Source organism: Alosa pseudoharengus, unplaced genomic scaffold (assembly GCF_046254945.1).
Source record: "Alosa pseudoharengus isolate Yale_2024_CS ecotype anadromous, Long Island Sound unplaced genomic scaffold, YU_APseudo_1.1 YU_APseudo_1.1_scf_13, whole genome shotgun sequence".
Lineage (NCBI taxonomy): Eukaryota > Metazoa > Chordata > Actinopteri > Clupeiformes > Clupeidae > Alosa > Alosa pseudoharengus.
This window is the reverse complement of record NW_027468598.1, coordinates 24,685,187-24,810,298: the sequence shown is the minus strand read 5'-3', so window position 1 is coordinate 24,810,298 and position 125,112 is coordinate 24,685,187. Positions and strand designations below refer to the sequence as shown.

General features: G+C 43.5%; 3 protein-coding genes across 13 annotated transcripts in view; all 3 read right to left on the bottom strand.

Moving 5' to 3' along the window:
* Positions 1-21,694: 21,694 nt before the first annotated feature.
* limk1a (LIM domain kinase 1a) lies at positions 21,695-67,475 on the bottom strand. Of its 5 annotated transcripts, XM_076282619.1 has the most exons (16): positions 67,357-67,475; positions 63,987-64,086; positions 46,193-46,331; positions 35,534-35,643; positions 34,589-34,786; positions 34,217-34,322; positions 33,423-33,610; positions 33,024-33,210; positions 32,128-32,214; positions 31,089-31,220; positions 30,479-30,538; positions 29,817-29,882; positions 27,624-27,792; positions 26,932-26,987; positions 26,396-26,553; positions 21,695-26,011 (listed from the first exon to the last, which is right to left on the bottom strand). In XM_076282619.1, exons 1-16 carry the CDS (start codon positions 67,412-67,414, stop codon positions 25,786-25,788), a joined length of 2,040 nt encoding a protein of 679 aa, XP_076138734.1. In that variant the 5' UTR covers positions 67,415-67,475; the 3' UTR covers positions 21,695-25,785. The 5 variants fall into 5 exon arrangements, with proteins under 5 accessions (XP_076138734.1, XP_076138738.1, XP_076138735.1 ...); XM_076282623.1 differs by lacking the exons at positions 63,987-64,086; positions 67,357-67,475 and adding an exon at positions 55,575-55,753; XM_076282620.1 differs by lacking the exons at positions 63,987-64,086; positions 67,357-67,475 and adding an exon at positions 54,950-55,405.
* Positions 67,476-81,564: 14,089 nt separating this feature from the next.
* elna (elastin a) lies at positions 81,565-101,024 on the bottom strand. 5 transcript variants are annotated; one of them, XM_076282617.1, is made up of 42 exons: positions 100,678-101,024; positions 100,257-100,343; positions 99,603-99,644; positions 99,012-99,038; positions 97,970-98,023; positions 97,755-97,823; positions 97,358-97,405; positions 97,162-97,215; positions 95,916-95,945; positions 95,756-95,830; positions 94,206-94,238; positions 94,045-94,101; positions 93,814-93,900; positions 92,482-92,703; positions 92,285-92,317; positions 92,015-92,143; positions 91,230-91,304; positions 91,034-91,066; positions 90,846-90,929; positions 90,730-90,762; positions 90,510-90,596; positions 90,288-90,320; positions 90,071-90,196; positions 89,476-89,526; positions 89,002-89,091; positions 88,599-88,631; positions 87,382-87,435; positions 86,696-86,737; positions 86,552-86,590; positions 86,037-86,108; positions 85,831-85,860; positions 85,569-85,652; positions 85,137-85,169; positions 84,950-84,994; positions 84,541-84,570; positions 84,065-84,178; positions 83,697-83,738; positions 82,632-82,673; positions 82,133-82,159; positions 82,024-82,050; positions 81,905-81,919; positions 81,565-81,810 (listed from the first exon to the last, which is right to left on the bottom strand). In XM_076282617.1, the coding sequence occupies exons 1-42, from the start codon at positions 100,802-100,804 to the stop codon at positions 81,776-81,778; spliced, it is 2,550 nt and encodes an 849-aa protein (XP_076138732.1). In that variant the 5' UTR covers positions 100,805-101,024; the 3' UTR covers positions 81,565-81,775. The 5 variants fall into 5 exon arrangements, with proteins under 5 accessions (XP_076138732.1, XP_076138729.1, XP_076138733.1 ...); XM_076282614.1 differs by having other exon boundaries at positions 81,565-81,919; XM_076282618.1 differs by lacking the exon at positions 82,632-82,673.
* A 9,940-nt stretch (positions 101,025-110,964) lies between these two features.
* LOC143121202 (uncharacterized) overlaps positions 110,965-125,112 on the bottom strand; it is a 19,481-nt gene continuing 5,333 nt past the window's right edge. Inside the window, exons 2-23 of one of the 3 annotated variants that reach the window (XM_076281590.1) lie at positions 119,944-120,006; positions 119,028-119,057; positions 117,250-117,318; positions 116,436-116,492; positions 116,198-116,224; positions 115,897-115,962; positions 115,655-115,681; positions 115,353-115,418; positions 115,045-115,071; positions 114,746-114,811; positions 114,518-114,544; positions 114,225-114,290; positions 113,985-114,011; positions 113,690-113,731; positions 113,406-113,441; positions 113,174-113,194; positions 112,948-113,022; positions 112,779-112,805; positions 112,510-112,569; positions 111,484-111,504; positions 111,235-111,309; positions 110,965-111,093 (exon numbers count right to left, since the gene is read on the bottom strand). In XM_076281590.1, the coding sequence (XP_076137705.1) occupies positions 110,987-111,093; positions 111,235-111,309; positions 111,484-111,504; positions 112,510-112,569; positions 112,779-112,805; positions 112,948-113,022; positions 113,174-113,194; positions 113,406-113,441; positions 113,690-113,731; positions 113,985-114,011; positions 114,225-114,290; positions 114,518-114,544; positions 114,746-114,811; positions 115,045-115,071; positions 115,353-115,418; positions 115,655-115,681; positions 115,897-115,962; positions 116,198-116,224; positions 116,436-116,492; positions 117,250-117,318; positions 119,028-119,057; positions 119,944-120,006 (1,082 nt within the window). In that variant the 3' untranslated portion in view covers positions 110,965-110,986. The remainder of the gene's footprint in view (positions 111,094-111,234; positions 111,310-111,483; positions 111,505-112,509; positions 112,570-112,778; positions 112,806-112,947; positions 113,023-113,173; positions 113,195-113,405; positions 113,442-113,689; positions 113,732-113,984; positions 114,012-114,224; positions 114,291-114,517; positions 114,545-114,745; positions 114,812-115,044; positions 115,072-115,352; positions 115,419-115,654; positions 115,682-115,896; positions 115,963-116,197; positions 116,225-116,435; positions 116,493-117,249; positions 117,319-119,027; positions 119,058-119,943; positions 120,007-125,112) is intronic. The other 2 variants (XM_076281591.1, XM_076281592.1) reach the window with 2 other exon arrangements.

Genomic DNA, 125,112 nt, shown 5'->3' with positions numbered 1-125,112 from the left:
TGTTTAGATACATTCACTCGGGCATAATGGCATTTATTCAGCCAGAAAATGCCTTAATCATGCATACGGGAGCTCTCCTCTTGGACAGGACAGCTCGTCCATTGACCAAAGCCCAAGGTTAATAACGCTGAGCAGTGGTGCAGTAGCCAGAGACTGCAGCCTGCTCTCTAGTCTTGAAACGTCCACTAAGTGCTTCGTGTTGTCTTAAGTCAGGATCTTGTTTTGATGGTATAATCAATTTTGAATGCAAGGGTCTGAGAAAGGGAAGGAAGGAGAGGAGAGAGAGAGAGAGAGAGACTCTGTACTTGAACTTGGCTCCAGTCCACAAACAAGATTGTTCAGCATAGCTTGATGTGCAATGTGCAGGATAATCTAGGCATTGTGTCGATGTTTGGATATATCTAGTATGTGTCCAAATTCATTACCCAGGAGCTCACGCAACTAGTTGCCCCAAGGTTAATGATGCACAGAAGCTCGAGACCCAACCATTCACTCCAGTTTAATGAATAAACAGTGACCACAAGCCTTTCACCATTATGTGCAAATCTATTGTCTTGAGACTTGGGTTGGAGGGCGGAAAAATGCATCGGATGCTTTCATCCTCAACTCAAGAACTCAATCAACAGTATTTGAAAACCACTTCATATAATGTTCCTGATAAAGACATAAATGAACGCATACCTGATTAAAATGCTTAGATGTAGATATATCTGGACACACGCGTGACAAACACTTATTTCACGTATTTCAGCCATCCAGTCGGATCAGCAGTGCGACTTCTCACACATTCATAATTCATGTGGTGCATAGCCCATGCTCTGTGGTAATGAGAGTGGAGAAATGGCACGCAGAGGAAATGCAAACCTGCCAGCGTGACATCTGACCTTCCACGAAAGCCCACATGCCAAATGGTATTTCCACCCAGCTGACACATGACCTACCGCATACTTCACAATGAAAGATCTAAACAGAACCTGGTGTAATTTTTACTTTTATGGTTCAGTCTCGTGCTTCATATTTTATTCACTTAAATAGCACAAGCATCTTTTTTAGGTATTTGCATGTTAAAGATTGCAACTTAAAAAGAATCCACAAAAACAGCCGTGGCCTACTGGTTAGCTCTTCAGACTTGCCTGTTCGGTTGCCGATTCGAACCCCGACCAGTAGGCACGGCTGAAGTGTCCTTGAGCAAGGCACCTAACTCCTCACTGCTCCCCGAGCGCCGCTGTTGTTGCAGGCAGCTCACTGCGCCGGGATTAGAGTGTGCTTCACCTCACTGTGTGTTCACTGTGTGCTGAGTATGTTTGGGATAAATACAGAGACCAAATTTCCCTCACGGGATCAAAAGAGTATACTATACTTATAAAAACAACATGGAAAAACAAGGTAGCAAATACTTAACTATAACCAGTGTATGTTTCCTGAATTTACTGATCCAAGCTAATTATTTGATAAAACACACACCAATATAACATGCAGATGAGATATGGAACACCTAAACTTACTATTCAACAGTGTACACAGAGTACCAAGACCAAAATATGCTCTGATAAGTCTTTTCTATTGGATGCATTCCTAATACTAGGCAGAAAAACAGGCCAAGTTAGAGAGTCTAATTGGTGAAGCCAATGTTGATTTGCATGAAATCTCCTGCCAAGGAGAAATAGTTTCTGGTATGTTTAGTATAAACCAAGGTGTAAGGACAGACAACAGCACAGAAGTCTAATGAAACAAAAGATAACGCAATTGCCATAAATTGCCATCAAAGATTGTGTACAAAAATAGAATGTCTTGTGGCAGAGGGGATGACTATGTGGATCTCTGAATCTGGCCATCAAACAATCCCACCTTGATGGAGACAGAGAGCAGTGAGCTTCTGCCTGCCACACAATGTTGGCTGTCATGGTAACCTCTCATTGGTGGCTTAATTGAGTGGAGAGGATCTTGAACAAACCCTCAGTCAGAAGTGGGTCAGGGGGGAGTTTTTCACTGGGTCAGAACTAGACATGGCCTCTAATTAGGGAACTTCATGAACAAAACGCAGAGAATCCTATGGTTTTCTCTAGATTATACTTCTGCACTGGGGGTAGGGCACTCTTGAGACATCAGATGTGGAATTGAAGATGACATGGGTCATGGCTTCAGTAAGTATGCAACATTGTCCTTAGTATAATCATTTAGTTTGATATAGAATAAATGCATGTCCTTTGTCTATTGTAGTTTGAGAAACTGAACCCTTCTCCCAGGGGGATATTCTAAACAGCCTTTCTTCAGTATTTGTCCCTTTGAGTACAGCCAAGCATTAGCCCACAAGTGAAAACAAAAACAAACTCTGGGCTCAGCTGCAAACAAATTAGAAATATCTTATCAATCGTGGCCCATAAGCTACGCCTCACGGGGAGAAAACCAACTTCACACAGTCTCCATGAGCCTGCTACCACTTAATTTCAAGAGGAACTTTTTACTTTGCCCGAGCTGGCAGATCAAGTGGCTTTTTCCTTGAAGAACAATGGCGGATGCCTGTGTTTTGAGAGTATGCCCTTCCGAGACTGTGTGCAACTGTCAGAACAGATCAGGCACCAGGGCTACATGGGCCTCCAGGCTCGGCCGTGACAGTAGTATTAGCATTAGCGTTAGCGTGGAGAGAGCGCAGAAACCCTGCCACTCCCCACTCCAGCAGTGAGAGTGCAGAGCACACAGGAGACAAGGCAAAGACAAGGCAGGCAGGAGACACCGGGAAAAAAAAGCTCAAAATCAGGACAGAGACTAAGACACAAAACTTTACAGCACTGCTGCCGTCCACGGTCACATGTGGCATGACTCACGTTGTAAGCTGCTGTGACATGACCTTATGATGTGCGGCTTAGATAGCCGGGAGGAAAAATGACGGGGCATTATATCATTATTCTGCTTCAAAGAGTACAGACAGACACGATGACTGATAGACCCTTTCACAGCCACAGAGGTGAACCACACAGAAACAAACAATGCATAATTTAGCTCAGTTAATGCCAAAATGGAGGATTGAGAACATTGTGAAATGTTTGTTGATTATAATCAACTTGACAATAGACCCCACACTAGCACTCTGATTTCTGAAAACCCAGACAAAATTTGAAATACAGAAAGCTCATGTATTAGTGTTTGGGGATCAGGCAGTGTACTGTATATGCATTTCAAACTTTGGCCTTTGTTTTTGTTTTGCTTTTTCTAAAACAGGATAGTTTCCATATGAATCCTTCCACTAACTCTCTCCCTCTCTGCCTTCAGCCAGTTGCTATAGTACAATATGACCTGAAGTGTCAGCAAGGAAATAATGGACTGTTATTCTAACTAATGGCCACCTTACAGCAAACAACTTTGACAAGATTTGGGAAAGATTCTTAAAAGATTGTAGTCTTTTAACTAATGCTTTACTCAAGCTTTACTCAAAAGACTCTAATCTTTCAAGAATCTTTCCCAAATCTTGTCAAAGTTGTTTGGTGTAAGGAGGCCATAAGATGATGACAAACTGACCTTTTACTATAATGATAACAGAGTCAAAGCTTACCTTGATACATTGGACCTAATGGCAATAACATTACCAAAAGTGAAAAAAAATATTTGCTAATTCCCTAATATTTGTCCTTGGGCCTGTTCCTGTCTTTGTCTAATTCTGTGACCTCACTCTGAACTTACTCTGAGTTGCTTGTAGCTAAACCGTTTAACTGTTTTTGTACGATAGTTTTACATTTAGTGCATTCATAGCATTGGTATGAAAATGCATAAAGTGTTTTTGCTTATGTGATAAAACGCCAAAGCTATGTTTTCTGTTCTCTTAGTCTAGCGTATCAGTGCTAGAGGGAATCTAAAGAGCTCTAAGCTGCTAAATGAATTCTAATCTATCGCAAAACCATTAAATGTTAAACTCAAATGCTTCAACTGATGCTTCTTCTTTGGGGCTGATCACCCCACCCAGTTCTGGAAGCAGAGCATTTGGGAAAGAACAGCGTTTGCTACTTTCTTTTCATTACATCCACAACCCACACACTTTGAAATGTCCAAGTGATTGACAATGGAATGGGTTCACACACAGCAGTAATCAGCCCCACACTCAAAACAAACTCACTGGCTTATATGAACATCTCAAATGGTCTCAAAATGAGAGGGGCCAAGATGAAAGGAAGAATTACGACAGACCATTATGAGGCACGAGAGGTTATTAAACTGAATTGAATTTCATGCCATGTATTGTTACTGGATGAAGCCCTCTATTAGGACAAAGCATTCATTTGAACGATTCACATTCCGGAAAATGATTATGAACATGCATAAGCAATATTAATATGAATACATGTAATCTATGTATATAAGAAATAATCAGCTACACCATACTCTAGCATTTTGGCTTAACTGTGCAGTCACTGGGAGTATTACAGTCCACACACTTCCTCTCATGTGTCAGATATAAATTCTGCCTCAATGCAACAACTGCATTAAACTGCATGTTTTTCCAACTGCTTTCCTCTGTGTATTCTTACTCTACCCACATAAACAAGGCCAAAAGTATCTGAGTCATCATTATTGGAATCCTTATATATCCTTCAGTGTGATCCAATACGACCCGGAATCCACATCTGCAACTTCCTGAGTGTGAGAAAGTGACTATGGTCAAGATGCTGTCTATTAGTTGTTGGTTCAGAGCAGTCCATCTGCAGTGCACAGTAAAGCACGAGTCCCTCAGAGACCGAGATAAACTCATGGAGACATATTTCAATCAGACTCTTGCACCAGTCCAAGAGTAATTTCTCATGGCAAAATAATGACCATGTGTGTATGTGTGTGTGCTTATAACTATGGGTAAATGTGTATACAACATTAAAACAGTGATGGAATCTGGAAAAAGAGTGGCAGAGAGAAAAAAAGAGACTGAGAGAAAAAAAAGAGAAGAGAGAGAGAGAGAGAGAGAAAGATAGAAGAGAGAGAGAAAAAGAGAAGAGAGAGAGAGAGAGATAAAGATAGAGACAGAGAGAGAGAAAAAGAGAAGAGAGAGAGAGAGAGATAGAGACAGAGAGAGAGAAAAAGAGAAGAGAGACAGACAGAGAGAGAGAAAAAGAGAAGAGAGACAGAGAGAGAGAAAGATAGAGACAGAGAGAGAGAAAAAGAGAAGAGAGAGAGAGAGAGAGATAAAGATAGAGACAGAGAGAGAGAAAAAGAGAAGAGAGAGAGAGAGATAGAGACAGAGAGAGAGAGAAAGAGAAGAGAGAGAGAGAGAGATGGAGGGAGGGGGAAGGAGGGATGTGTGGCAGCTGCCGTTATGGAATGCTGACGGAGCGGCCTACGTTGCCCACAGCTGCTGGAGCGGAGCGGAGCAGCACTCCGGCCTTGAGGGCCGGGGAGGCCCCACACAAGCCCACATGAGTGTGACAGCTAAAATGAGTAGCCTAAAAGCACCATCAAGCTTTAATGGCTCTGCTGACTTTGAGTGAGAGCCAATGGCGGGCGAGTGCATTAAGATCTGAATGCATAGAGAGCCGATTTTTCTCTCCATTATTGGAATGAAATGGGCTTTAACAAGCTGTTTTTGGCTTGCTGGATGAGATTAGGTTGAGTTATAGATCCACATCCATCATTTTCACTTTCAAGTGGCCAGCTTGGGTCAAAACCAATCCTAGCCAGTTTTATTAATATCACTGAGATATTTATTTGGCCATTGTATATGTGCTCTTTTAGTGGAACTGAGTTTCTCATGTATTTCATCATTTCATTAATCTATTTTAAGTTCATGTAAAAATGCATGTTGGCAAAGTAATACAAGCCACCAAATAGGATAAACATAGGCTTTGATAAGAACAATTCTGCAACCCATTATGTGATAATATAATTGCAGTGTTGACAGCATAATGCATCAAGAGTTTAATACTATTTGTCTTTCCAATGAACATGCACTTCAAGACAATTCTACGGCATTACTGTGTTATTGTGATCAGCACATGGCCTGAAAGACTTGAACAGAAAGTATAAGTCAAAATTGGGTGTCTTTAGAACGACATAGCTCATGAACGAACAACTCCCTGCCTGAACTGACACCTAAGTGTCCTGAATCATTCAAGGGGAGAGCTAGCTAGCAATTTATTCCCTGTAGTGAAAATGCACACGAGAACAAGCTTCTGGAGCATACCACTAGAAGATGGCTTGCTGTCTTCACATATCATTTATGAGCCATGGGTTAGGATGTTGTGCATTTCATGCACTAGGCTACCAAGTTCTATTACATATTAGCAAGTCTTGTCACAGGAGAGAGAGAATCAATGTTTGATGAAGTCTAGCTAAATTTAGGTAGACAAAGAAATGTAGTTCTGAACTAATCTTAGAAGTGACAACCCAAAATCAGCCAGGCTTGTAGGTGAATTGATAGAGTCAGATGTAAGTTCATTATTTCATTTCATTTTAAAAACTCAAGCCTCTGGTTAAATGAGTTGTCCCCGTGCTGGAGCTAAATGCACAAAACACACACTGCGGTGAATGTTTGAACTGCTGAACTCGCTTTAATATTGCATTAGGTGCACGTTGGGCAGAGCAGAGATCTAAGGCTGGGAAGTGAAAACACAGAGGCAACAGATCCTTTCTCACTGATAAAGAAAAAGTAAAAGGACCCTGTACACTCATGAAGCATGAAGGCAAACTGGGCATACAACCGATGACTTTTTTTACAGTCAGAAGTACCACAAGCAGGTGATATGTTTCCCTTTGTGAAGCACATTTTTACTGTATAAGTGTAGGCATCACAGGGCTGGATCACATTAGTAGTGCAGTTGGTCACAGACATCTAAATGCACATCTGAGTGAGCACCAAGTAGAATATCCCTGGCTAATTTGTGGGAGAGTACAATTTCATAATGGTCAAAAAGTCTGCTCTGCATGGGTCTATAAATGACTGTATGGAAAACACTGTGACGGTTATTCCCGTTTTATTGGGCTTATGTCTGGGACTGGTATTGGAGGCTGGTCTGTTAGTTTTGGAAGGGGACACTTCCATTCACACTTTATGTCAAATTAATCAAATGAAAACATCTTACCACTGACTGGACAACAATTTTAACAAATTGGACCTTGTTTGAAATAGCCAGTCCGGCTAATAGCCAGCTTTGAAAATCTTCCACCTCATAAAAGAAAAGGGAATAATAATCTTTTTTTCCAAGATGCAGCGGAGGCTATAAGCTCAAAACTTTCCGCTGAAGTATTGTAAAATGTGTGAGCACCAAACACATTAGCCATAGCCACACAATAAAAACCCTGTTTGGTTGTTGCAGAGACAAAACTAAGCAAGATCGCTTAGGGTGAACCCAAATGCACAGGATTTGAAAATAGTAAATAAAAGTTGAAGAATGCATCACATCATAGAAGGATAGTTTTGTTGTGGTGGGGGTGGGGTGGGGTGGGGTGGGTGAGGGGGCTTCTGGCGAGGGGGATGAAAACTCGACATTGACCTCTGTCTGGATTCTCAGGCCATGGCTATTAATAGTCCAGACGAAGGGAGAAGTCTCCCAAGAAGCAGTGGCAGTGGCTCGATCTGGCCAAGCGTTGAGAACAGCAGAGCTGCTAACGTGAAAATCTGCTCCAAATGCACTTTCCCCAATTGCTGGGCAAGCGATACCACAAAACTTTTCAAAAATGCAGATGCAAAACACAGGGCAAATGGATGCAGCCACAGATAAACACGCAAAAACCACACACACACACGCACCCCCCCCCCCCCACACACACACACACACTAAAGCTCGTCATTTGAATTTGAAATTCCTGCACTGAAAATGGAACTTTCACAGTCTAACTAACCATCTTGGTTACTCCCCCCCCGGTCATCTTTAGATTCAGCTGATAACTGTGTCAGGCCAGCGGACTATTCTCCTCCAGCTCCAGAAGGAATTGCGTGGGCACAGCACGAGGACAAAAGAGTGCCTTTCAAAGTCAGGAGAAAGTATATTTACTGTACGCTCACACAAAAAGACCTACAATTCAACTTCAGACCCTGCCAAGTGGTCCAATGGGAACGTCCAAGAGGACCCTGCTCTGAAGCTCACAGACTCGTGGTCAGCCACATCTCCTGTCCACTCCACAACTCGGCTGTGAAACATCAACACAAGTCTACGGCCTGATATGCAAAGATGTTATTGCACCACTGGAACTTCCTGAGCCTCAAAAACACACAAATATATAGTTTTTTTTTTTCTTTTAGTTTTTTTTCCTGCGCTGACCACAGCTATGATGTTGTCAGCTTTTCAGACCCGCAGTGAAGCCCGGCCAAGTGAACATGTGAGGATATCTTTTGTTTTGCAGAGGAATGTGGTTGACACCCATTGTCCTCCCATAGTTATGCAACGCCACTCTCTCTGGCGTGGCTGCACAGACAGACTCTCATGCACAGGCAAAGCAAGACACACTAACAGGCATTCGTTGTGTCACTCCCGTTTTTAATCAGAAATTTGTTGCAAAACTAATAAAAGTGAATTCTACCACAGAGAAGTTGAAGTATTTGTAAACAGTCTGCTGTGGTTGAATAATGTTGCGTCTGATGGAATGTTTTCTTTAGACTCAAGTGCACATTTGTATTACAGTTTCCTAACTGCCAAATGCCCACTGTCATTAATCAGAATACCCAGAAGAGAAGGGCTGAGTGCCTGTAATGTTGTGCTGTTTTGTACACATATCTCCAGTGACTTGACCGTGACCTGTTTCAGTAAGGACAAGGCCAGCATTCACTACAGCACTGCCGAGGCTGAGTGGGGGTTTCAGTTCATAGGCAGTTTGCATAAAGCCTTCAGAGATGAGGGAGGAAGAGAGAGAAAGAGAAAGAGAGAGAGAGAGAGAGAGAGAGAGAGAGAGAGAGAGAGAGAGAGAGAGAGAGAAAGAGAGAGGGAGGGAGGTTTTGGAGTGTAATAAGATGCTTACAACATTCCACTTGCTTCGACCGGTAATCCTATTCAAGGGAAAATAGCAACATGTGTTTATTTCAAAACACACAGGACCCCCTTGCTTCTTTCTGTACACATGTGGTAGAGTTAAGATCAAATTCAACGTCAGTGAAATCTACTTTGAACAGGGAAAATTAATTGAAACAGCACATACTTTAGGTGTTGGAATAGATGCTTTCAACAACAACAACAAAAAATTGGTGTCAGTATATACTATAGCACATGCTGTCTTTCACATTCTCAAGTAAAGACAAGGATGAACTGAGATTTTAAAACAAGAGTGAACATTAGCTAGGATTACTGTATACTTCTATGCCAAGTTAGGAGACTCTTCCAGAAAGAAAAAATTGAAGTAGATTATGAGGAGATGTAATCTCTGATCCTCTTATGAGTGTTTTTTTTGCTAGGCAGAGGGTGTTTCATCTTGTGTCAAAATTCACAGTGGAAATTCACAGATGAACTTATTCCACCTCAGTAGCCCCTGCCCTGCCCTGAGCAGAGAGGCCGTTGACTGGCAGTGCGTCCACCGCAATCTCCCTTGGGGGCATCGCTATCTGCCGTGATGCGCTAATGGACCTACTCAAAAGGCTCATTCTCTCCTCGCGCGCAAGTTCACTCCATCAGACCGATTGGCTTTCCTCACATGAGGGGCCATTGCTTGCTGTCGAAGCACACTGTAAATCAGTTGATCCTACACCTCTAGAGCCTCTCACGGCCCCACTGTAAATAAAAGAAGGGAAGACCAGAAATGGGTGAAGGGGTGGTGGGGCATCCGCTGCCCTCGGGGGAATTAGGCTACTTTGCTCTCCCCGCAAGAGTTTTGGGAGGGGGTGGGTTACAAGTAGGAGAGGATTTGGAGGCTTTTCCTCCTGATTATCATGCGCCGTTGCTTTGCGGAGGCCAATGCTGAGCTATACATTTGCGAGTTTTTTAAACCACTAGAATGTTGCGTGCGGACCCCCTCGAGCAAATCTCACGCAGAGCTGCACAGAGACACGACAGAAAAACCAACGGCATGAATAAATGATCACAAAGTGACACTGGTGTGCCTGCCTACAGCACTCGGCGCTTAAGAAGGAGGAATGAACTTGGTACAGTAAAGTAGATCCAAACGTGTCTACAGATGTTACCATTCCATCATGAAGCTGGGAAGGAAATTGACAGTTTTATTGGACATCATGCAACAACAACTATTAGCCACAACAGCAGAAGAGTTAAAATCCAAACAGCTGCACAACACAGACATGCTCTGCAACAGACTATGTTGCACTGATTAAAGTGATTGCTGTAATGCATCTGGTTGTAATGCATCTTTCATCTGGTCCAAGCTCTGCTTTTACGGGCAGTCACAGAAGTTGACTGTCATCAGAAGCACTCATTAACACGCTGCAGGAGATGATGAGCAGCTTTTTAATAAAGATATCTGTGTACATTTTTGCATGATAGCCAAGCTCAACAAAATGAACTAATCAGACAATGCTCAATGCTGTATGTATAATTTCACTAATGGCCTATTGGTGACTGCATACTAACGTTGATCACTTTGTTATGCCTGCCATGTTATGTCTGCTATCTCTTTGCTTTGTCATTGTTCATTACACTGTATAAAACAACCCATCTGCTATTCTCATGGCCTGCTATGAGGACGCCTACTCATACGAGTTTTCCACGTGGACAACCTTCAAATTGGCTGAGGGATTGTGTTGAAGTCTCTAATTAGAAGAGCCTTGGATGGAATTTGTGCAGTGCGAAAGAACTGACCAGAGACACCCCTGCACAACAGTTTTAAATGACTACATGCCCCTGTGACGCGTAAAACCAGCAGCCCATTTGGGATGGTTTCCTGAACCCAGCGGGTGGGCGGGGAGGCTGGTAAGTGTATGGAATTTAGAGTGATGTATGGTTTTGGCCACGGTTGAATACGCTGTTACCGAATGATGGGCAACCAAAAATGTGACAAGCCGTGTGTGTGTGTGTGTGTGTGTGTGTGTGTGTGTGTGTGCATTGAGTGTAAAGCCCATCACAGGGACGTGGGCACACAGGAAGGGAAAGGGACATGCAACGGTATCCAGGCGGCAGGAGATAGCCTCTCTTTGATCCCACAATGAAACACACATGTTAAAGCCTCTCCTTGACTCAGATTCATACACACACACACACACACACACACACACACACACACACACACACACACACACACACACACACACACACACACACACACACACACACACACACACACACACACACAAATAACCTGGTCTAGTCCCACAAATTAGATTCTGCTGAAAAATAACCACTAAAATCACAAACGATCTACCACAAGGGGTCAAATTATTATCTCTGTAAATAAAATGAGCTTGTGAATGTCTCATTTTACATTAAATTGCAGCACCAGATCGGTTTCCCCTTGATTAGCTTTTCCGGAAGTGAGACTAGATGAAAGAGAGCCTTTGATGTTTCTGAAACAAGCCAAACGCACTGTCTCTGCACATCCAACCATTTCATTAATCTTAATCACCGACATTGTGAAATACAGCCATATACTGTACATATATCAGCTAGTCGGGGTTAATAATACTATGGGATATTCAACATAAACCAAGACAGCAACAGAGCTCTAAACAATTCTAGTTTATATTTATTCTCTTGCCAAATATTTACAGATGACGCCATGCAAGTTGTCTTGCCAAGGTTTTGGATGTCAAAATCAAGCAAGCATAAATCCCTAAATGTATTAAAAGTATGTGCTGAAGTCTTCATTCTGATCTGAGTAGGCAGATGGAGGGAAATACCAGCTGGAGATCAGGGGTGAGTGTGAGTGTAAAAGAGAGAGAGAACCAACAAATCTGTAAGAGTAAGTGTGTGGTAACAATTTGTTAATATGTTAGTTTGTGTATGTGTGTGTGTGTGTGTGTGTGTGTGTGTGTGTGTGTGTGTGTGTGTGTGTTGGAGCAGCCCAGCTCCTTGCTTGTTTTGGCTGCAGCACCCAGGCAGGGATGTCCACGTTAGCCAACGGGACGGGGGGTGGCGGGGTGGAGCAGCGCGTATCCGAGCGTTTTCAAAGGGCAAACTTTCAAAGGCCAGGAAACGCCGAAAACAACATAAATCACACGCTCTGTCTTCCCAGTCGCCCTCACCCCCGCCCGCCTGCTTCGGTATCTCCCCCTCACATCACAGACGGGCCTCCACGGGGGGTCCACACACCTGCCTCTAGCCCGGCTGGACACAAAGTATACGGGACACACGAGCAAGCCTGGGGCACAGTCAGCCACCGCTGCCATTGCAGCCTTCTCGCCTCCTCTGCTTCAAAAGTTGTAGGGGCCTGATCAGATTGAGAGACTCACGCTCTCAGAGAGAGAGAGAGGGAGGGAGAGAGATAGAGAGAGAGAGAGAGAGAGAGAGAGAGAGAGAGAGAGAGAGAGAGAGAGAGAGAAAGTATCTTGTGTGGTTTTTGCGTGCGATAATGTCTTTCGCCTCTCGACGGGACTTCTTTCATTTCTATCACTTGTCTGCATCTCGGTGCCATCTTGCCCCAGCATGTGAGTGCATTCCACACCACAGCCTAGCAGAGTGCGGAGGAGACAAATAACTTGGGTTATGAGCTGCTCTTTAGGAGTGCCACTGTGTCAACAGATCACTCCTCTGCTTTAAATTGGCACTGAATTTCATTCAAATAAGGGCCAATGTCTGCATTTTGTCCCCAGGACCATAATATCCTATCTCGTGAACTCGACAATCGTAAGGGGAACTGACCCTGGTGGGAATGGACGAGCGACGCCACCCGTTTGCGATGACAACGATGGGCCCGCTTGGCATTTCCTCTTCCTCCTCCTCGCTGCTGCTGAGCATCCTGGGCGCATCTGGAACCAGTTTGGGACGCTGTTGCTGCTGCAGCTGCAGCATATTAAACCAGAGAGAGAGAGAAAAAGAGAGAGAGAGAGAGAGAGAAAAAGAGAGAGAGAGAGAGAGAGAGACAGAGACGCTGCTGCTTCTGGACGCACTGTCTGTCACCTCGCCTGGCTCCTGCCGCCACCGGACGTCTCAGCCAAGATGGCCGTCCACGTCTGAACGAGGCAGGGGTGGGGGTGGATGGGTGGAGATCCCTCACAAATCCAGGGGGAGGTGGGGGAATGGGGGGGGGGGTGGTGGTGCGGGGGTGCAGTCACGCCAGGCCAAGGCACACAAGCCTGCACAGCACAAACAGCTTTTGACCAATCAAGCCTCCTCATGAAGAGTCATTCATTATGCAGTCAGACATGCAGGCCAGAATGTGAATGAACTTGTTGAATCAACAAAGCGGAGAAATTGAAGCCCTTTATCAGCGCTGCTCTGGTCGCATCTCTCAACCACTGGAGACAGCAGCGGACGGCTAAAGTGGGACCACAACCTTTTTGTTGAAGCGTGAGTGGACTTTCCAAATAATACAACTGAATGCTTCGGAACACCGCAGGTTAGAGGCCTCAGAGTGAATCCATTTCTGACCTTAGAGACATGCACAGACACACACACACACACACACACACACATACACACACACACACACACACAGACACACGGGCCATTCAGTTTGACAAACAAGATAACATATGCCTTGGGATTATCCTATGCTGAATGGCAGATGACTTAAAAGGCCTGCATGCGAGACAAGGGTGACCAGTCAACACATTTCTGCATTAAGGGATTGGACATGCTAATACCCCTTGACCCTGCTTGACAGTCCAAACAATTACTGGCCGCCCCGTAGACAGGGATGATCCCTGTCTTAGACCTCCACCAGGATTCTGCCTCTTTGGTGTGGAGATCCACACTTAGCAGAAAAGGGTAGTGGTGAAACCACCTGGGCCTTTGAAGTCGATGAGTCTGATGATAACAGGAAAAGATTCTGGAACGTTCTGCTGAGCCCATGACAATCTTCTGTTAAGAGTGTTATGGCTGTTTAACCTGGCCACTCATGCCTTTTAAGGTTCACTCTGAGGATCAGTTTCAAAACTATGCATGCCATTTTGAGGTTGATGAGTATGACGATAAGAGGAAAAGATTCTAGAACCCTCTTTTGAGCGCATGACAATCCTCTGCTAAACATCAGAATGTGTGGCTCTCTATTTTTTGTCCATTCATGCCCTGTATGGTCAGTTCTGAGGACCACAGTGGGGCATGAGAACCAGGCTGGGGAGGTGTGGGGGGGGGGGTATTTATAGTACATGCTTTTCTGACGAAGCACAGACAAGGGCCTCTCCTTCAGGGGGTTCCCAGGCATTTCCGGGTCACCCTCTCACATTGCCTCAGAGGGAGAGGAGGCTTGCGGATGAGGCAGAGGCCGAAGCTGACCGTGGCCCTTGGACGGAGGCGGTCAGTCCAGTTGGACAGAAGCTGCATGTGCATCTGGGCTTGGAGAGAGAGCCTGAGTGCTGTGCTGCAGTCTGTGGGAGAGTCTAATGAATCACAAGAGAACGGGCAGGTCTCCAATGAAAAGGATGCTCACTAGGGGGGGGGGGGGCGGGGGGCCCAGCCAGCCCAACGCTGTGTTGGGATATGTCACATATTTGATAAGAGGCCAGAGATATCACACAGGCAAAGACATTAAACAGAGCCGAGGCATTCAACGAAGCTCATAAATGCTGCTTGACTTGTTGTGCGCTACTCAACATAACAACACAACGTGATGAGAAGCCTTGCCTCTCGTTCACTAATCCTTAAGATGCTTCATCAGTTCTGTTAATCCTTCTTGGTATCTCGAAAGAAAGGCAAGTCACAGCTCAACACAGCAAAACCTCAGATTGTATTCACCACTAAACACAACACTGGATGCAACCCATTACACAAGAGCAGAGCTTCAAGAAACATGCCTTGTCATATGACTGTTTACCAACAGTGTATTTGTAGTGGCTAGACACATACTGTTGCAATATCAGAACAATCAGAACAATTATAAGATCCGAAACTTACCGAATACACTGTAAAATAACATAGAAAAACTGTATTTCTGTTTCTATTTTTCAGAAGTACAACTTTGGGAACTTTCTATTTTGAGAAGTACAACTTTGGGAACACCCAAGGCTACAGAGAAGAACTGTTTCTATATCTCACTAACGCAATTGCTGCTATGCAAATCCCACTGTGGGAATGCCCAGGGGACACTGTCTGAAATGTCAGCGCGAATACAGGTTCATCTAGCGACAGGCTTACAGAATCACATGATGCTGCATAACAGAAATGGAGAAGCCTCTCCTCAGCTACGCTCAATTAAAATGATTTCTCATTCACTGCCAGGGTTTGTGAAAGCTGTGACTATCGTTTTAGACACAGTGACTCCACAAGCAAAGTCCTTGCAAACCTGACGAGATTATCGTTTGAAACATAAAAAATGCTTTAAAGCTAACAGAGCAGCTTCTATAACTCTACCTACTATCAATCTCTCCACAATGACAACACTGATGTGGCAAGAACTATAAACATTGCCATCAAATGGGCGTGTCGGTTTGGATTTGTGACTTGCACTGATATACGAGCATAACAAAGGTTACTGAGATGCCAACCCCGGGGAGCACCTCTTGGGCGTCTCCCACACTGATGCAGGCAAGATGCCTGCTGGAATGCACTGTATGGAGACAGGCAGGGCCCGTAGTTAATGAGAGAAACAGACAACACGTGAGAGGGAGAGAGAGAGATGGAGAGAGGGGGCGAGAGAGAGAGAGAGTGTAAAACGAAAACGCAGCATCCAGCTAATGGTCTAATAAAGTTCAACTTTAGCCGACACCCTCAATCTTCATGGCGCAGGCATCAATTGAAGACGAGATGTAATTGCGGGGTTGACGGAAAAACCGTGGCAGAATGCCTGCCGTGGACTTGGAGGACGCCTGCCTGCTGGACCAAGGGGGAAGCGATCCTGCCGCGGCGGCGATGGGGCATCTGTGGTCAGAGAGATGGTTGCTGCTCCCGGCCAGAGCTGGTCAGCAGTGGCGGCTGGTCGGAGTGACATCATCACCATCTCCGTCAGGGCAGCCGCGTCGTGAAGTAAAAAAAACAAAAAAAAGGAAAAAAAAAAAGAAAAACGGTGTTTGTGTCTGTGTGCTTTTCTCCGCTCGGTGTGGAGAGAAGGAAACCGCAGCCAGTTCTCCCGGCCACACCCCTGAGCTGAGTGCAAACAGACCGGAGGAAGTCCGAGGGAGAGAGCCATCTGTGCTCTGGGAATCAGGGGGCCTCCAGGCCAGTGCTGCCCACAGCCCCTGCATCCACAAGTGTCAAGGGCACGCGTCCCACCCACTAACACGTGTTGACATACTACTTAGGTCTGCTGGCTTTGCAGCTTGGAAAATAATGCATTTTGAGCAATATTACAATAGAAGTCCCACCATCAGGAAAATACATCAGTGAGCACTTACACAAGGAAAAGTTATGAGTGCCTTTTTTTGTGGATTTACTAGTTTGATGAGTGAGGTACAACAAAATGACATAGGAAAAAAACATCAAGTTCTGCTGGTTTACTTGGGCTGATTTGGGGCTGTGGCCAGGAATGCAATGAGAAAGGATTGTTCCTGTCACACCCACAAAGGGCACTGCCATCACCCAACAAATTATTTACTCTTGATTGTTTGGTGACAGGTCTGGGAGTCCAAACACAGCTGGGCATGGTCACGTGACCTACACAGCCACTGAGCTGCCAGTCAGTGGCTTAACACTGAGGTGAGAGTCAGGTTTGTGAGGCAGGATGGGCTACAATTAGAAGAGTTTGGTTCCAAAATGCTATATCTCCATTTTTAAAAATATTAAAAAGTCATGTTATTTAATTGTGTGTTTCAGGTAATATCAATTAAATTGCAGTTGTGTTGTTGAGTAAAGATGAATCAAATAGCAATACCCAATTACAGTTCAACTGAAATTACTTGGAAAACTAAATGTAAAAAAATGATTAATGAAAATTCATTAAAATGGAGGATATAGTGTTTTGGAACCAAAGTCTTCAATAGTCCCTGTCTGTGTATCCTAAATTGGTCACAGACATTGACCAGCTAGCCTGCCTGCATACACAGCACCCCACCTCTTCTCTTTAAGGTTCCCTGGGATGCAACATTGATCAGCTCTAAATGTGCTCCAGAGCTGAGGTGCAATTATAAAGCACAGTATAATTTGATCACAATGGTGACTGTAGCTAAACTGCTGATGTTAACAAGACTGAAAACCACCCATCCTGTTGTCGGCCCTGTTATTGAAGGTTGGGCTTGACAAAGAAGATACACCCAGTAAGAAGCTAAGCAGCATTGTTGAATGGAAATACTTAGTGCATGAATAACCCCAGTGTCAAGTGAGGAAAAGCAGCAATCCACTGTTCTCCTCTTGGCACACAAAGCATAACTCGCACGTCAAATGAAGACCTACCCGAGTAAGAGAGCTGTTTGTGTATGGAACCAGAAAAACTGGGTGTTCGAAAACTGCACCCATAACCAAACCCTAGTTTGACATCCTTAAATAAGAGATGGCGTCTGTCAGAAGTATGTGTTGTGTTTGTGTTTATTCTGGATGGCAGGCGGTCCTCATCTTGTCGTACTCGCCCATGATTCTGAGGTCCCATCAATGCCATAGAAAATGAGAGGACAAAGCAGCGCGTAAAACACATGATGATTGAGAATGATGGCTTACCTCATCGTCTGCTGTAAGTTCAACCAAGGGGGTCCAGGCAGGGTGTGATGGAGATAAAGAGAAAGAAGAAAGAACACATAAGAAGATTATTGGCCGCAGAGATGAATTGCAATCAAAACATACCAAAGAAAAGAATCAACACAAAAAGATGAACTTGCTTTGCCCCTAAAGCTGCAACTGAAATTATATTTGCCTTTTAAAAGGAGAGAGTGCAGTTGAAATCTCTATCAACTCTTCCTTCTCAGCTGCAGCCGCCTGCATATGAGTTCAGGAGTCTATAAAAAGCTCTTGGCACGAAGAGCCGCGACAAGCCGTAATGAGGAAGCGTGACAATGGTGAATACGGGGTTCCGTATGTATACGTGTAAGATGGGGGGGGGGAATGGGGGGAACAGTAGCGTGCAGAGTTATGGATTCCACACAGTTCTGCACCAGGGCTCCGTGCCAGTGATGTAATTCTAAAAATGCAAGTCCCTCTCAGGAAATTGGGCTTGGCTGAAATGCAGAGGTCCACTTTGATCCCCTGTTGAAAACCACAGGGCCCTTTTCTTTTCTTTTCAACAACACACATGGGAGAAAGATTAAGATTTTTCCTCCCTATTACAAACTCACAAAAGACTGTGGTTATAAAAGTTGCTTATAAAAGATAGATGGCATATGCACATCTATGTGCAAGTACATATTCTACACATTTCCATAAGCGCTTGAAAAGTACAGTCCAAATCGTCCATCTGTCTACTGTTGGGAGTGTGCTTGGCCTCTATTGGCCATTCTGCATAGTATTTGCCAATGTCTGTGAAAGCTTGCATCAGTGTCCTTACCATGCCTACATAAAAAACAGACGGTCATCTTCTCTACCATATCTGAGAGGAGGAGGACACATCGTTGTGGGATGCGCTATCCTCAAGTGTCTACAGCGGAATGTCCACTGCAAAACCTCTGCTGACCACAGCAGGCCCTCCACACCAGTCTGACGCTCGCCGCACGGACTAGCTGTTGACTCAGCTGGAGCGCGGGACCAGGGACCCGATCTCCTGCCTTGTTTTCATATTTTGGACCTGATTGATGCTTTTGCTACTTAAAGCCTGGCGCTGGAGCGTTTCCTACGGGGACCCAGGCCTCTGTCATCTACGCTGGTCCCCTTGCGCTGACAAGCTAACTGCATGGCCTCAATTAGAAAGGCCTAGATTCCAAATTAAGTAAACCAAAGAATGAACAAAACAGTCTGAAAATGAGTTATCTGCACAGGGATATAAATGTCCTTTCCTTTACTGCTCTAATTAACAGACTGTAGTAGAGGAATTTCAATCCTCCCTGTGCTGAAATAAATGCCTTACCACATACTAACCAGGGAATACTAACCGCAGATAAAAAAGTAAATGAATTGTGGTGCGCACTGTTCTCATGGAATGGAATACAGTATGGGAATTTTCTAATCAGCATCAGGACTCAGAGCACAGCGCAGTACCCTCAGAGGAGATGCATGGAGAAGAGGAGAGGAGAAGAGTTACAGTGCAGGCCTGGTGGCAGGGCTGTGTGGGAGTCGTGAGTTACTAACTTGAACAATAGTAAGTGACAGTGCTCTCTATAGGTGTATGTGTGTGTGTGTGTGTGTGTGTGTGTGTGTGTGTGTGTGTGTGTGTGTGTGTGTGTGTGTGTGTGTGTGTGTGTGTGGATTATGCAGTCACGGTGAAGGTTGGAGGAATAAACCACTACTGTGACTCCATCTGCTCTTTTTCCATTTTCTCCTCTCTCTCTCTCTCTTTCTCTCTCTCACACACACACACACACACACACACACACACACACACACACACACACACACACACACACACACACACACACACACACACACACACACACACACACACACACACACACACACACACACACACACACACACACACACACACACACACATACCACCCCCACCCCCCCACACACACACACAAACCACACACACACACGTGGAATCAAGCCCAGCTTCTTAGAGTGAGCAAGTCTTAGCCTTAGTCTTACACTTTTTCGCTGTAGGGTGTCCAATAATTAAAGTCGTAACCTTTCGGAGCCGCATTTCATTTCGGGCGAGGTTAAGCCACCTGTCTGACCCCACCCATACCTGCACATCACATCAAGTGATGACATCACAGACACACATCTGGGCCATGCCCTCTCACCCGCTTCCTGTGCTTACTTCTGATTCCACAGCAAATGGCCTTTCCATTGAGATATTTCGGCAGCGGAAGAGGGTAACCACACTAACGAGTCCTGAGTATCTGGGAAGCCTGGATGCCCCCAGTGAGGCTATGGAGAGGGCAGTCTGTGCCAGAGCTGGTGTACAGCCAAACTGCCCCTACAAAAGGCAATCTGATCCAAGACTGGCTGAGTCTTGGAGTGCTTAATGCTTAATGCAGGGCTAAGAATCTCTCCGAGAAGCTGACAGCATCTTGGGTTACACAAACAAAAAAATGTGGCTTTAGACCTCTTGATTGCTAGTCTGTATTTATATGTTTTGAATTTCTTTTAAATGATGAACTGCAAATCATCTATATTGTGCTTTTCAACCACAGTTAGTGAGATAACAGACCCAATGTGAAGAGGACAATAAGTACTGCATCAACACTGGAGAGTGATCATAGACCAAACTCACTAAAGATGCCTACAAGCTACCATAGACGTTATTCCAGAAACACTGGTTTAAAGATTGATGACTGGAAACTGGTGTGTGTGTGTGTGTGTGTGTGTGTTATAAAGATCATAGCACAAGAGGGTTAGAGAGTAAGGCACAGGAGAATATTGACAAAATAAATATATTTAACTGAGTGGGATAAAGTTTAGTAAATGGTAGGCTAATACAAAAACATGTCATCGAGACATGTCAGAGCTTCAAAGTGTTTGCCTAATATATAGTAGTTAAGGGCAAGGCTGCCTCACATTCTTTTGCATCCTCTGGGACTGAACACAGCAGCTAATCCAAGCATCGGTTTCTCAACAAATGTAAAAGCAATACATGTGCTCCAGCCTATATTTAGGCAAGTGTGGTCAGTCGTAGCGTGATTCTTGCATAACTAACCCACCCAGTGCTTTGCATTCAACTGTCTTAGTTGGCTCTCCAGTCAAACGCGTCTTGCTGTATTATCAAGTTAGTATTAACTATTATACTGATCCTACTGTAGTGTGCGCCTGTAGGGTCGCAATAACTGCTGTCCATCCAGGCAAAGATGTAACTTGTATCCAAGTTCAACATACACGGCGTGAATGGAGCGCATAACGCGTAGACGCTCATTCATGTGGCATGACTTGACTTGAGGTGTCAAAAATCTTGCCGAAAGATAACTGACATTTCAAGGACGAACATCACAGAATCAGTCAAGGGAGTTGGATCTCAGTCGAGACTGGCATTCGGTAAAGCAGTCAATTTTGATTGTACCTGAATAAAAACTAAATAGATGGACAGGTCGGTACTCACCGTGATTGAAGAGAGACGATCTAAACCTGCTGTTTGAGTTTTCCATGTCGACGAAATGCAATGAATACTCCCAACAGCGACGACGCAGCTGCCCTGTCCGTCTTCTGTTGCTGGCATAAAAAAAGATCCCGCTAGATTGTAGGGCACTGAAACAGCAGATGGGAGATTATGCGACGATTGCAACGTATGAAATTGACTGCAAACGGCACTCTCTCGACTTCAGGCACTCTCCCAGCAGTAGCCCACCGCTGAATGACTGCATTTAGAGCACCGAGAGCAGTTTAAACCAAGCTCCACTCAGCGCTGCCAGACGCACATGACGTCATGAGGCACGGCCTGCACCACCACCAGAATGAAAACAATTGCACATGGGATGCGCATCAAGGATATACCCGTCACGTGTGAACGATGAAGCAGCAGTTTGACACTGCGTCGCAGTGGTAAGTTTGGGTTATAGCACACCGCATTAAGTCTACTTTTCACATTTTCAGCATCCCATCACTAGTTAAAGAAAGAGAGAGAGAGAGAGAACGAGAGAGAGAGAAATGAAATCATGTTTTTGTTGTTCTGAGGTAAATAAAATAAATTTAAATCTGATGTGAAAATGTGGAATAAGACGCACAAATAGCATGTTTGTTAAGGAACGGCAATTTTATTCCAGCTGCAATGAAATACAGTCGTCTCCTTGGATTTTCAATGTTCACAACCGGAATTAAAGTGCAGATTTTTTCACAGCTTGTGTAAAAAATTAAATTAAAAGAACAAAGAAAATCATAAACCAAAATTACCAAAAAACAGACAATGGAAATATGGAAAATATAAATATAGAGAACAAGTGGGAATCTCATAAAAACCAATCAGCAATCAAATCAAATTCATCAGACTTACACCATTTTTCTTATTTTTCTTACAAAAAATCATTTCAAACACGCTACAAGTCGTTGGCAAGGCTAGCTTAAAACAAAGGCACAGCATTGTTCAGAGGTAAAGATCCTTTGCAAAGAAGTACTGCTGCAACATCCGCACATGCTGAGAATTGGGTTGAGTGTCTGCTGGACTGAGATGACCAGGATTCATGCCCATAGCATCATAGACAGTCCACAACAGACATACGGTAAGGAATGTGATCTTACCTACTGATTATTTTGCAAGTGGAAGTTATCTTATCTGTGAAGACATCACTGGGTAACAGTTGAGGATTGCATGCTTGCTGTGTGTAATGTGTGTGTGTGTGTGTTAAGCTGTGAACCTAACTCGACCCAAGCAGTAACATCGCATTCAGTGAAGCATCACAAGCTCCAATGCCCTGAGCTGGACTTTCAATGGAGAGTACTGGAATGGGGATTGTAAGTGCTCTAACGAAAGTAGCCCAACATCAAGGAATTGGACAGTGGTCATTACAACCAGAACCTCTTACACAAAGGATCTTTCTGTAGACAGCAAGGGAACCACAGTTACCCTCCTCTTTGTAGCAAACTTGGAAGATATGTTTCAAAGGTAATGTGAGTTCAAAGGTAATGTAAAGCTATGCATAGTGCTTCATCATGTTTTTTTGGTCATTCACCTAAAGGATCATTCGTAAAGATAAGTCAGGCTATTGGAATGGTACTGGTCCAGTTTGGAAAATGGATGTCTAATTTGCCAATTCAAGCATGTGCTACAACAAAACCAGTGAAAAGAACTAGAGACACTTTTACTGTATGCCATGTAAATGGAAATATTCCTATATAAAAGAGTAACTTCCAAAACATATGTACAATTATAAACTGTGAAGACATGGAATGGAAAACTAATGAAGATGCACATGCATGTTTCAGCAATACTAGCGGGGATTGAGTCAATACTGCGGTAAGAAATGATTTTAAAAGACACTATTAATAAGTTTGCTACTCAGAGGAAAGGCTCCCAATGAATCCCTTTACATTTCAAAGGCTCCTTCAGTGACTTGCATTCATATAAGAACCAATGCAGTTTCGTTTTTTCTTTAAAGTAAGAGACAAACCTAGCCCTGAGGGCAGCCATATTCTAGCATAGTGCAAATTAAATTACTTAAAAATCTATACAAAAAGATTTCAGTGGTTCTATACAAAAAAAGAGATGCTGTGTTAACCCCCCCCCCCCCTCCTCTCCATGTATTTTCTGTTCCGGTTGCATCAGGCAGCCGGCATCTGCTGTCTGTGCACGCTTTCCTGACAATCCTCCACTGTATTCTCCTCTCTATCACAATATTTGTTCAAAGTTACAAGAATAGCTCTGTTTTTTATCCTCGAAGCAAAACTAAACACCTAGCCAATGCACCATGCAACTCTCATCTCCCAACACAGGAGATGGAGAGGGAGAGAGAGAAAGAGAAAGAGAGAGAAGGAAAGAAAGCTGGGCTTGTCTTCAAACAGAGATTTACAGAGATATTTACAGCCAGCAGGTTTGTGTAAACAGGAAGGGTTCCACAGGTTGGTGAGACATGGCCACACACCAGTGACTATGGCTAAGAGCTAAGGCCAAACCACATGGCTCGAGTCTGGATGGTAAAACATAATGTTGACTCTTGAATACTAATCTTGGTCAAACACCAGTGTGCCGAGGGACTACAGAACTCTTAACAGCACATTAGTGGCCATTGGACGCAAAGAGAGTGGCAAAGTCTCAACGAGTAACAGAGCCATCCATTGAACATATAAGAAACATGAATTGCATTTTTCCTCTGTGAAATTTCTTTCTCTCTTTTTTTGCTGGTTTTCAAACACATAGAGCAGTTGACAGCGATTGCTCGCATTTCCAGGAAGTTAGTTCACAGACACGGTCACAAGAAAAAAAAGTGGATGCTCGCCGGCAGACTGTAAACAACATAACTCGATCTGCTTCTTGGGAAGTAGCAAATGTAACACACATGAGAAGCACAGGTTGGGAAATGGATGGCCCGAGACCTTAAATACACTCTCCAAAACGAGCAAGTCAACCAAGGGCCACACTGTTGTCATGCCAACCTTTTACAGGTGTTTTAGAGGCTGTTCTGTTGAACATCTACTGTTCTCCTATCTATGTCTATAATTTGAACATGTAGCCAATCAAAAAATATGGCAATGCTGCATCAGTATACAAAATATGTCTGTACATATACAATATTTAAAACATTTACAGTAAATACTATCAATAGGTATGTACATTTGATTAGAGTTGGACTACACATGATGAAACTTCAAAGTACTCCAAGTCAATGACAAAAAAAAAAAAAAAATGTACCATAGATGACTGTACCATAATGGCAAAATGATTTCAGTGCTGCACAACTAGTAGAGAAAGATGGAGGAGATGATTCCCAAACTCGGTGCCCTGTTAGGAGTCTTGCCAGCCTCTCAGCGCTGGCTTGGCGCGATAGCGGATGGCCCCATCCGCAGACTTAGCAGGATGCATTGACGTCAGTGGGAAAAACTACGGAAAGACGGTGTGAGGCTGAAATCGCCTGCAAATGTGAAAATCTCATGCTTACAAGTGGGATGCTGGGATTGCTGCTCTTAGCTATGAGTTAGTATGCCCCCCCCCACTCTCTCTCTCTCTGTTGCAGGATCAGATCACAAGGGTTAGTCAACAAACAGGGAGGGGGGGGCACTGACTGGTTATTAACAACCATGCATATCATTCACTTAGATGGTGCTTCTCCTTGTTGTGTTATAGATTGTTTGCTGTCCATTCAAAAAGCAAGCTGTCACTGCAAAATCAAGGATATATTCATCACTGAACACCAGGTAATACTATAGACGTCACTATATACTGTAAGCCAGCATGCTGGTGCAGGACAAGAGATATGGTGGTGAGAGGAGCAACTGTTATGCTGCGTTCAGACTATCAGCACAACACATATTAGTGCTCACATTAGGCTAAGCATGAACTGCCAGTTTTGAGGCTTTTGTTAACAGCAGGCCAGGCTAGGAGGATAGTCAGGGAAATAAAGCAAATGAAAGCTTGCCTTGTGATGACATTTGATATTAAATAGCCTTTCCACAGGGCTTTTACACATTTGGTAAAAGAAAAATCACTCTTCAATATCCAACCCAAACAAACCGGTTAAAAACCAGTTAACGCTAAGGTACAATTGCTATATGAAGACATCACATATAACCCAACACGACACCTGAAGCTGCCCCATTGTCTTGGAGAAGATTGTGTTTTTTTTAACGAGATGAAATTTAAACATCACCTTCGGTTATGAGCAGACAAAGACTTTTTCTCATTGGCTCTTAGCCGTTAGAGTCAACAACAACACACACAATGCGGCGATGGTCGATTCTTCCATGCTGAGACTGTTGACGATGACCGGACATTCAACAGGCTGAAGCGATGAGAGTGACTGGGACCTGTTTCCTGGGGACCCACGTGGTGGCGAAGAGGAGGGAAGGGAGGATGAATGCCTTGCGACTGGAGTGGCGCCCCCAGGTGGCGCCCAGCACACATGGCATGGCTGGATTTCCATCCCTGAGTCCACAGCGGTTGGCATCTGTGCCCACTGCGGAGCTCCCAACCACGGAGAGTTACTCACAGCACACCCCGCAAGGGAGGGGATGTGCGTGTGTGTGTGTGTGTCTGTGTTGTGTGTGTGTGTGTGTGTGTGTGTGTGTTGTACCCACGACACCGCTGCCCAGCGTTGAGGTGGGTAAAAAGTCCCCCTCTGCTCTCTGCCAGCGGTGGCGGAAGCTTCTTTAGCAGATCTGCCACCCTCTCTTCTCCGCTACGCTCCGTTCTGCTCCTCATCCTCTCCTCTTAGTCTCGCCGAGAGCGCGAGCGAGTGAGCCGACTCTGGCTGCTCGGGGTGTGGGCGCAGCCCGTTCTCGGAGGCCGGGTGCTTCTGCCAGAAGTCCCGGCTGAGCTGCTCCAGCTCGGAGACAAGCGGCAGCCGGATGTCCAGGTGCATCTTCAGGTTCTCCAGCCACTCCTCCAGCTTAGTAAACGCCGGCCTGCCAACAGAGGACGACTTCTTTATTAATAAAATCATAACTTTGGAACACATTGTTATGATTATGGTTCACACTAATATTATCATTTAAAATTAAGTTAGTATTAAGCAGTCATATAGCCTAAGCCTACCAAGGCTGCACATAAAAAATAGTAATATTAGTAATAGACTAAATAATTTAAACATAATAACAATAGCAAAACATCATCATAACAATATCCACACACAAACATTGACTCCGTGAGGAGAACAAATTAGTTAGATCTAAGATATCCATACGGAATAAGGAATGCGTTTGACAAGATAGGCTCTGTTTCATTCATTTGTTGACGTACTGTACACCCTATGTACACCCTATCTGAAACTCAGTCCTAAGAGTCCTCACCTTTTCTCTGCGTCCAGGTCACAGCATATAGCAGCGATGGGGAAGAAAGCGGGCGGGCAGTCCGACGGGCAGAAGTGCTCCAGGAAGCCCTTCACGTTCAGCCCGAAGTCCATCGCCCGGGGGAGATAGTCTGGGTCTGCGTTGACTCGCCCGATGATCTGCATTTAGGAGAGAGGAGAAGAGAGAGGGAGTGGTGAGAGCCTGCTTCTGGAGGGCCCGGCACCGGATCCCCCGTCTACAGTACACCCGCAGGAAACCACATACAACCCCGAGCTAATCCTGGACCAGTTTAACCTGGATCCAAGGACACAGCCCTGCTTCCTGCTCCTGTTTGGGCCAAGCATGTCATTTGGAGGCAGTTTACGGTGCTTAACTATCAGGGAGTTCTGGAGACTTCCATAATGGATACCACATTGGTGGTGTCCCCAGTTTGAGACTGATTTCTGTGGATTGTAGGATCCAGCACAAAGGCTATTTTCGTGAGGCTGGCCAAGGCCCTGTGATTATTCCCGCTGATCTGTCCACAAAATACTCACCTCACAAAGCATAATCCCAAAGGAGAAGATGTCGACTTTCTCGTCGTAACTCTTTCCTGTAGGTAACAAGCCAAAGTAAATATAAGGAACTGGTTGAGGGCACAGTACAACCACAGGATAAACAAGTCAGATGGCAGTTGTACAAAAATTCTACATTCCTATATATAGAGGCCACTGGCAAAAACAACATACTGTAAGTCATCGGCCATTCATTGGTGTTTTGTGAATTTATCAATTGTTGACACCTTGTTGCTGCTACAGTGTTTTGAATCTATTATGGTCCATTCAGCCATTGTAGTGTGTCCAATATAATAGAGAAGATATTACTTCATTTTTGTTATGTACCTATTTCGGATGTGTGGTATGACAGCAATTATTTATAGAAGAAAGGGACTAAAGATTTTTACATTACATTACATTACATTTGGCTGACGCATTTTTAGCCAAAGCGACTTACATATGTCAACTATATTACAAGGGATTAAATTGTCCCCGGAGCAACTTGGGGTTAAGTGCCTTGCTCAAGGGCACAACGGTGGAAGCCGGGAATTGAACCGACAACTTTCAGGCTACTGCACGCTAGTCCAGTTCCTTAATCGCTACACTACCACCGCCCCTCACAGACAGATGCCAAACGCAGATGCCAAACGCAGCATGTGATACTGTATTTGATAATTAGTGGGCAGACTCACCATGAATCATCTCTGGTGCCATCCAGTAGGGGTTGCCCACGACCGTGTACCTCTTCCGACGGTCAGGTTTCTTTAGACCCTGCGGGTTCCCCAGAGACAGCTTGTCCTGGTTCTTGTCCTCCACCATGAGCCTGGCAAGCCCGAAGTCTGCCACCACCACACTGTTATTCTGCAAGAGGGGTGGACAAGATCATAAGATAACTCCCACCTTACATTTTCACTTCAGAAAATCACTTGAGTTGTTTTACAGAAATGTCAGAAATACATGTACCGGTAGTCACCGCACCCTGCCAGCACAAAAAAAAGGGCAAGGATGGAGCTATATAAAGGACAAGTAGACTGAATAAATATAGAACAGAAGTTTTTTTGTTTGTTTCAGAAATGTCAGGGGTGGAAAATTTCCAAAAGCTTTTCTTTACTATTGGAGTCATTGAACAACAATATCTGATCCTCACCAACAGTGGCGTAACAAGCCAATGGTGGGCCCAGGTGCGAGAGCGCTAAGCGGGCCCCATACCGATGAACTTAGGCCCAGGATGAGTTAGCTCTGATACATGCAATACACATTAAGGATGACTTCAATTGTTTATGCAAAGAGCCTGAGGCACCGAAGTAGTTTAGTAGTTACAGATTACAATTTCAAATAAAAAACACACGACTACATATCCATTACATGTAAAAACATTAAAAAATAATTTTATTAACAGCCTGCAGGCCAGGATAATCTAATATTACTGCATTAACATCAACTCGCATGGAATTATGGGAACACTCAATGCGCTTCTTCAAACCTCTGCTGAAACTGCAAGCGTAGATTGCTTGCTTATAAACTCGCACTGCGCAGAAACAAAACTTAATGTAGCCTAACTTATTTAACCGTCCAGAAACCAAATAAAATCATTCATATGCATACAACCCCCAATATGCGTGAATTAGGCCATTAGAAGAAGGCCATCGAGCCTTTCGTTGTGCAAAATCGTCAACAGTGTTCCCAATATTTAATGCTCTGGCTCTCGTATTTTCAATGGACAGGATAGCTAACCCACGGAGCCTCTCCTGCCCCATGCTGCTTATTAGGTATAGGTCTTAATAAGTTTGAGTTTGGAAAAAGATCGCTTAGCTGTTAGCCACAGTCACAGGCAATGTCAGAAACAACATGAGTAGGCCTACACACTTCCCCGAATGTGGATGTTACACTGTCATAATCTACCACCAGCATTTTGGCAAGTTGAAAAATAGATGACTTCTGTGAAATCTCTGCTTTAAAGCAAGACCTGAATGAGAGGAGTTGTGTTGGGAATGTCGGTGCAATGTCCCTGCTATAATGGTCTGACAAACGTCTTGCCTTTTCAAGCAGTTCATCATCACCTGCGAGTTGAAGGGTCATAGGACGTAAAGACTCAAACACATGACAAGTTTCCCGCATACTTGCAAATCTTTGGGAGAGCTGACTGATTATGATGTCCAGAGTTGCATTAAATACCTGCACTTTGAAGTATCTCTCTGCATCGGTTAAGCGCTCATCTTCCGATAGATCGTCAAAGTGACGCTTCACTCTCCGTGCTCTAAAATTCTAAACTTCTAAAAAAAAAAAAAAAAAAAAGGAGGCAGGGCGGGGATAGCGACGGGCCCCGGGAGGTCACGGGCCCTGGTGCGACTGCACTTGCTGCACCTACTATAGTTACGCCACTGCTCACCAAATCACTTTCGATCTCTAGTGAAAAACCTTAATCTACAAAGGCTTTCATGCAGAGACTACCAATAAAGCCTGACTTCCAAAACAGAAGTAAGACAAGTCCAGACACAGCACTTCAGTGCAGTGGATGTTTGCCCAGTGTCAATCATAACATCATCCTCAATGTCAAATCCGCAGGCTCAGGATTCCATGGTTTCAAAAGATGCACTCACTGACATACAGAGTTTCTCTCTCTAACCTACTTATTGTAGTGAGACAAAAGATGTGCAGTGTTTTCTCCCGAATGGAATTCTGACAGCCATATCATCTTATGTCTAACTTCTGTCAGCCTCAAACTAAGCTGCGTGTCAACTCAGGAAAAAACAACTTAATCCCCAAAGAAAATACACTGGAACTGCACACACACACACACACACACCCGAGCACGCACACACACGCACACACACACACACACACACACAAACACACACACACAGTGTTTCCTCATGGATACTCACTTCTCGTACAAGGCAGTTGTGAGAATTCAGGTCTCGGTGGATTATGTTCATGGAATGCAGGTAGGTCTGGTGACAGAGAGAAGGAAGACAAACATGGGGGCTTGATAAGAAAAGCGATACATGGGCCTTTGATTGATGCAATACTACAGCTCAGAAATTCTGTTGATCACATTTTCTATTGATCTGAATTTAAATCTGTATTCTAATTCCATGTACTTTAATCTTTAACTCGATGTGGCTGTATCTGCTTTAGGTTAAAAATGTGTTGGTCGACAGTAATCTAGGCTGAGAGATTCTGACATTCTTTATGACAGCAGCAAAATCTTCATCCCAAACACAATCCTTCTGTTGTGTTTGCATAAAATGACCACAGGGTGGCAGACTGTGGTAGTTGTGTTGTGATAGCAGCCATATACACTATCCCTGCTGGTGAAAGGTGATATTGCAATGAAGCATTTGACTACAGTGAGGGTCTGCCATTCAGTGTTATTGGTTGTGACATTTCCATTAAAATGACACCAAGCCAACAAAGGCAGAACTCTTATTTTTCGTGGATTGTAGCTATGTAGCAATTGAAGCCCTATGTGCTATAAGTGCATTTGTGAATTTATGTGTGTAGTCACTTGTGCAGTTATGTGACAGACTATGTTCTCTTCACTCACCATGCCTGAAGCAATGTCCTTTGCAAAACTCACTCGCTGGTTCCATGGAAAGTTGCTATTCTGTAGATGGAAAGAATGTAAATTTAAATCACATTGCTTTCTATTAGCAATAGGTCAGGGGAAAAAACAGGCCAAAACCAGGCATATGGTTGTGTTCAGATGGTCATATTTACAGCGTGACAGACTTGTTTATGTGTTGCAATAAAAGAGCTTGTGTGTGAGGAGGAACTGCTCTGGAGTGTAAATATACCCACAACGCAAGTCACATGAGAGCCCGCGAGACCACACACACACACACACACACACACACACACACACACACACACACACACACACACACGTACACATACACACACACACACACACACACACACACACACACACACACACACACACACACACGTACACACACACACACACACACACACACACACACACACACACACACACACACACACACACACACACACACACGTACACATACACACACACACACACGTACACATACACACATACACGTACACACACGTACACACACACACATACACCTACACACACATGTACACACGGACACACAAACATGCACACACACATGCACACAAACTCTCACCATTTTCTTAATGATTTCCCTCAGGGTTCCTCCTTTGATGTACTCGGCGATGAAGTTGAGCCGTTTGTCTTTATAGAGCACGCCGATGAACTTGAGCACGTTGGGGTGTTCCAGGCAGCGCATCACCTTCACCTGCAGTCACAAAGAATAAGAGCAGAACTTAATTGGCTCCGTCCTATCAGATCTCATCCAAATCAGGGCTGAACGGTGCAGAGGCGTCTGGGGGCAGAGGGATGCGCCAGGGGAGGAATCTCGTGTAATACCTGGGTTAATTAAATACATCAGCCTCTGATCACAGGAACATGATTAGTCCATTACTGGGAGCCACTGCACATTCAAACACGCTTGAGATATGAAGCGCTAGCGATGCTACGACGCTGCTATGAATCAGGCTTGTGCAAAATTCCAGAATTGGATTGAAACTGGCTCTTAAATTCCAATTCAATTCTTGAATTTCACTTGCATTTCAATTGAGGTAGCAAACAGGAAGCAGAATTGCAATTCGAATTGTGCACAACCCTGCTATGAATGACATGTCATACTCATGCATTCTGTCATCCCTAAATGCCTAAGTAATGCGGATGCTGTAGAGCAGTGTTTCTCAAACTTTTTCAGACCAAGGACCACTTAACCAATTAAACAAAAACTCACGGACCACTTAGTTAAAAAAAAAGAGTAGACCTATACTTCAACAGTACACAGTAGGCCTACTGAACCACCTGCTTATTGCCTTTGCACCTTGCTTATTGTGTCAGAGGATTCATATGATTTAAACTGGCATAGCTTACTTTAACTGGATTAACATACAAGTTGGTTCAACATTGCAAACAACTCATCTATATAATATTTTACCACGTCTGTTTGCGGACCACTTAGGATAGCTTGCGGACCACCAGTGGTCCCTGGACCACACATTGAGAACCACTGCTGTGAATGAACTGAGTCTGTCTTTGAACTGGACCTCAACCAGACCTCGCTTCCTGAGTAGACCACTGAGTAGAGGGGGTGAGGTGGACGTGAAGAGTGACCGGCCTCTTACCTCCTTGAGGAAGGTCCTCTGCGTCTCGTCGTCGAAGCGGATCAGCTCCTTCATCACCATCACCTCGCCCGTCTCTCTGTGGGTCACCTGGGGTTCAGGGGGACAGGAAGTGGAGTTATTAGACTGTCCCACGGGGCGGAATGTTTAGGAGTGTTTCTCAGGACGGTCACCTCATTTAACCTTGTGTTTAGTGTCTACGGTGGTTACACCCCATCTGGCTGCCATGTGTGTGTGTGTGTGTGTGTGTGTGGTGATCTCTGATACAACTTTTCAAAGGCTCTCTTTCCACCCCGCCCTCTAAAACTAACCTCATGCTGGGGTGCATTTGGGGGCATGGGTACTCCCTGTGCACAAGCAATTTCCCGAAAAAAAAACAAACAAACAAAAACACTATATACCCTGTATTTACCCACACAGGCGTATGGTCTGTTTCACCCTGAGGGTATTTATCAACATTCATTTCAAGATAAGTGAAAAAAAGGAAACTTAAATAGGAAGAGGCTAAATATTTGTAGGTTGCCAGACCAACATGTTCTATGAAAATAAAAAGCTCTAGTGCTGTCTGGTCCAGATTTTAGGTTGAACTGTTTATTTAAGTAATCACACTGCTGCCATCTACTGGACATGATAAATGTGTGATCACACAACACTATACACACAGAATTCACAGCCAAATTTGTCAATCGTGATGTGCAGTCAGACACGAGTCACAGAAAAAAAAACATGGAATGATTGGTGTTCACTGAATAATAAGTATTGATACAAATAGGTCCATATTAATCAATATACAGATGAAAGTGTGACATGGAAATGGCTACTGATAAAACGAGTCAATACAAATCGATACATTTGATGTTGGGTGATGTGGCAATGTGGACTTTTCTTTAAGCCAATACCTTGATGGCTTGACCGAAGCAGCCCTTCCCCAGGACCTCTCCATGTATGAGGTCAGAGGGGCGGAAGATCCGGTGCGTGTGATTGGACACCACACGCAGGGATTCTGAGCGGTTGATGTCTTTGCGTTGGGACAAGGGTGAAGCGGTGTTGCTGGAGCAGGGTGATTTGTCAATGCTGTAACTGCGCCTGGGGAGGAACAACAACAAGCGTTGTTATGGATACCATATTTCAGTCAATAACAAACGCTCAAAACACACCGAACGAATTACAGCTAGTTCTTCCAGTTTGTTTTTTTACAACTGGTTTTGTCATAATTTAACAACACTCCAATATGAAATTAGCACTGTAGTAAATCGATAGAACACATCTGAAAAGGCATAAATAGCAGTAGCACTTACGTGATCACGCGGGAGCGGAGGTTGTTGATGTCCTGGTTGGGGGGCTGGGTGATTGGGGACACCGGACTGGACACTGGAGACAGGGGGCTCGGCCTGTCCACCTGGTCCTCCGAGCCGCCACGGTCATGGGGGTCGTGCTCAATGGTCAGCTGCAGCAGACGACTTGTCTCCTGGATCAGCAGGTCAATCTGAGAAGAAAGAAAGAAAGAGAGAGAGAAAAACAGAGAAGCAGAGAGAGGAGAGAGAAAAAAGGACGAGACAAAAGGAAAGGAGAGAGGGAGAGTAAGAGTAGGATGGGGAAAAAGAAAGAAAGAAAGAAAGAAAGAAAGAAAGAAAGAAAGAAAGAAAAGGTCAGAGACATGTATTTAAATAAATAGACTAGGCTGGGAGCCAGCTAAATCAATTATTTTGGAATCGTATAAAATGGATAGAGAGCGGCCTGTGCCTGAAGCATGTTTGCATATGAATTTGCTTGTCCATTCCTGGATCAAGTGGACTCGGCAGGAAAAGTAATGAAATAGTTTATGATGAGGGCATTTGTTGTCTCAGCCACAGACTCCCTGAGGCATAGTCTGCATTATTTTGGAGCACAAAATGTGCATGTGTGTGTGTGTGTGTGTGTGTGTGTGTGTGTGTGTGTGTGTGTGTGTGTGTGTGTGTGTTTGTGTGTGTGAGGTGTGAGTGTGTGTGTGTGTGTGTGTGTGTGTGTGTGTGTGTGAAAGAGAAAATATAAATTGAAGGAGGGATAGATCGAATGATATACCAAACAGAAGGAAATATATATATTTTTTTACCTCATCAAAAGGAACATTCCGGATTGGCGTCCCGTTGATCTCAAGGATTCTGTCACCTACATGTATGGAGTTCTTCACATCAGGACTGATGCACTCTGTGTCCACTCTAATAAGAGAAGAATAATCCAGGTAAGCAACACTAAATAATATAAACCGTGTGTAAAGAAATACACAATATAGAGAAAAAAATATATACAATATATAATCTAATTCCATAATTCTGTTGATAATACAATACACTAAAGCATGCATGAAACTGAAAGTCCTTTGAGAATGAGCAGTACACATTTGAGAATGACTAGATTGAAATACACAATCTATTAAATGCCTGTTGAGCAAAGACAGAGCCAGCACTGCCCTGGCCATACTCACTCTGACACCCTCACTGTGGGGTTGTGGTCAGGGCCGAAGCCATTAGGACTGGTGCTCTGGTCAATGGCAACGGAAAAGCCACGCTTGCCATCAGTGGACGCCGGGATGGACACAAGGGTCACTGTGTGGGGGATCTTTGAGCACGGTGAGTCCGGGAGCGTCACCGGGGTGACGATGGTCTGGTAGTAGCAATGGCCACTGGGTAATCGGAAGACAGGAGAGGTCATGTGAGAAGAGAGAGGGAGCCTATAGTACATATGAGTATTAGCTTAAATATGTGTTGACACTACTCTACATTCAGATGACTGCAGCAAAAACAGCTTAATCATGATGGGGATGTCAACATGAGGGCATCTTGGACAGGGAGGGGTGACCTAAGACTATGCTTGACCTGGTGACAAAACATCCCGTTTTGTAACTGGTTCCATTTCTCATCAGTGTGTCAGTGGCTCTACTTCTGTATTCTTTTATGAAGGTTCTGCTGCTATGGCCAGCCTATTCTATGTCAGTGTTTTTTTTCTTGTAACAAGAACACTAACATGTGATGTGTTGGCTTTGTGGTAAAAAGCCCATGGTTTGCTCTTAGCCCCTGAATTGGGGGAAGTTTTTATTTTATTTCTATTTTTCATGACCACACAGGGCTGTGACATGGATGCTACATGCAAAAGGGGAAATGACCTAAGCCTAAGCTGATGGCCATTGTACCGGTATAATGTGTATTCTTTCTGGCCACTGTGTTGTCTGGGGAAGTGCTACTTTCATCATTGATCTACTACACTGTATAGTATAGCATCGTCATGGATCACTTGTCCAATATGGAAGGCTGCATGAGGTCAATTCTGATTTCAAAGTAAAGGATTCAAGTTTATTCAACAAATTTTTTGTTTCAGATATGTTTCTTTGCAAGCTAACTCAATGTTTGGCTCTTTCATCCACACAACTGACCAGTAGAGCTTGGACCTCTCCACGAGGGCATACGTGTCCCCATCTCCAATGAAACTCCGACAGTTCAGGCAGGTGAAACACTCGGGGTGATACTTCTGCTCTCCCGCAACCTGCAAAACACCCAAAGAAAGGCCTGGACTCAGCAAAGACACACATGCAATCACCCCAATGATCTGGTGGCTTCAGTGTTCAATTGAGTGTGTGGGTTAGTGATGTCCTTGTGTTTGTTAAACAGTATGAGACATGGTCACAACTACTGAGCCACTTGTGAAGTTGTGAATGGTGGGAGTTCTTGTGCAATGTGAATAAATGTCATGCTTAAATATGGTGGAGCATTATCACCTGTCAAATATGATTGACCCATATATGACTTATAAGACCCTTCTTATAAGGCCCAAGTGATCTTGATTTTACACACTGCTGACATCATGAACTTTGTTCACATCAAAAAAAGGTAAATGCCGGTTAACAGGTTTCAACATAGCTACCATGGAACTAAAGAAAAACAACAAGATATTTTCGAGTAGAGAACTGTTCCTTTAGGCAGTAATACCACTAGCAGACCAGCTCTCATGAATTTAGACGAAGTCAGGAGAGTTTCTATGGAAACTAAAGGAGAGCTCACAAATATGTGGTCAAGCTGGATCCCGACTTCACAACAGTTAGACTGAGCGGTGCTTTCCAATGTTACGGCTTCACCACAGAACGGACAAAGCTGTATGAAATCAGCTGTGAATCAATATAATTTAAAACGATCTGCACTGACTTTGGTAGATATTTCACAGACCGTAAAACGAAGCATTGGTACCATAGCTGGTACTAGAACTAGTGCTGAATCTGTAAAATGAATGCACACTGTCTTGATTGCTCATCTGTTTGATATACACATGTGCATGAGATAAAACATGACCTAATAAATGGCATGGAAACCCCAGAGAGATTTAGCATGCAGCTGCACCCAAAATAAAGACATGGATGCTTTGAAGTGTTGGCGTGTCTTTCGATAAACATAATTAGCCTGTGGTCCTGCAGGCAGCCGCCTTTCTTGTTGAGCGTGTTGTAGGATAACAGCAGCATCTTAAAAGAATGAAAACTATTTCAACTATGTCTATTTAAGGCCACATTTAACGCCTGGCTCTTTGGCTAACTACCCTCATTTAGGATCAGGGTTAAGAGGAGCATGTGAAAACAGATTATATAACATAACATGTTAAAAGAACTATGTTGAGACAGGAATATAATTTAATATCCAATTCCAATTCCAATTCCAATTCTACTTCTTGTGGGGCGGAGCCAATTCAATTCAAATTCCAATACAGTTCATGAATTGAATGGAGGCCAGTTCTATAATTCTGAATTTTGCATAAGCCTGCTATGAAGATGACACATAGAGAGGGCCTCAAATCAAAATCTAAAACCACACACAAGGGGGCACGCCAGCATGAAGTGCGAAATGACTCTGAAATCTATTCCATGGAAGTACCCTTTCAGCCATCAGAGGAAGCATATGGTGTGTGCGTGTGTGTGTTCGTGTGTGTCCGTGTCTGTGTGTGTGTGGACGTTCTGAGTGGGCATCTGGTGACATTTCAGGTGTGAGGGCTCAGTAGGAGCGTCCTTGGTAGGAAGGAAACAGAGGTGACGCTGTCACACTCCTGCACTCTGGTCGGCCGCCATTTGCTGCCCACCACCACAACCACCACCAACACCAAGCCCCTGGCTGCTCCGACACACTCATCTCTGTATCGCTTCTTCCATTCTCGAGCAAACAACTGCGTCCGAGCAGCATTAGACATACCCCACACCCCGCTCTCACTACCCAACCACCCCCCTCCCCAAAAACCACTTCAGAGAGTGAACAACTGTTTCCACAGGCCCCCGGGGGAAGGGCTTTGAGAGCTCGAAAGGTTTCAGGTGATGAGGAGGGGAGGGTGCAGTAGAGATAACAGCATTCTTGGGCTTCCATCACCGTTACTGATTGATTAAACAACACATTGCTCAGTCAGATTTGGTTATTTCTCACCAAATCCTGTAGAAAGCTGTAGATAACTGACCTCTGTGCTGGCTTATACCATTGGCGTGGAAATTCTCATGGTAAACAACAAAAAATACAAACAGAATACTGATACCTCACAAAGTTACAAATCTACCCTAACACCAGATCCCTGAGTTGCTAAAAATCCCCTGTGGTATAACAATATTAATGGAAATTAAGCCTGCTCAGGAATCTTTGGGTGATAACAGGGAGAGAAGAAGTCCTTTCATTTTCCAAATGAGTAGCTCTGCTGTGGTTTTCACATGCTTGCTGCTCTCTCCCAGCACTCGCACGGGTGAAGTGTTGTGTCTGTTAGTCATCAAGCACAAGGCTGGACCATGAGATCAGGTCTTAAATCAAGAGCATATTGTTCTCTGAGGAACTGGGGGGTTCTCCGAAGAACCGGGGGGTCCCCATGACCTCCATCTGGAGAAAGTGTGTGAAGCCATAACCTTCCCACCCCCCACGGACTCCCATGAGCGTTTTTCACATGTTTACATTGACCTTGCAAAATGAACTCAACTGACTCAAATAACACTTTCAGAGGCATTCCTTTAAATCCCCACAATCACTAGTTGAGGGAATCACTCAACATGAACGGATAGGGACAGTACATCTGCACACAGAACTAGTTTGTGGTTGAAAGGTTATCCAAATTCCATGATGCCACATTTGAATGGTGAAAGTGCCAGAGAGAAGAAAGAAGTGGAATATGTAAATCATGAACAAAGTGGACATCCTTTAGTGCTATTTCCTGGAGCTACTCCTGACGCACAAGATAGATAGATAGATAGATAGATATATACTTTATTATCCCCTTGGGGAAATTTGTCTTGGACTTCTCAGAAGTTCTGACCCAATACAGACACACAGACATAGACATAAAAGGCTAATAACAGACAGTATAATTAAGTAAATAAAGTAATAAAAACAAATAAAAACAGAAACGAGAAACAAGGAATGACTTCCTTTAGTGCTATTTCCTGGAGCTACTCCTGACGCACAAGGAATGACTTTCTCTGCTTCCGTTTGCCTTGTTGCATCTTGTCTACTCTCCTTTTCTGCGTTATGGGAATAGGGAGACTAAACTCATGGCTTTCTAGCACCCAACCTCCCCACACACAGTAGGGAAGATACAATTATGGCTCGTCCCTTCAGACTAACAAAGGACAAACTAATCTTGTCTGCAGTCTGCAAACGACAAGAGCATATTAATCACAGGGAATATCAAAACCAGTTGCAATGCATATGACACGTGCGATTGTAAATTAACCGGATTACTTCTCTCATTAGCTAACTATTGGAGTGGTTTTTCCATATGGTATTGGACTGAGACTAATGCACTCTGGGGCTGTGCCTGGGGTTTTGCTGATATACTGCAATCTCCTGGTGTAATGCGCTCCATGTGTGCAAGGCTCCCCAAGCAGCACGGGTAGCCGCACAACACAGCGCACACGGCCATGACATCACTTCACCCCGTGCTTAAAAAGGGAATGTTGACCTCATTCCCAATCAGACCAGGAGACTTGTGCATGCATTCCAGACAGTTTCTGTGTGTGTTTCTCTGTGTGTGTTTCTCTGTGTGTGTGTGTGTGTGTGTGTGTGTGTGTGTGTGTGTGTGTGTGTGTGTGTGTGTGTGTGTGTGTGTGTGTGTGTGTGTGTGTGTGTGTGTGTGTCTGTGTGTGCGTGAATGTGTGTGTGTGTGTGTGTGTGTGTGTGTGTGTGTGTGGGTGTGTGTGTGTGTGTGTATATGTGTGTGTGTGTGAATGTGTGTGTGTGTGTGTGTGTGTGTGTGAAGTGTGTGTGTGCCTGCAAGTATGTGTGTGTGTGTGTGTGTGTGTGTGTGTTTGAGTGTGAAGTGGTAGATGCAGGGCAAACAGAGAGTTGCAGTTTTGTGCTAACAAGATAAGGAGCCAGCTCACCAATCCATTAAAAGGAGCTCTACTCAGGCTACTAGTCTAAACACGGACAGAAATCTCACCAGAGACTCATTACTAACCCTCTACCTGCACCTTTAGGCTTTCCACTTTAAGTTAAGATCACTTCTAATGAAAAACAAATCCACACTAAACGTAAGGATTAAAACAGATGCCAGTGCTTTAAAAGAATGATGATAGCAAACCGAGCGGGAGCTGAATCTGCAAAAAACATGGAGCCACTGCAAGATGCACTCACACACGCAGGCTATCTGCAGCAGAGTGACTACCAGCAGAGCAAACATGATTAGACATGTGGACCGAGTGAGCTCTGCCAAGGCCCAAAACACTCAAAATAGGGAATGAAAAACAAACGCGGCCACATGAATGCCCAGCTAAATCTTTAGCCACTTAAAGCCTTAAAGCCACCCAAACATACAGATTTAGCATAAGCCTGGTGCCTGCAATCAACTCCTTGATACACAACCTTTCTGATTTGGTGGCCTTAGCCTTATCTCATATCAAAATCTACCTGACAAATAGTAGACTAATGTCTGTGAAAACTATGGCTCATAAGTAGTCTTAAAAGAAATAACACATCTAGAGATCTCCATTGAAAATATAAATGTTTCCAGGTCAACCATTTTTAGCTAACATTTGAATCACATCATATAGTTGTTGCCCTAAAACTGTACAAGGTCGAAACTAGTGTGGCTAGAGCAAAAATGCTCTAAATAGAAATGTAAAAGCCTTTAGCGAGAAACACGACTACTTAAATACAACAGGCATCAGGGCACCTCACAGCACGGAGGATGAAAAAGAGGAAATGCGAGGTGCCATCCATCCACTGTAACAGCCACCCAGCCCCTTGCCGAGCGTCGACAGCCTCCCAGCCCCCCTTACCTTCTTTTCCCTGTTCCACAACCTCAAGCAGCAGGATCCCCAGTAAAACAACTCTCCCACCATGGCACTGGCTAGTGAACCTCCGCGCGACTTGACCATGTGTCTCTTAGTTCATCGCCAAGCGAACGAGTGTCACGGCGATGCTGTCAACAACAAAACAGGAGTCGTCGGCTTGCCGGGAGAAGCGCTGTGCTGCGTATGCTGCCGCTTCCTTGCCTGCCCACGCCCCCGACGCTGAGCTCATCTCTGAAACGGTGTCACTGCGCTCCCCCTCTCTCCACAGCACACACTCCCCTCTCTCTCGCTCCCTCCCTTCCTCCTCCTTTCTCTCGCTCTCTCTCCCTCTCTCTCTGTGTGACCTCATCACTTCCTGCTCAGCCCTCCCTTGTGCCTGTCTGCCTGCAGTCTCTCTCTCTCTCTCTCTCTCTCTCTCTCTCTCTCCCTCTCTCTCTCCCTCTCTTTATCTTCCCCAACCCCCACTCCACTTACTGCAACTAACCCAGACACAGCACACAGACCATCTCCCCCATAATCCCCCTCCCTTCCACTCACACACAGCCCAGTTTTAACTACAGAGTTCTTTAGTAATGGTAATGTTATCATTCAGTGCTATTGACACATACCACCCTCAATGACTGATAGTCTACAGCCTGAAGACAAAAGCATAACAATTCAGAAGAGGGGAAAGGATCAATGTTCCATGAATATTCAACAGTGACTATTGATCCTTACAGATACAGATACCCACAACTTGAATTCCTTTCATTCATACATGTTTTTGTTATCACAAGGATTATGAAGTACATAAATAAAAAAATAAAAAAGCAAATAAATAAAAAAAAAGCATAGTGGTACAAATTAAATCTAAAATGCATGAATCTAAAAATGCATAAATGCAAGTAGTAACCCCGCAGAGCTGCAGCGTTTCCTGTACTGTATGTATTGCGGGAGGCGCACAGTAGCATCCCTTGTGAGAGAGGCTGGGGGATGCTAATCAATAGGTTCCGGCTGGCTGTCCGAGCCCCTCCCTCCGCGACCAGACCACCGGCCAGGCCCAAGCCAGCAGCTGCAAGCAGCCATCTGACTTTGCAGATATTAATAGAGTCAGGCGGGATGTCCGCAACGCAGCCTGCCAGCCTTTTCACAAACAGGGCACGCGCGCACACACACACACTCACACACACACACACACACACACACACACACACTCGGAGAAGCATGGATGGAGAGGGAGAGGGAGGGAGGCTGGCAGAAAAACGGGTCCACTGGTGCGTGGTCAAATAGCCTGGATGTGACGAGACAGCTTTATCATCCGAGGCGACGACTGAGCTGAGTCACTGCCTCACCAGCGAGCGATGTCGACTACCAAAGGCCGACTAGAATACCGCGCTGTGACATGTGTAATTGCTTTGGAGATTAGAGCCAGTTTTATAAAACAGATGCCTCATCTACTTCAAGGCCTCTGACTGGGATGAACATGTCTACTGACTGATGCTAGCCTTATCAGACATTCATGCTGAATTCATCTGTACAACCATGTGACTCACGGAAGTCTGAACCAAACAGTGCATACAATCTGATCATATGGATAGATATGGCTTACACATGGAACGCATGGATCATAGTGGTGAGTCAATTCTGAACATGACTTGAGAATCCCCTCCGGAGTGATCAGTCACACGCCGTTGTGAGGAGTTCAAAACATGTATGGGAGTCAACAATCCAGCTCAAACTAATTTAGACAAAAAAGAGAAGTCCCCGTCTCTACCTCTATCTCAAAGGAGAAGCAAAACAAAATGACAGTTTTAGGTAGTTTCCAAAAAGGAACACACAAGGTTTACGTGAAACGACACCTTGGGGAGTCCAGTCCATTAATCACACTGAGCCAGCTCAATGTTCGCATGTTAATACAGTAGGTAAAGGAAAAGAGCCAATCTATCAGCGATAATATTTATCTGTATTTCTCAAAAAGTGAATAAACCAGTGAAAACCTGCTGAAATTTCACAATAGTACCTTCACCATAGTCATAGTGTAAACATATTTATTCTAAACGTACATTTATTTTCTTTCTAAAGGGAGTCAATTTCCCAGATCAAACAAAGATGACATGAGTGGGTCTACTTCAAGTCATACGTTGTTTACCCACCCAAGTCAAAAACTTTCCAGAGATGTGGGCGACTGGAGGACCAAACATGAGACTCGGTTAGGCAATGCAAAGAGCAATCAGTTACACAGTTGTGACAGGCCAACCCTCAGTCCCAGACATAAACACAAACACTCTGAACGCCTGAAAATTCAACTAAAAACCCCACCTCGATATAACAGTCAGTGGTTGCACCACTGTGGTGCTTTCCCCGTGACCTGACTCATCTTTCTGCTTTCTCCATATCACTGTACTGGTGTCTCCATATCACTGTACTGGATGAATTGGTTTAAAGAAAACCAACCAAAGCCAAACCAATTGAGGTGACCCAAATGAGATCAAGGGGTTTGTTGCTCAAATTTGAACACATGAAAAAAAAACACAGAATAATATGATAACATTACATCATAAACCATTCATTGGGGCCGCATTAGTTCATACTGATCCTGGGACAGAGACCAAAGATGATGAAAGTCAGGCTTACCCCTGTCTTTAGGTCATTTACAGTGACCTCTGCTGACACCTGCATTTAGGTGCAGCACAACCATCAGGAACTGCATCTCATGAAGGCCACTTTTCTTGCATAATAAACCTTCATGAAATATCCTACCACTAAATTGCATAACATCAAGTAAATAAGCCAAACACAACCTCAGCCTCCCAGCCCAACATTCTTTCAAGGTTGCAAAAGCGGTCCCTAAATTTAGCCGCCCGTTTCCCTTGCAAAGATGCCAGCCGAGGCAGCAGAATGGAATTTCACAGCAGCACATATCTTCGCCTGCTGCGTCATCCAGTGGGAGGCTGACCTTCACCTAACGCTGAGGCCTGATAGAGTGCTATTGCTCCAATAATGGGATTGCATGCCCGTCTCCAATTTACTTCACAGTGACTGTCAATCAACCCCTACAGCGTCTGATAAATCTGACCTACTGTAGAGCACAGGATGCTACGGAGACAGGCCCAGCGCTGACATCTTTAATTCACTTAGTCTGAAACAGGGGCGCTTTAATTATTGGGATTGCACTTTGGAGAGGAGACTGTATGGCAGTAATTCACATGGCCAGCTCTCTGAGACATGCTCTCTGACAACGAGCAGACTAGAGTCAGGGGAATGAGAGAGATCTACTTACCACAACAGTAGATGGAAAAGACTGCATACACACACACACACACACACACACACACACACACACACACACACACACACACGCACATGCACAGGCACACACACACACACACACACACACAACACACACACAGACACAGACACACAAACACACACACACAGGCCGTATAGGTACAGTCATGGATTGTTACAGCCTTCTGTGTTAATTGCAAACGTTCCACGTTCACTATATATATGGGAAGGGGCGTTACAGCTCTAGTGTGTTCCAGCCGTCTGTGTGGCCTTTGCCTTGTTTAGGTCCCACCTACTGCTAATTGCTGGAAAGGGAGTTTCTAGTTGGGGTTGATTGGACAGCCCTTAATAGACCCAAGATGGTGTTAGTTCAATGCCTTAGTGCCCACCAGCATCCACAGTTGTGTGAGAGCCGTGGATGGCTGTGTGTAGTGTGTGTGTTTTATGTTGAGTCTTGTCCTGAGCTGTTGTCTTGCTGGGTGATCTGGACCTGCTCATTTTAAAAGTACTACAGTGGTAGTGTGCACCAAGTGCGGCAATTACTCCCAGTGGGGAGAGTGGCTACGATGTAGCAAAATACTGGTCTGGTGTGGCAAGGGTGTGCCAGGTTTGGCAAAACTACTCCCAGTGTTTGCATGCTTATGTGTTTGTATGTTACTATTAATATCACTTAGGCCTAGCCTTCTTCATACTTTAGCTTTGTCCGTTTGAACTTTTATTTTAATTTATCAATAAACCGGTAATCTCAATCATTTATTTCCTTGTTTTATGTTTACTTTTCTCCTTTACTGTAAGTGAACTAGTTACGCAGCCAAATGCCCCTAGACATTTTAACATTCAGACGTAACAGCATTCATAGTTAAATTTGAATTTAATGTCTCTAATTGTTGTCCTGCTGTTCTGTTACGTCTTTAATCTCAAAGTATGCTTGAAGCAGAGCTTGATCCATGTAAAAGCACAGGATGACAAGCTACTTGACTAACGACAAAAAAAAGTCAGGTCAGGGTCTGGCACCGCAAAGTCTAGACAAAACAAAAATACTGTAAAGACGAAGAGGAACCAAACAAAATATACAGAAAATGACCACTGATCTTTTGCAGGTCATTCAAATCAAAATAGAATACCACTTTATGTAAAAAAGAGCTTTAGCATTAGAAAATAAAAGGCTGGAGGTGAAAGTCAATGAAAATATCTTTCATGTTTTGATGGCCCTTCCAGTACATGCTGCACATTCCAACAGGTCATGGGTGTGTCCTTACCAACAACGAGGACTCGCTGCACACTTCGAAAGAATCTCACCTTTATCTGAACCCTGAGTTCTCATCGACCCCTCCCCACAACACCACATTCTCTATTCAGCTCCCGCTGGCATGATTCAAGCAATCTACTACTGATTCACAGCTCCACGACTAGCACAGACAATTAGGCTGTGATGATGAGAGTGAGTGGAGGAGAGTCTTAGTCGTCCCTCCCTCCCAGCGCAGATGTGGAGGAGAGAATAATGATGTGATTCTACTTGCCTATCTAGCCAAGGGCCATTAATAGCCAAGTAATGCAATTCAGTGGCATACACGTTAAGGTGAATTATTTAAGCGTCATTTAACATTCATATTTATGCATTCGGAAAATGGTGAGATTGGGAATGTGAGACAGAGAGTACAACTAAGAATGTTATTAAGACAGATTTGACCCAGCTCCTGTATAGAAACCCAGAGTCCATAAAGTTAATGTACTGTCAAAGTACCGCATGATTCTGCATGAAACTCGGGTTCTTATCAAGGATGCTACGAATGCTTGCCTCCCTGTTCCAGGTTTTTTTTGCTTTTGCAAGCAAACGAGGGCAGCTTTTCAACTCCTTGAGATTTGAATCACCTCCAAGAGCAGTTGGCACAGCTTGCCAAAGCTACCAAATGTCTCCTCACTTTCACTCCCTCCCTTCTTCATTAATGAAGAATTTACTGACGAGCTCCAGTGGCCTCGAGGAAGTCATAAAAACAAGCATCCACAGTAAACGCAAAAAAATAAACAGGGACATTGACGCTGTTGTGTGGTATTACAGCAACTGAAAACTAAGCTAATTATTGAGACACATTCATTGCAATGACATTGGCTACCATGACTATGTACCCAAGCTAAAGCATGTAACATATATATCACTCTCAGTCCCTTTACTTTCCCTTATCAACACAAGCTCTCTCCACTGTTGTTCAATTATACATACTACCTCTTTTATGATCACCAGCCAGATAACAGTGGTGTGCTGTTTAATTCATGGAAGTCCTTTCCACGCATGTGAAAGGCCACCAGTAATTGTATGAATACCACATTGTCAGCCTGTGTAACTGGAGCTGTTGTGTGAAATGGGAGGCTTGTGTCTTGTGAGAGAGAGAGAGAGAGATTGAGACAGAGAAAGAGTGAGAGTGAGAGAGAGAACGAGAGAGAGAGAAAGAGAGAGGAGTGCGGAGTGAGGACAGACATGGAGAGATAGCCAAGGAGACGGTCAGAGAGTCCGGTTTCCGTACTCACCATGATCAGGCCAGTGGTGATGGGCTCCGTGCATCCGTGACACAGCTCGCCGAACTTGGCCCAGTAGTCCTTCTTGCAGAAGAGCCGCCCATCCTTCTCGTAGTACCAATGGGACAGGGAGGTGCTGCACTCACAACACCTGTGTGGGAAAGACAGGTGACAGAAACCGAGGCGGTGATTACGCATGATTAACTACAAGCCCTGGGAAGAATGAGGTCCCACGGAGTGCTATGACTGGCATCTTGACGATGCACACCCGTCAAATCGCTTTAAGGCATTGTTCTCCATAGAGCTTTTAAAGGGCAGAATCAGTTAACATTGACAACAGTGACACACCTCAAATACCTTGCATTTTGCACACCTGGATTTGAAAAGTAAATAAACAGGCTGAAACCAAATCCAGTTGGAGCATGCACCATCACTAAGAGGATACTGTATAATGTAAATAAAACAGTGAAAGTAAGGCAGTGATGTTCCATCTGCTGACTGATGCGGATATAGATCAGCTGACGAAAGAACCGATGGGAATCGAAGGGGAGCATCTATCGTAGATGTGATGAAAGAGTGGAAGCAAGGGGGAGCCAGCCAACCCACTTCCATTAAGGCCTGATGCATGTGCTGTCACAGTATACTGCAAACTGACCCTTAGCAAGGGAAGGAGGCAACCAGGCTCCTCTGTACAACAGACACGCCAGCATTTCCACATACCCTCCCATACTAAACAGTACATGTGATTTACACTAGACTGAAACAATTGCCTCAAGTTCTTCACTTGCAAAGCAACAATTGAAGGAATAATGCTTATGTCAGCAAGATGTTTATGTCAGTGAGGTTGATCGATCCGGTTGACCCTTGAAAGGGAGCTGCTGCTCGCATAACAAAAGGCCCTCTATAGCCTTTACTACCTGATTCTCATAAAATACAAGGCTGGACCCGACTGCTTGGCCTTCCTGTTCCAACACGGCCTGGACAGGTCGATAACATGAGGCCTGAGGGAGACTGGGGCCATCAATCTCCATCTGCTGCCCCCCACTGGGCTCCACAGTGACCAGCTCACTGGGACACGTGTGTGTGTGTGTGTGTGTGTGTGTGTGTGTGTGTGTGTGTGTGTGTGTGTGTGTGTGTGTGTGTGTGTGTGTGTCTGTGTGTGTGTCTGTGTGTGTGTGTGTGTCTGTGTGTGTGTGCGCGCGCGTGTGTGTGTGTGCGTGCGCGTGTCTGTACATGTATGTATGTATATGGGGGGATGCTAAACGGTCATGACAGAATATGCCGCCCTCTGAACCTAGTTTCCCGCAAACGAGAAGACAACCTACGGTCAGAGAGGGCTGAAGCAGTAATCAAGGATCGTTGGTACGGTTCTTCTATAGGGGGACAAAAGGGATAAATCCTTTTTTTGGGGGTGTGTGTGTGGGGAAGACTAGGGCCTACATCATACTCTCTATATTTCTTATACTGCATTCATTAGAGGCATAAGGCTTTAATCTCCTCGCAGGGGTTCAGGGAAAAGAGCTGGTGGGAGCTGGCTGGAGGATGGGGGGAGGGGAGGAGGGTTACGCTTCCATGCGCCATGACAACCTGATTTGCTTCAGGAGGCTAGGAGGAAATGGGCCAAGGGCATCTTAAGGACAAGCTCCACCACATGGTGAGAGCCATTCAAGTTCATCAGAGGCTGCTGCCGTCATCCGCCATCAGCAGAAAAAAAGAAAAGGAAAATAGACTGACACAAGAGATCAAAGCTCAAATTGGAGCATTTCTAGACAGCTGGCAAAGCTCCTCTTTAATTTAATCCTCCTGTAGGAAAATCTCCAAAAATGTTGCAGCCGAGTTTTGACAGAGATTAAACACAAGAGAAAATTGCTTCACGGAAAAATTGATTGACCTCTTTTTGAGTGATCATTTTCAAGCAAAAATATTTTGCTAAGATAATTTAAAGGTATTTAAAAACAAATAATCCACATCATTATCATGCTAACCAAGGACTTAAAGATATAAATGGAAAAACAAACTTGTATCACTTCCTTTTTTCGACCAAAGGGGTCATCCAGCCCAAATGTAATCATTAATGACTCATGGTCTGGAGTGTGGTTGCAAGTATACCGTGTGAGTCGGTATGTGTCTGGACGCTTGTCTAGGCATGTGTAAGCCTAAGTCCAGTACGTGTTTCTGGGGGAAGGTTAGGCAGATTACCGTTTGAAATGAAGAGATTCTGACTGTGCACTGTACTACGGTTGAAGGAGTTAAAAGAGAACTGGACCCAAAATCGATGGAAGAATAAATACTGAAGCAGTCAGTTACACAATAACCATGTAGGTACAGCTGTTTCTTTTTTATAACAATTGGTCATCAACCATACATGTAACATATGCAATGTACCAAATGCTCTCCACTGATACAGGATGTCTGTCTATAATTATTCAAGGGTTATTTTTGTGGTAAAGGTTGTTTAAAAATAACATCCAAACTCTACCACATACAACTGGTAAGCTAAACTCACAGAATGATACAATAACATGTGCGAAGTCTGCAAAACGAACAAAAGCTGAGGTAGTAAAAAAACCCAGCAGTTTGCATACCAACTAACGAATACATTACGGGCTAAGGGCAAATTTGAAATTCTTATTTGATGAGGCCCAATTATAATATTCTCACTCAGGTCTGTCTGGGGCTGACACAGAAATGGCAGAGCTGGCTAAAAAGGGTGAGCTGGGCCTGATGAGATGTGTGATCAGGGAGGGGTCTCTGGGGCTCCACTTTCTGACCAGAGGAGACGGAGGGAGAGGACAGCCGAGAGAGACAGATGCTGTTAATGATTTCCCCAAGCTGTCAATAGGGAGAGAGGGGAAGATAGAGAGATTGAGAGAGAGAGAGAGAGAGCAAAGGAAGGGAGAGAGACGGGTATTCATAGACAGCTAAGGGGGGGGGGGGGTAGAGAGAGAGGGAGAAAGGGATAGAAAGAGATGGAGGGAGAGATTGAAGACATCCCACTATGAGGCATTGTTCTCTCGGGGCCCTGTGGTATGCCGCAGAGGTGAGGAGGGGACCAGAGCTCCCACATCACCTCCTCCCCCTGCCTCAGAGCTCCCACATCACCTCCTCCTCCTGCCTCAGAGCTCCCACATCACCTCCTCCCCCTGCCTCAGAGCTCCCACATCACCTCCTCCCCCTGCCTCAGAGCTCCCACATCACCTCCTCCCCCTGCCTCAGAGCTCCCACATCACCTCCTCCTCCTGCCTCAGGGCTCCCACATCACCTCCTCCCCCTGCCTCAGAGCTCCCACATCACCTCCTCCTCCTGCCTCAGGGCCCCGGCCTGCCTGCCTGCCTGCTCTTCTGGTGCTCCCCACCAGGACATCTCACAGCAGAGGCAAGAGCTGGCCAAGGCCTCCACTTCACTCACTTTCACACCTTACCCAACCTCCTAATTATGTTTACATTCACTCTCTCTCTCTCTCTCTCTCTTAGACACATGGCTTTCCTCTTGTAAAAACACACTTCACACACACACACACACACACACACGCACACACACACTTACCTGAAAAAAAACACACCATCTAAAAACAACAAACTTACACACAAACAAACTTTCTCTTTCTCTTTGACACACACACACACACAAACACACACACACATGCCAACACATACCTTTTCACAGACACTTCCTGACTCGCTGCTCCCCAACTCAAAACCCTGGACAGATTAATGATATTTCCCATCACATGAGTGGAGTGCTTCCTTCCTCTGAGAGAAACTGCCTCAGACAGAGGAGCACGGAGAGAGGCAGAGCCAGTGAGCTAGAGAGGAGGGAAGCGCGTGATAGATAGAGCAGGCGGGCGGGCGAGAGAGTGAGAGAGGGAGGTAGAGAGGGGAGCTGATCGGCTGGATCAGTGGTATGAGATAAGGCAAACACGGCCCACGCGAGAGAGAGAAAGAGGGAGAGTGAGAGAGAGAGAGAGCAAGAGAGCAAGAGAGAGAGAGGGAGAGGGAGAGAGGGAGAGGGAGGGAGGGACAGACAGGGACAAGCTCCAGCGCATTCTTTCTCACTCAGCCACATTCATTGTTCGACGTGTTTTTGTCAGCGCTTGGGCCCCAGCGATGAGTTTATTTTGGGACACGGTGATGATAAAGTCAAAACAGACAGAGAGAGAGAAAGAGAGAGAGAGAGATAGAGGGAGATAGAGAAAGCATGAGAGTGTGAGAGAGAGAGAGAGGGAGAGGGAGAGGAAACTAAGCGCTTTGCAGAAGTTGTTGAGAGGGAAATTCATTCATTTCATGGCTGGCTGAGAGCTCCTCCCTTGATGAGACACACAACGCCTGACGTAGGAGCCAAGGCACACAGGGTGTCTCTTTAAACACCCTCAGACACACACACTACCACAGAAAGTGATTCACTACTCTCTTTCTCTCTCTCACACACACACACACACACCTGTACACACACACACACACACACACACACACAGTCACTGTGATAATGATCTATTGCATGGGGGAGGGGGTATAGGGGAGTACAGGCGGATGTAACCATCTCCTCCACTGAGAGGCACAGCGCACTGGTAAGTGTGTGATAACTGGATGAGGAAAAGCTGATAGTGTTACAAGGGCATCAATCGATGGCATCACATGCAAGGAGACTCCAGAAGAAGCAGAGGAGAAAAAGAGAGGGAGAGAGAGAGGGGAGAGAGAGGGGAGAGAGAGAGATAGAGAGAGAAAGAGAGAGAGATAGAGAGAGAAAGAGAGAGAGACAGAGAGAGCACAGAGGGGAAGCAGGCCACATGCTGGGGGCTTCCTGTGGGCTGGGCAAACACATGGCTCACCAGTTGGCAAGGGACCAAACACCTCTGGACTGCACTGTCGCGGCTCACACTGACGCAGCAGTTAGCACTAGGACCACAGCAGCGTCCCAGAATGATGGGGGTGGGGGGGGGGGGGTGGGCTCAGGGACACATCTGCCAGGGCCATTCCACCTTTAACACAGTCACAAAAATGACTAGCACGACCCAGGGGGACAACAGAGCTCACAGTAATGTGGCTTCTTTATGAGCTGAGGCAGTAACTTTCAATGTGTTCACGTGGGCACAGGATTAGCCACATCAAACACATCAAGTTTACGGCAGTGAAAACAAAAAAGCATTTTTTGTAAATCCACATCAACAACTACCACAGTCCAATTTTTGTACTGAGTCTTTTATACATCTTCTGTATACCTAACAAGAAGGACTCTAATGTGTTTGAAATCTGTAATTGCGCACTCCGATCAAAATAATATGCACACCAAGATGATGAAAAAGGCAAAAGAAAAGACAGAATGCCCTGTCTTATTTCCATTACTCGCTAAAACAACTCTGTCTCCAGTTAACCAGCCGTGACCGCTATGTCAGTGCGCAAGTGAGCTGAATTTCATTTTCGTGTGCAACAGCAGCACTCTTGAACCAGACCTCATTGTTGAAGCCTGGCTACAGCCAAAATGCAATTTTCCTCTAACAAGACTACTGAATTAACAGAGAGGTCGATGTTGTGAGCTCTCCATCGGAAATCTAATTTTACTCCTCATATCAGCTTGCACTCTCAGGCCTGCCGTGGCCTGTGAGGATGAGATACTGAACTGGCTAAAAAATCCGCCTCCGACATGTGATTCTGTGGTAATGCGACTACTTGGTGGTGTGCCTAAAACAGCACTGTGAGAATCAACTACATAACAAAATATGACAGAAAAACAGAGAGGGACATCCCTCAGCAGTGACCTCCCCTCCACACCCCCACCCCCCTTACCCACCCCTGAAGAATTTGCGAGCACCACATTCTCAGAGCGCCATACAAAAACAGACACAAGGATTGTTGGGGGTGCTGGGGGGTTCCCAGCACTGATCTGAGCATGTCCACACAGCGAGCCAGAGGGGGGGGGGTGTAGACAAAAGACCGGCCGAGGCAACCAGAGGCCAAACGGGCTCGCTTGCCAGTTGGGTCCCCCCTCCGATCCCCCCACTTTATAGATAAAGCCCTGGTTTACTGCAAGACTGCCTCTAAGCCACAGAGAGGGGGGGGGGATGTTGAAAAAATACCAGCATGCATTCATCACTTCCACCTCCTCCCCTCCATCTGCGTGGAATAGCAATGAGCGCATGATGTCATCCTCCTGCAGACAGCCATTACTTCATCCCGAGGGCCGAGGCCCCACCCAGATCCTCCCAGGAAATCAGAGCCGTCCAATCAGAGGGCTGCGAGGCTCGACTACTGCAAGCTCAGCACGCCGGTTGCTGCAGTTAACCCCTCGGGTGCCACGTGCACACACAACATACCAGTGCCCCATAACTGTGCGATGTCTGCAATCCCACAACTGGCAGTGACAAAAGCAAGAGCCCGTGCTCTCTTTGAAGGCTTTTTTTTTTCACACTGGCAAAGAATGAGGATGCGATTGTTTGTTGATATTCTCCGAGGAATGCCAGGCGGCATTGAGAGCTTTGTTTTGCTCCCGAGCGTATATCTGTTGTTCCAGAATTAGAATGGGGTGCATCAGGCCACACCAGGTATGGGAAGCCACGGCCCGGGGACTGAATAGCGTGCGTGCTGGCAGGTTCTTTGTGCTCTCTAAGCCCTTCCAGGCTTTCAGTGACTCAATGAACATTCTGTCTGTCTGTGTGTCTGCGGAGCGAAAACGGGAGAAGGGAACACTGGCGTTCTCATCTCATGCGCACAGCGCACCCGAACCAAGTCAGTCAAAGGGCGCGCGGTACCTGCCAACTCGGAATCCGTGCCAACTCTGGCTTTTAACAAAAACACGAAAACAAGTTCTGCTCACGACAGGCTTGGGAGTTAAAGCCCCACACCAACATTTCTGTACAGAATAAAAAAGAGTGAATAGACACATTGTACTGAGACAACAACAAAACACTGTTTTGTGTGGAGACAAAACGGTTATCAGCAGAGTCTAAGTCGGGACTGGGTGTCTTATCAACAGGGTTCCCTTTTCCATAGTGAATGTCGGCATCCTGCTGTAACACAAAGGAAAGTTTCCATAAATGACCCGCGGTCATCTGAACAGACTAACTGCTGGGGACAGAGTAACTAGACAAGGGCAAACTGACCTTTCAGTGCCAGACCCATTCAACCAGAAGGCAGGCTGTTCCAGCGAACACAAGGCTTTATATATTGAAACATGGCTTCTCGAGGAGACATGATGATGAAAGATAATTTTAAGTACTGTGGAACTAGTGATGCAACAGCCATTTAACCGGAAGGATTTCAACAAGCCCTTCTTCATGGGCAGGCACTCAATTCATGAAAACAACAATCACAAGAAAAATTTTCAAACTGAAGCAAAACCTCTGTCTGCCACACCACCTTTGCATTTTTTAACATGTTGTTCTCATTACATTTGTTTGTTTGCAGAGGGCGATGCCAACCGGCTTTGTCACCTTTAATAACCTTCAGGAGCTGGACTACTCTGGCGTCATCTGTTAGGTAGGGGCAGAGCATTCATTCCTTTTTATTTGATCTCTTTTTTTCCCCCTTTCTTCCTGTTGCCCTAGGACAACATCTGCCCAACAAATCCGCACATCCTTCCGCAAACAGGTTTAATTTGCAAATCTGGTGGAGTTGCGTGGGAAATGAGACACAGGACAGAGGACCACGTCATAACACAACACAACACAACACAACACAACACAACGCAACGCAACGCAACGCAACGCAACGCAACACAACACAACACAACACAACACAACACAACACAACACAACACAACACAACACAACACAACACAACACAACACAACACAACACAACACAACACAGCGCAACACAGCACAGCGCAGCACAGAGCGGCGCTGAAGGGAAGACGTTTTATCCTGAGGTGGATGTTTAATATCTTTGCCGATGAGCTCATCTGAGCTCGGTGAGTGCACGCTAACACACACACACTCACTTTAGGAAATCCTGCGTGATGGGTGAGAGGTTTGGGATCAGGGTGGCGTTTCACAGGAAGATACACAACAGCCTCATCAGCACAAGCCATTCTGAGGTTAGGGAAATGAAAAGAGCTCAGAAAGGCTCTAATCCCACTCATGTATGGAGGCTCTTCAAAGTCCCCTTTAACAGGAGCTTCTCTGTAGTGGTGCACGATGTTCAGTACAAGTTACAGCATGTATATGCACAGGAGCATCGCCAGGGATGGTTTTGTTAAAATGTAAACAAAACGTTAAAGCCAGCCAGAAGACAACCGTGAGAGAATATAATCAACTACAGTATGTTTTCTTTTAGCGAGCAAGCTCCTGACCCGCAGTATGACGAAAGAGCCTTGATGGGGAGGAGATGAGAAACAGGTGTGTAGCGCCTGTCTCTGAAGCCAAGACAAATAAACGACAGACATCAAGGTTACTTTTCCATGGTGTCCTTTGTCTTGCAGCTACATGACAGAAGACTTGTCAAGGGCTCAAAAAAAGGAAGTGACATTTTACTGGTCTCACAAAAGCTTATAAATACTATACAGATTCACTACTACACTAACTAAGCAGCCATTTTCTTTTACCCATTATTTTTTACTTATTATTTACTTATTTATTTTATTTATACTTCTAGCTGTAAGTCAAGACTAATACATATTCTGATGAGTCCACTCTCACTAGTAGTTAAATGCCACAAAAGAAGCAAACGAGCAGTTCTAATGTCCTCTTGCCGTGATGTCTATGAACCCATTTAACTCTGCCTCCCCGTTTCCATTCACACCCCTTTCCCCTGAGGAAAGAGCCAGAAAGACTTACTTTGTCCCCCTCAAATGACTGCGGTAGCGCTGATCTCTTCGAGACATCTCTCCATGTAGCGTGGAGCCCTTCTTGTGACATTCAGGAAGCAGGTTCATGTCGAAGTTCCCCAGTCTAGCCCCCACCATAAACCACCAGCGCAGTTAAAAGTAGCCTTACGGTATGTCGCTACCTACTAAATGGATGCTGCTTCTTCTTCTCTTGCTTTCCTTCTCCCTCTCTCTCTCTCTCTCTCTCTCTCTCACACACACACACAGACTCTCGCTGCAGCTGCTAACAATCTTTTTTTCTTCTTTGCTCTACTATTTCCTGTTCTGGGCTAGCTCATGGGCTTCCTTGGGAGCAGCCCTGACCCCTGACACAAGCCCTTTCCCGTCTGTCCCCTGCACCCAGTGGGGGCCCCCTTGCTACAGTGGAAGAGGGTGGCGCTCCTACTTTATCAAAGCTGCACAGCTCATGAGAACACACTTCCTTTTCTACCTTGTCTGATAATGGCACAAACCCACACAAACACACACACAGACACACAAACAAACACATGCGTGCAAACACACATACCACACATAACTAAAAGGCCTTCGGACATGCAGCGACTAGTTTTCCCAGCTTTTGTAGCCCTGCCTACCTTTTCTGCCAGCGTTGCATGTCCATTCCAAAAGAGCGTCGTCGAGGAGAAGTGGAGGGGCCGGGATAAGGCTAAGCTTTCCTCAGCGTCTTCTAAAGCAGGCTATCGGAGCAGGCTTGCCAGCAGAGGCTCCAGCCTGAGTGGAATAGCGGTCTTATTAGTCTGGGAGTGGAATGGAAATGAAATAGCTTGTGTTTGAAAGGAACATTTATGCCAGGCCACTCGGTTCCCCAATCTGGTTTCACATTCTTCAATGGGCTTTTTTTTTTTTTACAGGGTCCGCGTGCTTAGTCGCATGGGTAATGGTACTTGTTAGGTTCATTCACAATTCCTTATTTTGTGACCAGGATCACTCACAAAAAAAAAAAAACCCAACCAGAACATCTTGTTTTGCAGTTGATTGACCCACGGTCACATGCTGGGCTTTTTAATGAGAAACTACACGCTTGATTTCATCTGCTAAAAATGGAAACACATTCACATGTATCCCGCCGCTCTAAAACAAAAAAACAAAAAAAAACATCATGCTTATATTCTCATCAAGCTAGTGGGTTATTGTTGATGGCTAGACGGATGTTAGAGACAACATCATGTGTGAAAGCTGCATGATCCACAATGATGCTGATGAATCTACTGTGGTACTATTGGTTACGTTCAGTTCCTTTTTTCACATCTGCAGTGAGAGGTGCTGACTCACTCTCAGATTAGAGTCTAACTCTGGATGTGCACAGAGCTTTCCGCTTGTAACAGCTCTGCACTAAGGCCTTGTCAAGTCTCCAAGACATTAAACTGCCCACTCAGAAGGATGCTCTCACATGCACAAGCTCGCCGTCCTAGATAGCAAAAAGTGAAGCATCTAGGTTTGGAATTGTTTTGTCAGATGTCTCCAAAAATAGCACTGTTTAATTCAACAGGGAGAAATCGTGGTCGTTAAAGTCGACCGAGGAGCGAGTGCATCTGTTTCACAGAGGCATCGTTTAAACACCAACAAAAGAATTGTCCTCTATGTCCTTGAAAAGCAAAACAGATTTTTCTTCCCTTCAGATTGCCTGTGTGTGTGTGTGTGTTTGTGTGTGTGTGTGTGTGTGTGTGTGTGTGTGTGTGTGTGTGTGTGTGTGTGTGTGTGTGTTGTGCCTGTGCGTGCTTGTGTGCTAGGGTCTAACCTGCAACACTGCTTATGTGCTGACACAACATGGCCTGCTGTCACATTTGGACTCCCCCAGGCCCCAGGGCTCCAGTCCTGGAAACTATGCAGGCAAAGGCACATCATGTCCAACGAACCAAACTAGCCTCGGAGAGGAAGAGCTCTGTTTTTCAAACTAAACTTTTGTGATAAAAATAAGCGGCCATGCATTCACAAACCTCTTACTTCTTCACTCGGGAGTACTTACACAGTGCTGAGGTGCTGAGGTGTTTAGTGTATCAGTGGAATGGTGGAATATTTCTTCCTTGCTCAAGATCCTTCAGTTATGGCAGCAAGGTAGTGCTTATGGGGCTTCAGGCAACAACCTCCTCTTAAATACTTTCTTTTTTAAAAGAATATACTTATCTGTCATTAGTACTCTTCCAAATAAGATGCACACATATGCTGCAATGCAGAAATAAGATCTAACAAAGTTGTATCATAGAAAAATAAAGCCAGTAATCATATCTATTCACAAACATAGTGAAATAAGTATAAACCTAGAACAAGCCCTCTAGCTCTATAAAATTACACAACACTCTGATGACAAGCCAGACTAGGGTATTCACATGTTGTTGTAATATGTTGTCTGTAATTAGATGTCAGTAATTAACTGTGAGTAACAAGTTCTGTAATAACCAAAAACAGATTAGTGGGAATGCTTGACGCTTGCGATTAACTTCTTTTGTTCGGTCACAGAACACATCATGCCGTTATGGTTGTCCTAACTGATGTAATGTTTTTCTTAAAGTGTGAGGTCACCCACAAGAGTTTGGATGTGTTTCTTCTGTGTTGATCTAGCTTTCCTTTCATGTCTCATCTAGCTTTCATTCCGCACTCGTCCTTTCATCAGGAGGAAACAATTCGGCCACGATGCTAGCTACACCCTCACGTGGCGCACTGAGAGTGGAAAAACTGCGCTCAGAGTCAGGGGACTGCTGGAGCTGGACAGGACCCCTCGGTCAGCCAACGCGGCTCCACTTTCCCATGAAGTTAAAGCTCTGCTTGGGTTCCCTGTGGCCCATCGTACGGCTCCTCTCCCAGGGGGACATCTGTTCTGTTAGCCCTTCAAATAAACTGCTCTGTTCCTTTGTATGTACTTTCACAACATGGGCTGAAAATAAAACTGCTCAGACACCCACACACACACATACACACTCACACACACACACACACATACATACATGCATACACACACACACACACATAAACACTCACACACAACATACACACACACACACACATACACACACACACACACATACATGCATACACACACACACACACACACACACACTCACACACACACACACACATACATACATGCATACACACACACACACACACAAACACATACACACTCACACACATACACACACACACACATACACATGCATGGACACAACCACATACACACACACACACCAGACTCACACACACAACCACACACACACACACACACACTATTCCCCTGTTCAAGACGAAATCCCTGCTCTTTCACTTTGGCGTGCAGGCAAATAGCGTTTCAGGATAAGAAACGCTGTCTTAAATCCCTCTATGACAATCCCCCTCAGGAATTTCATAAGGGTTAAAGTTTAACCATTAAACAAACGTGGCATCTGCAATACATCCACGCGGCGTCATTCTGGTTTTAATACCCAAATCATACAGGTCATGCATGTCATGTGTGCACTCTGGTTAAGGAGAAACACACCAAACCCAGAGCTATCCTATGACAGACCCACATGACAGACCCACAACCACAATGTCATCAATGGCAACGGGTAACACTCGTTAGTGGGTCACCTTACACAGGTTACAGCAGCAGTCAGGTGTGTATTACCCTGGGATATGGGCTGAGGGCGACCTAATTTTCTATACCCCCCCCCCCCCCACACACACACACACACACACACACACACACACACACACAAAGCGTGTAAGAGTGACAGATGTGAGAGATTTCCATCTTCGCTCCATCTGCACTCGTCACTGACACGCGATCCACGCCGCGTTCCGCACACTCTCATCCGAGTCCCCCGCACACATGACCCACATGCCCTCGCCAAACTCCACGAGCCGCAGCAGCTAAGCGCGGGCCTGGCCGCTAATGCAGCTTTAAGCTCCGTGCCAATTTCCCATGGCCGGAGAAACCCATTTGCAGATTTAGCAATAAAAATGAAGGCAATCGCAGAAACCAGTGCTGGAGACTGACAATCCCATAAGGGACTGCCAAGAGTGAGACCCGGACTACAGAGAGACCAGACTGCCAAGTCTCTATCATTCTGTGAGAGACTGGTTTGGATGGGAAATGGGGTTATGAAGCATTAAAGTGATATGAGGAGGATCTTGAATACAAACACACAGAAAAATTCTACATTCATCCTACATTAGGATCCAAGGGGATGTTTCGGGAATGATAGAGCGAGGGGAAGCGCAAAGGAAGCGATTACATAAACACGATATTTATAAACACGTGTAAAGGAAGTGGGCGGAAGTTCTAGGGAAAAGAGCATTGCCACCAAGAAGATTCCAACATCACATTCCATTATGGTGTTTATAAACCAGGTGACGAAAAAAAAGAACAGAACAAAAAAAATGCTTGTGTCTAACTAAACTCTGATTGGTGTGTAGTCTTATTCCAGAGGCCTTATTACACTGTATTGTAGTGAAGATAAGGGATTCCTCTAAGAGAATGACAGAACTCCTTAGCTGTTGACCCATTGCCTTATTAGCTATACTATTAGCCATATTTATTATAATATGAACATACAGTAGTACTGTATGCACACACTATAAAAAAGCATGAGGCAAAGGGAAACCTCTCATGTTACTTTATTCAAATTGAACTGAAAGCCACTTAAACTTCCTCATTACCTGAATACCTATACTGTTAGTAAAAATGAACTATAACATGCACACACTATAAATGCTACTTTCTTCAAAATAAAACAGAAAGCCACTAACCTAAATTGCAGAAGATAAACGAAACGGCAGAATTTCTCTGAGAAAGACAGAAACTGAAACAAACAAAAATAAATCTTCCAAGTGATGAAAGCACCCAGAGGCCCAGAGTCATCCCTTTCTTCTGTGACCACTTACGATTTTCTGTAAACACAGCCGGTTCCTGTAAGTGTGTGTGTGTGTGTGTGTGTGTGTGTGTGTGTGGGGGGGTCTCTGAGGACTGTTGTGGGAGGTGACAGGAATCCCAGAGAGAGGTGTTTGGGCAGCAGCCTCCTGTGCGGGAGGTTAATGAACTTTCCTTTCCCCCTCTGTGGCGCCAAGTGACTGACATCACCGCCAGATCTAATTCAATATCAAAACAGCAGAGGGCGAGCGAGCAGGTCAAAGGCAGTGCTCACACACGCTCATAAACGTGCGCAAGACACTCAGCGGGCGAGCGAGCGGGTCAAAGGCAGTGCTCATACACGCTCATAAACGTGCGCAAGTCACTCAGCGGCGGCCTCCTCACGTGTCCACTGGAGAGCCCCTGCACTCCTGACGTCCCTGTGGTGCTGAATTGTCAGATTCATTTTGAGAGGGATTCAGATTCACAAAACAGCTGTCAAAAGACCTCCAAATACATCTGACACAGACTTGTTGAGAGAGAGTTAAATGAGAGATGTGTCAGGATTTAACACCACGGTAGAAAACCAGACTCAGATTGCTCTTTCCAGTAGTGGATTTGTTATCGCAAAATCTGAATTAGGATGTTGTTGCAATCATTGGAGGCAAAAAAAAAAGATTAATCGTACATAGGGCTGCTCAATTAGGGCAAAAATCATAATCTTGACTTGACTTTGGACATTATTGAGATCATGATTGATCAGGAAATTTATTTCCTGAAATTTCAACAAAAAAGTAAAATAGTATTGTTCAGACAACAGTTAGCACTGTAAAGCAAAAGAGTGCACTGGGTTTATCACTCAAGACAAAATGAGGACATCGTTGCAAAACATAATGGAATCAGAACAGAATCATAGCATCTCGATTATGTCGTTTTCACATTCATTGGACATAATAGGCCTACAATTCAAACTTAGAATTCGATTAATTGTACAGCCCTAATTGTACATCCATACTTCGGATTGCTCTGTGCAAACAAGTCAGCCTTTGTCCAGTGCAGTCATTCGTGCCTAATAAGATTCACCCACACACTCCATCTGAGTATAGTCATTTTTCTAATGGCTTCAATAGGATCATGTGTGATGGCCACTAGCAGGGAAGGACAGGGTAGAGGACACAGGGGGATGAAGACATCTCACACACATACACACACACACACACACACACACACCCACACACACACACACACACATACACACACACACACACACATACACACACTCACACACAGACCTCATCAAGTCCTCTGGCACTCTGCAACAGCTCTGGAGAACAACAACGCTATCCTGGGGGCAGAGAGTTCACGGAGCACGAGGCATCAAATCATCCATTCAATTAAAGAAAACCACTATGCAGTGGAAAGAGCCACAAGTCACATAGGGATAAACAAGATGTGGTAACAGACATGTCTCCGACATCAATTACCAGAGTGTACATATGTACGATCGCACAAGGACATCACCATCAGGAAGGACACAGAACTTCACAGACTCTCAAATACAGGGGTTTTCATCTGATTTGGAACCAGGGACCACCATTCTGACTAATTACACAACCCCAGGACCACCCCTGAATAAAAATACTGATTCCCACATTGAAACTACAGTACTGAATCCATGGTCATGGACCACCAGCAATGTCCTCACGGACCACAAGTGGGCCGCGGACCACTGGTTGAAAACCTCTGCTCTAATAGCAAGCAAACCTATAAAGTTATCATCACCATATAAACACAGTGATATTATTTCTTCATACTATTGAGGGTTTGCCATCTTCATGCCATGTCACGTGCAGACGGTAAAGGGTGCTATGCCTATAGACCCTTTCAAGAGAGTTCCATTATCAGCATCATAGTTGGCCCCACAAGGCTTCCGTTTTAACATTCCATATGTTATCTTAATGCAGAGGAAGTAGATTGGGAACCAAATAGAACGTTCAAGCATTGTTTTTGTTTTTATTGTTGAAAGGGTCAATAGAGGTGATGACTGTCTCATCATCATCATCTCTCACACACACAAGACTCTTTCTCTTGAGAACCAGAAGAGACAGGCTCCACAGCATGTGCTGGCCTTTCGCTGTCGGCAACCTGAAACAGCTGACCAAACATGGCCTTAATGGGTTAGTGGGGAGGGACCAATTAAAAGAGTGTTTTATTTCCACAAAGCAGATCGTTACTGCAAATACAGGAAAAGACAAAGGCTGCTCTGTCCCACGCTCTGAGCGGGTGATCTTGCATTTCAGCATCTTACAAACGCTAATACACAAAAGAGACTAAACAGAGTTTTGCCTTCTATACAATAGGTGATTAAAAAGGACAATGTGAGCCTATTGCTAACCCAATGAATTCTCACTTGGAGACTTTTCAAGACAGCATAGGGCCTTACTGAGGTCCTCACTGGAATTGTACCAATTTTAGGAGCCAGGGTTTAAAAAAAACAACATTGGATTTTTACATCAAAATTTCAAAAGGCCATTGCTTGAAAGTGTTCAGAGATAAAGTGAAAATGTGAAAATTATTGAGTATGAGGGTAAATTTAGTAATCTAATTTGCATATTATGACGTCACTGAATGGCAAACACCTCGAATTATGCACATTTCAGTAAATACAGGATGTCGAACATATTTGAGCAGTTTGTCATTTCACCCACATAACAAATGAACAGGGAAACAGTCACATGTAAACCAACAATAGTAAACTATTATTATAACCACAAACCCTATGCTCCTATAACTTGACTCTCGCCAGATGAATTTCGTTCCGCTTAGCTCCGCCTAGCTTCACTCACATCCATCTGGGACCTCTTCCGTTGAGAGTGATTTCTGCACCAGATTTTATGGTAGAGCCAATCAGGACGCAGGGCGGGAGTTTCATAGATGTGACATAGCGTAGAAGTTTTTGATTAGGCCCAGCCTTCTGAAGCAACACTTCAATGGATTGATCCCAGATGGATGAGTGGAGCTAGGTGGAACGAAATTCATCTGGCGAGAGTCAGGTATGCTCCTATACAATAAAGTAGCCTGGTCAAATCAGTTCATATCTTCGGGTGACTTTGTAGGTCTTGAGAGTCCTATTTTTACTACCCCTGCTGTCTGTACCACGTCCATTACGGACACTATCATCACTATTACCACTGGCACCTTCAGCTATGTTGGGCAGAGGGTCGAAATAAGCATGGTATGCTTAGTGGACACTGTCGCAAGGACGCACCTCACAGACGCACCGTGACTATCACTGTCAATAGACGATCGATCATATTCTCCAAAGGGCAGATATTCTCCTTCAGAAATCGAATTCGAGCTTGAATCGAAGCTCAGGATGTCTGCTAACTAATGGTGGAGAGTACAAATGAGATTTGTCAGCGTACATGGATCTATCGTCTGTTTTAATCAGTGACGTTGTTTGTCGCAATTTTGCGACTTTGGCGCTTAGAGGGTTAAGAGCCTAGAGTAGTACCACCAAATCAAAGCAAATACACACAGGCATATCTGCACAGTGCATTTGGAAACAGAACCCAGTGCTGTTAGAATGTGAATCTTGGCCTCTTTAAACTTTCCTGCATGGCTGTGTGGACCTGGGGGGGCATAAAGGGAAACTGTGAGTCAGGAGGGAGTCTAAGTTTCCACATAAATAATGAGCAGTGCCTCCGGGCGATTAACAAACACCACACGGACTCATTAAAAGCTCCAGGGCCTTCACAATGGCCTATCAGACTCTGGCCAACAGACTGTTTATTTATCTATTCTCTCTTACTGATAATAAATGCAAAAGTGGTGCCTTGTGTGGGGGTATGAGGAAGAATTACATGGAAAGTCAACTACATGGCAGCCAAATAAGACTATTAACCTATGCCTATCCAGTGACACTATATTGGATGTGGCCTATTCCGCTATTACAGCAGCTCTGAAATAGCACTTCCTTATTTACTTATGGAAACATAGAAAGACAGTACACACACACACACACACACACAGAAACAGAGAGAAAGAAAGAGAGAGAGAGAGAAAGAGAGAGAGAGAGAGAGAGAGAGAGAGAGAGAGAGAGAGAGAGAGAGAGCGCAAGCCTGTGTGTACCAAGAAATGTAATGAGAAAGCATGAACTCACCTGAAGCAAACGGTGTGCCAGTCGGTGTTGAGGGCCTGGAGGTACTGCTCATCGTAGATGCGCTGGTGGCATCCCGCACACACAGGCAAGCTCCCACCAGCTGCAGCACACCACAAAAAGCACAGACATGAGTCAGGGGGCAGAGACAGCATGGAGTCAAGGTCAGACACAAGCGAAAACCGAGCAGACCACATAACATGCACAGCAACAGCCATGCACTGATGCTTCTTTGGTCCTGACTGACTCACAGGGTCATGAACTTTTGCAGGTTCATAATAACTACCACACACGATTTTCCACGTTTGTGGAAAATAACAAGTCTTGACTGCGCAAGCAAGTCTTGACTGACTGGCAGGCAGCACATGTCAGGAAATTGCCTGCAAATGCAATATAAGTGTAATGAGAGTGACAGACCATTTAACTACAACTACTTACTGTATGTAAGGGTGAGCCATTCTGTAAACTGACCCTGTCCAGGTAGCTTCCGTTCCATTTATCCGGGACTATACAACAGTGTCTCTACTGAAGAGACCCGAACTTTGGCACAGGAGCCTGTGTAATTTGCATTATTTAGTTAGAGCACTGGCTTAACACAGAGAGCTGCTTGATGAAATGTTCACCACCACAACTCAGCCCATGTGATTTGTCTTGTGACTTGCATGAGAGGAATACTGCTGAAAACCATATCCTGTACATATTCCATATTCACCGCGTACAGTCAGTAGAAGCTACAGACCACAAACATGTCCCTAAACTCAGTCTTATGATTTATTAATTTTTTTAATTTCATGAACTGCATGCTAAGTTACAGTTACCTGAGAAGTAAACCTAATGACACTATCAAACTGATATAACACCATCAATTGTTGTCATTCAGTCTGAAAGGAAGAGGCCAGATCTCTTGGCAAGGCCTCCAACATTGATTGGCTCGATAGCGAGTATGTGATAGAGGCATTTGTAATAGCTGCAACTTTTGTTCCCTGCTTTTTAGTTTAAGTATACTGTATAAGTATAAGTATATACTCTTTTGATCCCTTGAGGGAATCAAATCTCTGCATTTATCCCAATCCGTGAATTAGTGAAACACACTCAGTGTGTAAACCAAACATGTTCTTCTTGCAGCCTATCATAACGGACAATTTAAAAATATTTAGTTTCCTCCTCTATCTCAAAAGAGTGATGCTATTTTAAGTGACCAAACACAAATCTAATCTCCTCCATTAATGTAGTTCTACCTACTGTACAGCATGTAATTAAGGCTATAATTGTACACTGACTAATCATCAGATGTCCAAACTCAATATCAAAGCAGAGTATAAAGTTACAAATGTCCTATGGACAGCTTTCATACATTTCATATCCTCAGGCAACTTGTGGGAAAACAACATAAAACCCACAGTCACTGTTAATAGGAATGGTATCATGTTTGCACCAATGAAAATACTCACAATCATTCAAAGCATGCAAAACCCAAAATCTCACATTCTAGATGATGGGAAAAAACACTAATCTCATAATGTAAACAGCCCTAGGCATACAACACTGAGAAAACTCTCCATGTGTCAGATAATTAAGGAAATCCCTGCATATACTCCACCCTTATCTATAACCACAAGGTCATCAGTCTCATTTTAGATTACAGGAAAATGCCTAGAATTAGTGGGATTACTGGAGGACCTCATTTTGCCATTCCGCTCTCATAACCAACTACTGAACAGCACTATTGTGCGACCTGTGAACGGAGAACTGCCACTAGGTAACTCTGGCTTCACTGCTGAAAAATAAAAGGAGCCGATTTTAGCAACCTTATAATACATGTTTATAAAGTCAAAGACAATGATGCACTTCAACTTTAACTTTGCAGAAGTATCATTGTGTGAATTGTGGAGTATGCTAAAAAAGAACAGATTGGCGTGAATATGCCAGCAAACTATTAACCCCAAGAAAGGATGGTGATGGTTACCATCACAGTTTGCATAAGGTTGGCCACAAGGAAATAACCCTGCCAAACTGGTTGAATCAATCATTTCGACAATTTAATCAATTAAGTCAGTTTCAGGTAAAGCCAGAAACCTTCCCCTTAATTCAGAACTGTTTGTGTATCCCCTACAACATGGAGAATGCACTACAACTTTTAGAATAGGCCTACTTGTTTTGTAACCGCTGGGACCAGTAGGCTGACAAGACTCTTGATATGCCAGTGCATGGCTAATGATAGGCTATTTTTTGTGATAGTCTACAGTTTTGTTTACGTTGATGCGCCAGTGCATGGCTAATGATAGGCTATTTTTTGTGATAGTCTACTGTTTTGTTTACCTTGATGCGCTTTATATAATTAGGCCAGTTTCACAATTCAGATGCAAGATCATTGTCCGGGGGAAATCTCATTTCAGCTCATTAGGCTACATTGGATGTGAACGGATGCTTCCTCTCCCTGCTGTCAGCCTAGACAACAAATGCTGCGCTACCCTGACGACCAGGAGTGCAGTGGGCATCTATTCCATCAAACACGGTCATCCACAGAGCATGGTCGGATACTGTACAGCAGTAAGCTAGGCTGACATGAACTCGCACACGCAGTTCATGGTACTTGACAGTGACTGAACGATGCTTCAACCTCACACTGTCACATGCCGCCAAAGGAGGACCGGCCATCATACGGTTTCGCGTCTATTCGTGTTGGCTATCAATAATTAGATAGGCCTAGATTATAATCAATAAGACATATTCCATATTCATGGTTAATCACGTTAAAATTAATTAAAATGAAACAAGCATTCTAGTAGGGCTATGTAAGGCCTTGCGATGTTGGCAAACACTATGACTAACTGTTATAGAATCAGAGATGTAAACAGCCTGCTAAGTGCACGAGAGGCACAGCACAGATGACCGAGTTTTAGAGCTGGTGGGGCTGGAATCTCATTTAGTTCATGTTTACTAACACCGCTGACACCTTACGCTATCCTCAAGATGGCAAACGGAGTTGTGAGTTTAAATAGCCTACAAAATCAAAATCTGGAATTTGGATTGTATGATATAGCCTAGTCTCCAGAAACATCCTACGCATAGAGAAGCAGTAGGATCCCATCCATAGACCACAACTAATATAATGCTGCAAAGCTAAGCTGAATAAAATGCATACCGGACACTTCATATTCTCGCTGCACTGTTCTGCTTCACCTTTTATTTCCCACAAACTGCTTTAAAACAACATCGTGTCGGTCCGAAAACTCGTCAGCATCACTTCGCTGCATGTAAAGAATACGCGGCTACTCAGTTCACCCCCCCAGTAGGCAAGTAGGCTATGGATCTATAGAATCGTCCTTAAGATTGCACTGGACAGTGGACATACTGTATGGTCTTGGCTCACCTTCCTCCTCTCCCATGCGTTCGTCCTTCCAGGTACAACAGAGAAGCATCAACCTCATTCACCCTTCGACCGGGAGCTCTGCAAGAGCTTGCCAAAGAGATACAGAAATCCACCCTCCGTATAGTCTCCGCCACTACTCCGCACCCCTAACCGAGACCTACTCGGCTAACTGTGTGCGGCGCCTACCGGAGGAGGAGGAAGATGGTTTAAATCAAGTAAGGCAGTCAGGTTGGGAAGGATGAGACTGCGGGTTGGCCAACTGAACACAAGCCCTGGAAAGTATTTGCCTGCGCAGCACGCAAGATGCGCAATGCATTCTCATTTCTCAGAGACATGCACGCCACTGCACTGCACAGACGACACAAGATTGTAACCGGCAGATATTGCTAGATGTAACCATTTTCACAGTGTCTGCGGGTTTTGAGTGTAGAGTAATATGAAAGGAAATGACACAGTGACAGTATTTTAATATTTTTTTTATTTAATTGTTTATGAAGCAGTTTAAATGCCGGAATTTCCGGGAACTAGTCAAATGTGCGTCGTGGAAAAAGTGCAATGCCTCCACCACTCCCATTAAATAAAAATGTAAATTCCACGGCACAGTGGGAAGGGGTCGACTGCTAGGGGCTCACAGGCAGTTCAGATAGATACAGCACTGGGCATAAAAACAAATCAAAACTAAAGCTCATTCGTTATTTCAGTTTGGGTCTAACAACAGTCATCCCACCCGCTAATGTGGGAAATTACCTTTGAACGACATGACATGATTAATAAGCGAATCTCAACACAGAAAAGTAAGATACACATAACGTCACATGATCACAATATTTAAGGGGGCAAAACAAACACACAAAATCACACTTAATGAAAAATGTTGTACAGTATAATTCTCCACAGTGACTATATGCATGAACTACTGAAAGCTAAAGTAAAACAAGACCGTTACTGAAATTTGTGTTCTATGTGTCTTTTTGAGTCAAGTTCAACATGGTGCAAAAACAAATGCAATGGTTGCCTAATAACACATTGTTTATACATAAAATATATAAAAACAAAATTATGTTTGAATATTAAATGACTTAAATGAAACATTCTAGGTCGAGCGACATAAGCGTCTTTACCCCCAATATTGGGGAATCACAATTGTTTTGTATTCTTAAAGCCTATTAGTAAATTATTCATACATGGTATACATCCAAGAAGATCGTTGTGTGAACAGGTATTTTGGTTTTTGTGGCACATTGGCATAATCCATACAACAGGAGAGCACCAGTTCCTTGAGAGGGATGATTTGCATGTTGTGTCTAATGCTCAATCATTATTGATATCTATTGAACATAATCAGAGCTGAAAGAGCTCTTCATGCTAACATAAAGTTGACAAGGCAGTGATTCTAATACAAAGAAAAAATGGCCGTGGCTAGAGTTGATGATAAAAAGACTATGACAAGCTAGGTGACTACTTTTATTTGAAAACAACGCTGCCATTCACTATCAACTGTACCAGGGCCAAAATAGCAGCTTGTCACAGATAATATTGAGCCAAGGACAGTTCTAAACAAAGAGCCCATCTACCAGCAGTTTGACAGGCCTCAGACCTCATCACTTTGGCATGTCTGAAATGTGGATTTCACCTTGAGCACAGAGCTTCCATGGATATTAGAATGGTTGTTCTATGCGGTTTCACACAAAGTAGCCTTAACGTTTGTTTGGAAAGCTTTACACACACACACACACACACACACACACACATACTGTAGACACACACACACACACATACTGTAGACCAGGGGTCTCCAACCTTTTTGGGAATGAGGGCTACCTGAAGACCCGAAATCATATGGAGGGCTACTCATTTAAAACAAACATACCCTCACCCCTTTTTTGCGAGGGTAGTCCTCCTAAATAATAGGCCTATGTGATTTTTACTTTTAAATGATCATTATTTGTGCAGGCCTATACGTCTTTATATATTAAGCAACTGTATTTTCAAATTTAATATCAATAACCTATGCAACACTACCAACATTTTTGTTCAGTTTGTTCATTTCAAAGTTTGCATGGGGAATCTAATCTATTTTTTTTTTTTTTTTTTTACAAAAAAACTTTCTTTTTGTGCAATTAATAATTTGGGTTACAATTTGTACCCAATTTATACCAACCCACCATTATGAATTCAGGGGATGTTTAAGTTCTGATTTCAGTGGACAATTCGGTTTTAACATTTCAATAGTAATCGCCCACACCACCCTAACATATGAAAACTCCTTTTAAAGTTATTGCACACCTGAAATGATCCATGATCTGACAAAAAAGGGTAATGCACAGTCCTGCTCAGTCATGCATGCTATAACATTTTTAGCGCTATTATACGGCAGTTGCCTACGGAGGAGAAAAGGCCTGTGAGCTAAAGCAATTGTTTTTCAGTCCTTGAACAATCATGCAAGAACCGTATTTGACGAACATGGAATGGCCACAGAACTTTTGCAAAGATATGCTTTCATTGGCTACACCAGACAAGCAAGTTTTTTCCCCCTTTACTGTCTATGCGTGCGAGCAGCGTGTGCGCTCCGCTTCCGTTGTTGTTTAAAGATTGAATGGGAAACGGATTTGAAGCCAAAGGCTAAATTTTAACGCAGCTACAATTTATAAGGTATCACCAATATCAATTTATTGTTACAGATGTATGGCTACATACATTCTTAAAATGGTTCTGGTCTAGACTTAAATATCTATTGAAAACTTCACAATGGAGCGTGTTTTTAGAGCGTGATCTGCAGGTGACCTGTTGGCTATTTTTTAGAAAGTGCGCTGGGGGCGCCTCATAGCCGTCCCGCGGGCTACCTGGTGCCCGCGGGCACCGTGTTGGAGACCACTGCTGTAGACACACACACACACACACACACACATAGACACACACACACACACACACACACACACACACACACACACACACACACACACACACACACACACATTACATAACCTCTGTGGTATGTCTGGAATTTAGGTCTGAAAATAACAATAAAGCTTTGGGCCAGGTCATAAGATTTGCAAAGGTGCTAGTGAACGCTCAAATACAGAATTCCAAAGTGTCAAAGGTAAAAGCCTTAAAACTGCACTAGTGGAGCAAACATTAAATATCATTAAAAAACAGAAAAAAAAAAAAAAAAAAAACAGTTGCCACAAAGGAAAAAAGGTTGGTGTGGTGCTTGTCAACAACTTGTCAAATGTGCAACATCATGGGTTTGTGGGTATAGAAACATATCTCCTACTGTATGCAACGTTTGTACATTTAACGGGACATTTGTTTTTAGCTTTTCTGCATATCAAATGTACATTCTAGATCATGCAGTAGCACCATTGTTTCTTGAGGTCAGTTCACATCTCAAGAGATCTTTCACTTTCTCCTCCGACCACAGTATTTTCCTTGGCACCCAGCTCCACCTGAAGGCAAAATAAAACTGGTTATTCATTGTGCTTTGTGTGTGTGTGTGTGTGTGTGTGTGTGTATGTGTGTGTGTGTGTGTGTGTGTGCTGTTATTTAGTTGATATTAAGATGTTTTTGAAGTCACACAGTTGATACCAAAATGATGAGACATACCTCTGTAGCCAGCACCATAGAATCCTTGCATTCCATACTTGGCTGCTTTAGCTGTGAAATTGAAAGGGAAATATTGAAATATAGTCATGGCTTGAATGGGGATGTCAGACATACTACAACAGCATGAAGGAGAATGAAGTACAAAAGGTTGTTCTTAATATAACCATGGTTAAACACTGCAAGGTCTGTTAGTGGAAAAGATTTGTTAATTAAATGAAACATATGTTCCTCTTCTTGGTGCTGCTCCAAATTATGTGCCTTCAGCCAAAACCATGAACTCCAAAAGTACACTTCAGAAGTGTCTGTTATGTAATTACATTTCTATTGAATTTAATATTAAGGATGCTATGTCAGTAAATACATTATGTTGGACAGTATTGTTCCAGTAATGTTCCTGTAATGTTATGGATCTGGTAACAGAAGACAAATACCGGTATAGCAATTCCAAGGTAATGCATGTCTGAGTCTGTATGCAAATTGTCTTCAGTATAAAAATATTCTCCTGAATGCAACCTTGTTATGACTATAAATGGTATGGCTTAAAATAATTTGCATTATTTGTAACAACAGAATAAAACAGCACCTTGCTGTGGCGACAGTCCACCATATCCTAAAAAGGAAACATATATTTATATGTCAATGCATATTCTGGGCGAAAGGAAACATAATTTACATTTTAGGAATATTGTGGATCCTATTGTGGATTCATATGAATGACCATGTTGATAAGCAACATATGTTCTCTACAAATATGTTGAGTTTCATAGCTCATTACTTTTAATATTCAATAAAATTCCCACCTGTCAGTCAATGTAAAACACATCACTTGCATTGTCCCTACATTAATTCTCATCAGTAACAACAGAATATAAATCAGTACCTTGCTGTGGCAACTGTCCAGCTCCATATCCTAAAAAAAGAAATGCATATAATCATCATCAATGCATATTCATGGAGAAGAAAACAACACAATGCATTTGCATGGAAACATTGGAACACTGTGCACAATCCATGGATTCTGTTCCCAGGTGAGCATGGATTGATAAACCATGTTGATAAGCAGATTGGTACTGAACACATACTCAGTATCAGTCTAATGAATTCTATACATGTAGCTCACTACTTTTTAATTTCAATAAACTTTTCACCTGTTAGTCAATGTAAAACCCATCACTTGCAATACTTTTGCAGCTCTTTGGGAAGTTAGAGCATATTTGTCCCTGAGCTGAGGCGGACATTGTGCTGGATATTTGCACTGATGTTGGGTAATATGAAAACTAAGCAAGTTTCTATGATGGAATACATATTTTAACATTCAAGCCTCAGACCACAAAATATATGTTTTAGTGTACTGCATTGATGCTCCAGTTATGTTATGAATCTGATATCAGTAGACTAATGGATAACATTTTAAAATAACTCCACACTATGAAGAATTTGTTCAGCATTTGTAAGCTATTAGTTAATGCTTTGTTCATAATTTGTAAAGCATTGTCCCTATATTAATTCTCATCAGTAACAACAGAATAGTTGCAACCCATAAATCAGTACCTTGCTGTGGCAACTGTCCAGCTCCATATCCTAAAAAAAGAAAAACATATGAAACACAATACAATCATCACCAACGGTTATTAATGGAACTTTGTGGATCCTGTTCCCAGATGAGCATGAATGGCCATATTGATAAGCAGATTGGTACTGAACACATAAGTAATAGCCTGATTCATTTTATAGATAGATAGATAGATAGATAGATAGATAGATAGATAGATACTTTATTGATCCCCAAGGGGAAATTCCAAATAGTATACTAGTTCACTACTTTTACATTGTATAGCTCACAATGTTTACGTTTCAATAAACTTTCCACCTGTTAGTCAATGTAAAACACATAATTTGCAAAGCTTTTGCAGTTCTATGGGAAGTTACAGCATATGTGCCCCTGAGTTGAGGAATACATTGTGCTGGATATTTGCTCTGATGTTGGGTAATATGCAAACTAAATTTGCATGATATCTGCAGGCAAGCACACTGACCTTTCACCCCTTTACACACACAACTGAGACACACAGCTGAAGGCTTAGCAAAAGCAGAGTCTAGTTTCCATGAATTCCCTATGTGTGTTAATTTCCTTAGTATCACATGTGAATGATGTGAATATACATAACACATTAAGAATTTGTGGTTTAGATTGTGTAGGAATATCTAGGTATGAAGAAAACCTAGATATGAATTTCAGTATCGGGGAAATACCATACAGTGTCAAAAGAAATGACACTTTTATGTAAGGGATAATGTATTGTCTGCCAGTCAATGTCAGAAAGGCAAACAGGACCCTCACACAAAGTGGTCATTTTGCAGCAGTCATTATAAGAAATTATCGGAACTTTAGGAAGGCCCGTTCATGTTGATGGAACTTTCTGTAACAATCAGAAGAGCCGCATAATAAATACTATATAATATATTTCCACCTAATGGCAAAAGGTGAGGTGCGACTGCGAGTACAGTACTTAATATTCATACATGACTTGGTCATATTAGGGGCATGTATGACATCTTGGTAGTCAGAGCTGTGTCAGGTAGTCAGACATGTGACCACTGGAGAGAGAGAGAGAGAAATAGAGAGATATGGAGTAATAGAATTTCTTATTTACAAATCATTGGCATATACTTATACTTATACTTATACTTTTATAACACCATGTTCAAAAGGGTTAAAATCATAGCACACATTATATTGAAAGATATTATAGATTATGAATCTTGCAGGCCAATATATGTGTGATGTGGTATTGTCAGGTGTTCTGATTGGTAGCCAGTCATGGTTTTTAATGAGTAATTATTAGGCTGGCACAATAATTACCTCTCTCTGAATTTAAACGGATACTACAGGGGACTTCTCAAGAGCCCCAAATAGCTACATTTATTTAATTAAGGATTGATAGAACTGTGCCACTTCTCTCTTTCTCTTTCTCTCTCTCTCTCTCTCTCTCTCTCTCTCTCTCGGGTATACAATAGCTTTCAAACCACTTTACCTGTCTGCCCACAATTTGGATATAGTCCTGTGCCTGCTCCAAAACAAAGGATAGTCACCACAATTCTCTCTCGCTACACACACACACGCACGCACGCACACACACGCATGCACACGCACACACACGCACACACTGCACTAGCATTCTACATGCTAGATTGAATCACCCAGAGACAACATGGCTCCCATAATCACCAGGCATGAACTAATAATGGGAAATGGGTGGACGACATTACACTGACCCAAATACATCAAAACCATTGAGACGAATGTTACGATCTGGGTTTTACCTGGGTAGGCTTGTGGATAGCCTCCATAACCAGGCACCTGTGGTACACCACCTGTGATAAGAGAAACATTGATTAGAAGCTGGCATGACGAATCACGCAGAGCATGGGAAGTGCAATATGAACCAAGTGATCTGCTATGTGTGACTTCCATATGGGCATAAACTCCTACAATCTAGCCCTCATTTGCATCGCTCCAAAGATAATCTGGAGTGACGTGATAAAAAAAAATGTTTTGCACGAGGCACTGACACCAAAGAGTTCTGCCAACAGTGAGATAGAGAGAAAGAGAGAGAGAGAGAGAGAGAGCGGGATTACCGCTGAAAGCATTACATGTCTGTCACCCCGGGAGACGGGAGGGGCCGCCTCGCCGCTGGGTCGCCATGATAACGCAGCTGTCAGTTGGCCGAGAGGAAGGCCGGAAATCCCAAACGGCATTATTAAGGAAGCACCCCACTGAGCACTCTAAACGCCCTGTCTAGATCCTTACGTTTCAGCTCTGTTCTGTCAAGCCACAAGAATAAATGGGCGACAGAAGCGATTCTGGTGAATAAACCAGAAAATTGATGACAGTAGGGCTTGGTGTAGATCATGTAGGCCACATTAGGGGAATGAACACAGGTTACAGGGCAGGATACAGAGTAGGAACTGCTTTACTGCTTATGTTTGAAATTCAAATATGACTCATGAGTCATGACATATCACCTTGTTGTGGATATCTTGCTCCCAAAGAGCCATAGCCTGAATGGGAGTAGAGTACAGCACATGTAAAGTTTAATTAAAGAAGCACTATAGCATTGTGTGGAATAAGCAGTTCACCACTGATAGCCTCTACTGGAATGTAGGCTAATGTTACCTCGCTCACACACGACAAGGCTGCTTTTTTTGCTCTACCCAAAATATGCTGGAAAAATCTCCAAGGCATTGTTCTATCTACAAACGGCTGGCATCCTAAAATCCGTTACCAAAATTGAGCCCCTAACGGCAATCTGTCTCCATGGGGAGCAGCGGTTCAGTTATTTCCTGACTTTTAAGTTTTATCGTCCAGTGATCTAACTGGTGAAGTAATAGCTGCGAGTGGATGCCACCGCCGAACCCGCCATTACTGCCCTGGCACAGCTGGCCCTTATCCCACGACAAATGAGGCTGAACGTTGCCATGTGGGTAGAAATGTTAACCCAGTGTGAGCACAGTAGGGGAGGGGAGGGGGGGAGGGGGATTGACACTGTACCTGGTTTCGGTGGTTTACCAGCGCCCTGGCCAGCACCGAATTGATTCACACCTAAAACATTAAGCAACAACGATGCCGTTAGAGTCATTTGAGCTGGAGTTTTTAGTTTACAGACTGCATACTTGATGGTTATCAGACCAGATCACATGGCTCTGAGAAAATCACGGCCTGTTTAACAGCACATGCTGGAACTTGCTGGAAGCCGTTACAAAAAACATATCAGCCTTATGACATAGTGCTGCCTAGATATCCACAATAACTAGCAGATCCTGTCAACAAGTTTTAGATCTGTTATCATATTCATTCATAATCAGACCAAAAATTAGCATTAAAAACAGCTGATTTCTTATAACTATAGGTTCACATCAGCAGCAGTCTTATAGAATTTATAGCAACAAAACATTACCTAATGTTCCGAATCCACCTCCTGTGCCAGTTCCAAGCGCTAAAAAAACAAACATAACATTACAATACAATCACAATAATTTCCCCATCCATTGTGCATCACAAGTTTCAACTAGATGTACCGCATAGCGGTACAAAATATGACCGCCGCTCAGTCCTGTACATTCTTTCCACGAAAAAAAATCACACTAATCAATTTGTCTCAATCTTTTACTCCATCCCCCACTCTTGAAACTTTTGTGTATGCTTGTTTGGCATGCCTGTGTGTGTGTGTGTGCGGCTGCACAGAAAGTAGCCTACTGGCGCTGAAAAGGTGAATAGATTGTAGAATAGCCAAAGAAGTTGTAGCATTGTTATAAAACCTTTAAAATCTCTAAACAATCACAAGTAGGGCAGTTCATCACAGTTCATCGATTGCAACTGGATTGATGAAAGGTCACTTACACCTGTAGGCTACATTATATTTGGGAAACGCAAAAGGTATCAGCATAATGTTATATTTGTATTTATTTATTTATTTATTTATTTATTTATTAATAAACAAAAACATCTCTGTCAGTTCCATGCCGTTTTCAACAGCTATCAAAAACAAAGGTCATTTTTGAATAGATGGATTTTTTGTGAATGTTTCTTCCTCTGCATAAGAGTTTAGTCATCTTTAGTTCATGTGATACTTTATTGTCAATGCACAAATTAAGTAACAGTAGGCCTAGTCTGAAACGAAATGCTGTTTTACATCTAACCAGTGGTGCAAATAACTGCGTCGCTAGACTGTTCATACACATTTTAACGGGCCAAAGTTGAAGAGCTGTTGTCCGTTGTAGGCTGATTCATGTTCCCTTGCATTGTGTAACTGCGGCCCATGGCTTGTCTGGCTTTCACCAGACCAAGCTCAATCTTTTAAGAAATCCAAAAATAAATAGCGGGCAGATCAGGCTGGGTTCACCCAGCCTAGTCCATAGGCGCCCGATATTGTTTAATTTTCCGATTGAGATATCCACGCTCTGGCTATTCTAAATGCAAAAATGCATCAGGGAGTTATGACAAAACTGTAACTAACAAACTAGATCCTAATAGAAAGCTGTTAGCTTCCCTAAGCTACAGATAGGCTTATAAGGTAGGCCTATTTACAACATAAATTGTCAATAGGCTATGCTGGCGACACAAATAAAATCTCCTTTGGAAACCAATGGCTTACGCCTTACAGTATCAAGCGGACTTAAACTGCCATATCGTGCGAAAAGTTAAAAGTAAAAAGTAATAAAATTCACGCAGCTCCATGAGTCAAGGAAAGCGCGAATGAAGTAGCCACTTCTAAATGGGACCCACTAGTAGTGACTACACAGTAGCTTAAGGTGTGTTGCTAAAGCAGCCATAATGAAATGAAGGTGTCATTGTTTGGATACTTCACACACACGTGCTTTTTAATCTCACAGACTACAACTACCAAGCTGGAATCAAAGCACATCGATTCCCCTCTCACACCCTGCACGCACTTCAAACAAATAAACAGGCGTTTCAGTCTCACGCATGTATAGGCAAAACTGTATCAGACCCGGTGTAACGTTGGTAAATCTTCCATTGCACAGAATGATTTTTGTAGCACGTGCAACAAATGACAGTCGAAAGATACAATTACAGTGCTGCTATCAATTTGCTTGGTATAACCGCATTTATAGTTTTCTACAAATGCAATAAAATTGGCCTCCATCACTCAACCAACGCTAACGGTAACATTATTGTACCTAGGTCCTTATTGATATTATAAGATTAACGTACCTGCAGTAAAAACCAAGCATGTCCGATAAACATTCTCAGATTTATTTCGGCTTCAAGAAGAAATGGGAATTACATTTCATGTGAACATCGTCCTATCCTTATTAGACGTTCTCTGCGGTAAACTACAGTCCTTGTAGGAAGCGTCCATTGTTTTTCCAACCCACTTTTAACTTCCAACAAAATTACGTCTCACTGCAACGATGCGCCATCTAGTGGACAAACGACTACTTATCGCCAATACTGGAAATGCAGCCATGATGATGATGATGAATATTTTTGGCTTTCTTTTAATCCTACTGAATTTGTAATTATGTATCGGCCGTTCTAATACCGATAGTATGTACTTACCTGTGTGTGTGTGGATGTGTATATGTGTGCACCGCCATCTACAGGTCAATGAGTGTACAGTCACTAAATGTACACATAACCTAATTTTTTTAGACCCCCCCATGGATGAAATTCTACGAAACTTGGCATACCCCCAGAGAATGCCAGGTCAATCATACACATAAAATTTGGTGCAGTTCTGAACATCTTAACTGAAGATAGGGGCGATTAAAGCAGAATGATATTGCATTTTCATTTTTTACCGGGGGGGTGCAAATCACAAATGAGTGATTATGGGCCAGGTTGATGTGGGCCCTTGAGACCAACATACCATCAAATATTCTTCATCCTCAGTGCCACGGTTCAGGTAGTTATTTAGGAAAAACTGCTTTTTTTGCGATTCGGGGGGCCCAGCGAGGGGAGGAGTGGCCCCCGGGGACGAAACGACATTTTTCTGTAAAAGTCTAGTGGGGCTACATACCCACCAAATTTCATGTGCACCGGTGTTGCGGTGTCCCGGGTATCGTTGACCAAAAATTCAGGAAGTAGATGACGGAAAAAAAAAACTAAATAAAACTTAAAAAAAAAAAAAACTAAATAAAACTTAAAAAAAAAACAAAAAAAAAACTTTGACAATCATTATATGACCGCTTCGCTAGCTTTGCTAGCGGCGGTCATAATGATATACATTATCATACACAAAAGACTTTGATGTCAAAAACGAAAGGGTTTGGCCTCTGGCACTTGGAGCACTAAAACGCTGCAGAGCTATGCGCTTGTAGGTTAATGAGTGCAGTCCGAGAGGCTTGTACCTGGCTGCTTAAGAGGCTTGGCGCCTGGAAGGACTCCAGTTCCAGTTGCAGGACCGTAGGGACCCACTGGAAGAGATCCAGAGGGAGATGAGTCAGCACGACACACACACTGCACAATGACCAGCTCAGGCATCCAGCCTTACGTCTTTAATACTATCCTCCTTCTGTCTAGACATACAGATCAGGTCTTTGGGGGTCTTGTGAAAAAAAGTATTGCTAAATGGGATATAGGGGGAAAGGCACAAAGCTTTGCAATGGAATTATAATATTATTATGCTTAACGATGACATAGCTGTTTGTTGTACCAACTCGGTCATGACATGACTCGGTCATGTAAACAGATAAAATTATTTCTTTAAAGGCTCCCATATGAAAATATATTTTATCTGCTGATAAAAAAACAACATAATCAGTTAGCCCAATGGTGGATAACTAAAGTCATGTTCTGAATTTCTTATTCTTATTTCTGTGCCAACATCCCAGACTCATATCCTGCACACCCCACCCTCTACAGCCTCCAAAGCCTGTCAGCACTGCGGAAATCTGACAGTTACATCACAAATTGGGCAGAGAAATGTCCCGAGCACATGTGAGATAAAGTGATGTGTTTTTTTTGGTGAGTGACATTCTAATCCATCTATCCACCAGTAAATATAACATATGTTTAGATTTAGACGTGCTTTAGCTGGGCCACAGCTGTCTAGGAGCAGCTGCATGCAGACGCAACATGGGAACACAAAGAGAGAGATACTGATTTATGGACTTATGTAGAGACCTCATCTTTTAAAGCATCATCTACAAAAGGAAGTATTGCAACATTTCTGTCAGGCCCTTCCTTTTGGTGATCCTATAACAATATCAACTAAAGTGAGTGCACATTATTAAATAAAGAAGACTATTTCAGGCCATCGCGTTAAGATTCACAGTGAAATGTTATTAACCAGTTAATGCTTATGAAATTCTGAAAGCTACGATAAATAAGTAAGCAATATTTTGTACTAATGCCAATTCTGCTCGCTGCTTCTCTTTTACAGAGCCATAATAATAACAACTAGAAAGTGGACAAGGCACATCTGACCAAACCACATTTTTGTCTTGCTATCATTAGGCCTAATAGCGAACTTAAGATAGAGCACGATTTCATTTCAGTTCAACTATTTCATTTCATTCATTTTATGGTAAGTGGTAGCCTGGGTGCCAGGCCGAGCTAGGCAAATGGAGTCATTTTTTTAAATCACTGCTCTGCAATTTGATCCTCACCTCCTCCAGTTGCAGGTTTTGGGCCTTTGACACCTGCATATGAAAACACATTACATTGGTTAGTGTCATGATAGGCTCTGGAAATGCTAGCAGGACTGCCATCTTGTGGCCCGACTAAGTACTGCATTACTTTCTCATTTTATATCTCATAATGTAGATGTCTTTACTTACCAGGCTGCACTCCTGTTCCCACTAGATCAACAAAACACAATTAAAAAGGTTACTTAGCAATGTATTCAGAGAGTCACATTAACATATAATAAACTCCTCAATTCTTCCCACAATCCTTAATAAGTGGGTTGCATAGACTTCTTAATAAGTGGGTTCCATAGACTTCAGACTTAATCGGAAAAAAACATATTCTTTTTTTGTCTCACAAAAGTGTAAATGAAATGATTTGAGGAAACACTCACCCTGTGGTTGGCCTGCAAAGTAAATGTCAAATTATTATTATTATTATTTTATTACAACCTTCATTAAATAAGGAATAAAACTTATTGAGATTAAACATCTCTTTTACAAGAGTGTCCTGGCCAACACGGGCAGTAATTCACTTAACACAATTACAAAGACAAACATATGACATTAAAAATGGGAGACAGTTGCACAAAGTTGCAGACCAAGACAAAAAAAAAGAAATAAAAAACATCTCAACATTCAAAACATCTACAACTAGACCATTCTATGTCATTCAAGATGACCTATGAAGTGTATAATGAGACCTGGTCCTTTAGAACCTATATTCAAATGATTTTGGGACTGATTCGAAGCCAAGGGCACATCATACTTAAATGCCCTTTTACCAGGATTAGTTTGGACATTTGGAACAGTTAGTAGAAAGAAGTCCTGAGAATGCAAAGAATAACTTCCTGTACTTTATTAAAGGATGCAAGTCTGGAGGTAAAAAGGAGAAGGGTCCGGCTGCACAACCGCAGACCATATAGCAACCGATCTACCACCACCGATCTACCACAGCGGACCTAGCACCACATGCGCTGATGTTCTTCTTGCTTAGATAATAGCTGAAACCAGTTTAGTTAGTTTAGTAGCTGGTGTGTCGTGTTGTATTTTATCAAAGAGTATAGAAGTTCCTTCTATACTCTTTGATTTTATTCTATATTTGCACATAACGTCATGAATTGTCCGTGCCACAGCTAAATAGCCTAGTGGATTGCAAAAAGACGATCTGGATCAATGGTTTGTAAAAGTGTATTGACAGCTCGGTGATTATAGTGAGATTTAACCATAGTAATGTCCTTGCACAACTGCTGACTTATTGTTTGGAATAAAACAACATCCATTTTTATATAGATATATTTTGTTTTGTTTTCTGTATGTTTCAGGAGTATTTCAACCACAATTGCACTGTTATCTCGTCAGTCTCGTCAAGGTTGCTATAGACTAGATCTGCGGTGGTAGATCAGCGGTGGTAGATCAGCGGTAGTAGATTGGTTGCTACAGTATATGGTCTGTGGCTCTGCAGCCAGATACTATTGGAGAAGTGAAGTGCAAATGAAGAGGTATACATAGCAGTAATATATAAGTATACAAACTGAAGAAATCACACATTAAGCAAACAGACAAATATGCCAAGTTAGCCGAATCTACATTCCTTTTTTGTGAAACAATGGATTTTTTAATAATGGAGAGTCATTTAAAACTAGTCAGTGTCCATGCAATTTCAGGTCTTACCACCAGATGGCACTCCAGCTCCCACTGTTGAGGTGTAGAGGGAGATTAATGTGACTTTTTAATGTCAGACAACAAAAAGAACCATTGTGTGCATGTGAGAGGAAAGTGTGATAATTACCAACACCCGTCCCAGCTGTAAATAATAAGCAGCAAAACAGAGAATAAGCATTCACATATTCACAAGAATGTGTCAGACTTACACACATGCTGTAAAACCTTGAAATAATTTGAACTCACCACTTGGTTGGATCACACCTGCGCCTACTGTGTGGAAAAAGGAATAGTTATTTCTGACTCAACACAGATAATTAGCTACGCATGGAATATGAAGAGGACGGCGACATACCTCCTGGTTGTAGGCCTGTTCCAGCACCTTGAGAAAGAAAGACGTGTCAGCAATATTTTAACAACATACTTTGTGTGAATGTCCTTTGTAAAATTACATATCCACCACCCAAACAGTGACAGTCCTTACTGCTGAATATTAGACAAAAAACAATATATGATCCCATTTTTTACTGATTACAGATTAGTTATTGTGCTTCGGTCTAGTTGAATGAATATTCACAGTTGTGTCCACTACATGCCAATATTTTCCACATGATGTCAACAATGAATGTCCATTCTATGTCCATTCAGAAAGAAGTATGATTTATGACCGATTCAGGCTACCACCTAAATAATAAAGCAGAGAGCATTGCTTTGGCAAAGAGGCAAGCATCATGGTTAGTGTGGAAAGATCAAATGAGAGGACATTTAGTTTAGCTTATTTAGCTTTAGCTCTATGGCAAATCTAGGAACACAGGGGAACAGAGGTCACATGCATGCAACACAATAAATCTTACTGGGTCCTGGGACCTGGCCCGTTGTGCCATTAGCCGTTGGTCCTGCCAAAAAACAACAGGTTTCCAGCAGGTTCATCCTTTGCAGTTGACAAAGAGACGCAGCACACAGGCAAACAGCTCTGGGTTGGGCTGGGCCACTCAGATGACTAAGCATTAGCAGAGAGAAGTATAAGCTACAAACACTATTGACCACCTTTGTCAGATTTCGCTAAGGAGGGGCAGCAGAAACATATGGCAAGCTAGCAATTGGAGGGTAGGGGTAGAGGTAGGAGTAGTGGTAGGGGTAGGAAAAGAGGTAGGAGTAGTGGTAGAGTATGGGTAGGAGTAGAGGTAGGAGTAGGGGTAGGAGTAGGGGTAGTTGTAGGTAAAGGGGTAGAGGTAGGGGTAGTGGTAGGGGTAGAGGTAGGGGTAGGAGTAGAGGTAGAGGTAGGGGTAGGGGTAGGGGTAGAGGTAGAAGTAGAGGTAGGAGTAAGGGTAGAGGTAGAGGTAGGGGTAGGGGTAGGAGTAGGGGTAGGGGTAGGGGTAGGAGTAGAGGTAGAGGTAGGGGTAGAGGTAGGGGTAGGGGTAGAGGTAGGGGTAGGAGTAGGGGTACAGGTAGGAGTAGGGGTAGGGGTATTTGAGGGGTAACTGAGATGATGATTGGAGGGACAGGTAGCTGCTGTCTCCCGGGAGTCTGTGGCTCAGCATCATTAGACACACAGCAGCAGTGAAAGCCATAAAGACGCTCAAGCCGGCTTCCATTTGGGCCATTCAAATCCAGATGTCCGGCCGGCGCAGTAGAGAAGCCTTTTAAATGTCACTGGGCCTTCGTCCAGGTGTGCACCTGAATAAATCTACTGCATGACTGTCACACGTCAACACATTCATCAGACAACTCCCAATAAGCAACTGGACAGACTTTCTCTCTGAAGACGACCTGTGATAGTTAACCTTGTAGATAATATTACACAGGGTTCCATTTAGAATACTGTAAACTGTATCTTTTTTGCTATTTTGTAAAATAATACAGTTATTATATTGAGGTACATCAGCCTGTAGCAGCTCTGATGGAGATGGTGACTGTACCTGGCACAGTGGCTCCTCCAGGCAGTAGAGTTGGGTCCTTTGCTGTACAAAAACGTAAAAGAGTATTTGCATGTTAGACTAACAGTGTTTTTTGTGCTTTTGTGTCTTTATGTAAAGGTGGATATGGACTTTCATTTATCATTTTAGACATATTCAAAGGCAACTGCATGCTACAGTTTGTTTGTTTGTTTGTTTGAGAGAGAGAAAGAGAGAGAGAGAGAGAGAGAATACTATTACATTCCTCCAAGGATAGTGATCTACATTTTAATCATCCTACATGTTGAACATGAAGTTTTCTAAAAGAAAAAAAAAAAAAGATTATTTCATGCTTGGATAATTCTGAGACATATAGGATATATGGCACTTGCCAGGCTTTCCGGGGATGGGGGGCACTCCAGTACCTCCGGGGTAGAAACCCAAACCTGTGCCAGCCGTAGCACCCGGGACACCAGTGCCCGTCACCCCAACCCCCGCTGGCACTCCTGCAAAGCATCAGATGCATTTAATGCCAATTTGCCAAAGTAATACATTTCCCAACTTTAACATTCAAATTGGCCTGAGAACAGCGAGCGAAGGATGACTGGTCTTAAATTATCAAAGAATTCCATCAATGTCTTTCTCATTTTTTTCTCATTGCGTTTGGCACATATACACAGGAAATGATTTTGTTTTGGAAATGTTTGAGCAAAATCTTGGAAATCTCTCAAAGCAGAAACATGCTGCTGAAAGCTGCCATTCTGGTTTGTTCATGTGTCCACTTTTGTTTCAGTAAAATTGCTTGGTTCATGCAGCAAAGCATCTGCTTAGGCTGCAGGCGTAAGTGAAAAGGTGGGATCTCTCCTACCATATTTAGGAGCTTTCCCACCCAGATATCCTGTGAACATTGGAAACTGATGTCATATCTAGTAGGCAACAACAATCCATACAACTCTTTTTCTCCAAAACAACTCTTTTTCTCAGTAATTTCATTTATCTAATGGTTAGATTATTGGTTAGGCATAATAATCACCACCCTCAATGAACCCTCAAGACTTTTAAATACTAAACTCCCAAAGCGAAAAACTGCATACAATATGAAGATTGCACTGCATCCTCTCCAAATACAGCAAGCTCACTGTTGCACCCCATCACTGCACTGTGCGGCAGAGTTTAGCCTCGTTTTATGAGGAGTGCAGCAGAGAGGATAAAAATCTGGTGCACTGCCATCACCAGGTCCTGGCCCTGTTCCCACACACATGCCCTTGAGACGGTACCTGTTCCTGCACCAGCACCTGGCACCGCCACACCTCCGGGAACGCCTGTGAAGAAAATATGCCAGTTATTTATTAGTAATCAACACAAGGCACAGTAAAGCAAAGCACTGGGGATCTTCAAGATAATGTGTTCAATGTGTTGGTAACCGTTGCGCAGATCTTGTTAAAATTCTTGACGGATTCTTACCATATTTTGGTGGTTTTCCACCTCCTTGGTAGCCTGTAAAGCAACAAACAGATTCGCTACACTGTAAGCAGTGTCACGGCTCCATTCTTATCTGTATGCTGTGTGATGGTACATTACATATCCTCCCATTTGGGGGCAGCCGTGGCCCACTGGTTAGCACTCTGGACTTGTAACCGGAGGGTTGCCGGTTCGAGCCCCGACCAGTGGGCCGCGGCTGAAGTGCCCTTGAGCAAGGCACTGCTCCCCGAGCGCCGGCCGTTATAGCAGGCAGCTCACTGCGCCGGGATTAGTGTGTGCTTCACCTCACTGTGTGTTCACTGTGTGCTGTTTGTGTTTCACTAATTCACCGATTGGGTTAAATGCAGAGACCAAATTTCCCTCACGGGATCAAAAAAGTATATATACTTATACTTATGACGGGGTCTTACTGACCTCCAGCTCCTGGAACTTGTCCAGTTCCTGCTCCCAGTCCGGCACCTCCTACACCAGGTCCTGCTCCAACCCCTCCTGGGACACCTGTGGAAGTTATTCATCCATTAAGATTTGCCAAGGCTTGTAGTGCAGAGATTTTACAGGACATATGGAGGCTTTATGTTGCATGACACCTACAGAGCTGTAACTGTAACTGTAACTGAAAAAAAAAAAAACGCTTTAATATTAAGAAATACTGAAAAACAGAGTAAGAGTATCTTACCGTATTTGGCTGCTTTAGCTCCTGCAAGCCCTACAATGTAGTGAAAGAACATTTTTGAATGACTAATTATAAGATCAAACTTCATACTTCACCATGCAACTATCCAACAGACATTATGAACTGTATTATACTGAATTGCAGTCATTGCAAAGTACGGTCCTGTTATGGTATGATATGGTATGATGGTATAGTATGGTATGGTTTACCTCCAGCTCCAGGTCCGACCCCAGTCCCTGCTCCTCCGGCTCCAGGGGCCGTCCCAGCACCACCTTGCACACCTTCACAGAGACGCCATCGAGAACATGACAGACAAACCCTTCAATGACATGGCTACTTCAGGGTAGCAGTGCAGTACAAAAACTTCTTCTACTAATTCAATATTTTAATATAATCTCATACTTATCTAAAAATATGGGTAACACTTTACTTGACAGTATCGACATAAGAGTGACATGACACTGTCATGAACATGACACTGTCATGCCACATGAACCCTAACCCTAATCCTAACCTCTAACCCTAACCCCAACCCAAACCCTAACCTAACTTGTTATGACAAAAATCGAATGACACAGAAGCGTTATGTCATAAACGTTTATGACTTGTTTATGACACGTTCATGACAGTGTCATGTCACTCTTATGTTGATACTGTCAAGAAAAGTGTAACCAAAAGTTGTATACAAATGGTATTTTAGATTATATATAAATTGAAAACTTGCCATATTTGGGTGGTTTAGCACCAGCTCCAGCACCGTAACCTACAAAGACATTTGTGATTACCGGTATAGGTCATTGAAGCACTTCTCTTGTGCAACAGCTTCATAACTTAAACAAAAAAGACTTTCAAAGACTTCCTGACTCACCTCCATATCCACCTGCAGGTACCCCATAGCCTCCCCCTGGCACTGCAGAAAGAGAAATCACAAGATAATCAGTGGCTTCTTCCGTATTCAGTACACCAGAAGTAAAGACGTTATCATATTTTAATACTTCTAAGGACATCATTTTCTTATATATGCACATGTGATCAAATGAAAAGATGTTGATATGTTGATGAAAATAGCTTGCACTCTTATGACAAAGTTGATGCAAAGCTTACTGCTAAATGAGTTGCAAGTCAGACTGAGTGACAATAGACGCATGCTGTGCCTTTGGATTATACTGCACTGCAGACCAGTGGTGCAGTCTAGTTAGCTGTAGCGGGTATACTGTGATGTAGTAGTACTGTGATGTAGTAGTTAGCTGTAGTGGGTATACTGTGATCAACCCCGAATGTTAATACGTATCCTTGCTTATTTTAAGTGGGTATACTGAGATAGTGATGCTTTATAAGTGGGTATACTGCGTAGGCCTGCGTATCACATAGACTACCCCACTGCACGGCAGACAGTACAGTACAGAGTGAGTCAGATGGATCAGCACCACAGCTCCACAGCGATTTCCCGTGTGTTGGTCTGGGATATTTTCACAGACTGTAAAGAGACGAGAACATCTCTGGACCAAACCATGTGAGACCAGTGTGCCGTGCAGCCTCCGCCGCCTCGCTCACCTCCATAGCCGCCTCCTGGCACTCCCCCAAGCCCTCCGGCCGCACCACCTGGACCTGTAAACAAGCAAGCAGGATGGTCACGTCTCCAGCCCCGCAGTGAAACTATCCAGCAGGGTGCTAGGAGCCCTTAAAGGTGCAGTGGTTGATTTGGATCCAATACACTTTTGTTAAAGCAATTTAGGAGTGCAGGAGTTATAATTTTCCTTCAATTCACTGGCCGCCAAAGGGTGGTGCTAAGGGGTCACTCAATTTGTCTAAAACCGACAAGAGGGGTCATGCTCCTACTTGTTACAACAATGTTACGTAGTACAACATAAGGTGATTCGGGTGCACATTGTCAATGTCAGAGACTCCCAAGAACTACATTATATGTTGCTTTAATTTCAGCAAATTTCCCTCTAATTGTTCTAATTGTGTGTAAGGGCCTAAATGACCACCTGTGCTCATGCAGAAGGGGCTAAATAAAGGGGATCGGACTGAGCAATGTATTATTCCAGCCAAAGAAAATCTTTGCTTCGGGAGCACTGAAGGGAGAAATGTATGTGACTACCTCTGGAATTCAGATATCAACAATCTTTCAGCAGGATCAAATACCGGGCCTTTGAGTTATGCTTCTTTTACAGCAACTATAGCTAACATAATCCTTAATACTTTAGAAAGACAAAGGTACGATACATTCAAAGTTGTATAAGTGCAACTTGTGTTGTGGCATGGCTGGGTACAATGCCCTTGAATTGGATCATTTGAACTGGATCATTTGAAATTCACAATGCAATTTGCTGAAAACAGCCGATGACATTTTCAGTTAACAGTTGGCTAAATATTTGACCAGCACGCACAATGATTTGATGCCAAGACATTCGGTCTGATACACCCTGTTATATAAACTGTCATTGCATGGACATAAGCCATTCTGGAAAAATAAAAAATCTGAAGTAAATTACAGAATACAGGCAAATATACAATATATAATTTCATGTTTTAACCAAACAGTTTACAGTTTATTGTATTCACAATGTGATGAATGACAATTTTGCTGTATTAAAATGTACATATAAACATTTAAGTGAGTCTGTTTTGCATTATCAGCCAATGTGAGGTAAATCATTTGTTATGCTGTAACTAATCATATAAAAATATAAAAAGAAAATGTATTTGATACATAACACTATCTATCACATTGATACATTTTCGTATCAAACGGAGGGAATACTTACCATATTTAAGAGCTTTAGCGCCAGCTGGATATCCTAGAGGGAAACAAACAGGCATGATTGCAAGTACGAAACACAATGGTGTTGTACACTTTTGTCTGTCAATATCAAGGACACCAGCTTAGTAGAGAATGTTAATGGCAACTGATGGCATGCAATACCATATAAAGGCTAATGCTTCACTTCAGCCCTCAAGTTAAGCACATATCATTTCCTCTGGGTATTCCACCATACTTGACAGAAAGTTGTTGGCCACATGACACTTCACTTACTGTACACAATTTATCTTATTATTTACACAGGTAATTCAAAACAGTCTGTTACAAAGCCCTGCAACAACACATTGCTTGATTTTCCATTTGTTGAAATGAGGACTTAATGACTTTATAAGGAGCTGCTGACAGACCTCCAGCCCCTGCTCCCGGCACCCCGCCCAGCCCTGGGACACCTCCAGCACCTGGGACACCTCCAGCCCCTCCTGCACCTCCGGCCACACCTATGGCACACGCACAGTGGCTCCTTACAGCTCATACACACATCGTAGAGAGGACCGGCATGTCACAGTGTGAGACAATTCAAGATTGTGACTGGCATTAATGAGATATACACAGGAGAGCATGTTAAATTATGTTACTGGTTGAGGGATGTCCCAAAGTGGCCAAACCTCTCAATGTCAGATGAAGGTTTTACAGGAGTTGTGACATTATGACAGTAATAGCTCTGTATTGTTTTAAAGCGTGATTTTAAAAAAAGCGTGGCAAAAAGCACCATAAAACGACTATGAATAGTTGACTTGTTATGTGAATAGGGTAGTGAACTGTCTTGGTCAGAGACTGCTTTTTGATCCTTCAAGTGATTGATTTAGGAGGGGTGGTCATACCATACTTTGGAGGCTTCGCTCCAGCTCCTGCCCCGGCTCCTGCACCATAGCCTGCAAAGCCCAAATGTGCTGTCAATCATCATAACACAACACAAACATCCCTCAGTGACATATCAAAGAATAAAGCATAATTACCACAGGACATTACCAGCCAGGATCTACCATTTCAAACATACACTGCTCGAGACCTGTCCTCTTAAATTAAAATATTTATAGTTAGAAATGTGGCCTCAACTTGCCAAGTGTAGTTTCACTGACATTTTGATTTAGCACTAAGTTGCATTTGGCTGTGTCCTTCACGAACTGGAAAGGACTTGTATACATGGCAGAGCAGGTTACACCCTGACATCATAATCCACATATGTGCGGCACATTGGCCAACAGGGGCTGAATTCAGTGACTGTGAAAGAGCACAGCATCCGCTTCATTCTGGCCTATAGGCCTGTTTGTTGATGCAGCTTAAGAGGTTTCCTTGCTAAAGGGCTGTCATTACTATTACTATTATAATGCCAAAGCCGTTTCCAGCCTTTTTTTTCCTTTTTTTTTCCCGGTTGTTGTGCCTAGTCTAGAAGTGCAATTCATTATGTTAACTTACCCCCTGGCCCTGCGTAGCCAGCACCTGGGTAAGTTCCAGCACCTGGGTAAGTTCCAGCACCTGGGTAAGCACCTGCACCTGGTACGCCATACCCACCAGGCACACCACCAGCACCACCACCCAGACCTATTAAAATAGTTTGCATTGAGTCATTTCAGATTTAAAAAAAAGCGTTATATATGCTGAAAAGGCTCAAAATGAACAGAAAAAGCGCTACCGTATTTTGCTGCTTTCGCCGCAGCAGAATACCCTGGAAATGAAAAAAGAATAAAAAAATTAAATAAGCCTTCTCCCCCTAAAAACCTGTAAAAATCTGCAACACACATCCTTTCATGAAGATAACTGATACCCACGTGCTAGATTGAAAACCTCATTAGTCATTACTTTGTAATAGGGATATTAATATAAAGATCTGTACAATCCCATGATTTCTTAGTACCTCCTGCCCCAGGAACAGCCCCTGGTACTGCGCCTGGTCCAGCCCCATAGCCTCCACCTGGAACTCCCCCTGCACCACCTGCCACACCTACAAATGCAACATGTGTCATTAAAAAAGAAAGGACAAAAACATACTCAAAGCAATGCCCAATCAAACACCACTGAAATTACTTGCCAAATGGTTTTACAAACATTTCTTAATCATGAAATGTCAAACTCACCATATTTAGGGGGTTTGGCACCACCTGGATATGCTGTAAGAGAAACAATCACTTCGGTCATGTCACAGACAAAAAAAAAAAAAAAAAAAAAAAACAAGACTTCTGAATGTATGTACCTCCTCCGGCACCTGGCGCCACTCCTGGAATACCTCCGGCTCCTCCCACTACTCCAGCACCTCCGGGGACAAGGCCAGCTCCACCTGGGACAAGACACACCACATATTTATAAAGACGCTCAACAGGTGACATTACTTGACACAGGTCCTGTTCTCCATATCCTCTTTAGATGGAGAGGAGTATTTACCATATTTAGGCGGTTTGACTCCTCCGGGATATCCTGCATTGACACAGATACAGTAGATCTTTTTAGCTATGTGATTGTGTGTCTGTGAATGGGTGTGTGTGCATGGGTTTGTGTGTGCATGTGTAACATGATCTGATGAAATGCTTTATAATAACTACTACTTCCACAAACTCATATCCCTACTCGACTTCTTTACCTCCTGCTCCAGTTCCAGGGACTCCTCCTGCACCACCAACAACACCCGCACCACCTGGCCCCGCTCCAGCACCCCCTACGGGAAACAAATAACACCACCATGCTTCAGGAGTTCCCACAGCCCATTCAACCGCCAAGAGCAGCAGCATCCCATAACATAACATATTCAAGAATGGCAATGTTTGATTGCTTAATTGGATTGGTGATTATTTACCATATTTGGCAATGTTTGATTGCTTAATTGGATTGGTGATTATTTACCATATTTGGCAATGTTTGATTGCTTAATTGGATTGGTGATTATTTACCATATTTGGGGAGCATGCACGCAGAACCTCTGCTGCAGAGGGATTAGTACTGGGGAGCGGTTTAAACTTGGCACCGAGTTACATTTACAATAATACTACTACAATTAACTCCCAGTTACATTTACAATAATACTACTACAATTAACTCCCAGTTACATTTACAATAATACTACTACAATTAACTCTTGCATTTACAATAATACTACTACAATTAACTCTTACATTTACAATAATACTACTACAATTAACTCTCAGTTACTTTTACAATAATACCACTACAATTAACTATCAGTTACATATACAATTATACTACTACAATTAACCCTCAGTTACATTTACAATAATACTACTACAATTAACCCTCAGTTACATTTACAATAATACTACTACAATTAACTCTCAGTTACAATAATACTACTACAATTGACTCTCAGTTACATTTACAACAGTACTACAATGACAATAAATCCCAAATTACCATATTTAGCAGCTTTGGCCTGTGCTTGTGCCTGTGCCTGTGCTTGAGCTTGTGCCTGTGCTTGTGCCTGTGCTTGAGCTTGTGCCTGTGCTTGAGCTTGTGCCTGTGCTTGTGCTTGTTGTGCACCACCTACAGGGAACAAATAACAACACCGCCATCATGCTACAGGACTTCCCACAGCCCATTCAACCCCCAAGGGCAGCAGCATCCCATAACATATTCAATAATGGCAAAGTTTGATTGCTTAATTGGATTGGTGATTTTATTTACCATATTTGGGTGGCTTCCCACCAGCTCCATAGGCTGGATAAGAAGAAAAGATGAAATTAGTACCGGTAGAGTATTACTTAAAGCGTGTACCATTAGTGCATTACAAATATATCCACATCAAAGTTTATGATATATAAATAATAATTAAATAAGAGAAGTAAAAAAAGAAGTAAAAAAAGAGAAGTAAATTCTCTGACCTCCAGCACCAGGATAAGCGCCACCCGCGCCAGGATAAGCGCCACCCGCGCCAGGATAAGCACCACCCGCGCCAGGATAAGCACCACCCGCGCCAGGATAAACGCCACCCGCGCCAGGATAAACGCCACCAGCACCAGGATAAGTGCCACCCGCCCCAGGGACAGCGCCAGGACCACGGTATCCACCAGCACCGCCCGCACCACCTAAACCACCAGCAGCACCTGCGCCATAGGAAAGCACACCTCAATACTTTAGCATGCACAGAGAACCTCCGCTGCAGAGGGATCAGTACTGGGGAGCGGTTCAAACTTGGCACCCAGTTACATTTACAACACACTTAATAATACCACTACATTTGACTCTCAGGGGCAGATGTACTATCACTTTTGCACCCACTTGAGGCGTATTTTCTTCGCAACGTGCGTGTAAAAACATGGCGTGGTATGTACTAACAGGCCGCACTTGGGTAAAACCACAGGCTGCCTGTCACAGGAGCATGAGAATGGCAATTTGCGCTTCTCCATGTCATGCATATGGATTCATAGGAGGGTTGGGGGAAAGCGGGAGTTTCGCGTAAAAAGCCTAATTAGGTATTCTCCTCTATGTACGAAAAACTGGCCATGAAAGCGCACATCTGTTTTGCGGTGAAATATTTCCACCTTGTAAAAGGAGGTGTTAATCCAAATTGTGGTTAAATGCGTCAATAAGAGAAACTTTCAAAAACAACAGAATTGCTATTCAGAGTTTTGTGTCTTTGTACTATATCAAAAGCAACTTTAACTTTCGCTGGCCTTTCGAATGTCTTTCATTTCACGTCATCCACTTAAACTTTCCTACATGCTAGTTTTGACCAATCTTCCATAGCCTACGTGCACAAGTAGTTTGAGTATAACTACTGCTCTTCATTATCTCCCTGCTTGTTGACATCTTCATCATCATCATGTATTGTATTATTTCATGATCGCTAAACGTTTGATTCCTTTGAATGTTGTCATCAGTTAACAGTCAACTGTGCTTGTGAATGAAGTATGTCGTTCAGTTGTGAACGTTCACAAATTGCGGTAGGGGGCGGATAAAGGCGTTGATTACCCGATGAATGGCAGGTTTGTTAAATACCACGTAATCTGAAGAAGCTCAGCGTGTGCTTTCTGCGGGTTGGCCATGGCGCTGATAACGCTGCGTTCGCAAATCTACTGTACGTACATCTGGTTTTAATTTAATTAGCTAATACTATTACCATTGACTCTCAATAACATTTACAATAATACTACTACAATTGACTCTCAGTTACATTTACAATAGTACTAAAATGACAATAAATCCCAAATTACCATATTTAGCAGCTTTGGCCTGTGCCTGTGCCTGTGCCTGTGCCTGTGCTTGGGCCTGTGCCTGTCCAGCACCCAGTGTTCCAACTCCTGCAGATTAAAGGCAGACGAGACGGTGACAATGTAACAGAGAGAAAAAACAGACACATTTTCATATGGTCAGATAGTTTTTTCATTACATTTACATCTGCATTATACAACATTGCAAAGCTTTCTTAGAGACAAGGTACTAACCAGTTCCTGTAGGGTAGCCAGGCTTGGACCCTGCTCCACCACCAAAGCCACCATAACCTGACGCACAGAAAAGAAATCATGCCATGTCATCAACAAATAAACATCTGTCTTTTTCAGAGCTCATAAATAAGAGGTGAATAGTAAAGTCAAGTGTGCTGTACCATATGGCAGCTTGCCACCCGCGTACGCATTACCTGGGGAACAAAGGCAAGAAGTAAGAACATGCAGTCCTTACATGGCTTACACGATCATTTGCACACAACATACATTATCTATTTATAATAGCATAGCTTGTCTCCAGTCAGCAGGGGTTAACAGAGCTAATTGTTATTTAGTAGATGCCATCTTTTACTCCAAATTATACCTAACAAATGACTGTGTATAGCTGCATGTCTGCTACAAAGAAGGAATGCAGTACAGTGATATCACTATGGCACATTCGAATCCATGGCGATTCCATCTTAGTGCAATAGTGGGAAGCTAAAAGCAATAAATATATAAATAAATGAATTTGTCGTGGCTGCACAGTATTCATTCCTGTAAGAGGCTGAACGCTCCAAGAAAGTGCAATCAAATGGCAATTATCTATGGAACGCCATTACTCCTCCTTAATTGGTTGAGAGCTCGCATATGGTTGGAAATAATTTCTTCTGGAGTTCCCCTTCATTGCAATCTCACCCCATTTAATGCTATTGCCATTATTGACATGAGTTAATCCTTTATCTTTGTTTTTCATACCTTGTTAATCAAAGGCTTATGCTGATTTACAATATTTATCAAACTGAAATAACTCAAGACGACTTTTCGCTTGATTAACCTCAACAAGGCCTATCTTTAAACCCAAGCTGTAACGGCTAATTCTGTGCCTGTCAGTTTAAAGCCTCCTCACACATGAGCTTCATTAATACAACCCCTACATACTTTATCACAATCATGGCCACTTAAACACATCGCATATCAGTATTATCTTATCACTATTGCTATTAATAATACACTCTACCGGTATCTATGAATCTGTGGTAATAAATCAGATATTGAGCCAAAGCGTGCTCTTAGGTCTCTGAGGTACATGTTATCTAGGTCTATGAGATCTACATGTAGGTTTTCTATTCTAGCAGCCCCTTACAGGAATGGGATAGATGCACTTCAGTTGAGGATGAAGTCAGGGTTTAGTATGCATCTATGTCAGCTATTCACTAGGAACTATTTTTAGCCTGACCGTATGTATCACTCTTATTGTGAGACCACACTGAACATAAAGAGTTCCAACATCTCAGATGGTTATGGTACAGTATTTAGAAGACACTCGATGTGGTCTCCAAAAGAGAGAAAATACATACACCAGCATTGTGCAAGATAAACGCACCATACATAACCTGTGGCTGGTACCCATGGAACTGCATTTGTCCATAATGGGCCATATATCTATACAGTGGGTGTATATATGCTGTATGGGTCACAGTTAAGAACACATAAGTATTAAGTGTGTGTTGTTTTCATCATGTGTGACCTGACATCAAGATAGCTTTTTTAATTAACATAAATTCAAACACTAACACAGCGCATCAACAAATCATAGTTTTGCCAGGGCATGGTGTAAATGGGCAGAGCAGTAATATAAATGTAAATAAATATGAAATATGCATCGTACAACCCTGTTTCCAAGTTGAGGATGCTAAGTAAAATGCTAAATAAAACTGAACTGGCGTACCTTGTGTTTTGGGAGACTTGAGAGGATATCCATTAAATACGCCTGGTTGCATTTGACCACCATAACCCCGACCACCTGCATCAGAATGCCAGAACTATATAAGCAAACAATCTAGAACTCTTAGACTGAGTAAACTCTCTTTTGAGAAAAATAAGCATACCCGCCCCAGGTCCTGCTTGTCCAGCACCAGCTGCAAACCGAAGAAATAACACATGAAATGTCAACATATCAACAGGAATTGGCAGTTCAGTGATTATCTAATTTCCACTATTTGGTTATGATTGGCTAGTTTGGTCCAGATTGGCTAGTTCATAAAAATCTGATCAAGGTGGCCCTACAGTGTTTGTTGAAAAGACAAGGCATGATTCACAGACATTCATGAGTGACAAGTAGTTTACAACGTGGCTGCTCAAAAACAAATGTTAGAACTCCTTCATATATCCTTCAAAGGCCAATAAATTAGCTGGTCTCAAAAACAACGGACATGACGGCATGTCTTGGCAGTAGTGCACCAAAAACACTAGCGCCAATCAAGGGGCAATACAAACCGCTTGCCTTGCACGGGCACACAAGCAACATCTGTGTGTGCCTAGTGTAGATTGTGTCAGTACATCCACACGTGCCATCCAGACATGTTTCATCATCTCTGTGCTATTCAAGCCTTTAGTTACGACCTTAAAAACAGGTCCATTTCGGTTCAATAATGCCCATTCTTTTAATTGGTCAGAATGAGAAAGAAACCCAAATCAATGCCATAGACAGGATGTGAGTGCTGGGAGCACAGCCATCGTTTGCCTCTGCATTGCCTCTCACAGAGGCTGCAGTTCCATAGGCTATTGCTAACCAAAAAGTATCCATCTATTGCCTACAAGGAGCAAGTGCAAAATTGTGTCTCACATAAATTAACTTTATCCCATGTACAGATATTTAGGTAAAAATACATGTACAATATTGCTATTTGACCAAATGACAGGGAAATAAATTAATTTAATTCTGTTTGACCATGTCGGTAAAATGAGTTGCTATTTGAACAGCTTCAGGGGAAATAGGCCTTAGCTTGTGACTGACTAAGCAGCCACCATCACAGTGCTTAAGTGACTGTGACATTTTGCATTTCCTCCTGGCACACACACACACACACACACACACACACACACACACACACACACACACACACACACACACACACACACACACACACACACACACACACACACACACTCACTCACACATATTTGTAATTTTTAAGGAGTGGGCTTTTTTATAAAATACAGATGTCCTTAAAATGCCACAGCAGAAAAAATGCATTGTTTTAACCTTAATAAATCCCAAATGCAAACACCATTAGCCTGATAGAGATCTAAATATCCTAATGTTGACATAAATGGAGAAGACAAAGCAATTACCAGACTTTGGTTTGAGTCCAGTTCCTGTTGCAACACCGGGAAGCACCCCATAGCCTGTTAAAAAATAACATCAGTGTTTATATCTAAAATATACAGGTACATTTGCCAAGAAAAAGATAAACACGATTAGTGCATTAATTGGTTTACATTTCTGATTAGCTCGACAGCATTAGTCATATCAAAGTGTGCAACACACCTTGTCCTGGTGCAACACCACCTTGGTAAGGCCCGGGCACGCCGACACCTGTTAAAATGTGTTTGATGGAAGAGGAAGACTGTTAACCAACTGTAAACATATCAAAGGCATTGACAGAATATCTCCGAACTCACACAGAGAAAGAGAAAACCATTTCTTGCTTCCATTGTGGATGCACTGACTCTACCCTTCAAGTCATTATCAGTGTGTCATTGTAACATTCTGTTTTACTGGAACATTCTGGCAACACTCTGCCATCATGCTAACTAGTGAACTGAACTAAACTAAACTAAACTAAACTAAACTAAACTAAACTAAACTAAACTAAACTGAACTGAACTGAACTGAACTGAACTGAACTGAACTGAACTGAATTGAACTGAATTGAAGTGTGAACCTGGTACAGCCTTCGGTGGTTTTCCTCCAGCACCTCCTCCAGGCAACCCAGTCTGGGGAATGACTGGCACTGGTGGAGCAAAGGGCATCAGTAAGAAACACACATCATTGTGCATGATTAATATGTGGTAATATATTACAATATAGTTTCGGCAAAACTATAGTTGCCATGATTGATGCTGGTGATCTGGCAGGGCGGTCGGCTCTGTGTCTTACCTCCTCCAGTGCCACCAGAGCCAGGTCCAGTTCCACCTCCTCCTGCACCAGGACCTAAAGCACACACACACACACACACACACACACACACACACACACACACACACACACACACACACACACACACACACACACACACACACACACACACACACAGACAAACACATACACACACACACACACACACACACACACACACACAAACACACACACACAGACAAATGGGGCATGAGAATACTTCTAAAGGTGAGGGCCGTCACAAAAGATATACAACACTTCAACCATAAGACACACAATGGCTTTTGGTTTAAAACGAGCTTCATGATGGAAAGACGATTAGTACACCGCATGACGTTGGGCTAAAAAGACACACAAATGGTTCTGGTTTGCCCTTTTCTTCTCATGGAATGCCTTATGGGCCTTTCCCGAGCCCAGAACAAGGAAATGAGCTGTGGGCTCTGGTCTGAAATGTTTGGCAGCGGAAGCTTCAAAGCATTCGTTTATATTTCCCTCAACCTCTCTATTGAGCCGAAATCCCTCGCAGCACAACAGTACTTCCAACGTCTTCGGAGGAAATTTTGAAGTAATGCACTGAAACTCAGGCGAAGCGGTCCGAAGACCAGAGCTCTCGCACAAAACATCTAGGGGCGACAGACGTAATGCTGTGTCTGAATGAGACCTTTATCTGCAATTCTGCGTTTGATCCGCTTATTATTTGACATGTCATCAAAATAGAGCACAAGGACATAGTTGGATGTGTTGCCAGACCAGTCAAAGCTGAAATCATTTGTTTAAGCATAAGCTGTCACACTGATATTTAGGTCTGGTGAAATGACATTAAACAGCTCCATGCATGGACAAGAATTTGAGTTACAGTACTTGTTCATAGTGAGCAATTCATTTAGCTCATTTCAGTATACATAGAGTACCTGAATAAACTTGTCAAAATGTCAAGGTGAAAAGGACAGCCAAGTACATCTAAATACATGTCATAGTGACAAGCATTTTAATAATTAAAATGGAAATATAAAGCTCACTGTACCTCCTTTTCCAGGTTTCACACCAGCTCCTTTGAAAGAAATAACATATTTATACAGGGCTCCAATATACACACAGTGAAGAGAAAACAAATACACTGTACAAATTACAATACATTAAACACTATAAAGGTTTGTTTTATGTGCCTACATGTAGATCATAATAACATATTATTTGATGACCATGACACCACATTATTCACAAGGTCGATGACCCTCACAAGGTCGATGACCCCCTAAACCCTACCCCCGTATCCTTATTGATGAGTTTCAACAACCCCCATTGTATCAATAAAGACACTGTTTGACGACCATTAGAATAAGCTCTGGGTATTTCTCTATGAACAGAGTCTGTGACTGGTGGAGCCTATACTAACCTATACTAGGCCTAGGCCCCCTATATGATTCTTCATATTTATATAGTTCAGAATTTCAGGTTGCCAGACATATATGACATGACTATCATTACATTTACGTTTATGGAGTATAAAAAATATTTATAATCACTTGTTGAGCTTATATTCCAAGGATAGCCCTAGTGAGGTATATAAGGGTTCTTCCTATGAGGAGCCTAAGGGGGAAAGAGTTCAACTCACCTCCTGCTCCTCCACCTGGTAAGCCACCCGCACCTCCAACACCTACAATTATAGACAAGTAGGATACCAGCATTGACGAGGCAAGCTATAACATTCTATACTGACAGTAAGGGTGCATTCACACTGTCCGTTTGGTCTGGACCCGAGTTCGTTTGGACCGATGGTTCGGTGATTTTTGCTAATGTGAATGCAGTCTACTGAACCAAGGTGTGGACCCAGGTCCGGTCCAGGGTCCGTTAGAAAACAGTGGTCTTGGGTACGGTTTGTTAGAACTCCAGTGCAGTTTGAAAGCTATCTGTTCCAAAACCATGAAATAAACTGCCGTTTTTGCTAAAAACGGAAGCTAGTGTTTATGACACAAATGGACCCAGGTCCGCAAACAAAAATGTAATGTATACAGAGACCAGCTGGGTCAGGGCTAGGGGGGAGTAATCGCACTTGAGTAGGGTCCAGTTAAACTGATCCAATGTGAAGGAAACCAAAGTAGATGGTTCAGTGACACTGAGTCTGCACATAGGAACATACATCTATGCATCGATGAATATACAGTATACACTACATGTTATGACCCATTTATCTATTTCTATTTTGATGGCTTTATCCAGATACCGCATATCAAAACAAATCAGAAAGTGTTTTTTTTATCACGCTCACCAGGCTTCAGTCCTCCTGCTCCAGCGCCAGGGAAGAAGCCTCCATACGGGTTGTAGCCTCCATAGCCTCCGTATCCCCCATAACCACCTGGAGCGAGATGAGGAGCAGAGTCAGCAACATCACAGGAGAGATCATCACACTCTGTCACTGTTTTATTCAGGAAGCATATTTGTAATGCATTTTAGTGTGTATAACTGGGTACTATGGTGTGATCTTCAGGGTATATCTGACCCGGTAGTTAGTAAACTATGTAAATGTGTAAGAATGCATTTAGTATTTAATCAGTCCTGTCATTTTTCACAGCCCAGTTCAAGGCCATAAAGTGAGGTGATTTTAACAGTTCCAACCCACAGGAAAACTGATGGGGGAAAAATAAGAACAGAGCTTTGCTCGATCTGCATCTGCTCTTTAAATACATCACCTCCTGGCCTGTAACCCCCTCCGAGCCCTCCGTAGTTTCCATAACCTGACCAAGGAGCGGAAAAGAGCGGAAGCGAGAGGTTAGAGAAACACCAAGCACTAGGAAGCTGTGGGCATGTCAGACACATTACAGGAGCGGAGTGGAGCGGAGTGGAGCGGGGCGAGTCTTTAACATTCCAGCTCCACTCAGCTGGTCTTTCAGCAGGCGGCGTTGGATGAGGGGGCCTTATCTTTCCACAAACACCAGATGGAGCACTTAAGTTGTGGGACTACGGCTGCCTGGGAAGGCCTCTGGGTGGTGGAGATTGAGGCTTGCCAAAGCACTGCTGACCAGACTGCCCCTGTCTCCCTGGGGCGAGTGTGTGTTTAAGATTGCGGTCTGTGTTGATGGTGTGTGGCAGGAGAGAGGAGAAAGGGCAAAGCCAGAGAGAGAGAGAGAGAGAGAGAGAGAGAGAGAGAGAGAGAGAGAGAGGAAAACCGCTGTTTGTCTTTTTTGCGATGTTTTTTTTTTTTTTTTCACTGCTGTGACTTTGTGTTAGTGTGTGGGGTGAGCCGACAGCCTGAAGCTTGGCACTGTGGGACTGTGGGACTGTGTGACGGAGAGAGCACACATTTGCACAGACAAAACAGAATGACTGGGACCCTCTCACCCTGTGCCATCGCACTTACCTCACCTGCAACATGTCTGCAACGGGCCTTTCTGCCGCACACATACACTTCACACAAACTCTGGCCATGACTAGGAAACAAAGTGCATTACAAATTCTGTGCGTCGAGTGCCTGGGGTCTGAACCTCTTCCAGATGGCGCAGCGTTAGAGAGAGCAGAAAGGTGACTGCTGTACTGTAAGCATGACACATTCCACACCCGTGAGACAGTGGTTGTGTTCAGCTGTTGTGGCATTTTTTGTTATTCAGAAGCCTCACACGTGCCGAGTGGAGTTTTTCTTCCAAGCAGGAGAAAAAACGGCCTGTGGGCCGCTGCAGACCAGGCTCCCGCTGCGCACCGACATAAAACGCACACCCTGGAGTGGACAACATGACCCCGGGCAAGACCAATTCATAAATCAGCGGCGATAGCACTCGGAGCCAGGTGCATGAGGGAATCTTGAAGCGAAAGTTGCAGTAGCGTGACTCTGACCCACAAATGGAAAACGAATAGCTGCCTTTGGCAGAGGGGAGCAGAGTCGAGACACGTCAGGGGGGGATTAATAGGGCAAGGGTAAAGTTCTTTTACAAAAATATACCTTGATAAAAATAAAAAGGCCTATATGCAGTGTGATATGATAGCGAACGTGCGCAGTGAGGGGTATGCATAAAGCACCTTCACACTCCACAAATCTGATCACCGCACACTGACGTCTGCCAATGTCTGGACATCCATCTCTCTGGAGACGCATCTCAACACCATGTCCTCGCGTCGACATATCAGAGCAGAGCCTCCCTGGCACGTGGTGAGGTCCGCCGAGGCGGGCTACTCTGTCATTAGCTAATCACGCACGCGGCTGATCTTACAACGGGGGGCCAGATAGCCCTCACTCAGCATGTCGACGAGCGAGCGAAGGGGTAGCAGCGGCACACTCCTGGGGGAGTCTGCGAGCTCCGGCCAAGCACGGCTGGAATGTCTGACTGGCAGCCAGCGCAGCTCGTTTGGGCTGAAGGAACTGGAGTGGACAGGAGTAACCTGTCAATCAAGTCAGCCCACCTGCGCTCAGCGCTGGAACTCACAGCGAGGGCCACATGCGGCTCTCTGGAAGACATTGACAAAAGGCAGAGGCTGATATCAGAACATCCACACTTCGATCAAAGTCAGGCAGACAGACAAATGCGAGAGAGAGAGAAAGAAAGAGAGAGGGAGAAAGAGTCCATTCCTGACCAATCAAAGTCAGCCAGACAGACAGATGGAACGATAGAGAGAGAGAGAGAGAGAGAGAGAGCGAGCAAGAGAGTCCATTCCTGACCAAACATGGACGGAGTGAAGTCTGTCTGCTTTGCTTTTTCTTAGTCCCGTCTCAAACATCTCCAGACTCATTAGCTGCTGTGCTGCATTCTGGAGATATGCTGGCTCAAACAAGGAGATATGTCTGCTCACACAAACAAGGAGATATGTCTGCTCACACAAACTAGGAGATATGTTAACTCACAAACTCACACTCTGCACTGCACAGCATATTGGCTTTGGAGGCTGCCACCAGCTGTTTGTTTAAATGAGGCATTCACTTGGATATTAAATGTGTTTTTTTGTGACCTTGAGTGTGAATTACAGTATGTGCTCCCATGTTTAGTTGATTAACTTCCTGATCACTCATTGAACAGATCTGAAGTGAAGCCCTGAAAGGCTCTGAAACAAATGACGACAGGGCCTCGCGAACGCCTGGAGCAACAGTGAGCCAGGGATTCCTTTTTTTACAGCACAACAGAGACAGGAAACAGCCAAAACGCAGACGTGAACCTTTTTCCAAGGTATCACGAGGTGGCTGATCCGGTTCTGTGAATCATACTTTCCCCTCAATATTAAAAGGTATTAAGCTCCTCTCACAAGGTACGCTCCTTATTATCCCGCACATTCTCTATTCTCCAGTGACGGGAGGGTTGCTATTTCATTTGCAGCATGAGCAAAATATACGGAACAGAGCAATTGTGCACTGTAAGTTAAGCCGGCATACCCTCAGCTTGAACTTGGATCATTAACATTGGCCACAGACACAGAGGAGAAGGGTATAATCTCTATTGTGTGCACACTTTGATGTTTACTGCACTTTGATATTAGAAAGCAAGCAAAAAATTGCTATGGCAAAGAACTGTGTTATTTGGAATTACTTTAGCTAATCACCCTCATATTAGCTGTATGTCCATCTGGGATCAATGAATTTTAGAAATGGCTAGACTACATCTACTGGTGTTAGTTTTTCAAATATTCTTTTGAAAATTAGACCCCAAGGCAACAACACAAGGCTTCGCGTGGAAAATCGCATATGCATATATTTCATCTACCCCTTTAACCTCTGCTTGGTTTAGGCAAAGCTCTGTCATGGCTTGAATTCCTTCCTTATTGATCTGGATGAGCTACAAACACACCAACAGGAATTTTGCACTTTTTATTCCCGTCTCATTCCATCAATGATATCCAGTCTCACTGACCAGCGCACCAGTCCTGAAGTGTTAAAAGCTGCTGGCAGACAGAGCCAAGATTGAAGACACTGGAGCCATACACCCCCACTCCCCCCACCCCCCTGCCCCCAACCCTCCCTCCGAACCCCACCTCCCCATCTCCCACCTCCAAAGCTTTCTTCTGGAACAGCTGGGGCTGGTGAAGGATTTAATTTAAGAGAGCGGAGAATTCCATGGCTGCCATCCATGTGACTGACTACAGCCACAGGGAGCCGACTACAGGGCCTTTGGAATCCGACGGGGCACGGCGAGGCGCGGGACCGATCTCCCTCCGATCTCCCTCTCTCCGCTCGACTGCACTCTATCCCTCCTCACCGAGCTCCACCAGCCGACCAGCCAGCCCCCCCCCACCCCCACCCCAATCTTCTCAGAGACGCCCACAGTCATGGAAATCAACCTGAGGGGTCTTGCCAGCCAAAGGAACCGAGGGGGAACAATAACGACATACAGAGCGCTTTCGACCATGAATCATCGCGCTGGCCCGCTCGGCAAGCCAAGCGTGGAGCAAAACCACCACAGCCTGGCTCCCGCCGCCGCATCCCCGAGGTCCATCTGTATTAAATATGCGTCAAGTGAGCTATTCTTGCTCAATCAGGAACGACTGTGGCTAAGGAATACAAAACATCAACTAACAATCAGCTTGCCAGTCAATCATAGCCCTGAGAACAGAAAACGGCTGAATGTGAACTCAAACGGTGCTGTATGCAGGCATGACTTAGCTTTTTTCCCTTAGTTAAAAACCTCTGCTTTAGCTCAGTGATTACTCTGTTGCAATCACTGAAGAGCATGCTTTGGGGCCCGATGACTGATAAATAATTGTGCGTTGTCGTATGCATAAACCAGAACAAAATAGTCCACATACTGCCAAATGACTCATTGGATGTCCTTGGTGATTACAAAGTCCTCCGAAGATTACAGCCTGTGCTCTACTGGTTGTGAGCTTGTAATCTTAAAGGCATCAACCATTAACTATTTTCTTTTGTAAACTGGCATACTAATTTGAGACGTGCATACAAAAGAGGAACACAGTGTTTTTCAATATATTAAACTTAACTAGAAATTGGAGAAGAGTACTGAGCAATTGAATTGGCAAGAGAGGTTGAATGCCCTTGATCGTTCATCTTTGAGAGGAGATACAGGCTTAGCGTTCTCAGAGTCCATGCATGATTCCATGACACATTACCTGTGTCACAGCACTCGTTTTTTTTTTCAACTTCTGAACAGCTGACCTCCCCTGACTCTGTCGTCTCCAGCGCTAGACGTGCTCTAGCTATGCAAGCTGATCTCTGTACATGCTGGAGTGATTAAACATGTATGCTGCCTCAACAGTGACAACAAAATACGATTTTTGAGACTGAGCAGTCTCGCTTTGTTTTCTTCCATTTTTCTCCTTCACCATCTGTAAAACAACGGCACAGTTAGTGAGCATTCCCAATGCTTTGACCCAGAAAAGGTCGAGGGGACTGTCAGACTGTCAGCTAGTTTGTGAATACGGCAAGGCATTGGTTTGAGTCTGTGTGTGTGTGTGTGTGTGTGTGTGCGTGCGCGTATGTACTTGCTTCTGTGGTTCAGTTTGAGTTCGTGCCTATCCACTCCACTGTGCCAGGAGAACGCGGTGCGAGTCGGAGCACGGCCTTGGCTATCTCAGCCCGCTTTTCTTTTCTGCCGTCGTGTTCGATGATCGTGAGTATCGTAATGAAAGAGGGACTGTTTGGGGCCACTGCCGAGAGTCAGAGAGCGAGAACGCAATCCTGCAATCGTTTTTGTGTGTGTTGCTCAGTTACTACATTAATGCCTTACACGCCCTACAAAGTCTGGTAGACAGAGAGAGAGAGAGAGAGAGAGAGAGAGAGAGAGAGAGAGAGCACACAGAAAGAACCCACATCACTCGGCAAATGGCTCCCATTAACAGGGCCTGCGTAAAACGAGCCATTACCCTCATGTGGATTACAGCAATGCCACCGAGGCGAGGCGAGCCCAGGCTGACGTCTCCCACAGCCTCCACTGGAGAGCTCTCCCACCCCCCGCTGCGCTTCGTCACAGTGGGCCATTATTGGCTCAGTGATGGCGGTGGTCAGAAACAGAAACACAACTACAATAAATGCCCTCCGCCCGTGAAACCAAGATGCCCATTAACATGCCATTTTGGTTTTCCATCTTATGCGTGACAGCTTGTTTAGAGGACGGTAGTGCTGCTTCGTCCATTGGCCCGTTTGCTCGTCGGCTCATTGGCTCATTGACGTATCACCATGTTAACGGCCGTTTTTATACACACGCTAAAAGGGTGTTGGCAAACTCTTTCTTCAGTTCTTCGGCATGTTTGCTTTTGTTTATTTTTTGTTTGAGAGCAGAGGGTTTCAAGCAAAAAGTTTACTAGGCGTACGTGAGCTTATTAATCACCACTGTTATGGTGTAATTCTGCTCATCTTGCCCAGACCTAACCCTCTTCTCTAAAGAACACTGGCACATTACTCACACTACACGGCACTTTACTTTGGCACAGAAGCGAGCCACAAATATCTCCTCGTTTATTTCTATTATTTATCATGTCAAGGAAAAGATATGGTGCAAATCATTCACCCCGTCCTCCCAAAAAAAGAGGGAGAGAATCTGTCAATAAAAGAGCCAGCTGCAATGGTATTTGAAGTTGGCGCGAAAAGTTACACTCACCAGATGGTTCACATATGCATGCGCCACTTGTCTGCTGAATACCTTTTTGACAAGTCAAGTCTGCAAACTGATAAATAAACAGGTCTCACTGCCTTGCAAAAAAGAAATGACTCACGCTCTGTAGATGTGACAGTGTTTTACATTTCCATGTTAACTGACGTGGAAAGAATCACTGTTTAAAAAATGAGTTTTGCATCTTTGTCCCGGCAGGAGAACGCCAGACTTGGAGCCAATTACAATGAAGCAGCACAGCGCGGAGAGTTGCTTGAGTGAACAACCAAAAACCCTTTCATCCTGATGCCACAAAAAAGAACTGTCGCTGCCTCTCTGTAGGAGAGCTTTGATTTGGCAGCTAGATAGACCATCACCTTTTTCTAACATTTCAGCATACACAGAACTTTCTATAAAGACACACTAAAGGATAATAACTGAAAAACTTCAAGAAATTGATTTTTTGTTGTTGGGAAGTAGAGAACTGTACGTATAAATAATGGGCTTATGATGGGGAGTAAAAGGGCATGTGAGGACATGCTGTATGTTTACTGTATAGTATGTGTAGACCAGATGTAACATTTTAAAAACAGTCCCTCTGATATATGCCACAATTACAATCTGAGTCCATAATCATAGTTTGGTCAGGATGATCTATAATTTGGGGTTATAGACATCTATTTGGCAGCATCCGTGTAAATTAGATAATCCATAACATAATTTCCCAAGGGCAAGTTAATGCATGGATGTACTGTCAGACCACGGGAATAAGCACAGGCATATTTTAATGATGACCATATTGGGGGACGTTCTTGCCAAAGAACAAGAGATGCTTGAGTATGTGGATAACATTTCTCTCATCAATCCATAAACAACACATTCGTCTCCCAGAAAGTTTGACCCAAAAAGCACTGTCTGTCCAGAGTGGTTGGCAAGTGCTGCAGAGACGCAGGCCACAGAGTCAACCGCAATGGAGGTTTCACTACAGTGTCTGTACCCCAGAGCAAGCTACTTTAACTTTGCTCTATAATGAAAGCGTATGAAAAACAACCCTAAGAGAGAGAGAGAGAGAATGAATGGCTCCCTATGTCAATGCGAAAGAACGAAGAAAAGAAAAAAACACACTCTCTCTCTCATACAGACACACAGACACAGAGAGAGAGACACAGGGTGTGTGGAGAGCCGGACAGAATTCTGAACAACGAAAACAAACAATGGCCTGCGGAGCTAATCTAAGCTAAATGGTACGCCTAAGCCTCTTTAATATGAAAACTTTCCCTCACGGTTTCCAGTTTCTGCTTCTCAAACCCCAGCGCTTCAAAACCCCCCATTGGTGGTGGTTCCGTTCCAGGGAGAGGAGAGGAGCGAGGGATGAGGAAGATGAGGAGAGAAGAGGAGGAGCGAGGGAAGAGGAAGATGAGGAGGAGGACGGGGGGAGGCTTGGCCAGTTGGGTTGGGTTGTGGCGGCTTGTCACTGAGGCCTCCCTCTGTGAGGAGTGGACAGGCTATTATTCACAATCAGGGGCCAGCGGCAAGTGCCTGGAGGACAAGTCTGAGGCTGGTAACGAGAAGCACATGTGCTCCTCGGCCTCCTTCCTTTGCTCATCTGCCTGGCTGCGTCCGTCCGTCTGTCTTTCTCCCGCTCTCTCCTTGTCATTTGTTTCTTTTCTCTTCTCTTCCCTTTTTTCCCCCTTTCCAGTCTTCTCTTCCCTTCACTTTATCTTCCTGTGGCCCTCACTCCATCTCCCATTTCCCTCCCTTTTTCTTCCCCTTCTCGCACTCTCCTTTCTTTCCCTCGCCTCTCTCTCCCCTTACCTTGTTTCCCCTTCCTTTGCCGATGAGGCCAAGCCGAGACGGGTCTGTTCGGCAGTGACAGCAAAGCGTTCGTGTCTCCCGTCCAAGAGCACAGCTGCATGCGTTTGTCTCCAGGCCTCGGCACAGCCTTTTTTACACCGAGGTTTTCTGCTCCACGGCTCCCAGCTACATTACAATTAATCCCATTAGATTGGCACGAACGCTTCGCCATGACTAACAAATTGGGCTGTGTGTCAGCATCTCTATTGTTCATCACTTGCAGGTAATGAAATTGCCGCCTGGGCTATAATCAAATAACTACAAAAACGGAGGCCCTGTTTTGTGTCCCATGGACTGAGGTAAGTTTTGGTGACAGGAAAGCCTGCGGTTACCAAATTTGTTCTGGGGGGGGGGGGGTCCTTTGCTGCCGCGGGCTGCTTCAGCAACTGAGACCAAACATTACTTTTCACTTTTTCAGCAATCTGTCAAACTGCTGATGACGGGATGCCCAGTTAGCTCAGGCTTTTACAAGGCCTGATGCAGGCCAAAGGGTGACTCATCTGTCAGAAGGCCGCTGATAAAAGACTTTTTCCGGAGGCATCAACAAGGTGGATTTCATCCATTCAATTACTCAATTATAAACAAGGAGTTATGTGATGTGTGCATTATCTCACGTGCTGACTCACTCAGAGCAACAAATCAAAGTCACAGGTATGGGCCAAAAAGACATCTAAACTATGTGATCCCCACAACAGCCCTGTGGACCCACACCCATAATGGTGACAGAGCGGAGAGGACGAATTACCTAAATGTTACTGGCAGCCTTAAGATCCATCAGTCAAGAAGGACCACTGCGAAAACACTCCACCTACGCTTTGAAGTGCATCACGTATGCACTTTAACAACCCTTCTGCCACGCTTGAGAAAGCACGGCTATCGGGGACCCGCCGGTCAGTGCAAACCAAACACAGACTTCATCGTTTACTTCATCGGGGCAGCCTGTGCAACATATTTTCCCCTGTTTTGTCGACGTGAGTCACTCTTGACTAATTCTGCGGAATACCGACAGTGACCTCACCTGACCTCTTCTCCGCTGAAATGAACCTGCCGCTCATTACTCTCCCCCTTTGTGTATTGGGTGGAGCTGTGGAAACATTTATATTTGTACACCATTGGGCTTGACATATTATTGAGGTCTGGTGGCCGTCTGAACGGTGTCTGCTTCCTCTCCGATGCATAATCTCATTTTCACCACAAAGACCCAAAAGGCTGTGAGACTGGGCAAGTGCTGCTCTTGACTAAAATGCACTTGAGCGCTCGCGGCCAAAGTCAACTTCCACGGAGAACGGTGGTTTTGGGACATAAGTCTGTTCGCAAGTCTCACTTGGGGAGAGGAATCTGGAGCGTGCTCCACTGCAGAGTTTCACGGTGAGCAAGGCCAAATCTTATCAGGCCCCGTTACATTTACTTTAAGCCTTATCTTCCTGAACACATAGGGGCCTAGATGGGATCTGTACAGCTTTGGGAAATTAAATAATGGTCAAGTGCCGCTAATGCTTTGGTGCAACAAGTACTGCATGAGAAAGAGAGAGAGAGAGAGAGAGAGAGAGAGAGAGAGAGAGACAGAGAGTGGTGGTGTATGTGTGTGTGTGTGTGTGTGAAGGGGGGGTTATTTACTGTACAACCCCAGCAAGTGCTGAAGTTTCCAGTTATTGTATGGTCAACGGTACAATAACACCAATCAGGGCAGTGGTGCCATTGTTTATGCAGTTCTGATGTACTGATTGTTTGCACTGTGTCCTCATCACTCAAAGAGTTCACAGAGTGAGGTGAGCAGATGCTTTTCCCCCCCCTTCTTCGATAGAAATACACGCATTGCTCCCCAAAACAGGACTTTCCGGTCCAAAAAAGCTGTGAGATGAACCAGATACTGGAAAAATGAGAAGATGCATGAGATAGCTCACTGGAGTAGGTTACTATTACTGTAGTAGCCTGGCAAACTTTCCCAGTGCTTGTCGTCCAAAAGTGCTTATATGTAAGCTCTTAGGGGAACAGCTGTGATACAAGTAACTCCCATATCCCCTCCGACGAAATTCCCATAAGTTGCAACACTATACACTTTGTGATACATGATTTGTAAACAGACAGATTTTTGGATGTGATGTTGAATGCTAATGTTTCAGACTTCTTGGAGTGCATACCTGGCTTAGGCGGCTTCCCACCGGCTCCTACGTAGACACCATAATAAATTGTGAAAGTTAGAATTTTTATCGATATGTAGTTTCCTTGTCATCACTATCCACCTACTTCATCCATTTTAATAACAAAGCCTGCCAAACAGCTGTCAAAAAGCGTGTGATCGAGCACACCATAGTACAAGGCACGCTAAACTTGATCTTCAAGTTCAAATCTAAGTCTCTTGAGTTTAACGGGAAAGACTTGCCACCTGCTCCGAGTCCTCCCGCTCCGACGCCACCTGGAGCCAGGCCACCGGCACCCCCGTATCCTGTTGGACGGCACGGCAGGTGTGAGCGAGCCTTTTGCTCATCATTAGCCCATCATTAAAAGTCTGACATCGTCCGCTAACACCTCGCTAAGACTAATGAAGACGTACTGGATGCGTGTAAGTGAACCCAGGTGTGGAGGTTTTACAAGACAAGAGGAAACTGTTTGACACAAACAGCACTTAATGACTGGTATAAAGTTTCAGACAAAACGATAAGGCAAAAAGGTAATTGCAGCAGATCTGGCTTAATAAAAACTTGCCTGGTTTGGGAGGTTTGCCACCAGCTCCTGTTTAAAAGGGAAAGGACTGTAAGTACAACACATGCATCGTGTGTAGTGTTTTAACAAATTCACAAGCTGTCATAATTCTTTAAGGCATTTAGCTGCTGTTATTAGCAAGTTTATTAAACTCATATTTGGTTGCAGTACCTGCTCCGAGTCCTCCAGCTCCCAAACCTCCAGTGCCGACTCCTCCTGGTCCAACACCACCAAGATTACCATAGCCTGAAACAAAACAGCAGAGGATGTTATAACATGCCACTGCTCTCACATCTAAAACAATAAATTCAATTTATGTCAAATGCTTTGAATTCACAGTCACACCAACACAGAGCTATACATGACGTGTTTACTGTAACATGCAAGAACTCTAGGAGCTGCAATGTTATTGGACCTTACCTGGTTTAGGAGGCTTTCCACCTGGGTAGGGAAATACAATAACTGGTTAGCTTTTTGAATGAGATGTTGTGCAATGTTTCTGAGACAGAGCATTTTTACATATCTAAAACCTACTATGTCTTTTTGGCACTTGTGTTAACGGCTTAGATAGATAGATAGATAGATAGATAGATAGATACTTTATTGATCCCCAAGGGGAAATTCAAGAAAGGGGAATTCTTTTGTATGAAAGAATTTTGAAGCATTAAACAATTTCTAATATTATAAGTGTAACTACCATATAAAATGCTAAAATACAGTATCCTGACAATCTCTTTTAAACTTTGGACAGAAATGTATCTGTCCATCAAACATCCTTCTTTGCTGTCTAATTTGGCCAAATCAAATATAAAACTGTATGAAAATATAATGGGGCACAGATTAGGGCTTAAAGTAGAATGGCTACTTAGGAAGGAAATTTCATGAAAATGATGAAATGATAGCTCCGTACAGACAAAACAATGACTTCGAAATCACTTTTATCTGTGACAAAATATTTTTCTATTCCATCTAACAAAACACTAATGGTTCATTTTTGGATTACATTAAATTGAGGATAAATCCCTTGGAAAACATGGAGCCCTTTATATTCCCATAGAGTAACACAGACATGTCAGGTGTGGTTTAAAACTATGGCTTATATTGTCTCTGCTGTATCCAAGGTTACAGGTCAAAAGAGGACTGATGAGTTTGAAATTACAGTAGAATGTTTTCCCACTGACGTCAAAGCAAATGAAGTTAAAGAAAGATTATTCATTGTAATCGCATCGGTCATCTTAAATCATTACAGCCCGCTCAGATGTCCAGTCTTATTACACGATGGGAGAGCACGATAACATGTGGAAAAAGGAGACGGTCCCAGAATCCTTCAAAGGCCTCCAAAATCTCGGGATATGTCCCTGGAAAGCCGATTCCCACCGCTGAGATCGGAACACAACGCAACACAAACCACGTGCAGACATGTGTAATGACACGTCTAGGCCTCACCTGCTCCTAGCCCGCCTCCCGCAACTCCACCTGGAACCAAGCCGCCGGCTCCCCCGTACCCTATAAAGGAGGGTAAACCATGACTAAGCATGCGTCTGCCACCTTTGTTCGAATGCCATTTCAGTGCCGTCACCACCATGATGTCATTTTGACACCTTTCAATTGTTAGCAACATTAAATGATCGTTGAGGTGTTAGCCCATGCCTTGGTAATTAATTAGCAGAGCTCAAAGTGACAAGGTGCAATCTGACTCTTTTCCCAGCTCTTACCTGGTTTTGGGGGTTTTCCACCGGCTCCTGCTTACAAAGAGACAAAGGAGCAACACTGAATACAACACACGGACAGTTACACCGTTGAACTTGTCTGCATACTTTTACACATTTGTCATACAGTGTGCAGAAAACATTTTGAAGTGACAGTGATTAAGTTCCAGTCCACCTGCTCCAAGTCCTCCGGCCCCTAAGCCTGCTCCTCCCACACCGCCTGGCACCAGGCCGCCTGGTCCCCCGTAGCCTGATGGAGAGGACCACATTTACAAGTCACTGGAGTAGCAGATATCAGGAAATGGCTTTGGTTTAGCTTAACCTGCCTGTGACATTTACAAGAGAGTGTATAGTAGTGCAGAAATGTTCTCTTCAATCGTTATTGACTTCGCAGAACTTACCTGTGCCTTTTGCACCGGCTCCTGTTTGAAAAGAAAAGTACATTGTTTATGTGATGCAAGGAAACCATTCAGTAGGGTTAGGAATACCAATATAATCAAACTGAAAACAGTCTACCTTTAACAAAACCTGTCATACAATTCATATAGAGTATATTCTCTCTTATACTATACACACATCACAAAGGAAATATGCATTCTGTGAGAGTTCATGCTGTTCTCGTGTACTATGTACCTGCTCCAAGTCCGCCAGCTCCTAAGCCTCCATATCCTGGTAAGGAATGCAACAAATCATCTTCAACATAATCATCATCATCATCATCATCATCATGCAAACACTTTTGTTTTCAGTCCTTAAATGGCTAAGGAGGTTTTCCTCCAGCTCCTCCTGGTTTAGAAAATCACAAAGGCGTCCAGAGGTAGATTTATATTTAAATAAATATTCCACTCTACCCTTTCATTGCATTACACTCAATGAACACTCTCCATAGACATGACTGTGATGAAACGGCCTCCTACCTAAACCGCCACCTGGACCCAGGCCACCAACACCACCATAGCCTGATGGAGAAGCAATGATGTAATGACCTCCATCATTTGTTCATTGTCTCATATGCATGGACATAATTAAGGTATTAAGCAAGTAATATTTACAGAACTCGAGTATGGGGTGGGTAAGAAAATACAATTCAACCATCATCATTACCATTTTACTAACATTCCAATGTATGTTTAAACCCACATATTCTGAAAGGAATTCGTGGTTCAACAAATTAGGTCTGTATAAACTATGAATTTATTTCAAAGCTCTTACCTGGTTTAGGAGGCTTTCCACCAGCTCCTGATTAAAAATAGCAAAATGTTTGATCATGAACAATGAATTATCAAAAATTTCAACATTTTGATTGGGCTTAGACCAACAATTAGTCTAATTAGTAAATAGCAATGAAACCTATTTCCTATGTGTATTTCAAACAGCATATTCATAATATTGACGTTTTGGCTTGATAAATCTGCCAGCAATGGCAATGTAAAGCACTGCTAGGCCTCCCACCTGCCCCAAGTCCGCCAGCTCCTAAGCCTGCTCCTCCTGGGCCAACACCGCCAAGATTACCATAGCCTGATGGAGAGGAAGAACACCACCATCATCATCATCATCATCATAATCATCAACACCATTGTTTTCATACACAATATCATTCCATAATACAAATCAGCTACGCCCATGCCTCTATGGACAAGAGAATTTTAGGACTTTTGTGTTCAGAATGTGTGAAAATGTTCCATCCACAAAAGTTTGAGAGGTTAGTAATGTGTCATTGTTGTTGATACATCTACAGCACTTACCTGGTTTTGGAGGCTTTCCACCAGCTCCTAATTTAAAAATAGCAAAACGTTTGATTATGGACCATGAACTATATCATTTCAACAACATTTTGATAGACCAGCAATTAGTCTGATTAGCAATGAAATCTTTTCCTTGTGTGTATTTCAAACAGCACATTCATAATATTGACGTTTTGGCTTGATAAATCTGCCAGCAATGGCAATGTAAAGCACTGCTAGGTCTCCCACCTGCCCCAAGTCCGCCAGCTCCTAAGCCTGCTCCTCCTGGGCCAACACCGCCAAGATTACCATAGCCTGATGGAGAGGAAGAACACCACCATCATCATCATCATCATCATCATCATCACCATCATCAACTTTTCCATATACAACATAATTTCACAATATGAATCAGCTTCGCCCATGCCTGTGTGGACAAGGGAATTTAAGGACTTTTGTGCTGAGAAATAAAAATGTGTGAAAACATCCATACATCCATAAACTGAGAGGTGAGTGCATGTTATTGCTGTCGCTAAATCTATACTAACCTGGTTTAGGCGGCTTTCCACCAGCTCCTGTGTAAAAGTAGCAAACTCATGCTTAATAGTATGTTTCATAAAGTCAAAGTTGTTAAAGTAGTAATTATTTAAAATAGTGAAAAATACTTTCATAATGAACCATGAATTATCAAACATTTCAACAACATTTTGATTGGGCTTATACTAGCAATTAGGCTGATTAGCAACTAGCAATGAAACCTTTTCCCTGTGTGTATTCCAGCATTTTCATAATATTGACGTTTTGGCTTGATAAATCTGCCAGCAATGGCAATGTAAAGCACTGCTTGGCCTCCCACCTGCCCCAAGTCCGCCAGCTCCTAAGCCTGCTCCTCCTGGGCCAACACCGCCAAGATTACCATAGCCTGATGGAGAGGAAGAACACCACCATCATCATCATCATCATCATCATCATCATCATCATCAACCTTTACATATACAATATCATTTCATAATAGAAATGTGCTATGCCCATGCCTGTGTAGGCAAGGGATTTGTGGTACTTTTGTGTTGAGAAATGTGAAAAAAGTGTGAAACTGTTCCATACATAAAGGGTGAGGTTGGTACGTGTCATTGTTGTTGATACATCTACAGCACTTACCTGGTTTAGGAGGCTTTCCACCAGCTCCTGATTAAAAATGGCAAAAACACTTTAATAATAAACCATGAATTATCAAACATTTCAACATTTTGATTGGGCTTAGACCAGCAATTAGTCTGATTAACAACTAGCAATGAAATCTTTTCCCTGTGTGTATTCCAAACAGCACATTCATAATATTGACGTTTTGGCTTGATAAATCTGCCAGCAATGGCAATGTAAAGCACTGCTTGGCCTCCCACCTGCCCCAAGTCCGCCAGCTCCTAAGCCTGCTCCTCCTGGGCCAACACCGCCAAGATTACCATAGCCTGATGGAGAGGAAGAACACCACCATCATCATCATCATCATCATCATCATCAACTTTTCAACATACAGTATCATTTCATAAAAATCCGCTCTCCCCAACGCCCATGCCAGTGTGGGCAAAGGAATTTCAGGACATTTGTGTTGAGAAATAAAAATGTGTGAAAACATCCATACATCAACATACACAATTGTGAGAGGTGGGTGCATGTTATTGCTGTTGCTACATCTATACTAACCTGGTTTAGGCGGCTTTCCACCAGTACCTGCTTAAAAGTAGCAAACTGATGCTTAAGTGTGTTTCATAAAGTCAGACTTGTACTAAAAATAGTCATTATTGAATATTGAACTCTTATTATTCATTATAGATACATGAAAATAACTGTAGCATCGGTATGCTTTTATCAGGATGTTTTTATGACTAGACAGATGAATATCTACCAGAAAAATGAATAAACAAACAAATCTCAAACTCACCAGCTCCAAATCCTCCGACTCCTCGTCCAGGAACCAGGCCGCCAGTACCGCCATACCCTGATGGAGAACATAACATCTCTGATGGAGAACATAATGTCCCTGATGGAGAACATAACATCTCTGATGGAGAACATAACATCTCTCATGGAGAACATAACACCTCTGAAGCACGTCGTATACCAGTACACCAGTACTCAGGGCAAACAGCTGAGCAAAGATGATAATTCCTAACTACCTGTATCACAACAATGGGTGGGGCTGTGCATGGTTCTGACTTCTACTTGGGATATAAAGGAACAATCTAATCTTCCACATATGTCTGTAGCTTTATTTATTTATTTGGTTTCAACCCTTGGCCTTGAATAGACTCAATCCTTGTCTACTTGTATTTCCTCAGTGCCTAGTGCCTATCTAGCCCAATATAACTGCTTGCCAGCAATCTGGGCATACCTGGTTTAGGAGGCTTTGCACCAGCTCCTGTTAAAGGACATTACAAATGAATCACACATTGCTTAACAAATGTCCATAGCATGGTCATAAAACTCAAGTAAGAGCACAAAAATGACTCCTGAGTCAATTCTGAAATTTCAGATGACAGTGAACTCAGTTTACTTGATCTACTTATTAAAAGATAAGTGCAATCTTCGATGACTTCATCCACCTCTGGCAACCAGATGCTGCTGCACAAGACATCATCTTAACCATGATGATATAAGGGTGTTATCACAGCAGTGGTCCACACAGCTATTATCTAGGACCTCCATCTATTCGGCAAGCAGTGAGTACTGTAAGCATGGCCAGGCCACCAACCGACCTCCGTATCCTCCAGGTACTAATCCTCCAGCTCCTCCGCCTGGCACCAGGCCTCCTGCTCCACCATATGCTGATGAAGAGAAAAGCATGATTATGGTCTTTTATCATTCTCATTAGGCCTCCTTAAAACAGCTCTCATTTTCACAAAGTGATATGTGTCGCATGTGCAAGAATGGAATGGCCAACACCTAGATGGACAATGGGTTTAACAAGAGTAAAAGCTAAAGTACTTAATGACTGGGTTTACTGTTGTAGCACATTGTAAACTGACTTAATGGTGGACAAAGTACTGGCTTTTTATTGCTACCAGAACTGATACGAGTGCCATTGTTGTCTATTTCTGGATTGTATCAAGCACAAAGGCACAAAGAGCTGTATGAGCATGCCATGAATGTATGCTGCCATTTGGAGATAAGTAGCAAGGCCAAATATAACAGCCACTCTGCTTTTAATATCTTAACACAAGTGGATTTAGATAGACATGTCTCGAGTTGCCTCTGGGCAAGGCTTTGGAGATGCTGGGGTAAGAGGTAGGAAAACCAGGTCAAATAAACAGTATAACGTCTTGCAGCAGGAAATGTAAAATGTATTGTAATACTGTTGCCGTGATTGTATTGGATATTAATATTTTTCTCCCCAGATATTTTCCAGTGCCTCTAAACCATCAGTGAGTAACAAATCGTGTTAGTCCATAACAGTTATGTCTACAGTTGTGTCAACATGTCCACAAGTAGTAGGCCTGAGTAAGCCCAACACAAAGCCATCACTTAAAAATATTCTGCTATAATTTCTGATCAGGCGTAGGCCTACTGACAAATTTTACTGTACTGTTCCATCTGCGTGGCTGTTTAGTGTTTCGCTCATGAGGTGATCTCTTTGAAGATGTCTGCAGCGGTGCAATGCATTGGCTGAAATACTTCATGTTAATCGAATCTAAACAATTAGACCTTGCAGCACAGCCCATATAACCTCAAGTGTGATGAAATCACTTATAATTGCCTAATTTTTCTTTCTGTAAAATTGTATGATCCATTCTGCAACATGGCTGCCAAATAAAGACTAACACTCTGTTCCAATCTGCATACAGTAATTCTGTACTGTACTTACAATACCTTATTTGAGTGCATAAGTGCATTCACACTGATATTAATGGCGACACTTAGTATGCTTTAGGTAACCGGATGGTGTACTCATAACGGTCATAAATTTCAGTGTGGAATGCTGAACACTTTTCTTCCTCAGCGGTTGTCATCTTGGCTACGTAGTGGAAGTGGAGAGCAATTTTCAAACTCATGATAATGGCATTTGAGGAAGTTGGAGTAGCAGAGGTGGAAAACGTATTTTACAGATGTATAAGCAAGTTATTATAACATTAAACTGTTAACGTTTAACAAAGTACAAAGTTTGCCGCTATCAAATAGAAGACAACCATAACATTATGTTTAAATATTGCGATCGTCATTTCTGCTATGGGCACAGAGTTGGTGTTTGATTTGACACAACACTACCCTGATGAAATGTACGCACTACGCGAGTAAGTACGTAGGGCACACATCACGCTGCATTAACATGAAGTATACTGATTGGAACAGAGTGTAAAGCATTTTAATAAACAAGGCAACACTTAAAGATTTGAACTCATAAACCAAACAGATGACACTTGCCTGGGCTTATCCTTTTTTTCACATTTTAATCACCATTAAATCACATCAACGGAAAAATTGAGTGCCTTATTGGTTTACTATCTTGTAAATAAAAATTGAAGCCATGTAGACTTACCAGGTTTCGCTGGTTTGTATCCCCCTGCTCCTACAGTATACACATAAAAACATACAGTTAAATGTCAGACATATGAAAATGTGTACAAGAGAGATTTATGCCCTTCAGCCAGTAGCAGTTAACATCTTACTTCAGCTGTCCCAAGTGCATGCTCCCTGTAGCTCAGCTTAGATCATCTAGACTGTGTCGTGTCAGGGAATGGCTGACTGGAGTAATTACTTCCACTGGCCAACATAGGGCTGAGCCGGCTCTAAATCTTCTCAGGAGCAGGACCCTTCAAAGTGAGGCAATGCTCGACCTTCATGTTGCTCTTCACAGGGATTTACGGCCCGTGATGTTAAAAAAAAAAAGGATGGATATGGCTTATCCAGATGTACCATCGACCGACGCAGAGCATTAGATTAGCATAGAGCAGAGGTGTAAGGCCTGTTTCCACAAAATCTGTGACAGTGAACATGATGGATTTGTTTCAGGCAATATACTTTTAATTCTGGTCGAAGCAGACCATTGCATCTGACTGACAAGCTGTAAATTCATGATAGATGTCGTCCATCTTTAACTGAATTCCCCATTCCCTGTTTCTTTCCGCAGGGAAAGATTCGGTTGGAATAGAAATGTGAGAACAGTTTAGATTACACTGTCCAACTTGTGTGTATTTTGCAATGCTGTCTGACTGATCCTTGTAAGCATGGCATTAAGAATTATAATTACATGTTGTTTTTACATTCATTCGCAGCAACATAATAGGTTTGGTCAGAGAGGGTTTTGTAATGTTGTGAGCACAGCATAAGAACCAACAATTATGATAATTGCCTTTCTTCCATAAATATTTATACTCAGTACAGTGAAAACTATCTCCACATGTTCTTATTTATCCTGATAATTTGTCCTTGAGACATTCTGAAATGAGTTATACCTGGGTAAGCACCAGCACCTGGTCCGGCACCTCCTCCGACACCTCCTGCTGGGACATACACACCTGAAAAAAAAAAAACACAGACATATTGCGATACTTTTAGTTTTTTTCTCTTTTTCATTTCATGCTTACTTCAAAATTGTGTACATTGTATAACACTCTTAGGTTTGTCTAAAAGGTTAGGGAAATAGACAGTGCCTCCCAAGTCCTAGCAGGTCAACTTGTTTTACAGAGATGTAATCTTGTAATGATTGTAATGTAATGTTTATAAAAATCTACACAAAGACCTGCAGTGAACATGCATCTGTTGCCTGCAAGACTCCTAACGACCCTATGAGTTCAGACATCAGTTATAAAGTCACCGTGCGTTTGTAGGTGGAAACCTGGTTTGTGTCACAGGGCCCTGTTGTTGCATGAGAGCGGCCCTCACGATGATGGAGATCATATTTAATGGGCTTTACATGTGTTTGGAGGCCAATTAATGTAGACCACATGTCCACGACTCTCGAGTGTTTATTAGGGGGGCTGTGTGGCATGCACACTGCTGCACCACTCTGTCTCCTCAGTTTAGGCAATGCATACAACCTAAGGGGAATTACAGAGAATTACTGTATGTTCTTTCGCTAGACCAAAACCATTTACACTTTCATTGTCAGTGAGATGGTGCAATCAATGTCTTTTACAGGTAATCCGATGCTGAATTACCCTTTACACTGAAGGCATGAAATCTTTCCATCAAGTCCTCTTGCACGATGCTTAATGAGACAATTGAGCAAGCAAGCCTTCAAATCCAATTAAAGTGGAGGGGAGAAGCAGTACTGTATGGCTGCAAGAGAATCTGGTCTCGTTTTACAGTTTGACTCCGATTACAGATCAGTGCTGGCACCAGGTCAAGCGAATGAGGCGATGAACAAATGGAACAAAGTGCGTTAATGAGCTTGCACATACATGTACAGTATTTCTGGTGGAAAGTTAAGCATAAACTGTGAAAAATGCTGCCTTAAGCAGACCAAGGAGGGCCTGAGCATCAGGCCAGCATTCGTGTTTTGAGAGAGAGGTTGAGGGAGGACATGTTTCAGCATGGTTTTATTTGTGCTCGAAATCCTAAAATCATGCACAAAATTTGATTAGATGGCGTCGAAAATATTTAGTCTATCCAGTCTGTTTTTGTTTAAGAAAAACAATATTTTCAACCCAAAAGACGATGCCAGTAGGGATCTGCATATTAAAACAGAACGCTTGGTATGGTGCTCTGCTCTTTATTTTCACAATGCACTTTTACAAGGGAATATAGAGACCTTTTCCATTGAACATTTATTTGAAATACTGTGGCAGACATATCGTCCGAATAATAAATGATCTCATATTCAAACTGATAGATCTTCACAAAGGATGCCTTCAAACTGGTTTTAACAGGGACAATAGGGGAGTTGGAACAGTCTAGAACGCGATCAGATTTCCAACCCTTTGGCCTTGTGGAATTAGCGTCTTGGCTTGACTGTGAGAACTCTCAAGCCTGACACTTCCAACAAAGCTGTCTCAGGATTGCAACATACCCAAGAACGAATCCACTGACTGCACGGCACAAGTGTGAAGTTCTCAGCATTTCACGAGCTACTAAGAAAATCCCTCCGGAGATCTGACCACAACATCAGTGCCTATCAAGTGTCTCCGAACAAGTGTCTGGTTATCGTCTTGGCTCACAGCAATCAGCAATTACTGAACAGATTAAGACCTGTATCACAGAGATTTACAGAGTATTTCTCAAAACAATGTCTACAGTCTTGGAGGGCAGAAGGGTTGCTGGGCCCAGCCTTCAGGATGGGCAGCGCTGGTGCTTGGTCCAGCGAGCTAACGTGATTGTTCTCCATGGAGAAAGCCAGACCCTTATCTCAGAATCAAAGGGAGGATTTCCTGACTCAGAGTTCAGAGAGAGTGCAGGAGGTTCAGTCCCATGGTCTGATCCTGCTGTCCTCGATGCCCTCGAATCGATGCCATGCAACACTGTGTCTGTTTCTCTCAGGTTTTATTCACGTCTGTACGAATAACACTTCCTAACTGGCTCAAACAACAAACATACCTACTTTCAAAGTTATGCAGCTTTTTAATTTATGTTCCTTGTGAATGCCTCAGAATTACTGTTTATTTGGGAAACATTTTTGATCTCCAAGCTGAAGAGCACCAGAGGAATACACCTCTTACCCAAGCAGCACTCCTAGTAACTCGTTTGTGGACTTATGCAAGGTTATTTTGAGAAAACAGAAAAATGAGGCACTCCAAGATGGTCTTTGCTCACACAGTCATTAATATAGATGTGAAACCTGTGTTTCATCTTTTAACTAAAGTGTACATTTACTGTATAGCCTGGGCTAGTGCATTTACATATTCACTGGACATTTATCCAACAAAATGCTATGTGCACATTGCTAATGCTGCATTAGAAGACTTTGATTCGCCATAATGGACCGTTTCGGAAACCTTCCTGGGTCCATCATGGTGAATAATTCACTGTCATGGTGAGTAATCAGTCATGCCATAAGGAGCCGTGAGGTTGGGTGGCCCACCCTCATCAGAGGTTTCATACTTCCAACCACCACACAGGCCACCCCATGAAAGACAGACGACGCTGTCAGCTGAGGCACTGTCAGCTAGCTTGATCACATGTGGCTCTCTACTGTAAGCATATGGCTCTGAAGTGGGTTTTGTGGTGCACAAAATGATTATTCTTGTTGTAGTCAGTTAGCATTAGGCCTGTTAACAAGCTAGGCTTGTTACTCACAGTCAATGTCACAAGCCACTTAGCATCTGTCACACCAGTTTTCTTCATTGTTGTTACTTATTCCAACTATCTTTAAGGTCTTTAGAGACCTTACTTGAACATGTCTGGTATTTCAATCTTCAAGTACCGATCAAACATTCAAGTATAACAAATTAAGTATAACTTCTCTGCCCATTTCATGCCAGTGTTGATTATATGTGAATGCTCGTAAACTAGGTCACCAGCTTTTGAATTTGAAATGCCATTCACTCCCCTTTCCAAATGTAGAGGCTTATGATCTCAAGCAATGTAACCCTTCTTAGTGTCATTGTATTCCACCATCTCCGTTCAGATGAGGTGCCATTTTTAGAAGTAAGATGATGTTGAATAATGCACATAAATGCACAATTCAGAAAAGTCCAGTTAGGCCAACATATAATATAATAAAATGTACTATATGCTTATGTCATGAGAACAGGCGTCATGAGAAGCAATCTCATTAGGCCCATATTTCAGAATATTTCCTTAGAATAGAGACATTCGGTCATGATTTATGAACTGTCACATAATTAAAGGCTTTTGGGTGACTGCATGGGCAAACATATGTTATATATTTGATTTACAGAGCACTCTTTGATCTGCCAAGTCCTGATCTAATCAGTCTGGTTTAAACTGTTCTGAAATGAAATTATTATGAAATTACATCAGTTATGAGCATCTGGATTAACTTCAGTAAACACTGAAATGCTTAAAAATCTGATTAAGATATAGGTGGAATGTTATGGTTTTTTTGGTGATACAGTACACAATTCAGGTGTCAAACAGTATATTGCACAGTTAATTGCTGTGAGACTCACTAAATATAATGCATATGTCCAAACAAGCAGTGGCCAGGGCCCAGCAGTGCTAGCAAGAAAAATTAGTCCTTTTTCCTACATTCTCTAAAGTGGATTTTCTACCCTCATAAAACATGGTGTTGTGGTGCTAAATAAAATGGCCAAAACGATTTATCTGAATCCAAAAACAAAACATAAAACAGGCCTCTTCAGGGAACAAATGGTTCTCTTGAAGAGGTGACAAACAAAAAGCCTAATTTGTTTTCTATGCTAGGTCACTATCTCAGACTGCTGACAAGATCTGGATGGTGGCCCTTGCATTCTCCCTCAGAGATCATGTGGCGTCTGGGGTGGGGGGTTCTGGCACAGTGTGTGCCCCCACAACAAAACAAAAAGGGGAAGATCAAGGAGAAAAGAGAGAATAAGTAGAAAGCAGAGTGAAAAGAAGTGAATCTCAGCGATATCTGAATTCAGGCTCTGCGCCCTCCAGCACAAGTGCCTGACACATCTGTGGTGCAGAGAGCACAAATGTGCGGCATGCAAAGTCAAATAAACACACGACAGACACAGGCGGCAGTGATTTAAGGAAGAGGTGGGATTCTGATCTCATCTGAATGGTCTGGGCTTCGCCTTTGAACGTCTTGGCTGACTTTCACCTGCCAGGAATGACAAAGTAAAGAGCAGAATTAGGAAAAAAGCTTCCCAGGGGGGAAGACATTGGCCAAAGCCATGCATTCCTGCACCTCAGGGCTTAGAGGTGGAATCTGATGTTGTAAATTTTCAAGTGATGAACTGCAAAATTCCCAGACCACCCCTGGAAAAAAAAAAGAATCCCACGTCACATGTTCTCTCTGAGGCCGTCATCAACCACTACTCCTGTCCTGTCCCCACCAACCCCTCATTTCTTTCACTTGCTAAAGTTTTGAAATTCTGTCAAACCAAAATTCTGAGGCTGCTTCAGTGGCTTAAAGTACTGTGGAATCCCTCGAATGAGGTTGCATACCAAATGGGGCGAAAAAATGACACCCCCTTGTATATTCTTATTTGGAGAACAGCCAAATACCAGTCTCACACATCCACATTATCTTGTGCGTCTCATTTTCAACCAAAAATGGAAAAGTATCTTGCTATGTTATATTCCTTTGTTAAGTGTTTTTTCTTCAATGGCACAAGGTGCATTTTAGACTCTGCTAAGATGAGTTTTTGAGACTAACCAACGTGGTCATCTGGACAACTTTCAGATGTTTGCAGGATTATCCAAAACTCCCGTTACAATCTGGTGTTTACTGGATAGGAGGTCGCACAGACGCTCTGCACTGATCCCTTCCTAACCACAGACAGAATGCATGACTGCTCTTCCCACACCACATAAGGGTCTCATAAGACTCGCACTGATTTCTTGACTCCATCACAAAAGATGATTGATGAGGCATCTTCTAGCTAATAATTGGATAAGACAGAGAGATGACAAGTTTCATTTTTTGGTTAAAACCATGCATACAGTATGTTGGAAAAAAGAGGAACTGTAGCTTCCCAGCTTGAGTAGAGGAAACTCTACCCCACTAGCCCGGTTTG

What these genes read in the sequence shown, in the direction of transcription:
- limk1a (XM_076282619.1), bottom strand. Translation starts at nt 67,414, where the DNA reads ATGAGGTTGATGCTTCTCTGTTGTACCTGGAAGGACGAACGCATGGGA. An exon ending in TCACCACTGGCCTGATCATG is followed by an intron (nt 35,644 to 46,192) that starts GTGAGTACGGAA and finishes GGTGTTTTGCAG; the next exon opens with GTTGCGGGAGAGCAGAAGTA. An exon ending in GCTTCGGTCAAGCCATCAAG is followed by an intron (nt 32,215 to 33,023) that starts GTATTGGCTTAA and finishes CCTGAACCCCAG; the next exon opens with GTGACCCACAGAGAGACGGG.
- elna (XM_076282614.1), bottom strand. Translation starts at nt 100,804, where the DNA reads ATGTGTCTGACATGCCCACAGCTTCCTAGTGCTTGGTGTTTCTCTAAC. An exon ending in ACCAGGTGGAGGAGCAGGAG is followed by an intron (nt 99,039 to 99,602) that starts GTGAGTTGAACT and finishes TTTCTTTCAAAG; the next exon opens with GAGCTGGTGTGAAACCTGGA. An exon ending in GGGCCAGGTCCCAGGACCCA is followed by an intron (nt 82,160 to 82,631) that starts GTAAGATTTATT and finishes TTCTTTCTCAAG; the next exon opens with GTGCTGGAACAGGCCTACAA.